Here is a 135,434-nt window from a genome sequence, read left to right as displayed (position 1 = left end):
CCCAGGGCGAGCGACCTGTCTCAGGACTGTTGTGTCTCCTGTGAGTGCTCCGTGCACAGATGAGGGAGCTGAGGCCTTGGTGCTCCCTGAGGGCGCGTACCTTAAGGTGGGACCTCAGGGCTGCCTTCAAGCAGCCGTCAGGTACCAGAGAAACCCACTTTGGGAGGGCGGGACATGGGCTCGGGCGGTCAGATGACACACAGGCCTGCCCTGCAGTCTCCGGGGCCGGCCCAGGTGAAACTCTCATCCTCCCTGGACAGATGGGAAAACTGGAGTCCAGAGAGGTCAGGGCCTTGTCCAAGACACACAGTGGGCTGGTGGCAGTGCTGGGCCTTCCTGACCCTGCAGGCCACAGCTGGGCTCCCTTTTAAGGAATTCACTTAAGCTCGGACAGGACCAGGAGGCCAAGGCCGGGAATAAGTGTCCTTCAGTCCGAGGGTGGCTTTGGGACCCCCTGGACCTGGGGTCCTGGCCCCATCTGCCAGTGACCTTGGCAAGGTCTGCCCTTCTGCACCCTCAGTTACCCCCCTGGTAGATAACAGGGCCTAGCAGGCAGGCTGGTGAGAACCTTAGGGTAGTGAGATCTGTCCATCAGCTCCTGCCCTGCGCTCTGAGCTGCCACCATCAGTGCCCTATGGGTGGCTGGGCTCTGTGGGGTGCACACGGGACAATGCCCACTCCAGCCTCCATCCCAGCTCAGGGCCTGCCTGCCCCCCAGTGTGGCCAATTAGAGCTGCTCGCTCAGGTTGGAGGGATGTGCTCTGGGCTTTGCTCTGCCCATCTGCAAGTTGGGGAGAGGACTTTCCCCTGGCCTTGATGTCCCCCAGACTCTGAGTGCCCTGAATAAAGAAAACTGGAGGCCGATGGAGCAGGCTTGCGGAGGGGCCGGAGGCTTGCAGACAGCCTGCACCAGTGATTCCGGGTGGAGCACGGGTTTGGGTAAGGGAAGCAGCGTGACCGGTGGGCAGCGAAGGTCTACCCCCGTGTGTGCATGTGTGTAATGGATGCGCAGGCACGTGGCTTACGTGTGCATGCAACCCGGTGCACCTCCAAATCTGTGCACAGGGGCACATCGCGTTCAGTACCTGCCCCGCGCCGCTTAGGAAACGCCGCAGCGCCACCTGCCGACCGCGCTCCGGGCCACAAGGAGGGCGTGAGGCTGGACGCGAGGCCCCGCCCCTCTGCCGGGCCCCGCCCCGAGGCTCCTCCAGGGCAGCCCATCTGCCCCAGGCCCCGCCCCTCCACCAGGTCTACCCGTTTGTCCCAGGCCCCGCCCCATAGACCCCAACCACGTCCTCGAGGCCCTGCCCCGCCCCTCCGCCAGGCCCGCCCCTCTGCCCCAGGCCCCGCCCCTCCCGCCCGAGGCCCGCCCACTGTCCGCGGCCCCGCCCCGTCCCCTTGGGGCGCACCCCGGGAGCCCTGACCCTATGGGTCGCCCGAGAGGCAGGCAGCCGACTCTCCGCTTTAGGGTCCAGCCCGAAGTGTGCACAGACGCACCCCAGGAGTACAATCGGCGTGCTCACCGCGCCCCATCATCTTACAGATGAGACAAGGAGGAATGGGCTTTGAGCCCCCAGGCCTGGGTGCGCAGCGTGCACTCCACAAGGACCCGTAAACCGAGATGCGTTTGTTACCCGGTAATTAAGTTGTTTACAGCTGTGAACCGGTGCGACCCTCACACCGCTTGGCAATAGGCGCGTTGACACCCGTTTCACAAGTGAGGTGCACGATTGCACCTATACCTAGAGGTGTCCGGGCAGGATGCACCTCGGCCGCGGGAGCTGTCGCCAGCACCCCACACGAGCAGGAATTGGGGGCAGAGGCCGGGGATGGTCAGGACGTCCGAGAGTGGGGAGTGAGGAGCAGGGCAGGCTCAGGGTCACGTCCTGGGCCGGACTGGGAGGCAGGGCCCCTGGTTGCAGCTGCCCTTCCCTGAGTGGCCTCAGTCTCCCCGTCCGTGCAGTGGGGCGGGGGGGGGCTGGTGTCCTTTTTCAGGGTCTGTCCCCGCCCCCTGCAAACAGTGCTATTCCAGGAATCCAGCAGGGACTGAGCTGGTGCAGAGATTCGGGGTTCACCTGCTTTCTCCCCCTCCAGCCCCCCACGGCCCCTCCCCACGCCTGTGGCCGTCCCTGATGGGGAATTTGAGGGCCTCTGTCCACCACAGCTCCAGCCCCCGCCCCCACCCCCCTCTCTAGTGTCCCACCCCGAGAGGAGGCATTTCCGGGGATGAGGGGCTGCCGGGGGGCAGACGGTCCCAGCCTGGGTGCCACAGAGCCTGCTGCCGGGGAGAGCCTCTGCCAAGCACATGGCAGGCCCTGCGCTCAGCGGCACCTGGGGGTGGGGGAGGCTGTGCAGAGGGAGACCCTGAGGTGGGCAGGGAAGGACAGTAGCCGGCCTGGGGGCTCAGCAGTGCCCCTGAGAAGCATGAGCTTGGGCAAGTCCCTCTGCCCGGCCTCCTCCCACAGCCCCCAATCCTCCGCTGTCCCAACTCTCCCATCCACCCCCCCATGTCACTAGGGGCCCAGTCACACACAGCTCCATGAACACCCCAGCTGGGACACTGACTGGCTGTGCGGCCTTAGGCAAGTCACTTCGCTTCTCTGAGCCTTAACATCCTCATGGGGAAAATGGGCTGACGGGAGCCTGGAGCAGAAGAGGGCAGGTCTGCAGCCCCCGGCCGGACCGCAGAAGATCTCAGGAAGCCGTCCTGTGTGCCGGTACGGCATCAGGCTCAATGTTGCCACTGGCCGCTGCGTCCAGCTAGCCTGCCAGCCAGGCTCGAGTGCCTTCATCAGCCCCATTTTACAGGTGGGAACATGGAGGCTCAGAGAGGCCATGTGATTTTCCCAAGGAGGTGAGGGGAACAGGTTTCCAACCCATGAGTCAGCTGTAAGCAGAGCCTACCATGGGCCACTGTACCCCAGCCTCAGGCCAGGGGTCCCCCAGCCTCCATCTGGCCTGGCCTGGATTCTGGGACCCTGGGAGGAAGGAAGTCCAGATACTTCACAAATGCTGGGAATTGGCTTCTCCTCCCAGAGACGCACAGCCGGGGCTTGAAGATCTGTTTTACAGACAGGCAGCCCAAGGCTGGGGCACAGGGGCCGGAAGCCAAGAGTGCGTTTGTCTCCAAAGACCAGCGGGCCGGTCACGCCGTGGCCCCTTTGCCCACAGCCACGCCCCCACAGGGATGCACACGCGTGCCCTCCGGGGTCCCGGCAAATAGCAAGAGCGGGGGTCAGGGACCTGCTTTCCGCCAGTTGGGTGGGGAGGAGAGTCAGAGCCCCCACAGTCCGATCCCGGCCCCGCTCAGGGCAAGAGGCCTGAGACCAAGATGGTTCAGACCCGACCATGTCTTTCCAGGCTGTAAGCACTTGTCGGTTCCCTCCCAACCCACGCGCACGCACACGCACACAGGTGTGCCTAGGCTCACACCCGCCCACCCACACACGACAGGTGTGTCTGCTACACTGCGCCAAATTGTGTGCCCGCTTTTGTACGTCCAGATGCTGGGCAGGCAGTACAACCTACCAATGTCCATTGCAGTTGTTGGATGCATGGGGGCTGGATGGAGAGGGAGGGACAGATGGATGGCGGGTCTTGGGGGGCTGGTTAGAGGAATGAAGAGAAGAAATGCATGGTTAACGCCCCCACGGCTGGGTAGTGGAGGTGGGCTCCTCTAAGTCCTGCCACGAGCCCCATTTCACGGGGAAGAAACCGAGCAGGAGGCGAGAGGCACAGGCGGCCCGCAGGGCTCTCAGCAGCGCTCGGGACCTGTCCTCACAGGAGCACCTGCCCGATGTAGGTGGTACAGGTGGTGTCAGCCCAGCCTCGCAGACCCTCCGAGACCCCCAGATGGGCACCTGCCCCTGCACGTCCTGCAGTCTGGTCCAGGGCCGCACACCTTCTCCCCCGGGCCTTCATGCAGGCCTCCGTGGCCTGGGGACACCCCCCACCCCGTTCCACCAGCTCTCCTGAGACCCCTCACCACCCGGGCCGGACACGAGGTGCTCAGAAGCAAGGCGTGCCGGGATGAGCCCAGCAATTCCCCCCACCAGGGCTCTTCAAGCGCACTGTTACACGGAAGTTCGTAATTAAACACTTGAGCACCATCGGACTTCCCAGCACGGTGCCTGATGAATTAATCAGGAGGACGCCAGACCCCCAGGTTTGCGTCCTCACTGCTGAGTGTGCAGTGGTGGCCCTGAGCCTCCCTGTGGGGGGAGATGTTGTGGGGGGCAGGGTGTGACAGGAGCAGACCCAGCTCTCACCCCGTGGCCCTCTGCAGGCCCCCCTCCAGCGCTGTCAACAGCCCCCCAGCCACCCAAACACGCGGAACAGAAATGGGGGTCCTCCTGGCCCATGCCTCACCACCCCCACCTCCACGCGTTCCACACGTGAACCCCCGACTGTGCACTCATTGTTCTTGGCACCCCAGCCCCTCTCCCACTGCCCTCCTGCCCCCGAGGCCTGCCCGTCCCACCCTAAAGTGCCCAGATTCGGCCACCCCCTCCCACCTCTGGTCTCCTGCTGCACCTCCCCAGGCAGCCAGGCTCACCCTCTCAAAACCCAGATCTGATGATGGGGCTCGTCCTCCCAAAACCCAGAGCCATGAGGAAAACCCCAGACAAACCCAGATCGAGGGGCATTCTGCAAAACACCCAACTGGTACGCCTCAAAACTGCCGACGTCATCAAAGCGAGGAAAGTCAGGAAACCAGAGCCCAAGGAGCCATGATGCCATGTCACGGGGGATCCTGCCTGGGGTCCTTGAGCAGAAAAGGGGGCGAGGAAAACAGGAAATCTGAGTAACGCACGGGCTGCTTCGGGCATGCACCTGCCTTGCTGTCCCAGTGGTGACCCGCAGACCAGAGGGAAGGGGGACGCCGCGGGTTGCGCGGGTAACCTCCACGCTGTCTCTGCAACTTTTCCGTAAACCTACACTATCCTAAAATAAAAAGTTTATTTTAAAAAGAGAGCACGTACAAGAGATCTGCTTGAAATACGGAGAGACGTTGACATCTGTTTCATCGTGGTGGTGGGTTAATGGGGATCTGCCATATTGTTTTCTGCACTCCTCTGTGCGTAGGTAACATTTCATAACTAAACACATAAGAAAAAACAAACCCAGATCTAGCGCATCACCCTGGCATCACCCTGACGCCTTCCAAGTTCTCCATGGAGCCCTTAGCGTCAAGTCCCAAATCCTTAACCCAGCCCACGAGGTGGACGGGGACCCTCCCGCCCGCACGCTCCCCCCGGCACCACTCAGGGCTGGCGCCTTCCGGTCACCCTGCTCTGGACCCTGGACCAGATCCCAGCCTGCAGCTCTAGCTGGTCCAGCGCTGGGAGGAAGGGTGCCGGGTCCTGCCCCCACGGGGTCACCTCACCAGAGGTCACTGCGCCATTTCCGCTCGGCTGACTGCTCCTGGGTGGGACCCACGGTCAGGGCTTGCTCCCACACCAGCAGGGAAACCAAGGCCGAGAATGGAAGGAGCCTCTCCCAGGGGTTCAGGGACAGCTCAACGGTCATTTGCTCTGTTTGTCTTGTAAAACTAACATTTCACAGAAACACCCACATGTGTGAACATGCGTGTGTTCACGTGCACATGGGTGTAATCACGAATGTGCACACACCAGGGCTGGAGGTCTGTGGTGGGCTGCTGGCCAGGTCTGCATTATTTACAGCACACACGTGTGGTGTGCGGGGAGCCATAGCCTAACGCACGGTGGCGCACGTATGGGACATACTCCCCGCCAGGCAGCATGAGGATGGGCAAAGTGTTTTATTCCCATGTGGACGCACACGTGTGTGCGAAGGCAGGCTGGCTGCAGTGGGCGTGCCGCACTCAGGGTGTCGGGTGCAGCCGGCACTGGAGACAGCACGCGGACTGCAGGCGTGGCTGGTGCGCACAGTGTGTGACATGCGCCAGGTCTATGTTTCCAATGCGATCAATACATAGCATTAAGGACACCATAGTAATCAATAGATTGAGGGATCAGTCGGTTGATTCATTCAGCAAAATTATGTTGAGCCCTGTTATGTGCCGGGCCCTGGGGATACAGCAGTGAAGGGATCCAGTCCCGCCATCATGAGACTTTTATTCTGTGTGTTTGGGTGGGGGGGCTCTCACAATAAACAAGCAAACATATGATGTCCTGACTGGAGGTGGCCCTGTACGCATAGGAATGCAGGAGGGAGAGGGGTTGGGAAGTCCCGTGGGGAGTACGGGAGTCCTCTAGGAGCTGAGGGAGCCGAGCAAGTCCTCCAGGAAAGCAACATTCCAGGCAAGGAATAGCAGGTGCAAAGGCCCTGAGGCACGGGCATGTCTGCCCTGTTTGAAAACAGCAGAGAGGCTGGCATTGCTGGAGCAGAGTGAGGGGCACCAGGAGACTGGTGAGGGGGGCTACTAACCCCATGGCCTCCTGGATGACAAGCCCTCCAACGAGACAGCCGCAGTCCTAGGCCACAAAAGGCCAGGCTGCTGGAGTCTGATGGCTGACTGGGTGGGCAGGTCCTAGGTATCCTGAGCACCAGCTTCAGAGGTCCTTCTGGCTTGGTGAATGTCCTCCGCCTCCCTGTCACCACAGGACCGGCAGGGAAATGGTGGGCGGGCAAGGGGTAGGGCAGGAGGGGCAGCCAGTTGTCTTCAGAGTCTATGCAGCTCAACTCCCATTGACCAAAGGGAAACTGAGGCCCAGAGAGCACAAGTATCCCCCAGATCTTTCAGAACCTCGGGACAAACTGTTGGGACTACCTGTTGGGTCCCCTGCCTCCCTGGCCAGGTGTGCACAGGCGGGTAGGCGGGTGCAGGGCTCACCTGGTGGGCAGGTGCCCCGGGGCACAGAAGTGTATTTTGATGGGAAAACTTGGCCAAAGAGCCAGTTGGAGCTGAAGGCCCTGTGAGGCCCGCTGGGCTTCCAGAAAGGGAAACTGAGGCCCAAAGAGGGCCTCCCCCCCAAGATGCTGTAGTGCACCTGGGCCAGACTGGGTCCCCCACCTTCCCACACTGTCCCCCCAGTCTCGTGACAAAAAGAAATCTGGGCCGGGGGCTGCATCCCACCCTGGACTCACCCCGCGCCAACCCCCGAGGAACAATTTACCTTTCAGAGCCGGTCCAAGATATTAATTAAGATAAATCTATCTCAATTTTGAGATTCTCTTATCATGTAATTTATCAAAATTATGTTAATTATTTCTGTAGGGCAGCAAAATTATTACCTCTTTTGTGTCTGATTTGTATTAATATTCATAATTTAATAATTCAGCATCCTGGCCATCTGGTCCGGGAGCAGGCTCCCTTCTCTCCCTCGGTCCCACAGCCAGAGCGTCCCCACCACGCCGTCCGGGGTCCCCAGGGCCCGCCCCCCCCCCACCTGCCCGCCGTCCAACCCGGCGGACGCGGCCCCTGCCCCGGGCCTGCCCGCCCTGGTGGCCCCACGCCGCCCGCGGCGCCCAGAGGTTCGAACACAGGTTCGCGCACACCATCACCACCCCCGCTTGGCAGGTGAGCCAAGCTGAATTGACATTTTCCACACTTTGTGAGTTTTACACTGTAATTTGACATAATTAATGCCTACATTACTGCTGATAATTTAGCTAGTTAATTAAACTCGGAGGAGATAATTAAGGAAAGGCTACTGCTTGGATTGCTAATTGTTTTTGTCATTATTTCAGGGGGCCGACAGCTGCCGGCTGAGTCATCCTGTTTTGTCAGCTGACGGGTCATGTGACACGGGGGTCCCCTGGGGTCCCCCACTTCCAGGGAGGGAGGTGTGCAGCCGGCTACCTGGCTGCCGTCTGGAGCCCCGCCAAGAGCCAGCCGCTACTGGCTGGCCCAGCCCCACAGGCTCTCCTCCCCCTCCCCTGCCCCCTCCTCCCCCTCCCCTCCCCCTCCCCTCCCCCTCCCCTCCCCCTCCTCCTCCCCTCCCCCTCCTCCCCTCCCCTCCTCCCTCTCTCCTCCTCCCCCTCCTCCCCTCCCCTCCCCCGCTCCTCCCTTCTCCTCCCCTCCCCCCTCCTCCCCCTCTCCTCCTCCCCCTCCCCTCCCCCTCCTCCCCCTCCTCCTCCTTCCTCCCTCCCCCTCCTCCCCTCCCCTCCCCCTCCTCCCCTCCCCCTCCTCCCCTCCCCTCCCCCTCCTCCCCTCCCCCTCCTCCCCTCCCCTCCTCCTCCTTCCTCTTCTCTCCTCCTCCTCCCCTCTCCCTCCCCCTCCTCCCCCTCCCTTCCCCCTTCTCCGTCCCTCCTCCTCCCCTCCCCTCTCCCCTCCTCCCCTCCCCCTCCTCCCCTCCCCCTCCTCCCCTCCCCTCCTCCTCCTTCCTCTTCTCTCCTCCCCCTCCCTCCTCCCCCCTCCTCCCTTCTCCCTCTCCCTCCCCTACCCCTCCCTCCCCTCCCCCTCCCCCCTCCCCTCCCCCTCCTCCCCTCCCCTCCTCCTCCTTCCTCTTCTCTCCTCCCCCTCCCTCCTCCCTCTCCCTCCCCTCCCCTCTCCCTCCCCCTCCTCCCCTCCGCTCCCCCTCCTCCCTCCCTCCTCCTCCCCTCCCCTCCCCCCTCCTCCCCTCTCCCTCCTCCCCTCCCCTCCTCCTCCTTCCTCTTCTCTCCTCCCCCTCCTCCTCCTCCTTCCTCCCTCCCCCTCCTCCCCCTCCCCTCCCCCTCCTCCCTCCCTCCTCCTCCCTCCCCTCCCCCCTCCTCCCCTCTCCCCCCTCTCCTCCCCTCCCCCTCCTCTCCCTCCTCCGTCTCCTGTCTCCCCCCCTTTCCTCCTCCCCCCTCCCCCTCCTTCATTCCCTCTTCCCCCTCCAGCCCCTCAGCAGAGCCCCTGCCGGACAGTTCTGGCCCAGGGTCACATGAAGGTCAGCCTCTGTGAGCCACAGCAGGAGAGATTTCCCCGGGCTCCACATCCAGGGGTGAAGCGTCTCTGGCAAACCGCAGCCCTCTGCGATGGTCAGATGGGAGGGGGGACTTCCTGGGCCGGCTAGATTATCCCCCCGTCACAGACAAGGCCCGGGAGGGCAGGGAGAGGGCGGGGTGGGGCGCAGACCCTGCTGCTGCAGACCTCTGGTCCGAGGAGCAGAAGCTGTGCTTGGACAGGCTCTCCGCGGTGTGCCCCCCGGCCAGCCCTCCCCAGGCCGCGTGCTGCAACCCCCCCCGCCGCCGCCTGGTGGCAGGCAGACCGGAGCCTGGAGGACGGGAAGCTGCTGAGCCCCCCACGCCAGCCCCTGTGACCAGCCATCTGCTGCCAACAGTGGCACCTCCCACATACCGCACAGCACCGTGTCCCCAGCTTCCTCCCAGGGCCCTGCTCACGGCCACATGACAGAGCCAATGGCTGGCCCCGTGGGAGGGAAGGGGAACGTCAGGACGGATGCCAAGCCCAGGGGCCACACCATCCTGGACAGGCCGGGAGGCGGGATGACATGGTCAGCGTCAGGTTCCTGCCTCCAAGGAGCTCCCTGTCGCAGGTGGGACTTGGGACTCACGGCGCCACAGCAGCCAGCTTGGGACCATGAGGGGAGATACGGCTGGCAGAGCAGAAGCAGGGAAGGTGCGTGGGTCTCTGCTGATGTTCTGTTGATGTCAGTGAGGCCTGATTCAGCCAATCTAGAATGTTCTTACATGTAGACCTCTTATTCTGGCAGCTAATAAGCCAGGTTGTTTGGGTTTCTTTGGCCTGAATGTTCTGAAAGCCAAGCTGAGCATCCTGACGGTTGTCCATCCAATGGTGCAGCCCTTTATCCTTACCCGTGGTGCCCCCAGCAAAACGGGGTGGTGTCTTGCACCCACCATCTTGTAATCATATTACTGTCTTCATGGGTGGTTTGTGGGGAGTCCTGGAAACTCAAGGTTTTCTCCTGCTAAGCCTTCTACCTCCTTTTCCACCCCTGGCAAGAGCTTCCGCTTCGATCACGAGATTGGCTTGCCCACCACGGCAAGGCTCAGCTCGTGGAATGCTCCATCAGTCTGGCTTTGGACCAAGGTGGCCTCTTAGCAGATTCCAGAGTCCCTTCCTTGCAGCTTACCCACTGGCCACCTTCAACAAGACCCTCCCCTCCTCTCCTGTACGACACTGAGAGGCACAAAAAGTAGTCCACTAAGCCTGGTATTCTGTTTTCCTACCATGTTCCCAACCTTGCTGAGTTGCGGTCTGGGACCCCGGGCCTCTCGGGGTCAGCTGGGTTTCCTTTGATATGGGTGCCTCCCAGTGATCTGCTTCCCAGCCCGAAGGGTGCGGTCCCACTGCCTGGTGCCCGGCCATGGTTCCATAAATTATCACACCCCCAGTCCTGGAACCAAATTCCATATCAGCTAGGACCCTTTCATCCACACATACCAGAAAACCTGAGAAAAAGTTTAAGCACAAAAGGGATTGTTACCCGCTATGTAGCAGATTGAATGCTGCCCCCCAAAACATCGAGTCCACTCAGAACCTCAGAGCGCCCAGAACCCTGTATTTGGAAATAGGGTCTTTGCAGATGATCAAGTTGAGATAAGGTCATTAGGGTGGGTCCTAACCCAGTGTGCCTGGTGTCCTTCTGAAAAGGGGTCATTTGGACACAGACATGCATGCAGGGGAAGGCCACATACGTGCCCACGGGGGCAGAGAGGGGAGTGATGTGGCCACAAGCCCACTATCACCCAGGATTGCCAGTGGCCACCAGAAGCCAGGAGAGAAGCTGAAACACTTGTCCTCACAGCCTCAGAAGCAACCAGGTTTGATGACACCTTGAATTCAGACTTCTAGCCTCTGGAACTGTGAGTAAATAAGTTTCTGTTGTGTTAAGCCCCCAAGTTTGTGGTACTTTGTTATGACAACCCTAGGAGACTCATATGCCTTGAGACAAGAAATCCAGAGATAAGGAGGTTTTAGGACTGGCTAATTCAGTGGGTCACTCACTGATGTCATCAAAGTCCCAGGTGTCTTCATGTTTCTGTCCTGCCTTCTTCAGCATGTCAGCCATATTCCCCCTCATGGTCACAAAGTGGCTGCTGCAGCACCATGCATCCCAGGCAGGCAGGATGGTCAGCAAAGAAGAGCGTATGCCTCCCTGGTGCCTCCTCTATTAGGGATGTGGTTGGCGGTGATTGGCTTGTACTAAGGATGATTCATTCTCTGGGCTCAGGGAGGGGGGCACCTCTGAACAAAATAGGGAAAAGCAGCAGTGTCTGTGGGGATGCACGCCCAGGGCCCTGTGAGTGAGTGAGTGAGTGAGTGAGTGGCAGATGTGAGTGCAACAAGAGGAGGGAGAAGGGAATATGGTGGGGGCCGGGAGTGGAGCATGGAGTAGAAACAGGTCTGTGGGGTGGCCAGACCGCTGATGCTCAGCCCTGCATGCTTCGGGTCCGGCCACCCTCATCCCGGGACAGCCCAGCCACTGGGCTCCCCACACCACCACCCACAGCTGCCCCGCATCACAAGGGTGTGCCTTCAACTCACCCCTCAAGGGCTCAGCCCAGGTGGGCCCCACACCTGACAGAGCGGGTGTTTGGCCTCAGCGAGTGTGCCGATTATGCCGTCCATTATGAGGTGCACTGTGCCCCCAGAGGCACATCCAAGTCCCAGCCCCGGTCCCCATGAACGTGAGCTTACTCGGAAGCAAGGACCCTGCGGGTGTGATGGGTAAGGGGAGGTCAGGCTGGAGCAGGGTGGCGTCCTCACAGAGGAGGGGAGCGTGGACATGCACGCAGGGAGGAGGCCACGCGGCCATGGAGGCAGAGGTTGGGGTGACGCAGTCACCAGCCCAGCATCGCCGCCAGGAGCTGGACGAGGCAGGAGGGAGCCTCCCCTGGAGCCCTCAGAGGGAGCGCGGCCCTGACCCCTGAACTCACGCTTCTGGCCCCGGGACAGGGAGACAATCAAGTGTGCTTGTTTGAAGCCCCCGGCCCGGCACTCTGTTCCGGCACCCCAGGACACTGGGAACCCCCAAACCCACTCTCCCTGCCTCCTGGATGCAGACACCAGGGCCGGCCCCCAGCGCCTGATGCCTCCATCCACAGATGCAATCACCCCTTCCAGAAAGTCCTCCCTCGTAAATAAATGAGGATAGAAATGGCCCATATGGAAATATAATGTTGTTAAAACCACTGATTAAGTTTTACACAACTGTGTGAAAGCAAACGAAAAGGTTTTAGCTTTTTAATTTAAGAAAAGAGGAATATGATATAATTTCAATTTGTGATAAGATAAGATGTTCTCGATATTGCGGCTTCAATTGGATTACATCCTAATGTACTTTGTAAAGTGTCAGGCCGGCTGCAGATTAAGGTGTGTGTGTGATATTCTTTATTAACAATGTAATGGGCCACGTTCGCTCTTATCCGTCTTCATCAGCATTTCTGGCCCACCTGGGAGACCTCGTTAGTGCAGAATCCGAACCCCGGGCCCAGCGGGGGAGGCTGGAAGGAGACCCCCAGGTGGACCAGCGCGCAGGCGGGGGTCCCGGGGGGCAGGGGAGGGAGGTCTCAGGCTGCACGAGGCAGCGCGCAGGGAGCAAGGTCTGTGGCAGGGTTGGGAGGAGGAGGGGCTGAGACCCCTGTCCTCTGGCCCCAGCCCTGCTGGTGGGTTAGGAGCCTACTGGGCCCCGGGGACATGACCTGAACTCGCATCCACGGCCCACAGAGTGTTCTGGGTACCTGGGGCTCCAGGATGCCCTGAAACCCCCTTTGGGGTCTTGATGAGCCCCCGACCCAGCGGCGTGCATAGTCCTAGGCGGGAAGCGAGGCGCCTGCCGGAGGGAGGGAGGCGCCGGCTCCAGCGAGGCGGGCTGCTGGGTGAGCAGACCCGGCCCCCAGCCCCAGGACCTTGTCCGCGGCCACGATGGAGGGGCAGCCGGCTCTGGGGTTGGGGGGAACAGGAGGGACGCAGGTGGGTGGGAAGAACCCAGCTCAGACCCAGGACGCGGCCCTTTCTTCCCGGGACCCCCGGAAACACGGGTGTGGAGGCAAGTCCACACAGAGATTTCATTTGCGGGGTGACCGTGGCTCCCGCCTGGGCCCAGCCACACAGGGTCCCTGCACCACCGGGGAGTCTGATCTGCTTCCTGCATCCTCCCAGGTCAAGGCCAAGGGCAGCCAAACCCAGGGCCCGCCACTCCTGACATGTGACCCTGGGCACTCCTCCGTGACTCGGTTTCCCCTCTTGTCAAAGGGACAGAGTGCCGCCTAACACTCCCGTTTCTGTGGAGAAACTAGGTGCCCCCCCATGGCCCCCTCTGCTGGCTCTGGCCCAGGCCTGCCCTCTCTTCCCCCTGCCTCTGTCCCTGCTGTGTGACCCTAGGGAAGACCCTTCCCCTCTCTGGGCCTTTAGCCCCTCCTCTAGAACGGGAGGAGGTCGCAGGAGCTGAGGTGCCATCCATGGGAAGAGCCAAGCCGGCCTCACCTGTCACAGCCTGACACCCCGCATCCAGGGGGGTCCACCCAGGGCAGGGCCTGAGGGAGGGGGGTTGGGCCACGTCAGTGGAGGTTGCAGGGGTGAGGTGTGGCGGGGGCTGTGGGGGACGGGGTGGCCAGACGTCCTGGGCCCCCAGAGCATGGTGCAGACCCTCACACGGGCAGGGGGCTGAGACGCCCCAGAGGCCTTGAACCCCTGCCTGCCTGGGTCCCTCCGTGTCCCAGGGGCCAGGCCCAGGCCCCACCTAACTTGCTGTGTAGCTTCAGGGGGTCCCGCGGCCCCTCTGAGCCCATTTCCTTGTCTGAACACCGCAGCTTCTCCAGGTCTCCGGCGCCCCGCCCCTGTTGGGTGGCCCTCTGCCTCCCCCTGGTGGTGAAGAGCCTACGCGGCTGCAGGCCCAGGACCGTGCCTGGGCAGACCTCGCGGGGCGCCCGGGTCTCCGCTGGACGGTGGGGCAGACCTGTCCAGGCCGCCCTCCACCACGCAGGTCTCACCCTGGGGCCTCTGCTGAGAAGCGCCCATGGCGCCCCGTGCCCAGGAACGACGCCAAGCCTGCGTGGCCCACTGTCCGCTGACCGCTCCAGGGCCCGACCCCTCCACCGCGGGGCAACCCAACCTCTCCAGTGGGGGTCCTGCCGCGATGGGCGGGGCCAGCAGGAGGCCTCGAGTTCCCCGCCCCCCCCCACCCCCGCCACCCCCGCTGCTCTAGACACACTCCCATGCCCACACGCAGCCCCTCTGTCCGGCACCAGAGGCTCAGAGAGGGCGGGGCCCCGGCCCAAGGCCACAGAGCAGGCAGCAGAGGGGGGACTACAAACCCATCTCTGCACCAGGCAGCCGCCCTCCCTGTCCTACATCACACCCTGACCCTGAGTCCCGAGTCCCTGGCTGAGACCCTCCAGCACCCCATAAATGCAGCAGGAGCTCCGTGGGGACCCCAACATTCTCAGCCAGGGACCCCACCTGCCACCAGGCCGGGGGGTGTTGGTGCTGTGCCGCTGGGGAGGGTCCACTAGGGCTGCCACAATGGGCCCCCACAGTGGCTGCAGACAGCACGGGGACAGAAACGGGGGGACCGAGGCCCACAGGAGAAGTTCCCCTCCCGGGGCACCCGAGTGAGGGCAGTGCGGGGCAGGGACTCAGGGTGAGCACGGGGAAACCGCCCCCCTTTGGCCTTGGCTGCCCCCACTGTGCCCTCTCTCCACCAGACGGGGGGAAGGGCGGTGAGCCGCACGCCCTGCCGGCACCAGGCCTGGGGCTTGGAGTCCTCCTCCGTCCCAGGGCACAGCTCACCTCCGCCCCAAGGCCAAGGTCACAGATCTCAAGTTTGGAGAGCCCCACTTGGGGCCAGCTCCCGAGGGCAGTTGGCACGGACCTGCCCTGTCCCCAGCTCCCGTTGTGCAGCCCGCCCAGGAAGCAGCTCCAATGCCCATCTCAGAGGGTCCGGGCCAGTCCAGAGAGGGTCAGCGCCTGCTCAAGGCCACGGGCACATCCGCACTGGTGCATAACTGGAAGCTGGCCAAGCCCTCCGGGCCAGGCGCCAGGCCGCCCAGCAGCGCGTGGTGAACAGGAGAGGGAGCCCGGGCCATCACGTGGTCACTTTCTTTATTGTGGTGGCTCAGACCCCACGGGGAGAGGGGTGCAGGTCCCCACCCCCATGTTCCCACTCCCACGGCGCCCGCCCTGCCCGAGCCGAGGGCACGGGTCCTGCAACCGGCCAGGCGGCTCACTCGGGGGTCTTGCTTTTGCTCCTCAGGGACCAGACCCTGGACAAGCTGAACTTGGACTTCTTCTTCTGGTCCCCGCTGCTCTTCTGGAGGTCTGGGGGTGGGGGGTGGACACTGAGGACACTCGCCACCTCTCAGCCGCTGCCCCTGCCACGTATACCCCTCCTGCCCTCCCGTCGAAGCCCTCCCTGGGCCCCCAGAGCCCGGAAGAAGCCGGGTCCCGACAGCAGCCCTGACCCTCTGCCCTCCCTCGGGGGAACCGCCTCGGTGCCTGCCGTTAGGGCACCCGCCGGCCCGGGCACCCCCCTCACCCTGACCACAGGGTCAGGGGCTGCCTCTTGGCCCCACCAAATGACGGGAAGCTTGCTCCCTTGGCGTGAGCCTTCCTGTCTGTCCTCAGGCTGCGTCTGCCCTACGGGTCCTGGCCCCCACCCCTCCCACCTCTGCCCCGGCCCCCCATTACCCAGACTCTGGATCATGTTCTGCAGCATCTCGTCCTCCTCTTGCTCTCTGGAACAGGAGCCGGGCGGCAGTGAGCGGCCTGCCTGCGGGGACTCATACCCGAGCCCCCAGCCCACCTGACACCAAGGCAGTGCCTGCCCTTACTGGGCCCGGACCCTCCTCGGTGGCACGGGGACACGAGGGCCCTGGGAGGGCCTGGACCAGGGCTCCCTCAGCTCACTTAACCCATTCAACAAACTTGGCCACAGACTCTGTGGCCTTGACGGGTCCCTCATTTACACATGGGGACAGGGACGCCCCCGGGGATGGTCACAAAGCCGGCAGCCCAGTGCAGCTCCAGGAGACACAGGTGGCTGGGGGTATTTAAGGAAAAATAAAATCTAAAGTTCCGTTCCCCTGTTGCACGGCTCACAGTGCGCCACTTGCATTACAGAATGTTCCAGCAGCAGGTGCTGACCGCTGATGGGTCAGGGAACACGGGGTCGAGGGGCTTTGTCCGGGACACCCTCTAAGACAGGCTGCCTGGCTGGGTCGGCCCTCGGCCTCAGGGCCCCCCGCCCCCGCAGAATGCACTCGCGGCGGGGGGGGGGGGGGGGGGGGTGGTTCTTGCTCCTCCGTGCTGATGGCAGGGAGAGGCTCTGCGCATCGGGTGGCCAGCCAAGGCCCGGCAGGGGGGAGCTGGGGTTCTGGCACGCCCCCACCTGGGCCCCAAGGCGCCGCCCTCACCTGAGCCGGTCCTCCTCCAGGACATCCACGATGTTGCTCCGGTCCTCCACCGTGCTGATGTACTGGCGCAGCAGATCCTCCTCGCGCTGCTGGTCCTGGAGGGACTTCAGACCCTCTGCGGGGACAGCCCGCCTTCAGCAGCAGCCCTGCTGCCCCACCCTGCTCAGGGACACGGTGTCCCCACCCCCTGGAGGTGGGGGAAGGGTCTGCCCATCTGCCAACGCTGGATGGACGGATGGACGGGTGGACGGGTGGACGGGTAGGTGAACGAACGAATGAATGAATGAATGAGTGGAAGAACGGCCAGATCAGACTCCGAGCGCCACTGCCCCATCGCACAGCAGGAAGGTAGAGCTGGGACTGCCAGGCCCTCAGCCCCACCATCCACAACACCCACAGGCTGTGCTGGTCAGGCCTGCACAGTCCCCACTCTGCAAGCACAGAGAGGCTGAGTGCCCTGGCCAAGGACACACAGCCTGGAGGGGAGACGCTGAGACTCGACCCTGGGCAACCGTCAGCCTCTCCTGAGGGTGGCCGCCCAGGCGGCTGCTGGGAGGAGAGCCCGCCCGCACCCACATCACCCCGGGGCTGAGCGCCCCCCTCCCCCAGCTACGGTTCCCCCGGGGTGGGCGGGACGCACTGGGCTTGGCCATCAGCTGACGCAGCTCCCCGTCCAGGTCCAACTGCTGCTCCACCAGGCGCTGGTCCCTGGCCCTGCCGAGGTGACGCAGGCGTGAGGCCCGGCTCGCCTGGCTGGCCGCCCCCATGCCTGAGCCCGGCGGGCGCCGAGAGGAGGCGGCCGTCCAGGAGAGGACCCTCCGGGCAGAGGTGGAGCAGCTGGACCCCTCACTTGTACATCAGCTCCAACTCCTGCCGCAGCAGTAGCTGCTTCTCGTGGATGAGCTGGAACCAATCCACCATGAGGGCGTCCTCGGAGGCATCTGCAGAGAGGGGGCGCCGGGATGGGTCAGGCCAGGGTGGCCCCAGGGGGAACCTGGCTGAGGCCGGGCCGGGGCACTGGGCAGGGCGTCGGCTCACCCCCCTCGGCGGCGCGAAGACGCTTCTCCAGCTCCACGCCCCTGAGCTCCAGGGCGTCCAGCTGGCTCTCGATGTTCTCCATGTGCCTCTGGATCTCTTCCGGGGGCATGTAGTCAGGGTGCAGCTGGGGACAAAGGGCCGGTGAGGGGCCGTGGGAGATGCCGGGCCATGCCCTGGAGGGCTGTGCTCCCGGCCCACCTGCGCCCTGGCCTACTCACCCTGGCACGGTTGGTCACTGCCTTGCCGGGTGGAGCGGGGATACCAGCCGAGGCCAAGGGCCTCCCTGCTGAGGGCAAGACAGGTCTCCTGGGCCTGGGGGCCCAAAGCTGCCAAAGCTGCGCCGACCCCACCCCGCCTCTCCGGCAGCCCTGTCCCCCCCAGCTGTGCCCCACTGGTGCCCAAAGCCAAAGCTCACAGACAGATCCAGGCACCATCCCCACTGGCCTCCATGCCCCCCAGGTCAGCAACCCAGGCACCCCAAGAGCAAACGCTCCCCCATCACCAGGTAGATAGGAGCAGGGAACCCTGTCTGGTCCTCCCTTCCCTACTGGTGGGCAAGGGTTCTGGGACGGGGTCCTCTAGGCCCCCCGCCCCACCCCAAGCCAAGCCTGGCCGCCCGTGGGTGCTCCCCTGCATGGCCTCCCTCCGCTCTGAGCCCCGTAAGCTCCTCATCCCCCTGCAAACCCCACCAGACGCCCCCTCCTCAGATGAGCCCCTTCATCTCCAGCCCAGCTAGAAATGGGGGCTGGGGTCTTGGGGCTGACCTGGTTTGTCCTGAGCAGACAGCTTCCCTTTCTCCTCTTCCTTCCAGCTCTGGGCTGGGACTTCCTGCCCCGAGGGCTCCGAACGAAGCCAGTTGGCAGAAACGTCCAGGCTGGCAGAGACGGCCAGCTTCCTGCGGTGGGATCGGGACGGGGAGGCGGCTGCCCGAGGGCAGGGGACAGGGCCACATGTCAAGCCGGCAGATCTGGTGTCCTCCCCTCAACTGCTTCCCTAAGCGGGGGCCACCGGCCCACGCAGGGTCAGTCCTCACAGCCCCGTGCCCACGTCCGCCCAGGAAGGCCAGCGTCTGCATCCTCGACAACACAGGGGCAAACGAGTCCGGTGGGCCGGAGACCGGCTCAAGGCCACGCAGGAGGTGACGTGAGGGCTGGACATGGGTCCGGGGGTGGCAGAGTGTGCTGGAAACAGCCACATGCACGTGCAAGCATAAAGGCACACACATGCACACACACACTCACGCCCAGGCTGCCACCCCGGACTCCAGCCCCTCCAGCACCACTGGGCCGCGTTCCCGGGGCCGGGCATCTGGAGCCCCCGGGTGCCCACCCGGCATTACCTGAGGGGCTGGGCCCGGGGCTCGCTGTGCCCGCTGCCCTGTCAGGCTGAAGAGGGGCCGGGGGGACGCGGGCGGGCCCCTCGGAGCTCCTACGGACCCTCCCAGGCGCCTCACCCATCCGAGGCCCTGACCTAGACAGAGGGCAGGAGGTCAGCCAAGGGAAGGGTAGGCTGCCCCCACCCCCAGGTGCAGACAACCTGCGGCAGGGAAGGGGCGCATGGTGCCTGACCGGTGGTGACCCTCCTAGAGCACAGGTGTGTGTTCCCGCGAGTGCTCACCTCTGTGGGTGTGAGCAGCAGCTCAGGTCCTCACAGCTGGTGCAGGACCCGCGTCTGCTGCCCGCCCCAGGCCACGCACTGCTACGGTGCACACAGGGGGCCGGTGTGACTGCCCCCCGTCACTCAGGCCGGTGTGACTGTCCCCCCCCAGTGACTCAGGTGGTGTGACTGTCTCCTGTCACTCAGGTGGTGTGACTGTCCCCCCCAGTGACTCAGGTGGTGTGACTGCCCCCCGTCACTCAGGTGGTGTGACTGCCCCCCATCACTCAGGCCGGTGTGACTGTCCCCCCCAGTGACTCAGGTGGTGTGACTGTCTCCTGTCACTCAGGTGGTGTGACTGCCCCCCGTCACTCAGGTGGTGTGACTGTCCCCCCCAGTGACTCAGGCCGGTGTGACTGCCCCCCATCACTCAGGCCGGTGTGACTGCCCCCCCAGTGACTCAGGTGGTGTGACTGTCTCCTGTCACTCAGGCCGGTGTGACTGTCCCCCCCCAGTGACTCAGGCCGGTGTGACTGCCCCCCGTCACTCAGGCCGGTGTGACTGTCCCCCCCAGTGACTCAGGTGGTGTGACTGCCCCCCGTCACTCAGGTGGTGTGACTGTCCCCCCCCCCAGTGACTCAGGTGGTGTGACTGCCCCCCGTCACTCAGGTGGTGTGACTGCCCCCCATCACTCAGGCCGGTGTGACTGTCCCCCCCAGTGACTCAGGTGGTGTGACTGTCTCCTGTCACTCAGGTGGTGTGACTGCCCCCCGTCACTCAGGTGGTGTGACTGTCCCCCCCAGTGACTCAGGCCGGTGTGACTGCCCCCCATCACTCAGGCCGGTGTGACTGCCCCCCCAGTGACTCAGGTGGTGTGACTGTCTCCTGTCACTCAGGCCGGTGTGACTGTCCCCCCCCAGTGACTCAGGCCGGTGTGACTGCCCCCCGTCACTCAGGCCGGTGTGACTGTCCCCCCCAGTGACTCAGGTGGTGTGACTGCCCCCCGTCACTCAGGCCGGTGTGACTGCCCCCCCAGTGACTCAGGTGGTGTGACTGCCCCCCGTCACTCAGGCCGGTGTGACTGCCCCCCCAGTGACTCAGGTGGTGTGACTGTCTCCTGTCACTCAGGTGGTGTGACTGCCCCCCGTCACTCAGGCCGGTGTGACTGCCCCCCCAGTGACTCAGGTGGTGTGACTGCCCCCCGTCACTCAGGCCGGTGTGACTGCCCCCCCAGTGACTCAGGTGGTGTGACTGTCTCCTGTCACTCAGGTGGTGTGACTGCCCCCCGTCACTCAGGTGGTGTGACTGTCCCCCCCAGTGACTCAGGCCGGTGTGACTGCCCCCCATCACTCAGGCCGGTGTGACTGCCCCCCCAGTGACTCAGGTGGTGTGACTGTCTCCTGTCACTCAGGCCGGTGTGACTGTCCCCCCCCAGTGACTCAGGTGGTGTGACTGCCCCCCGTCACTCAGGCCGGTGTGACTGTCCCCCCCAGTGACTCAGGTGGTGTGACTGCCCCCCGTCACTCAGGCCGGTGTGACTGCCCCCCCAGTGACTCAGGTGGTGTGACTGCCCCCCGTCACTCAGGCCGGTGTGACTGTCCCCCCCAGTGACGCAGGTGGTGTGACTGTCTCCTGTCACTCAGGTGGTGTGACTGCTCCCCGTCACTCAGGCCGGTGTGACTGTCCCCCCCAGTGACTCAGGTGGTGTGACTGCCCCCCGTCACTCAGGCCGGTGTGACTGCCCCCCCAGTGACTCAGGTGGTGTGACTGCCCCCCGTCACTCAGGCCGGTGTGACTGTCCCCCCCAGTGACGCAGGTGGTGTGACTGTCTCCTGTCACTCAGGTGGTGTGACTGCCCCCCGTCACTCAGGCCGGTGTGACTGTCCCCCCCCCAGTGACTCAGGTGGTGTGACTGTCTCCTGTCACTCAGGTGGTGTGACTGCCCCCCATCACTCAGGTTGGTGCGAACTGGTTTCTGCCACTATTGCTGAAAAGTCCGAGCAGATGTGCACACATCCCTCCCGTGGGTGTGTCAGTCAGTCCATGTGTGTGCCATTATTTACCTGCAAGCATCTGGTGAGCACCTACTGTATGCCTGACCCTATGCCAACCCTCAGACTCCATGAGCACAAAGCCACAGACCCAGGTGCAGGTTCAGGGGAGCCCCCCCCCCAGAGCCCCATCTCCCCTCCCCTCACCTCTCAGCAGGGCTTTTCTTCTCCACGGGCTTCAGGCGGACCCTCCATCCTGCTGGCCCGTCCTCCTGGCCTTCCTGGGGGCTGGCACTCGCACCTAGGTGGGGGCAGGGACACAGGTCATGGGGGGGTGTGTTCCGGGTGGAGGGGTCTGCTGGGAAAGACTGGATCTCACCCACCCCACCCCAACTTCCTGCAGCCAGCTCCTCTCAAATCCCCGCACGGCCAGCCCGGCCCGCAGGAAAGAGTCGGGCTGGGGGTCGGGCTGAGGACTTCAAGCCTGCGCTGTGTGTGCCCGGGGCAATTGCTCCCCTCTCTGGGCCTCAACTTCCCCTGCTGCCAAACGGGTGAGGGTGAGGCCAGGTGAGCCCCGTGGATGCTGAGTGCCTGTGCGTCTGTGGGGTGGGTGGCTAAGCCGGGACAGCCCGTCCGCAGGCCTCCTTGGCTCAGAACAGAGTGGCTTTCGTGTCAGGGGCTCAGCCAAGGGAAAGATCTTGGTAAAACACTCTGCATGGGGTATTCTCTGAGCCCAGCTCAGTAACGCCAGGGTACCCCTAAGAGACACCCGGGTGCCCAGAAAAAGCCTATTCCACAATTACCCCGAAAAGTGTACACAACAGTGCCTGGAACACGAGGCCACGAAACAGTAGCAAGCGGTCAGAGGGGACTCCGGGAGGGGCCCAGGCCCAGGGGGCTCCAGGACACAAGGGGCCCTGGGGTACCATCGTTAGGGCAGAGCAGGAAGGACAGACACACAGGAACCGTGGACGCAAAATGCCAGGGGAGAGGGGGTGAGGACGCGACCAGGGCAAAGCAGGAGAGGAGTAACGGATGCCCTGGCATCGTCTCCACAGTGACACTGACGGCCGGGGTCACGGGGCCTCAGCAAGAAGGGCTGGCAGGGCAGGCGGGCGGCAAACAGTGCCCAGAAAGCTGCGCCACCCCAAGAGACATCCGCCACCCCAAAACTGAAGTCAGGCAGACCGGGGAGAGCGAGGACCAGGGGTGGTGTGACGCAGGTGACACAGGACGGGCACCCAGCGCCGGCGAGCCCGGGAGCCGGGCAGGAACTGGCCAATCACTGCAGAACCACAGGCCAGGGAGCAGAGCGGCCACCCCCTGCACCCTGAGCCCCACTCCCCACCCCACCCCTGCTCCAGGGGAGCTCTCACCCTTTGCCAGGGGGGCCTCCGGCTTCAGCCTGGAGCTGGCACCTGAGGATACGGGCGGGCTCTTCCTGCCTGCCTGGGGTGATGTGGATGCCCGTGAGGTGGTGCCCACTCTCAGGGGGGCTGGCAGCTCAGTCCTCGCAGGGGGGCTAAGGGCCTGGGGGGATGCCACCCGTGACAGCTTGGCTGATGGACTTGCTTGTGGCCCTTCGGTTCTGGTATGGGATTTCAGAGCAGGGGAGGGCCTATGGGTGAGAGCATAGGCATCAGGTGCAGGTGGACCCAGGAGCCCTTCCCGCCATGACCCCCAGGCAGAAGCCCCTCAGCCTCCCCTGGCAGCTGATTCCTAACTTCCACCCTCCTGAGGGAGACAGACAGCCCCTCCGGGGGACAGGCCACGGGCACCCACTTCCGGCACAGGTGTATATGGCACCTGACTTTACCTTCCCGTGTAACTCGGGCGTGGGCTGAGATTAAAATGCCCCCAAAACACACCATGCATGGGGTGTGGGGAGGGGCTACACCCACAGCCCCTCCCTCTTCCATCCACCTGCCCAGAAGCACCTGGGATTTACTGTGGAAGCCCCGCCCAGAGCCGGGGGCCCGCCTAGCCCCATCAAAGCAACATGCGAGAGGCCTCCACACAGGCAGCCCAACACCAGCCATCTGGCATCCTCTTGGGCGCACATGTGTGCAGGAAGCAGGGCCGCCGGCTCCTAGTAGGGCCCAGGGCAGGGGGCTGGGACCTCTCCAAGCCAGAGTAGCTCCTCCATGTGCCCCATGCTCCCTAGGAAACCAATCTCTCCCTCCTGCTTTTCCCGGCTGTCTGGGTGCACGGTGACCAGGAGGAGCAGCTCCCGGCCCCAGGGCAGACGCCCCGCTGGGCCCCCCCAGAGAGCCCTCACAGCCATGCAGCCTCAGCCCCCGGTGCCCGGGACACCCCCAGGCCTGGAGTGGCAGGGCAGCCTCGCTCTCCCGGGGCACCATCAGCTGATCCAACCAGGCAGGGCAGCTCTAAGCCAGAATGCTCCCCCAAAATAAGGGGCTGCCTGAGGCAGTGGGCACAGCACTGTCAGCCAGCCTGGTGTGCTATCTCCTTACTCATGGGCCACTGTAGTATGGTGAATGGTGTCTCCCCCCCAAATTCACGTCCACTCGGAAGCCCAGAGCATGGCCTTATTTGGAAACAGGGTCTTTGCAGACGTAATCAAATACAGATGAAGTCATCCTGGATTAGGGTGGCCCTAAGTCCAGTGACGGGTGTCCTTATAAGAGACAGAAGAGTAGAGGACACAGACACAGAGAAATTCAGGTGACCCTGGAAGCTGAGATGGAGGGTGTGGCCCCAAGCAACAAACATGAGGCCACCAGGAGCTGGACGAGGCAGGAAGGACCCTCCACGAGCACCCTCCGAGGGAGTGCGGCCCTGCCCGCCTCGGGTTTGGCCTTCTGGCCTCCAGAACTGGGAGAGAACAATGTTCTGTCGGTGAAGCCCCCAGTGTGTGGTGCTCTGTCCCAGCAGCCTCAGCACACTGCTGCAGGGACCCTCCATCCCTCAGGGCCCGCTCCGAGTCCAGCGTGCCGAGGGCACCGCACTGGGTAGGCAGTGCCACATAGGACCGGGCGGGGGGCGGCGATGAGCTCCGCCTGGGTCAAACAGGAGGACACTGGCACCTCTCACAGCCTCTGGTTCCCCGTCTATAAAACGGGTATCCTCTGTGTGTGCCACATAGCGGCTCCAGGGAGCAGCATCTGTGCCCCCGAGAGTGTGTCCACCACAGCTTTATGTGACACCGGCGTCCCCTCCTGCTGACCACCGGGCACTCTGGGTCCCGTCTCATTCCCAATTCCCAGATGAGGAAGCTGAGGCTGGGGAGCCTCCTCAGCTGCCCCCGACCCCACCCACACCCCCACCCACCTGTCAGGCGCCTGGGCACCAGTGTCCCCGAGCCTGGGAAGGGCCTTCAGGAGGCAGCTCAGCGCCTGCTCCCTGCTGCTGTCCCCAGAAGGTGCATCCGCAGGAGCTGGGGCCCTGCCAGCTGGGCCAGGGCTGGGGGCAGCTCCAGGAGTCTGGAAGAACCTCTCCCGGGCCTGCTGTATCTTGGAGGCTGATGGGGTCCAGTCTGGGGTGTCTGCTGGGCCTGGAGACGCTGGGCCCACACTGACCTTGGTCTGGGGGGCTGCTGCTTGGGGGGTCACCCGGCCTTGCAGGGTGGCTGGGCGAGAGTCTGGGGCACTCGGTTTCAGGGCAGGACGGGGGCTGACTGCTGCCGTGTCCCGGGCCAGTGATGACCAGCCTGCTGGGGAGCTGTTGTCCACACGCATGCTGGCTTTGCCACCTTGGAGGCCTGCCAAGAACCTGGGCCCGGGTGGGGTCCCCGCGTGGACATGGGAGGAGGCAGGGGCCAGAGGATGAGCTGGAGTGGGGACACCTTTGGCAGCTGAGCTGCTCACCACCGGCTCCCGGGCCTCTGGCCTGGCTTTTGGCCCTGTGTCTCGGAGCCCATTTGCCTCCTGGGCCTTCCATGGGGCACTGGGCAGCTTGGAGTCTGAGGGCACGGCCCCTGGTTGTCGGGGGGCCGGGCCCCGCCACGTGGGGCTTGCAGAGGCGGCCTCGGGGTGGTGGCTGGAACATACGAAGACGCCGGGCTCGCCGGTGGGCCTATAGGCCCCAGAGTGCAGCGTGCTGGAGCATTGTTTACACCTGGCACAGAGCAGAGGCAGACCGGTGAGGGCGCTCCAGGCTGGTGTGCGCTCCCCATTCACTCACACTCCCAGGCACACACACCCGTGCAGCCCTGTGTCTGCACGTGTGGCGGTCGACTCACTCAACAAACACCTCTCCTCACGCTCATCAGTCATTTTGAGTAACAGACTCCACAAGGACCTTATTAGGGGCACAGACACCCAGTGTCTGTACCTGTCAGCACATGCACACAGGTGCACACTCACGCACGGGCATGTGCACATGCATGCACACACACAGGCACACGCACACATGGGCACACACACACACACGCCCCACCTGAAGCAGCTCCGGTGGTAGAGCTCCCCGTCAGCCAAGTGTCGCTGCACGAGGTGCACGTGCTTGCCACAGACCCCACAGGTGCTGCTGACGGAGCTGTTCACGGAGGCCTGGCCCTTGGGAAGGGTACCGGCTGACATTTCTGAGCCCCGCCCCCCCACAGGCCTCCCTCCTGACAGCTGCCCCATCAGCGGGCGAGAAGATCCCACTTTACATAAAGACCAGGAAACCGAGGTCCCGAGGGGAGCAGCCTGCCAGGCGCAGCCAGGAGGGCCCGTGCCCAGGCTGGCTGGACTCCAAGTTCAGGGTCTGCAGCCCAGCCCCAGGAGAGGGCCCAGGGGCCTGACCTCGGGGGCCTGGGGGCACCGGGGACAGATTCCCGCGCTCCTGGGGCCACCTGAGGGGCAGCAGTCCTAAGACCAGGCCAAGGTTAGCTCCCAACGCTCGAACAGCAGGGGGCGCCCGACCCCAGCATATCACCCGTCTCCACCCCCCTACCCCAACACCCCCGGCAGGCGGCAGGCGGGAAGGACACACTCAGAATTCTTTCCTGGCCCACCCAGAAGGGAGGGGCAGGAGGCCAGGAAGGTCTGGGTTCAGGGTCCCAGCTCTGCGCGGCCTGCACCACCTCCCTGGGCTTCCCTTATCTATCTGCACAATGGGGATCCTATCCGAACCGTGCAGAATTGAAGGAGCCTGTGGAGCCAATCCTCATGAACGGCGGCTGAGGCCGTGCCCAGGAGCCAAGGGAACCCCCATCCCAGGTGGTGCAGAGGTCACTGTCGGTCCCAAGGCTGGGGGGAAGGCGGGGCTAGGGTGCTTACGGTCTTCAGCAGGAGACCCCCTGAGCTCCTGTCCTTCCGCTGGACGGCGGGGTTTGTGCTGGTGGGAGACAGTGGCTGCCGCTTGGCTGGAGTGGGTGAGGGCCTGGCCGGCTGGGATGGGGCCTTCTTCCCGGACGGTTCCTCGTCGGAGTCTGACGGGGGTCTCTTGATACCAGCCATGCCCCCAACTGGCATGAGACAAAGTGGGGTCAGGCTCTGAAAGCATCTGGGGCCACCCCTGGCTGGGGTCCCCCGCAGGAGGGAGGGGCGGCTCCCGCTGTCTGGGGACACGGGAGGGGCCGCCGGGAGCGACCACAGGCGCACATTCCCAGCAGGGGCCTGACCTCACACAGACCCCTCCCCTCCGGCTCTGAGAGCCCCGATGTGGGGTCAGGGAAGTGGAACTTTTCTGTTTCTCCACAAAGTGGAAATATCAAGGCGGGGCTGGTCCTGTGCCCAGAGTGATTCCGGGGATTTCTAAGGCCTGGATGAGGAATGTGGCGGGGAGGGGAAGTGGCTGAGCTTCGGGGTGCACAAAGCAGCCAGAAAAAAGCCCGTTGGGCCTGTCCTCCACCCACCTGCCCTGCCTGGAGGCCCCACCCTGCTAGGGCCAGCCTGGTGTCTATAAGGCCAAAGGTCAGGACCAAACGGGGGCCCCCCCCCTCTGGAGCCAGGCCAGGGAGCCCACACGGGGTCTGCAAAACTGCCTGAGGCAAGAGTTGTGGGCACAGGCTCGAGGGGTGCAGATGGGCAAACTGAGGCCAAGAGTGCAAGGAGAGGCAAAATCTGGGGGCATCCGTTCAGTGGACAGGTGGCGTGGGGACCTACGGGGTCTGGACCCGTGCTCATCACGTGCAGCAGCATGGGGGGCGGGGTCTGCTACCCCGGGGAGGAGGCCACGGCTCAGGGAGCCCCGCACATGTGGCACCAGAAGGGCCTTCCTGCCTGCTTCCTGCCCTGCCGGGCAAGCGCTAAAAGCTGCTGTTGAGCTGGTGGGGGGCGTCGCGGAGGCCCGAGAGGGCAGGCCGTGCAAAGGCCAAGCAGAGACTCACTGGGGGAGCGTCCGTGGAAGTAGTTATAGTACTGAGACACATAGGTCAGAATGCTCAGCCGGTCTGGCACCTTCAGGGCCACCATGTCCTCGGCGTCCAGCAGGGCTGGGATGCCCAGCTTCTCCTCAGCCACATGGAAGGCCTGGGGGAACGCTCAGCATGGGTGGGCTGGGGGACACCCCCTCCTCCTCCTCTGCCGGGAAGGAGGCCAGACACCCGCTTGGGCCCACAAAGGTCTGGGTTCAAGGTTTGCGCTCGGCTCAGGCTGCATGACCTCCCTGAGCCTCAGTTTCCCAATCTAAAACAGGGACCGTATCCTTACCACGCAGGGTTGAAGGAGCTGGGGAGCCAGCCCCTGCCGTGGCCAGCCTGGCGTCGCCTGCCTGCCAGTGCCCGTCCGTCACCTGACGATCCTCAAGCCCCCATCTGCACCCTTCCCCTAAACTGCTGAGATGCCCACACCACGTCTGAGGTAGACACCTCAGTCTTCATGTATCCAGAACGGGGAGCCAGGAGTGACCTTCCCGTCATGCTCAGGCCAAAGGCCTCAAATCTCCTCGGACTCGCCTTCAAAACAAATCCAGAATCTGACTTCCTGCTGCCACCATCACCCCCTAGCCCCCCACTCCGCTGCCAACACAGAGCCTGTGGACCTGGAGCCCTCCCAGCACAGCAACGCTCCGAGAGGAGGCCAAGCGCTTCCCACGCCCGGCCTGCCCTCACTCTGCTCCGCCGCGCCCTCACTCTGCTCCCGCTGCACCCCCACTGTTCCCCCCGGGCCCCCCCTCTGCTGCGCCACCCCCACTCTGCTCCGGCCGCCCCCACTCTGCTCCGCCGCGCCCTCACTCTGCTCCCGCTGCACCCCCACTGTTCCCCCCGGGCCCCCCCTCTGCTCCGCCGCGCCCTCACTCTGCTCCCGCTGCGCCCCCACTGTACCCCCGGGCCCCCCCTCTGCTGCGCCACCCCCACTCTGCTCCGGCCGCCCCCACTCTGCTCCGCCGCGCCCTCACTCTGCTCCCGCTGCCCTCACTCTGCTCCAGCCATGCCCCTACTCCGTTCCCGGTTCCCGCCGCCCCCATTCTGTTCCACCGTGCCCCCACTCTGCTCCCGCCGCCGCCACTCTGCTCCACCGCACCCCCACTTTCCCGCTGGCGCCCCCACTCTGCTCCAGCCACGCCCCTACTCTGTTCCCTCCATGCCCCCACTCTGCTCTGGCCGCACCCCTACTTCGCTCCAGCTGCGACCTCCTCGCTGTTTCTCCTACCAGCCAGGTGCCCTCCAGCCCGGCGCCCTTGCCCTGGCAGCCCCCCCAACAGTCTCGCCCCTCCCAGAAGTGCCCAGGGGGCTCCATGGGCTCCATGAGACTTTCCTGGGCGAGGCCTGCCCTGTCCCCTCAGGATGACCGCACACAGCTCTGCTGCACTGTCCCCATGTGTTCACCCCGCCCGCAGGCTACAGGACTTCCTGTCACTTGGGACGGGGTCCCCTCAGGGTGGGAAAGGGCCACGGCCCCGCCAGGACCCACCCCAGGGCTGGTCCTCCCAGAGCCACCTCTGGTCCCCGCTCTGCCTTGGATGGGAACCGAGGCCCAGCCACTCCCGACCCCGTCCTTCCCCAACAGGAAGAAGGGGCCCAGGAGGGCGCCGGCGCCAGACCAGAGGCTATTTCTGGCCTTGGGTCACCGGGCTCAGGACAGGCTGCGGAGCTCAGCAGCGCGGGGCCGGCCGCCAGGGGCTCACCTGCAGGGCCGGCCCCTCCCGCAACTGCCCTGGTGGTGCCCGAGGGGACCTGGGACCTGGGTGATGGCTCGGGGCAGACTGGCCACGCCGGCGTGGAGGCAGGAGCAGGGGCACTCACCAGTTTGTTGTTCTCATAAATGTTTTCCTTCCTGAGAGCATCAAAGTCTCTGGAAGAGAAAAATGCAGGTGTCCAAAGCAGCAGAGGGAGGGAGACCGAGGCCGGGAGTGGCGGCTGTGAAGGCACTAGGTCACACGGCAACCACGGGTGGGTGGAGCCGGCCCTGTTCCGGGCTCAGCAGTGCCCGCCAGCACCCCGGAGACCATCAGCCCCCACAGCCACGGCCCTCACCTCTGATGCTCTGCAGAGGCTGAGCCCTTACCCCTGCTGCCAGGCTCACAGGCGGGCTCTGGGCGGTGGGTCCCCACAGGGTGGGGAAGGGCCACGGCCAAGCCAGGACCCACTGCAGGGCCCTGTCCTCCCAGAGCCACCTCTGGTCAAGACAAAGACACCAGCCTGGGCAGTGCAGCCGGGCACATGTCCAAGTGGGCTGCTTCCAAACTCCCAGAAGCTCATGGCCTCGTGGGTCACGGGAGGCCCACGTCCCAGGAGTGAGACCAGGGGGTGGACATAAAAGGCAGTGGGGGTCGTAGCCCCACGCTGCCCACTGGTCAGGGCCCCCCCCCACCTTTGACCCTGGGGGTGCCGGATGTCCAAGGTGCCAGGCCCAGCCTGGAAGGGACTCGGTTGCCCCCACCCAACACGGGCACACCTCAGGCCGTTGGGCTAGGAGCAGAAAACACAACCAAGGCCAGCAGGCGCCTGTCCCGACACAGGCCACTCAAATACCCATCGGTGGGGCCTCCACAGCAGCTCGGCCCCTTCAGTGTGCGCTGGATGGTTCTGGAAGCCCTGCAGCATGGGAAAGGGCTTAGGCTGGAGCCGTGTCCCGACCCAGCCGGGCTATGCTGTGGGACCCTGGGGGAAAACCCCGCCCCCCGCGGGCCTCAGCATCCCCATCTGGGAGGAGGACAGCAGCTTCCAGTGTGAACTGGGGGGCCTGGCTGCAGCGCGGCGTGGCGGCCTTGGCCTGAGGCCACACGGTGGGGAGGGGATGGGGCTGCCGTGTGCCCACCTCCCTCTGAGGAGGCCTCCGCCGGCCTCCAGCCCCGCGTCCGTCACCCTGCCCAGCTTCAGGGAGACCTCACCGTCTGCTCAGACCACCTCCCAGGTAACACGTTCCAGATGCTAAGACCACCCCATGAGCACAGACGGTGCTTTTGTGCACAGGACAAGATGGCGGCAGGTCTGTCTGCAGGTGGACAAACGGCCAGAGGGGCATCGGGGGGGGGGCGTGGCACCCTCCTGCTTCCTCAGCGTGGCCACACGCAGGTCACCCTGGGTCTGTCCCACCAGCGTCCAGGGCACGCAGAGTGGCCCAGCTCCATCCGTGGCCCAGGGGGCTCTCGGCAGGTGGGGCCTCCGTCTGCAGGGGTCCTCTCCCTCCCCCAGCCCATCCTTTTGAAAGTTCAATCTCTTTTCCAGACCTGCCCTAGGTCACTGACCCACACCGCCGCATCCTCAGCACGATGCCCCGGTGGAGGGAGGGCAGGGTAACAAGTTCTGTTTTGTCTGCAAACACGCGGGCGAAGGAGGCCCCTGGCCGCCTGCCTCTGCTGCGGGGACAGTGCACGGCGCGCCCGGTGGATTCGGTGGGGAGGGGGGGCGGGCGCTTGCTTTGCCCAGATCCTGAGGGAGCACCTCACCGCGGCGGTGCCAGCCCCCACTGAGCAGCGCCAGGGCGGGCAGGTCAGAGCTGCTGAGGTGCCCTTCCACCCAAGGTCAAGGACCACCACCGCCCCAGGACCCTGGGCCCTGAAGGCCTCCACAGCGGGGCCGGGCCCCCCCGGCCAGTCTCACGGCCGCCGCACCCCTCCTGAAGCAAGCTCCCCGCCCAGGGTCCTGCCCTCCCAGCCTCTCGAGCTCAGCCCACGCTGTTCCCTCCGTGCGGAACACACTTGCCCTGCCTGGCACACCCGCCCCGGCCGCTCCCCAGAGGCACCCTACAGGGCCCCGAGTGAACGCTTGTCTGCTTCTCTGCCTCTCAGCTTGGGGCTCGGCCGGCGTCGCCTCTGTCCCTAAGGGCTGCTTGGCCTGGCGCTCTGGGGCCGGTGCTGGCAGAAATCTCTGGACTGAGCTGCCCCGCAAACCCTTCAGAGTGCCAAGGAGACCGCGCCCGTCCCCATCAGGAAGTCCAACGCGACCGCCACTGGGGACTCTTGTGGGGGTAGGCTAACCTGGGACCCCCACAATGATCTGTTGGAGTCCTAGCCCCCAGGACCTCAAAACGTGACCTTTGGAAACAGGATCTTCTTTACAGACAGAATCCCATTCAGATGAGGTCATGACAGTGGGCCCTAATCCAAAACGACTGGCGTCCTTATAAAAGGGGAAATCAGGACCTGGAAGCACACAGAGGAACACCGGCCCTCCACCAACCAAGGGGAGAGGCCCAGAGCCTCTGGAGGGGCCCACCTGCTGGCACCTGACTCAGATGACGCACGTCTGTTGTTCCAGTCGCCCCAGACTGACAGCCTGGCTCTGGCCAACCCTCTGGGAGGCGGCCTGGTGGCACATAAGGCCTTGCTGGACCAAAATGCATGAGCTGCACCTCACGGGCCGTTTCGTGGCTGCCCCTCGGCGAGGAAGCTGCAGCCCAAGAGCCTGCACACCGGGTGGGCTGCAGCTCAGGGCACCCTCACCCCCTCCCACCCCAGTTAGATCATGCTTTAGTCGAATTCCTGTCATTCAAGTTCAGTTCCGTTCTGGTACGGCTCCAAGGTACCTGCACACAGCTGGTACTCTGCAAATGCTGGCTGATGGACTCGTTCCCAGGCTCGCCAAGCGAGGGGACTTCTGTGGCGTCCGTCTGTTCTTTCGACACCGGCCTGTGAACATGCTCATTGGGTCTACATGTGTGTCCTGTGGCCGCTGACTTGTCTGCCATCGGCCGGGCGCCAGTGTGTGCCTAGCCCCGGCCCGGCCTGGCCACGAGAGCCTGAGGCACGGCCCCTCCTGCTGGCCAGAGCTGACCAAGACTTGACCTCACGCTGTTGCGCCAGCCAGCCCCCCGCCCCCAGGCTTTCGGGGCTCTTGGGAATGTGTACCCCCTTCCAAATTCCTGGAAAGCTGACCTCACACTGTTTATTTCCCAGAAAAAAAATGCAGCCATGTGGGGGGTGGGCGCTGGGCTGGGAGGGGCTGACCAAAGGGAAGGCGTCTTTTCCAGGCACCCCCAGCACATCTGGAGTTAATCCCACCGGAAAGGGGAGCGGAGAGGAAGACACAGGCAGACACACAGAGATGGAGAGGGACAGAGACAAGACCGAAGCCCCACGGCAGAAGGGCAGGAAGAGGCTGGGCACATGCTAGCACAGATCTCGGGCCAGGTGGAGGGCACAGGAAGGAATGGGGCACCACCAGGTGCCCGAGGCCCGAGGCAGGGAGAAGGGTCCTGGTGGGTGCAGGGCCCAGGACTCAGGGCCCCACCTCCTTGCACCTGGTGGACAAGTGAGACCCCTCAGCCTTGGCTGCCCAGCTGCAGGCCTCCCCCAGGCCGGAGCAGACCCTGACCCCCAACCCTGGCCCGGGGTACGGTCCAGCCAGGAGTCAGCCCTGGGGCTCCTGTGGTGACCTGAGCGGGGGCATCACAGGGCACTGGCCCCGGGCGACCCTGAGGAGGTGGGCTGGCAGCGCTCCCCATGTCCATCCTGGAGAGTCTTACTGGAAGGCGGCCGCGGGGGCCTGGGCAGCAGGCCCTCAGGCTGGGGAACAGAAGGCCTCTGTCCCCAGGCAGCTTCCTGCTGGCCAAGATGCCGGTGTGGGAGGCAAGGCCAGCCCAGCCCACCCTCTGCTCTGGCCCAGGAAGGGAAGCAGTGCTGTCTCCAAGCATCTGGGTGGGGGCCTCTCCTGACTCCGGACTACGTGCGAGTCTCAGGGCACGTCTCAGGGAGACCCGCCGTGGCCAGGGAGACACCCAAAACCACTGGCTCTGCCCCAGCCCTGACATCGGCCTCCCGAGCTGGAGGGACCTGAGAAAGATCAGGTCCCCCCACCATGGGACTGAAGGGTTGGGAGGCCCAGTGAGTCTGCAGCAGAACCCCCACTTGGGGACACCGTCCACAACCCCTACAAACGGCCCAAGGAAGCTCGGGTGCTTCTGTCAGCTGCCGGGAAAGCCTCCTGCCCCCTCCTTCCTGGTGGCAGCCGCCACCCCTACCTCCTGCGTCTCCCCTGAAAACCTCAGCCACCCCTGGTCAGTCCAGAAGGGGAAGGAGCCCAGCCATGCGCTCCAGCCCTGACAGGTCTACTGCCCGAGGCAGGCAGGCACTGTTTGTTCTTGGAGGCTCCCGCGCTCACCTGGCTGCTTGGCAGAGGAGGCGTCACTGGGGAAACAGACCTGGGGCGGGCACCCTGGAGGCCCATCCGAGAAAGCCTACAACTTGGGGGCAGGCTGACCAGAGAGGGGCCCGTGCTGGTGCTGCCCGGCCAGCTCTAGTGGGGCGTCTCGGGTGCACCCGCCTCCCGACCCACGCATACCTCCCAGGGCCCCCGCGGGGCCACCAGCGCGTCACACGCGCCTCCGGGAGCAGGGCCGCACGACCTGGGGGGCAGGGGCAGGAGCAGAGCTATAGGATGGGAGCAGCCGACCGCCCCCCCCGCACCCCCCCCCCCCCCCCCCCCCCCGTCTGGCTCAGCGCCTGGCGCGTTGCAGCTGCTCCCAAGGAGGCCGTGGGGAGGAAGCAGCTCTGGTGCAGCAGGAAGGCTGGAGATGGGGCGCAGGGAAGGCCTTCCTGGTGGCAAAGTCAAAAGACACAGAGCCGGATGTCCACTCTCCTGCGGCCAGAGGGTTTCTGAAGGACGGGGAGCATGGGGGGGGGGCTTGCCCCAGTCTGGCCTCGGAAGCGTCCCCAGGACGGCGGCATCCTGCACTACGCCTTACTGCGTATTTCCTCCCCTCCCTGCACCCCTGGGGGTGGGTGTGCAGCACAGGGACTGGGGGCAGGGGAGGGTGTGTAAGGCACAACAAAGGACACGCATGTGCCCCACTCAGCATGTATACAGCACCGACTACATGCACGGTATTCCACCAGCCCCTTCAGCACCTGCCACGTATCAAAAGGTGTGTACTAATGTTCTGCTGACCACAAACAGAAACGCACTCTCTTCCAGTTCCAGAGTCCAGAAGTCCAAGATCAAGGCGTCGGCAGGGCCATGCTCCTTCTGGAGGCTCTCGGGGACATCGGTTCCTTGTATGTCCCCGCGGGCTCCAGGCGTTCCTTGGCTTGTGGCCCCATCACTCCAATCTCGGCCTCCATGGTCGTGTGGCCTCCTCTCCCTCCCCCCCCTGCAAACAGGTACCTGCAGAGCCCAAACTCGTACTATCCCTACAGAGCCCTAAGTGCATGCCCTTATCTGTAGCTCTCTGACTATGTGCTCCTATCTACCAAGCACCTGGCATGTGCCAGACACAGTTCCAGGCACTGAGGACAGGCAGTACCAACAAAGACATCTCTACCTTTTTTGGAGCTAAAGGCCAGTGGGGGCAGATGGACAAAAACCAAGTCAGCAGTAAATGAGATAACTGATGCCCTCAATGTCACTCCTGAGGCAGGGCCAAGTCCATGTTCTTCAGTTTGCAGTGCTGAGTACACAGCAGGCACTCATTGACGGTTAAAGGAACGGTTATATGACACCTGCTTGTGCCAGCATCCAGCATGGTACACACCCATATGTGCACACCTGTGCTCACGCTTGGGCAATGCATGCTGGGACAGGCTCATGTGCCACACACACACACACACACACACACACACACACACACACAGGCCTCTAATCCAGTGCAGCAAGGAGCAGATAGAAGCCCCCAGGGCTCGGAAAAGCCCCAAATCTCCAGTGACACCCATGGTGTCGTCCTCAGGCTGCTGACCAGCAGACGGCCGTACCCTATCTGCCTGTAACTGCAGGCTTCTCATGCTGCCCTGTGCAGGCCCAGCCAGCCTCACCTGGGACCCTGCGTGCTCCCAGCTGGGCTCAGCCTGTCCACCTCCACTCCAGGTCCCACCCTTAGACCACCTACCCATCAAAGCCCATTCTGCCCAACATTTCTGCCTCCAGGGGTAACTGACGTGCATCCCTGGGCAGGGGGCAGAAGCTGCTGCCCAGATGCCACATGGGGCCCCCCCAGGAGGCTCCATAAATGCATTTCACAACTTTGGGCAGGAGGAGGAAGTACGTGTAGGCCTTTGTCAAGACTAGCTTCCTCGGAGAGTGCCTGGGAGTACAGAGTACATCTGAGTGCAGGGGAGGAGCCCCGAGGGCCAGCCCTGGCTCTGCGGACATGCTCTGTGCTCTGAACAAGGGTGTCTGGTCTCTGGGCCTCAGTTTCCCCATCCATACAGAAAGGGCCTCAGTTCCCCCATCTCACTGAGGTGCTGTTTCTGGCCTCTCCCAGCCCCAAGACCTCCCCGGCAAACACACACCCCACCCTACCCTTGGATCCAGCCCCAGCTTCTCAGAATGCTTTTGAACATCATGCTTTTTCCAGAAGGCAGGTGGCCTTCTGAGGACAGCCTTCCTGAGCCCCAGTCCCCCCCACCCCCCGCCCCAGTCCTGGCACCCTCCCTTGGAGCTTTACCCATCTCCAGTTCACATGAGTCAGGGGCCAGGCCCTCATCACACAGACCTCTGCCCCAGCAAGCCCGGTCCCAGCCACTCAGCCAAAGAGCGTTTGCTGAGTGAATAACCGATGGAGTGGGTGGAGCGTGGGGACAAGATCCAGCGACCACTCCAAGACCCTCCTGGGGGAGTCGCCCTAGTCCACTCCCTTGCCCAGGTCTCTTGGCTCCCAGGGATAGGGGCTGAGCCTCCACCTCACACCTGTCGCTCTAGGGAGCCCAGGCAGGCCTGCGCCCGCCCCTCCCCCACAGTGTCCCTGGGCTGCATTCCTAAAGGTGCCGTGGCCGGCTGGGGCAGGGGCGCAGCACCCCCGATGTGGGTGGCGGTCCCTGGGCAGCAGGGCGCTCAGGGGGGCGCAGAAGGGCTGCCCTGCCGGCCCTCTCCCAGGGAGGCGGCGGGTGGGGAGGAGTGGCTGTGGCCGCAGCCCGGAGGCCGGCCTGACTCACGGACTGACTAAGCCAGCGGGGGCGGCCGGCCGGCCTGGCTCCGGCCCAGCTCCACTTAGTGGACGGGCAAACTGAGGCCACCGGGCGGGTGGTAGCTGCAGGGACCCCTCTCCGCGCCGCCCCACCGCGCGGCTCTCCACACAGCCCCCGCCGGGCGGCGCCAGCAGCCCCGGCCTCAGTTTCCCCGCCTGCGGCGCACTCACAGGAGGTCGGGCCGGTGGCGGTGCAGGATGGCGCAGAAGGCCAGGCCGTCGCGGAACGACGTGGTCATGTTGGTGATGCTCACGTCCCGGTAGCCCTCGCACTGCTGTCGGCACCACTGCTGCAGCGCCTTGATGGCCGCCATGCGGGCAGCGGCGCGCGCCCCGGCGGCCGCGGGGTTCCGACTGCGCCTCCCGGAGCCGCGGACCGATGCCCGCGCCGCGACCGGCGGACCCGCCGACCCCCGGCGCCGATCCCCGCCGCAGCCCCGCCGGAGCCCCGCCGGAGCCCGCGGACTACCGGGAGCCTCAGCCGCGCGGCCGGCGGGAGCGCGGCCCGAGCCCGCCCCCCCGAGAGGCCCCGCCCCCAGGGGAGGCCACGGCCCCGCCCCTAGGGCCAGCTCCCGCCAGGCTCCGCTTCAGGCCGGCCACGCCCCTTCCAGGACCCGCCCCTCGAGGGCCACCCCCCTCCCGGAGCCACGCCCACCCCACCTCCCCTCGGAGCCCCTCCGCCCTCCACTACTCCTGGGCAGCTTTGGGACTTTCTTTTCAACGCCCTCCCACCAACCATCGTGGAGAAGTGAGGGGCAAAGCCACTCTACAGACGGGGAAACTGAGGCTAGGAAGTGGTGGAGCGCCCCGGCCTGCCTTTGGCCCTGGGCACCCTTGACCCCGGGAGGCCGCCCCCGACACCCCGCCCCCCCCGCCCCCGTGCGGGAACGCCCCTCGCGTTTCCGGGCTTTCAGGGGACTTTTCCTCCTGGGTGCTCACGCTGGCGGGGGGCCGGGTGAGGCCGCGGTCCCGCTTCTCGGGTTACAGCCCAGGGCGCTGAGGCTGGGAAGGGGGCGCGGTCCCCGCGTGGCCCCGTTGGCGTTGGGGGGCGCGGGGGGAGGTGCTGCACGCCAGGAGTCTCCCTCCGCGGGGCCTGTCCACGGAGCTGCTCCTGGGGCTCCATGCCCCTCGGGGGTCGTGCTGGTCCGGTTTTCTACCGTGAGCATCTGTGACAAGTCATGGGGTTCTCCCTTCCGGGGACCCCCAGTTGCCCGGCCGGCTCCGCTCCACATTCTCGGGAGCCCTGGCTGAGGCCATGCCACCGGACGGCCGGAAACAGAAATGGGCGGTGACTTCACTTTCCCGGCCCCCCCAGCTCCAAGGCTTGTCCAGACAAGGCCCACAGGAAGGAGGGTGTTTCCCCATGATTGGTCCCTGGCAGGGCTACGGGGTGGCTTCTCCATGCCCACTCGAGGGAGCAAAAACCAAGGTCTTCCAGGCCAGACCCAGCACATGGCATTCTAGCTCTTTCCAGCAGCTGGGCCCTGAGGGGTGGACATCCAGCGGCCCGGCAATGTGAGTGAGGCCTGTGTGTAGATGGTGAGCTCCCCATCACAGGGGGCATGCGAGCAGGTGCTAGACAGGGAGCCCCCGGACCTGGGATCAAGGCTGGCCATGACTACTGCCCTGACCTGCGGGGGGGTTCCCAGCAGGGGACAAAGGACAGTGTCATGCCAGTTTAGCCAGGCTGGTGGCTGGTCCTGGAACGAGGAACCAACTGGGTTTTCCTGACCCCCAGGGCAGCAGTTAGGAGAACTGGAAAAGCCAGTGAGGAAGGAAGAGCCCCGGGGGGAGGGCAGGGAGGGGGTGGACACGGGGGCTCACAGGGCTGGAGGGCCACCTCCCTCAGAAGGAAGAGTGGGGCATGGCTGGAGCTCTGGTCCCCAGGAGTTTAAGCTACATTCTTGCCCCCGCCACCGCCCGTCACCACGCAGCTTCCTCTAGGGACAGTGACTTGGGGAGCAGCACTCGTGGTGGTGTCCCCATGAGCACGTCATGTCCTTCCACTGGCCCTGCTCCTCTCCAGGACCTCCAAGCCAGGGCAGCCCCAGTCCCCCCACTTCTCCCTACGGCCCCCCTCCAGCTACCATAGCCCACCCCTCCCCAGCAGCCAAGGGAGCTTTCTATAAAGCCAACTGGTCAAGCACTCTCCTGCTTGGCCTCTGCAGCACTCAGAATAAAGTCCAGGCCACATGTCATGCCTCCCGGTCCTTAACACCCCTGCCCTCCGTGGCCTCCCCCTCCCTGCACCCTACCCTTCCCCTTCTGGCCTCAGCCCCTGCTGGGGCCCTGAACTCAGCGCCTCCTCCAGGACCCCAAACAGGCCCTGCCCACGGCTGGCCCCACGGAGGTTGAGGGCTCCTTCCGATCCGCTCGATGCCCACATGCCGTCCAGCAGAAGACCAACCAGTGCCACCACCCAGTGTGAGCTTGGATTCCCCGACCTCTGACCCTGCATGTGCTTTGCCACCTACAATGTATTCTCAACACAAAATCTGTAACAACGGGGTGAGAGCACGCCGCCCCTGCTCACACCCTCCGCTGCTCCCCAGGAAGGTCCTGTCCTCACGGCACGCCATCAAGCCAGCCATCCTCCCCTCCTCCCAGCCGGGGCCTTTCCTGCCTCCCCTCCCAAAGCCACGCACCGCCCACCCCCCTCCACGTGCTCCCGGTCCTGCCTCCGGACCTCCGCATTCACGCTTTCCCCTGCTGGAGCCAATCTAACCTCTCCTGCAGGACAGTGGGGCCGTGGGGCTGATTCTGGCTAATGGAGGGGACGTGCACACCTCCAGACTCACCATCTTGCCTGGTCTGCCAGGCAGATGCACAGGACACGCAGGCGGAGGCCGAGGCCTCACTGACCAGGAACAGCTGTGTGGGCCTCTGAGCGAGTGAGACACGAATGCACACTGGGTTCAGTCGCTGGCACTTTGGGATGTTTGTTGCGGCAGATGGCTACAGGCAAAGGCAAAAGTGCCAGTCACTCTGGTAGAAGAAGAACCCCGTCTTGGTTCAGAAGATGGGAGGGGGCATCCCTGATTGGGGGGGGGGAGGGAACACGGGAACTGAGGAGGGAACACGGGAACTGAGCCCTGAAGGATACGCGGACAGAACTTACCCAAGAGGGCAGGAAAGAATTTCCCAGGCAGAAGGAATGGTGTGTGCAAAGGCCCTGAGGCAGGAATGGAGGTCCGAGGAATGCAAAAGGCTAATGTAGCTCCCATGGAGGGACTGGGGAGGAGGGAGCAGGGCCCGCCAGCCTATCAGTTTTCACACCCATCTCCCCTTTTAATATAGCCACCCTTTAAAAGAGGGTTGATCAGGGGTCCCTGGGTGGCTCAGGTGGTTAAGGGTCCGACTCTTGATTTCAGGGTTTTGAGTTCAAGCCCTGTGTTTATTTTTTTTTTCAAGATTTTATTTATTTATTTGACAGAGAGAGACACAGCGAGAGAGGGAACACAAGCAGGGGGAGTGCGAGAGGGAGAAGCAGGCTCTCCGTTGAGCAGGGAGCCCGATGCGGGGCTCGATCCCAGGACCCTGGGACCATGACCTGAGCCGAAGGCAGACGCTTAACGACGGAGCCACCCAGGCGCCCTAAGCCCTATGTTTAAAAAAAAAAAAAAAAAGTGGGTTGATCGTACCTTTCCTGCAGCCCAAGAAACTGAGGCCCCAAGGAGAGAAGGGACCACCTGACCAGCCAGGAAGACCTGACCTGGAGGGGCCCTGGCCCCAGTGTGGGGCGAGGACAGGAGGAGCCTGGGTCAGCACCGGCCGTCGTCCTGCCCAGGTGGTCACCCTGGTTGGGGGCAGGACTTCCAGGCCAGACAGTGTCAGTCCCCCCCACCTCCTGCTTCCAGAACGTTCTGCCCCTCTTGGTGATGATGGGGGCCCACCCTGGGAGGAAGGGGAGGGACAGAGCCAGAGGCATCACTGGTCTCCATCCAAAAGCCAAGTCCAGCTTGTGCGTCAGTTTAGCTTCTGGAGGAGGCGTTGGCTACCGGGCCCCAGGAAGAGTCCCAGTGGTGGGGCGAGGCCCGTAGACCTGTCAGCTGGATTCCACCCCAAGTAACTAATTTGACCCAAGGCTGATGGGCCAAGCGGGAACAGCAGCTCCTTAAGCCTCTGAGGCAGAGGAGGAACCAGGAGAGAGGGAATGGCTGGGTGGTGGCGGGGGGATGCTCGAGAACAAAGGGAGGGGGCCTGGCCCTGCAGCTTTCCCTGCAGGACTCCTCAGAGCCTTCGTGTACTGCGGTATACCCATGGGAGCAGCCACACTGCACAGGGGCGCCCACAGAACCCCTGCTGGGAGAATGGGTCCCAGAACAGGAGCAGCGGCCCTGGCTCCCTCAGGACACAGCCTGGCGTCAGACGGGCCGGCCGAGTTGGGGATCTCGGTCAGACACCAGTTTGCCCTGGGACCCCGTGGAAGGCTCCCCACTTCTGCGGCTTCCTCATCTTCACCGTAAGACAGGGCCTCTCATCCCTGGGTGTTTAGGGAGGATGGCACCAGGGGTGACCGGCGGAGATGTGGCTCCCTGCCCGGGCCACGGGCCACGGCAGTCGTGGTTGTAGGAGATGGACACTCATGGGGCGAGGTGGGCAGAGCCCCCCTGGAGTGGACCACAGCCCCCTTGCGCCCGGCCTGCACAGGAAGGACGGCTGGGGGCGTCACGCTGGCCTCACAGCAGATCATCAGGGATGTCCTTTCTCCCCCACTTCTCAAGGCTGGTCACCCCTGGTGCCATCCACGGCTGCACCCAGGCCGCCGTGGACGCCAATGCCGAGCCTGCGGCCCCAGGCAGGAGAGGGAGCTAGAAGCTGTGACACCCCACTTTTAGGGGCCACCCATTAATTAATTAGGCCCAGTGAATAATGCATGCCGCCTGGGGTATATTAATAGCATATTTATATGGAGTACTATGGATAGCATACATTCTCGTCGGAACACTTCACAAATAATTCATGACCCTGCTCCTTTCCTGGGCTGGGGGAGAGCCTGGCCAGTGCTTCGGCGAGGGCTCGTGGGTTGCTTCCAACAGCCAAATTTTACATTTCATTATAAATGGCTTTGCTGGGCATGTCGGTAACTTCTCCATTTCCATCCACTTTATTATTAATGGCTTTCCTGAACTGTAGCAGCCCAACGTCGCACACAATGCATTATAAATATTTGATCCAGCATCTATAGTCTGCCATTTATCATTTATAACGGGTTACAAAAACATTATAAAACATTTACCGCACATTTATAGATCATTTTCGGCTACCACAACGATGTGTTATAAATACATTATTAATCCTCCTCACGCCATTTATAGGAGCCCCTTGTAATGAGGCCTGGCCCGCCCAGCCCCTGGTAAACAGAGCGCGCAGGGGCTGGTGGGGGCGGCCGGGCGGCAGGCCCAGGGCCCACGGAAGCCCAGCCCTGCTCCTGATGGCTGTGTGTCCTTGGCCAGATCACAGCACGTCTCTGTTCACAGGGCTGGTCATTTACTGGGCACTTCCTGTGTCAGCCGCCGCTCACGGCCACCCTGAGCCTTGGGCTTTACCTTCAGGCCCATCTCACAGACGTGGACGCAGGCTCAAGGATTTGCCCGAGGCCACGGCTGAGCTGGTGTTAGAGCTGTGCGCGTGGTCTGTGCCTTTAGGGTCACCCATCCCGAGGCTCGGGGTGAGAGGTCAGGAGAGGCCGCCCCGGCCTTATGGAAGCAGGACTGGAGAGCTCAGAGAGTCAGGATGAGGAGGACCCGGGGCAGGGGACCTGGGGTGGGGGACCCCGCACACGGGCCTCTGACCTGGCAGCCCCTCAGCTCCTGCTGTCACATGCATCCCAAACGCTCTCGGGGCTGCAAGTCTGGCCTGTGGGCTTGTGAGATGCGGGCTGTGATGCTGACCAGGGGGGAGAGGGCCTGAGGGGTCTTTGGGACCCAGCCGCCCCTCCACGGTACCCCAGCTCCCCCTCCGCATCCTCAGGAGGCCCCCCCCGGGGAGGCTGAGGCCAGGGGCAGCAGTCCAGGTGTGCAGAGCAGGTGGCCATCAGCCCTGGGACAGTCACAGGGACCCTGGGCCCTGCCGCTGACGGCTTGTGCTCACCCAGATCCTCTCTCCGCCTGTGGCCCTGTGACCTCCGCCCACCGCCTCCTCCTAGGGCCTCCTCTTCCCATCTGGAACAGAGGTGGGACCAAACCACTTGCCAGACAAGTGACCACCCAGCCCCGCTCTGTGCGGGCCGGCCCCTTGTTCCCCACCGAGCCCCACCTCCCTCCCCCCCAGGCCAGGAGGGCCCAGGCAGAGAACCAGGGCCGTGCGCTCACCAGCACTCACACCGGAGACAGACGAGAGCCCTGGGGCTCCAACTGTAGGTTAATAAGCAGAGTCCTCACCTGAAAAACTCCTATTCATCCTTCCAGACCCACTTGGCAGTCTACCTTCTGTTCTTCTGTGAAGAACTCTTCCTGACTCCCGGGGCGTGGGCCTTGTGGGGTCCCTGGGGGCCAAACTGGCACTGGGGTCTGGACTGGTGAGTGGACTCTGGGGTGAGGGAACTGGACGGTCCTCCCAGAGCGTTCCCAGCAGGTCCTTCGTCCAGGGAGGGAGAGGAGAGCAGGCCGCGGGGAGGCCTTAAACCACGCCCCCCCCCCCCCCCCCCGCCCCGACACCTGAAGTAACCCTACCTCCGCCTGGCTGGACCTAACTGGGTCGGTCCTCAGTTGCTCTAAGGAGGGTCCTGACCCAGGACCTGAGCGGGTCTACCCTGAGAGCCCTTGCTGCCCTCAGCCATGAAATGGGGGCATCAGCCAGCCCTCCCAGGGTGAACGTGGGGGCACAGGCCCTGCGGAGCCTGGTGGGGAGAGATCCAGGCCGGTCAGGGCCCACCCCTTCCCAGGACTGAAAACAAAACCAGGTGTTTGTCCTGAAGCTGTTGGGGAAACTGGCGCCAGTCACCATGGCAATGCCCCACCCGGCCCCACCCCTTCCCCGCCCCCGAAAGAAGCCCTCTGGCTGCCCTTGCAGTGGGGCTGGCCTTGGCACAGCACCCTCCCGGGGGCCTGCCCCCTCTCCTACAGCGAAGGGGGCCGCGGGTCTGGCATGGGACTACTTCCGAGCCCCAGAGCGGTCCAGGCCACACTGGCCCCTGTAACGGGGAGCTCACTATCCGGCTCACCAGATCGAGAACAGACGCGCAGGGACCCATCCTCGGGGGTCCTGTTGAATGCCCCCCCCCACAGTTGGACCTGGGGACCCTGGGCTCGGAAGGGGGTGGCCACTGCTGAGGAGCTTTGGGGATCAGAGAGACGGAGGCCAAGGTCACAGGTGGGCTCTGTGGCCACCTGTCGGCCCATCCTGGGGCAGCACCACCCCCGTGACCTGCACACCCTCTGCTTTCACATTTCCCCACCCCCTGCACGGATTCCATGTCCGTCTGGGCCTGGCCCCGGTTCTGGTGTCCCAGGTCCGCAGCACGTCCGCCGGAGACGGTGCAGCATGCAGGTTCAAATCCCAGCTCGCCACCTACGGGGCGCCAGGCCCCCATGCCATCGCTGTCGCTCACACTGCCCCCAGAGGGCTTGGGAAGGGCTGGTGTGTGCAGGTGCCACGACCGGCTGCCCCATGGCACCCGGGCACCCCCTCCACGTGTTTCATGTGGCCACCTCAGCTCAAATACCTTCCACTTTCCTGGCAGGTAGGTGCGTGCAGCCCCTCTTAACGACAGGGCAACGGAGGCCCAGAGACAGGAGCTCAGCTGCTGAGGGTCACGTGCCCAGGACTGAAGCCCGAGCGGGCGCTGACAGCCCGTCCCACCAGTGGGAGCCCCCGGGGAGAGCCCGGGTGTGAGGGCCAGGCAGGAACATTCACACCACAGCTCCCCCACCCCCTGCTCCCAGCCCGGGGTCTGGAGCCAAGACTCCCAGACACCGGCCCTCCTTCCCTCCCTCAGCTGCTAGGCACACCCTACGAGCCCAGCTGGAACACCGAGCAGCCCCAAGCCAGGCCCCCACCTCCAGCCGTGGAGCGACGGGCAGCAAGAAGGCAGCGAGCCCAGGGTGCTGACCTGGCGGGAAGGTCAGGATCCAAGGTCCTAACTGGGCTGAGGTCCTGGGGGGTCTGTGGGGGCAAAGACCCCATGCTCAGGCCTGGCGCCGAGTGGGCAGGGGCAGGTCGTGTGCCGTCTGAGAGGTGATGTGACACCAAGTGGGGGGCTCCCCCGCCCCCACACATCCTCACTCCTGTGCGCTCCCTCGCCCACAAAGCTGGGACCCGGGGGGGCATGCACACCCCTATGGCACCCCTTCCCCCACACTTGACTCTGGCTGGGCGCCCAGGTGGCTGGGACCTCCATCCATCTCCCCACGCGAGGAGCGGCGCAGCCGGTGGTCAGGGGCAGACTCTGGCCCCACGGCCCCCAGCACGCGCGTCTCAACCATGCCAGTACCGGCCCGAGCCCCAGAGCCTGCTACCGTCTTGTGCCTGTTTCCTGGCCTGTAACACAGAGACTGCGTGACCAGGAGCAAGCGCTCAGCGGGGCCGCGGGCAAGGAGGTAACAGCCAGCGTCCCAGGAGCCCCTTGCATGTGATGGCCAGAGCCCGCACACCGGCATCGGACCCCACCAGCCCTCCGCGTGTCTCGCACGCGTGCCCAGGCTCGTGGAACCACTGGTCATCTCCCCTCCTGCCACCATGGCCGATGCCGCAGGGACCGGCCTGCCCACGCCCACACAGGACGCCTGGGTCTTCGCTGCGCTCAGGAGGGCGGGCGGCATCTCAGGGCTTTTGGAGCTCCCGCACCCCCCATGGCAGAGCTGAGCCCCTGCCTCTCGCTCTTTTCCGTCGGGTGGCTGAAGCGTGTGCAAACGCAGTGAGCGGGCCAGGAGGGGAGGCCAGGCCGAGGTGGGCAGGGGCACAGGCTGCATCGGGCCCTGAGCTCCCTTGGACCTGGACCTTAGGCCTAGAGATGGGCGAGCCTCCCTCTCTGCCTGCTGGGACCCCTCCCACACTCCGGTGCCAGGGGCTCTGTGTGCCGGCTGACGGGGAGCCCACCACCCACCTGCTGGGGATCCTGGGGCCCCGGGTGACATGATCCCAGCAGCCAGGCCGGCGCCCCCTCGGAGCCCGCCCTTCTCGGGCTGTCAGGGCCGCAGTGGGTGGGGGCTGAGACTGCCTGCGGGGAGTGGGCGGCAGGCCAGGGTCACGGGCCCTGGGCTAGGCACTGTGAGCCATGCGGGGCAGGGACGTGAGAAACGACAGGATCTGGAGCCCGGGGGCCATCGCGGGCGCAGGGCCGTTGGAGGCCGACCGCCGAGAGCTCAGGACCAGGGAGCAAGGGTGCCCGGGAAGGCGCTCGGGAGAAGGAACGAACACCAGCCTGCTCCACACAGGGAGGGGCACCGCGGCCGTCCCCATGCTGAGGCCAGGCCAGGCCGGGGCGCAGGGCCCTCTGGAGCGAGGGGAAGGAGCACGGGCCGGCCTGGCGTGCAGGCAACTCTCACCACGCCCAAGGGCCAGTCTCCCCCAGAGGCTGAGGCTGAGCCCCAGCCCACACCATCCCGCCTCCCCGCCGAGGCCCAGCGGCTTCGGGGCCAGTTTTTTTTTTTTTTAGCTACAGCGCCCCCTGGTGGCCCCGCTGAGCAGAAGCGGGCAGGGGAGCTTGCTGGGGGCGGAGCCGGAGCCTGAGCCGGTAGGAGGGTAAGGTGGGGTAACACCGGGGCTGCTGGGAGCGCGGCGGGGTGGGGGGTGAGGCGCTAACGCGGAGGGGGCCCTGGGGCTCCGTGGGAGGGGCCGACCTCATGGGGTACTGTCCCCCTCCCCCCCGCCCCATGCCCCCAGGTCAAATTCTCAGGCAGGGCCCCCACCCCAGCACTGCAGCTTCACTGGGGTGCCCCCCTCTTGTGGGTAGGACCCTCTAGGGTTAGGGCGCGGTTCAGCCGGCTTCTGCACGGCTGCCCACAGCCAAGGGTTCTGGGCCTGTGGCCCCTTCTGGGGTGGGGCGGGAGTTGGGTCTGCGGGAGCCCCCCAGCAAGCCCTGCCCAACCCAGGTGCCCAGGGGCTGTCACCTCCCTCTCCTGGCCGGCAGAGAGTGGGAGCAGAGAGGGGACCAGCGCGACAGCAGGGAGCAGGGGCTGAGGGCCGGGCCGGGCCAGCAGACGGGCTCCCCCTCCCGGGCCCTGCCCAATCCCCAGGCGACTCGAGGGAGGTGAACACCAGGCAGCCAGCACTCGGGGAATTCAGAACGTTTCATTTCAACCAGCCCCTTGCCGTGGCTCGCAGGGACGTCAGCGTCTGCTCCCGTCATTGTGCAGGCAGGGAGCCACGGGCCGTGGGCACTGCTGCGGCGGCTCAGAGCCCTCCTCGCCCCAGAGGAGACCAGCAGGAGGCCAGTGGAGGGAGGCTGCCAGGCTGGCTCACATCACCGCTTCCATGTGCAGGATCCTCAGGGCCTCGGAGATCTGGACGCTGGTGTCCATCTGCCCGTACACGCCCACCAGGAAGGCCCGGTGCAGCAACACCGCCGCGTGCTCTGTATGACACGGGATGGACACGTCCGGGCCCCGATGAGCAGGTGGCTCCCGGAGGAAGCAAGGCGTCTGGGCACCCCTGAGAGCCAGGCCTCGGGGAGCGAAGGCCTCAGGGGCACTGGGCACCCTGGGCGGGACAGGCTGGGGCTCACCTTGGCAGAGGAGGGTGTACTCGGGCAGGTTCCTGAGGGCCGTCTGTACCACCTCGAAGTCCCGGCTGCCCAGGCAGCACATGAACGTGGGCAAGAAGTCCGCTGCAAAGCTGAGAAGGCGCATACTCAGGTGGGCACCCTGGAGCGCCACGGCTGGGCTCTCAGCAGGCAGGGCCGGGACAGGGCCGGGGTCCACAGTGGGGACGCTGGGCTCACCTGGGGTTGTTCTGGATGGAGCGCAGGGCCAGGCCGAAGGCCAGGTTGCGGCAGGGTTCCTCAGCAGAGCTCATCAGCCGCTGCAGGCTGGTCTGCGGGGTGGGGGTGTTACCGGGGCTCCCCTCCTGTCGGGAGCTCAGCCCCTCAGCCCCCAGGCCTCCCGACAGCAACAGCAGAGAGTCGGCAGGGGACCCCGCTCCCCACGCCCCACCCCCACCGCCACGGCCTCAGGACCTGGGGCTGGAAGCACTGGTGGTCCGCAGGCTCCAGCCCAGAGCAGGGGTGGGCTCCCGGCTCAACTGTGAGCACCCGGGGCAAGGCCAGGTCCAGACGCGGGGTGCCCCGTCCCCCCAGCCCGGCACGCTTCCTACCAGAAGGCTGAGGGCTCCCCTGACCCCCAGCTCGCTCACCGAGAAAAAACCCAGGATCTCAGGTCTCCGCCGAGACATCTCGTCTATGTCGCTCAGAACTTCCAGCACGTCTAAGACAGGCAGAGGGGCAAGTGAGGGCCACGTCACAGCTGCTGGACTCACGGCCAGACCCCTCTGTCCCCAAGCAACCCAGAGGCAGGAGGGGGCAAGCTCCAGAGCCTGTGCTGTGGCAGGACCCCCAGGCCGCACCGGTCCTCACCCCGCCTGCCAGGCAGGGGCAGAGCGAGGCTCCCCAGGGACCCGGTCTCGCCTCTGCACAGGCTCCACAGCAGCGGGACCCCCGGTGCTCCGGCTGCAGTGTGGCCCATCAGAATGCTGGTGCCAGTGCCCTCCGGAAACTTCCACGCCACTTGAATGCTGGGTAAGCCCAGGAGTCCCCAGCACCTCAGGATGAAAAGCACCGGGATTTGGGCTGGCTTCCCAGTCCCACCAGGCCAGCAACCCCAAATAGTTGCTGGTTGACCGGGAGGCTTTCAGAGGTGCAGGCCCCCCAGACCCTTGTCTGGCAGGTCTGGGGAGGCCAGCGACCTGTGCTGGAACCACCTTGCCCAGCTGCCTGTCCCTGGCCTCCCGGAGCCACTCCTCCTGCCAGGCAGCACCCGGCTCCCGGTGCTCCTCTCTGCATAGAGACACTGACCCCTAAGCACACGCCCACTTCTGGGGGCCGCCAGCACTACGGTGCGCCCAACAGCCCCTATTCATGCAGCGGCCCTGCCCTCTGTTCTCCTGCACACTGCGGGCCCTCCCCCTACCAGCCGGTGGTCAGGCTTCCCTTCTGCAGGTGCCCCTCGGCCCCCGGGTTCCCCGATCTCCTGCTGTCTGCAGCCTGCTGCCCAGTGAGACCACCAGCAGAGTAGCCCGCCTTGAGCCCCTGCATCTTCCCCCTAAGGCCTTCTCTGCCCCCCGACCATGAAGAGACAGCCCTGCTCCTCCTGCAACCTGGCAGGGACCCTGCTGTCTTCTGGCCGGCAGGAGCCAGGCTCCCAAGCTCACCCTCAACAGTCTGGCCCCGGGAAAGCCTCTTCATGTAGGGAGCCATTTCTGCTGCCGTCAGGGGCGTGAACAGGGAGACACTGACCAGGGGCAGGGAACCAGCCGAGTTCTCATCTGGAAGCCAGAAGTCAGTGCTGTCAGACAGGAGACAGCACCACCCGCCCAGGGCCTGCAGGAGCTCCGCTGGGGAGGGGGCGGCGGGGGAGCGGCCGGCCAGCACCCAACACCCAGGGTCCAGAAACCGCCTGTAAGCAAGGGCCATCCCTGCCAAGCAGCCCCCAGAACCCCACGAGTCCAGAAGATGCGGCCACTGCCCCAGGCCTGAGCACGATGCCTGGGACACAGTGGGCACTCAACAAATGTGCAGGAACCATGAGCCCGCTGGGACCTGCCTGGGAGAGAGCACTCTTCCCCCTGAGCCTCTCCCCCGCCTCGCTGAGCGTGACCGCACGGCAGGAGCAGCGCCAGCCCTGCTGTGGCCCGGACACGCCACAGGGACACCGGGATGGCCCCGGGGGCTGCCAGGCCTGCAGCCCCTTCCCGGCGGAAGCCCCATGGGTCCCACTCACCGTCATCCTCCTCGTCCAGGCCCCGGGCAGCTCTACCATCCCTGCTGGGAGGGCTCAGCCCTGCAAGGAGGGACTTGAGCATCACCAGATCACTGCTGTCGAAGGACAGGTCGCTGGGGGAGCACAGGTTCTCCGTGAGGAAGACACCGCAGACGGCAGGCAGGGCGGGGAGGCAGGCGGGCGGGGGAGGAGGTCAGAGCTTTGGGAAGCGTGTTCAGAACAGCGTTGCACAGATGCAGCCCCGCGGCCCGAGCCCCCACCACCCTGGGCTCGGGCACTGCAGGCACCCCCACCTCGGGAGCCCCTGACCCGAGCATGGACGTGCCTCCCTGCAGCCCTGCGGCTGGACCCTCGCCAGATGGAGCCTGTGCGGGCCGGACGCGTGTGCACACATACACACACACACTCACTGCAGCGCATCCGCGTGTTTCTGCAGGAAGGACACGGCCGCCGGGGCGTTGCAGGTCACGTACTTGTGGGTGAAGTGCACAAACTTGTGGATGAAGGGCGCCAGGTGGCGGGAAGACTTCCTGTAGCTCTGCAAAGCGGAAGCCGTACGTTCACAGCCGGAGCGCCCCCGCCCTGCCCACCACACTTGCCCAGGTCTCAGGACGGACTGCGGAGGCCAGCAATGCCATCTGCTGGCCGCTGGGCCCTGTGTTCAAACGGGCCTTGCCGTTCGTGAGCCGCCAGTGCGGCCCGGCAGGTGTCTAACAAGCATGACAAAGTGCAACAGCAGTTGGCCGGGGGGAAGGCAGCACTGAGCCCAGCGGTGGCTCCCAGACGGCCCCCCGAAGAACACGGGCCTTCCCCGGGCACATGACAAGCGGGGAGCTGGTCCCCAGGGCGGGTGGCAGAAGCCACTGGATAGGCGGCCTGGCTGGCCCTTGATGCAGGCGCCCCCGGAGCCAGGTCAGGCCTGGGCCGGGGAGCTGAAGGGGGCAGGAGTGGCGGGGGCCTCAGGAGGTGACTGCGGGCAGAGGAGGGACAGGGGCACACAGGCCTGGGGACCGTCCCCACTGCCCCGGCAGACGGAGGCGGACGCACCAGCAGCAGGCGGACGAAGGAGCGCAGACAGTCCCACAGCGCCCCCTGGTGCTCGTTCTGGAACACCTGAGGCTGCAGCAGCTCCAGGACCCCCAGCACGTGCAGGAAGAAGGTCAGGTGGTTCTGCTGCCGGAACTCCTGGAAGTTGAGGTGGGTGCGGCCGTGAAGGAGTGCAGCGATCATGGGCAGGTGCCTGGGGACAACGGAGAGCGCTCATGGTCCGCTACCCCAGAGATCCAGCACCCCTGCCAGGCCCCACAGGAAACCCACGCTCGGGGACACGAGACACACAGGCACATCCCGGCCTCCCCACGCGGCCTAGGGCTCGCAGACATGTCCACCTGCGGCCCGGCCACCCTGTCCGTCCCACCCGGTGTTGGGTCTACGAGGTGGTGTTTCTCCTGACCCACCCTCCAGGGCTCTCCCTGGGCCCAGCTCTGGCTCCGTCAGGAAGAAGCCGACAGCCAGAACTGTGCCCTGCAGTCCACACCACAGCTTTTATTAGACGCAGACCCCGCTCTTGAACAAGCACCTGAGAGCCAGCAGGACGTGAGGAACCACCGGAGGGCCTGCTGGGCTTGGGGTGGGAAGGGCCGGCTGGGGCGCCCGTACCTGAGCAGCAGGATGGGGTGGGCCACAGCCAGCTTCCGGCAGGCCATGTTAGCGTCAGCCACTCTGTTCTCCGACGACCGGGAGTCGCTGGTGTCCGCGAGGAGGGTGATGAAGCGGTGGATGAGGCCGTCCAGCTGAGGGGATGGGGGCAGTGAGGGCCAGGGACCGCCCACAGCCCTGGCGTCTCACATGCCTGCCCCACACGGGGCCGAGCCCACTGTGGAAGGGCCCCCGACAGGGCTCAGTGGGGGCAGGGCGCCCCAGGTTCCCTGAAGACCTGGCATGGCCACGGGGTGACCAGAGAAAGCTGTCGCCCCCCCACCCCCACCCCGGGCCCGGTGCTTTCTGGGTGCATGTCAAACAGGCCAAAGCCAAAGCCCCCAGACAACCGCACAGACGGTACTGGAAGTCAGCCCCTACACCAAACGCTCTCACTGAACGCCAGATCACTACGTGGATTCACATGTGAAACCGACGTGGTGTACGAAGTGTGACCTCAACTGTGCAAAACGATATGCGTAAAAAAACACAAGGCAACGTGGTCATGAAAAAATACTACTTCCCGACATTGTACTGAAAAAGTAGCACATGCTACTCGAGGCTGGACCTCAGAAGTGGGTGCGCAAGGCCCATCAGGCGCGTGCACACCCTCCCTTGCGCACGCTCTCTGGATGCGCCCAAGGGCAGGGAGGGCAGATGCCATGCAGACCTGTGCACGAGCACGCGGCTGCACAGTCTGACGGCCGCGGGGCCCACCGCCAGGGGGCGGGAAGCAGGCTGGTGGGGCCGCACGGTGCGACACCCCACAGCCCAGCCGGGCCTCGGGACCACGCTGAGCAGAAGATGGCCGGCGAGGCCCACATGCCACTACTGCCCAGACAGAACGCTCCCGCAGCCCAAGCTCCGGGGTGCTCGCCTGGGAGGGGCGGGGGAGTGCGCGGGGGCGCCCCGGGCTGACGAACGCGTGAGGGACAAGCCCAGGGGGACACTGGGTCAGATGCCCGCCACCGGGCAACAGGCTGTGTGTCCACAGCGCCTTACGAAGGAGAACCGGGGGTGCAGGCGGCCGGCCCCTCTGCTCCGCTCCACAGCCGAGGGGCTGCTCGAAGGAGAAAAGACCGCTTCAGGGCCCTCCAGGAGGCGCGACAGACGGGGGCGAGGCGCGCTCTGTCCCCCGGCGCCGAGGAGGATGGCCGCCCAGACGCGCCAGCACCGCTCGTGTGTTCTTTTTGGTTCTCACAGCTGAGGAACTGCGTTTCTCCAGGACCTGGTTTGGGCTTGCACCCCAGGAGTAAAGGGCGGGGGTGGTGGCAAGCACCCTCTCGTCAGGGCCGCCCCCACCTGCTGCTCACCTTGCAGGTACTGCTGCCCGTGGCACCTCCACTGTGCAGCAGGGCCTCAGGCACGGGCACCCGCAGCTCCGGCCACTGCAGGTAGAGCTGCACCAGCAGGTCCCGGCAGCGCCTGCCCAGCACGCTGCAAGACACGGGGTCGGGGCTGCTGGATGGACGGGCTCCCGCGGGCGGCGGCCTGGGGCCCGCGGGTGAGGGGGGAGTCTCACCTGTCGCCCCACTGCTGCATGCAGCCTGTCAGGTGCGCCGTCACCTTCCTGACGCTCTCGTCGTGTCCACGGCAGCAGCTGAGCAGCAAGGGCAGCCGGGCCTGGAGGAGGCTGCAGGCGGCGGCGTCCCCGTCCTGGCTCCTGGCCTCCGCCTCCGCCAGGATCAGCTCTACCAGGCCGATGAGCTCTGCCGCCTGGACCCGCAGCACCAACTCCTCCCGCCGCTTCTGCAACCAGCACCGACAGTCAGCGCCAGGGCGGGCCGACCGGGCCCACGCACGCCGCACCCCACCCTGCAGGGCGCTGTGCCCCAACACCTGCCTGAGGGGTGCGCTGGTCCCTTCCCTGCCAGATCCGTGGAACGTGGATGCAGGCCCAGAGGAAGTCCAGAGAGGCTGAAGGGTCAAACCTGCAAGGACGGCGGAGCTTTGCCTCAGTTTCCGGGCAGGATGAGAAGAACAAAGCGTAGGACAAACCGCGGTGACGCCAGGTTCAGGCCACAGACGCCACTACCCCATCAGCTCTCTAGGAGTGGCCCAGGTCAGCTGTTTGAGAACGTGGGCTGCGCTGCCCCGCTCCGCCTGGCGTCCCCACCTCACACCAGCAAAACCAACACTGGCCCCGCTCACCCTCCGGGCCTGCTGGCCACACAGAGGGGGCATTCGACTCCCCTGCATTCAGCGTGGACAAGAGCCACAGACGCCATCGAGGAGTGGGCCGTCCGCCCTGGTGGTTGCCCAGAGCAGGCTCACTTGGACCAGGGGGGTCTGTATCCCCACGGTGGTGACAGCCACTGCAGGAATCCCTCCCAGGGCGCCAGGGAGAGGAACGCTGGGTCAGATGCCCAGAGGGCCCCTCGATGCTGCCGCCAACCGCCTGGCAGGGTGCGGGGAGGGGTGCTCACCTCTGCTCCCGGTTCTTGCCCAGCAGGATGCGGATACACTGGTGCAGCGTGGACCAGCTGGACTGGTGAGTGAGGAGGGCCAGCAGGTAGGGTCGGAAAGATGGCACCTGAGGGCCGGGATGACCTTTGCCCTGGGGAGGAAGAACACTGGGGATGGTCCCTGCTACGCTGATTGGCCACCTAGCCTCGAGCCATTGGAAAACAAAGGGAGAGGGATGTTTCCAGAAAGACCCAGAGCTCCTGCCTGGAAGGCAGCCCTGGCAGCCCCTGGACCACGTGGGGGCCCAGCTGGGGCGCGCTGTAGACGCGGCGTGTGCTAACCCGAACCAGCTCCTCGGAGACAGCAAGTGCACGCGAACAAAGATGACCGACAAACCCAAATCCCCAACTCCTGCTCCCAGAACCCCCCGAGTCTTGTCCAAAGGCCACCGGCCATGGGAAGCACCTTGGGAGACCTGGGGACACTGGAAGGTGATCGGGGGTCTCTGAGACGCCCAGTCCCTCCCCACAGGGCCCCACAGGCTCCTCGGGGGAACCCATCCCCAGAGGGGTGCCAGTCTCCACTCTCCACGGTGCCTCTCATCCCTGCAGGAGATCCTGGGTCGCAAAGTGCTGGTCCCCCTCCTCCCCGCCTGCCCGAGCAACCAGATCCGGCCGCTGCAGTCACTGGTCACTGGGGACAAGACACCCCTCCGGGCCAGTGAGAGTCGGGCCCGGGCTTCTGCCGAAACCAACACAAAGAGACTGTCCAGGCAAGGGCTGCTGCGGGACTGCGGCATCCACCACCCCAGGTTAGTGCTGGCCATCGGTCCTCGGAGGGGAGCACAGCCCACCTTGCTCCGGGAGAAGAGCAGCCTCTGCTGCAGGTCAGGGCAGCTGCTGACCACCTCGGGGTCTAGCATCTCCAGCCAGTCGACAAGCAGCCCCGAGCAGGGTCCCAGCTGTACGGCCTCCAGGCTGCAGGGAAAGCAGGGAGGGCTCAGGAACGGCCAGCCAGGGCCGCTCCCAGACTGGCCGCGGCCCCGCCAGCTTACCTGCAGCCGTCGGCTTCCGGCTCCCCTGGAGCCGGGGGCTCCTTCTCCTGCAGCAGCAGGGAGCTCACCACGCTGACGGGCCGCAAGGTCGGGGACGTGGGGGCAGGGGCCAAGAGCGCAGCCAGCAGCTCCTCCAGGTGAGGGGACCCCACCTCAATCAGACCCTGGAGGACTGCAGGGAAACAGCGTGCTCCACGTCACTGCAGCGCGGGGGACAGGCAGGCAGGCAGGCCCCAAACCACCAGACTCCAGGACAGACAGCCCCTGGGCCCCCCAAGGCCAGCAATGCCCCTGTGTGCCCAGGCCAGGGCGGCCAGTGGTGAGCTGTGGCTCGGCCTCAGTCTACCCCCGGGCTGGGCTCACCGCACACGCACAAAACCCCAACAGCAGAGCCCAGGCCAGGGCTACGTTGCTGGGGGTGGGGCCTTCCTGGCTGACTGCCACGCCTCTCCACAGGCCCCATTTTGGGGGCACCTGGGAGACAGACCTCTGCGCTCTGCAGCCAAGCTGGGGGGTCCTCACAGTGCCCGGCCCTGAGGTACCTTTGCCGACAAGCTCGGGCTCCACGCCACACTTCTCCCCTGACTTAAGGGTGGTGACCACAGCCCGGACGGTGGAGCTGACCACCTCTAAGTCCCCTCGGAATGCCAGGGCCTCGGCTAGGCGCAGGAGCCCGCTCCGCACTGCAGGGAAGCATGTGTGTAAGCCAGGGGACAGCCCTCTGTCCCCACTCCTGTGGCCTGCCCTGTGCCGGGAGCCCCCAGGCCTCACGCACTTCCCACCAGGGATCCTACTTTGCTCCCCAAAACCCTAGCTTTCCAACCCTCGGCCACGTCCACACTGATGCCCCTCCGGGGCCCACAGAGCCCAAGGGCTGACACCCCTGTAATAACGAGGCTATCGCCCCCTCCCCACTGCCGCTGGGGGAGTGGCAGCAAGCCAGCGGGCCTACTCCCCAGGAGTCGGCCGGCCCTCACCGTCGCTGATCCTGTGGCGTGCTGAGTACTGGGCGGCAAACAGCTTGAGCTGGGCCTGCAGGGGCCCTCCCTCCCCAGCGGGGCCGTCCAGCCACTGTAGCGTCTGCATGAGCACTTTGAGGAAGAGTGACGAGAAGCCAGTGTCCTGGGGCACACAGCGCTGTGGGGATGACCCGCAGCTCAGCACAGGCGTCGGGACCAGGGCGGGGCCAGCACAGAGTCTCTGGCCATCGCGCTGCCCGGGTGCGCCAGGGCCTCGGACGGATCCTTTCAAACCCCACGGCTATCAAGGACCTACCGTCGTGCAGCTCGGAAAGAAGACACCCCACGTACACACACAGACACAAACATTGACAGGTTCACACGTTCACAGAGAAGCAGATACGGCAAAACTACAAAGTCCGCGGCGCACGCGTGGGCTGGGAGCGATCCCCAGTGCCACCTCCTGTTCACTGGAAAGCTGCAGTAAACAAAGGTGGGGTCTCCGCACCCAGCTCCATAGGGGCCTGTTTCCTCCGTCCCTGAGACGCCACACACCAAGGCCCACAGACGGACAGAGCTAGGATGCTTGGCGGAGCCCGGGACGGCTGTGGGTGGACGCGAGGCCCTGGAAGACGCGCAGCGGCCCCCCCGCGTGGCCCCCCGCGGACCCCGGGCTCTGCCACGCACGCACCCACCTGGTACTGGCACAGCTGGCGCATCAGAGGGCAGGCGAGGAAGTGGCTCCGGTGCATGGACATCACTAGGGCCCCGCTGTGCGGGGAGTTGAGCAGGGTGGCGATGGCCTGCAGGAGGCGCACAGTGACGCCTGTCACCTCGGGGCTCCCCTGACGGACGCGGGCCAGCTCCTGGCCCAAGGCCTGCTGCAGCGCGAGGGCAGCAGGGCGGGCGCTGGAGCTCTGCCACCGCGGGCCTGGGCTCAGCGGGAAGATCTGCAGCAGAGTAAAGGGCAGCGTCAGGAGGGCGTGCTCGGCAGAGGTGGGCCCACTGCGCCCAGCGCTTGCACCACGACTGCTTACGCTTGGTCGGCCAGACTGTGCCAGGGTGCCGCCGGCAGCCCCCCATCCCTGCCGGATGCCCCAAGGAGGCACAGAGTGGGTGCCCAGGACTCCTGACGGGGGCCTGCACGGGAAGCCCCACTTGGGTGAGACTGCAGGCAAGCCCACCGCCCTGCAAATGTCGGCCCCTCCGGAGCAGGACCCCGACCCCAGAGGGTGCGCACAGACTGCAGCTGGAGGGTAAGGGCAGGGCCCCTCCCAAGCACGGCCCTGGGGCTCCAGAAAAAACCCACTCGAGAGAAAGCGAGCGTGCAGGTGCAAGAGCAGGGAGAGACATGCGCTCGGCAGCGAACGTCACCGGGTGAGGAGGTGAGCACCCACACGGAGGACCCCGGACTGCGGGCTGCACGTGAGCACGCGCGTCGACGAGAGGTGGAAGCACGGGAGCGAGCACTCATACGACTGTTCTAAACGCACAACTCCGGACAGGCTGAAGGTCGGGGACCGTCCGCTCTAGCGGGAGCAGCACCCTCGTCGGCAGAGCAAGTCAGGACTCTGCTTGCGGCCGACGGCTTGTGCCAACTGGGCCAGTCCCACAGAGGCCTGGCGCCTGCGGGCACTGCCCTCGGAGCGGAACACAGTGGACAGCCCAGCTGCAGGGGCTCTGTTACAGCCGCCGTTCCGGGTGAGCGCAGCGAGGCACGCGGCAGGTTAAGCAGCTCATCTGCGGTCGCCCTGCCCTGGCCGGGCCACTCGCTCCAGAGCAACCCCCTATGTGGATGTGGAGTTCCGGGGTGAAGCCCCTCCCCGTCTGGGCCCGGCACCCCACTTCTGGAGAGACTGTTCCAGGCAGCCACGTCAATACCTGCAGGAGCATGCTGGCCAGGTCGTCCTCGGGGGCAAGCTCCCGCACCTGGGTCACAGCCCGGGTCCGGCCCTGGCCCGAAGGCTGCTCCGGGCTGCTTTTGGGTTTGGGCACCTCTGCGCTGTCTGCAGAGAAAGGGGAAGAGGCTTCAGCTGATAACTCTTCCTGGCCAGCTTCCAGCGGGGGACGGCACCCCCCAAGCACCCCCACCCTCACTCGGGCCTGCTGGGGTCCACAAGGAGCAGGGCCTTTACACAGGAAGCCGGATGCTGGCCGGTGATGACTGTGTGCCCCGGGCCTGGGGAGGCCCCACGGTGCCGTGGGCTGAGCTGTGAGGCTGGGGGACGGGCCAGTACCTCGCCGTGGGGGCAGGGAGGCCGTGAGCAAGGAATGGAAGGTCTGGCCTCCAGACGCTCCTCTCTCATGCTGAACTTCAACCAGGTGAGCCATGTAATCTGCGAGCCAGCAGCCAGCGGTTAAACACCCGAGCCCCGAAGGAGCGAGAGCCTCCCCACCCCCACAGAAATCTGTGCTGGGAACACCGCCCCCGGAACACCCCAGCACAGAGTTTCACAAGCTGAACTACAGGATCTTTTAGCAAAGGACCAGGTCGTGCTGAGCACACCCCTGTGGCTCCTTCATCCTCAAACCCCAGGGCGCATACGGATGCTGGGGACGCGCTGGGACAAGGCAGCCTGGCCTCTCCTGAGCGTTCCAGGCTTGACATCCTGCCGGGGTGCCCGCCCTCAGTGCCCCCGCCCCCAGACCATCCCTGTTGCTCGTGCTGGGCCCGAGGCACTCGGTCGGGGTCTGCAGAGGACGTGAGGACCCCGCGTCTTACTCTTGTCCATAATGTTCTGCTCCAGGGTCTGGGGGTCATGGGCTACCGCCTGGTCCAGGTACTGGAGGAGTTTGCTCATGCTGGACACGGGGATGCCAAAGGACTGCACAAAGAGCAGCAGCTGCTGGGGCTCCAGGTCCTGCAGGGCTGAGAGTGACGCTCACTCGGTCACCCCTCGCTCAGGGCCCCGGGCCCCTCCCTGCCCCAGCAGGCTCACCGTCGCTGCTTGGCTCATAGCCAGCTCCCCCACCCCACTCCCTGAGGCTGCTCCTTCCCTCTCGCCCCGAGCTCCCCCAGAATCATCGCTAGCTCCCTATGGCTTACAAGGAGTCCAGTTCCTTAGAGTGTGCCCTCCCCCGAACCAACCCCACCGTGCACCAAACTGCCTCCCAGGCTGCCCTGCACCTGCCCAGGTGCTACCCGACCGGACACCACACTGGCCACCGTGGGAACAGTGCTCCTCCTCAGGCAGGCCACCCTGCTCCCACTCCATCCTTCCAGGACCAGCACAGAGGACCCGGCCCCTCCCTCTCCCCTCGAAACTCTGTCCTCTGGTACCGCTCGCTCCCGTAGGGCCCCTCGGCTCCCGCCTGACTGTGAGGGGTCGGTGGGCAGGGGCAGTGCAGCGTGGTGCTTGCCCCAAAGCCCAGCACAGCACTGGGCGCAGCGAGGGCCCCAAGAGCACCTGCTGGAGGACAGACGCCCTGGAGCCTACAAGGCTGCCGAGCCGTCCTCTCCCACGTGCCATGGTGGGAACGCCCAGCTCATCGGGAGGCGTGAGTCCGGCCCAGCCCCGTACCGGCGTCTACCAGACGAGGGACTTCCGAGCGGATCATGCGCAGCTTCAGCCAGTCGGGCAGCAGCAGCGCCTCCTCGGACGTGTCCACTAGGAAGGCCGTGGGCAGAGGCTGCTTCTCCGGGAACCAGATATCCAGCAGAGCCTGGAACTCGCCGTCACCAGCTTCGGGACAGACAGTGTGGTAAGCGGCAGGACAGCTCAACGAGGCGACCCCAACCCCTACAGTGAGAAGCTCCCGGCCCCGCGAGGGACCGAGAGCCAAGGCTGGAAGACCGCGTCTCCTTACTGTGTAAGGCCAACGGAAGCTTCGTGGGAACAGGAGAGGAAACCTGTGAGCTATCTGACCCCACGATTCCAGCGGAGGGCACACGGGTACTCAGAAGCTGGCCAGTCCGCCTCGGGGGACTGACACGGGCCAGCACTGTCCCCGGGCTCAGCTGAACTAGCTCCCGTCCTGTTCCCGAGCTCCGGAGACTGCCCAGGGCTGACGCGAGGCCAGCCTCCCCTCATCGCCCGGGGCTTGTGAACGCCCATCCTTCTGAGGGGGAACACCCTCTTCCTCCCCAGCGGCGCCCCCACGGCACCTATCCCAGCGAGGGGCCCCGCCTTCCCCTCGCAGACACGAGGACGCGGCAGACCACGGGGCGGCCAGCCAGGAAGGGCTGGAGGGAAGGCTGCCGGGCCGGAGAGGGCGCAGCCACCCAGAGGGACACAGCTCACGGCCAGCAAGTGGAGCGCCCGTGCAGAGGAGCTGGGGCTCACAGCTCTGGGGCTTGGGGGCTGCTCAGCAGGCAGCCCCACCTACACTTCTACCTCCAGAGACCAAGAGTTTCACCGGCTCGACTGGCAGCGCCAAGAGAAGCCGACGCAGCGAGGCATCGGCTCCTGACGCCATCCACTGCGGGCCAGGGCAGCGCGGAGGTGCTGGAAACCGCAGGCTTGTCAACCTGAGGAGCTCCACAGCTCCCGAGATCTCTCCCACCACGCCCTCTCGAGGACAGGCGGGGAAAGGATCCCGCCGCCACCCTGCGGGGACCTGCTCAAACTGCGGGTGGGCGCAGGCGTTCTTCCCGCTCTGTGGGCTCCCCCTCGGCCCCCCACCCCCGGGGAGCTGGAGCTCACGCAGTCTGAACACAGACTGTGGGCACGGACCCCGGGACTGCCCCTCGCGCACCCACAGGCCACTCACCACGGGGTGGCCCCAGTGTCAGGAGGATGACCATGGCGTGGACCACCAGAATGTGCATGGTGGCCGTCTCCCCGCTGGTCCAGCGAAGGAAGACCTGGTCCTGGGACTCCGACTGCACGGGAAGGAGGAGGGTGGCTGGGCTGTGCCAGGGTGCCGGGGGCCCGACCCGGGCAGCGGCCGCCAGACTCACCCAGCTGTACACCTCCTCCCCCTCCTTGCTCTTGCGCATGCGCCTCACGTAGCGAGAGAAAATAGAGAGCAGAGCGACGAGCACGGCGTCCGACTCCGCGCTGCAGGAGCGCTTCGAGAACAGGTGGGACATGATGGTGGAGCGCTCCACGACCAGCCGGGCCACGTCCTGGGGGCAGTGAGCACACCGTCAGAGGGCCTCCCCTGCCGGCCCGCGCCAGGCCGACAGCCAGCAGCAGCCCACCACGAGGCCGCATCATGTGAGCTCACGTGGCCACGGCCAGGGTCACCGAGACCCAGCGGCGCGTGGTGGGAGCGCCGACAACGGAGGGGGGGCCCTTGTGCACACACGGGGATGCAGACCACCAAGCAGGCTGGGCATGGCAGGGCGAGAAGTGACACAGACGCCCTGAAGGCGGGGGGACACCCACCTGGGCCCGTGAGCAACAGGAGCTCGCCCTCCTCAAGACCCAAAGAGAAAAGCCCACAGCCACACGTGTACTGACCCGAAACCCGCAGCTATAGTGCTGGGCACACGGGCCACGGGCCGTCCCCAAGCTGGCCGCCAGAGCAGACTCAGGCGAGGCGTCAAGGCCTGGGCTGTCGTTCCCACCAAGCCCCCCCAGCAAGGAACCCACACGCAGAAAGAACACCACCTCCAGGGGCCTCTAGCTGCCTGCATCCCACAAAGCCCAGGGCCCACAGGAGCCGCGTGAGGTCAGGGCCAGAACGCGCAGACAGGACAGCAGGGCCACAAGAAAGCCGACCAGGAGGGCCGGTGAGGAGGAAGCGGCCGCGCCCGGGGCCCCACCGCCCACCTTGAGTAACGGCCACCTGGAGACCTGCCAGCACACACCGGGGTTGGCCCGGCTCCCCACCCTCCCCACCCTGAGACAGCGGGCCCAGGGGTGGCCACACTCCACCTCACAGCCCAGGCACCATCACCCAAAGATGGCGACAAAGCCGGCCAGGCCTCGGTGACCCCAACGGCTACGCCCACACCAAGCACGGCTAGACCCTGGCGCCCTTGACACTGATTGTGGGCAGAAGGTCCCAGGGGAGTGAGCGGGGGCACATGCAGCCCCAGCCCCCAGCCCCCAGCCCAAGGGGCTGCCCTGCCGGCCCTGCCCAGCCCCGCCCCCTCACCAGTGCCAGGTCACTGTGCTGGCCCTGCTCCTCCACAGGTGTGTGCTGGGACAGGTACACCAGGTAGGCGCTGACGGTCTGCGGGTCGGTCTCCATGTGGATAGCCTGGGCACAGAGGGCCATGTGAGCTCTACCTGCAGGCCAGTGCCCCCCGCCCCGCACCACCCGAGCCGTCTACAGTGCCCCACCTGCTGCAGCGCCAGGGCGGTGGTGGGCCGGACGCTGTCGAACAGAGGCAGCCGGGGCAGGTCCCGCAGCAGCCACTGGTAGCCGCGCAGCGCCTCTGGGTCCCCCGGGTCCTCCTCCATCGGGGGCTCCTTCTCCTCCCCATCCCGCACGCTGCCCTCCGACAGCACCAGGGACAGGCCCTGCAGGCAGACATTCCCGTGCCGCGTCTCGGCCCGAGCCCCCACGGGGGTCTCAGGGGACAGGCACGTGGGCTCACAGCCCCGGGAAGATGGGCGCTGCCCAGCCAACGAGGACACCGCGACCTGTCACAGATACTTGAGCCGACGCGACACAGAGGGAGCGTGAGCCGGTTTCAAGTCGCCCAGCACCACAGAGGACCGGGCAAGACCGGTTACGAGGCCGCCGAGTCCCTCTCGGGGTCTGGCTCTCCCAGACAGCACCCCCGCCACCCCTTCAGCCCCCGGAACCAGCTGGAAAGAGCGCAGGGGATTACGTGCCTGCGTGAGGTACGAGAGAGGCCCGTGCCGGGGGGCAAGGGCGCGGGGGGACAAACGGGCCTCACCTTCATGGCCAGCACCCTGGAGGCCACCTGGGAGGAGCCGAGGCGCCGCAGGAAGTAGTCCAGCACCTCGCACGTGGTCTGCTCGTCGGCCTTGGGGCCCAGCAACAGGTCCTGCAGGCGGCCCAGCAGCTGCCGCTGCTTCTGCTGCCTCTGCAGGGGCGAGGGAGACCCCCGGTGGGCCGGGGGCGGGGGGGCGAGGACACGGCACCCCGGTGGGCCTGGGGCGGGCGGCGAGGACACCAACCTGCCGCTTCTTGGCCTTCTGCTCTTTGCTCTCGCCCTCCTCCTCCTCCTCCCCAGAGGTGGCGTCGTCGGCCGCGTCGTGCAGCAGGAACTCGCACAGGCACTGCACGGGCAGCACGTCCAGGGAGCCCTCGCTCGACTGCACCAGGTCGGCCAGCCAGGGCATGGACTGCGAGGAGGCCTGGGCCGGCGACACGCACATTCAGCCCCTCCCAGCGGGAACCTGCCACATCCCCTGCCGCGACCCGTCCGCCCGCCACCCCATGCTCCCGCGGCAACAGATCAGGGCCACCACTCGCCTGCTGACAGTTGGCTACAGCCAAGGAGCCTGTCCTCAGTGGCCCTGTGTCGCGGGGTACCCTCTCCTGGCCACGGTCTCACTTAAGGCCAGAGCCTGTGGACGCCTCGGCCAGGCCCCTGCCCCCTCACCCCCCGCAGACGCCTCTGCCAGGCCCCCGACCCCCCAGCCCCTGGAGCCGCCAGGAACTGGCCTGCCTCTGGATAATGTTGAGGAGAAAATCGGGGCTTCGGCTCCGGCACAGCAGATGCCCGAGACGCAGGGACTGGTTGAGGCCTTTCACTTGGTCCAGGATGTGAGGGGGAGGCCTCCGAGGGGGTCCTCTGAAGGTCCCAAAGGACACAAGCGTGTTAGGAAGCCACATGTGCACAGAGTCCCCGGGTAACAGCAGCAGGTGACGGCAGGGGGACTGCCTGTGTCCCACCTGAGGCAGCCCCCCACAAAGGCCCGGCAGTCCCTCTGCCTCCCCGGTTGCTGAGTGCACCCAGCTCCGCGGAGAGTCCCAGGGGCCTCGCCCCCCACCCTGCCACTGCCCACTCAGGCTTGGCCCCGGGACGTGGGCAGAACATACTGAGGGTCCAGGCTGGTGAGCTGGGACAGGAGAAGGCTGCTACTCTCGGTGATGGTCTGCTTGGTGGAAGCCGCCGCCAGATGCCCCTCGAACGCCAGGATCTCCTGCTTTTCCCGCTGGGAGGTCTGCAGCTCCCGATTAATCATCTCTGTCCGGGTCTCCTCGTCTGTCAGGGTGCACGGCGGGTACGAGTAGTTGCTGGGGACCGAACAGGAGGAACGTGCTTTCGTGCCCATCTGAGGCGTGCGGCCACCAGACAGCAGTGCACGGGGTCCAGGAGGGTCACAACTAAAGCCCCGTACACAGCCTCAGCCGCCAAGCGCTCCAGGGGACCTGGCTGGGCCATCAGCAGTGCTGCCAGGTCGGGGCCCTGGGAGGAAGCCCCCGTGCCCGGCAAGCCGCTCTCCCTCCACAAGACAGCGCACTAGCCACCTCCAGAGTCAGGCCCAGTGGGCACGAGAATCCTGGACGCCTGCTCACCCAGCGCTCCCTGGGCCAGAAGCCCCTTGCAACAGGCAGGTGTCCCGGCCCATAGGGCATCCGCAAGCAGACCAGCTGCTCCGCCAAGCCACCCAGCTGTCACGGGCTCGGAGAGTGAACCCACCACCGCTCATGGCCACTTGGGTCAGACCCATCCTCCGGGCCCCAACGCCAGCCCACTGCATCAGCCACGGGTCCGATGGGAGCAGCTGTGGCTCCAGCTTCGCCTCACACACGCCCGTGCAGACACACGGCCAGTTCCCGCCCAGCACCGCCTCACAGGCACACACACGCGTATGCGCGTGCCACGGCCTCGGGCCCTGCTCCATCTCAACCATGGCTTTCTGTGTGGTCACCCTCGCTGTCCCTCGGGAACGTGCTGGCAGATGGACCCAGCTCCCACTCCGACGACTGGCAGGGAGCGCGTCACACGCACACTGGCCACTGGCTCGGCTCCTCAGGAACATGCGTGGTGGACATCAGGGTGCAGTCACCCAGCCCAGGTGTCGGGCACCCATGCCCACCGCGTAGCACGGCGCCCCCCGCATGGACCCCAGGCCGCGTCCACGTTTGCACTCAGTCCGCCCAGTGCCTCGTCTCTGCAGCTCCACCCGGCCACACCCCCTCACTCAAGTGCCACCCGCCGCGTCCGCTGACCTGCCCCCACGACCCCACCTCAATCCCACTCCATCCTCACCCGCAGGAGAGGGCATTAACATGCGGCAGACCAGCCGCACTGGGCTGGGTCTTCTCTCTCACTACGAGAAAGCGAACCCCGGGTGGCTACGCGGCAGGAGATGCTTCGGAGCGAGTTGGGGGCTCTGGGTCTACTCTGATCCCCAGCGTCCACGGACGGCGCCTGCCCTCGGGGGCCCTGCTCCCAGCAGTACGTGTGCTCACTTACTTGGTCATCACCATTTCCATGAGCATCTTCAGCGTGGGGTACTCCTCCCAGGCAGCCAGGCCTAGGGAGCAAGGAGACAGTAGGTGGCGGCCAGAACACAGAACTCCCGCCCCGCCCAGTCCCTGGCCAGGCTCCACTCTGGGTCCCAATAAGCAAGATGCCCCGACCGGATGTAAGAGCAGCACGCGGCACAGATGACCGCGAGCCGTCCGGGGGAGGCGCACCGATATTCTCGGGGTTGAACGCTGCGACCACCAGCAGGAGGGGCCACGCCTTCCAGTAGAGGGTGGAGATGGCCAGGTTCGGAGGCTGGTACCTGAAATGCAAGGACACTAGGGCATGGCTCGGCCTCGGGGGTGCGAGGCAGTGACGGGAATGAGTCCTGATCAGGTGGAATGGCCCAGAGACGATTTGGTGATGGACCAGCGAGGGGACTACTTCAAAGATCGAAATGTGGACACCTGGGCCTCCACAACCCCCGGATCTGGTCGTCCAGCAACATCGGCGTCCCCAGGAAGGGCACTGTGGGCACCGCTACGCTGCCCAGAGCCCAGCACTGGGACTCGCCACCCAGGTCCCTGAGCCGGCTGACCCGGGCCTGCCGTCTACAAAGTGGGAACGAGGGCGGTCACGACGTGAAACCTCAGTGTTCCTTTTATTCTCTCCCTCAGAAAGCCAGAAACAGCCCTCTATCCACCCGCCCAAAATGTACCACTGCCACCATGATTTTAAAAATCACGTTTATGACGCACTTATGGTTAAAGCGCATTTCTTTCAGGTGATGGGACATTCCAGAGGATGAAACAGAACACCGCTGTTGCAAAGAACAAAGGAGATCTGAGAAGCCAACTTGGAGAGATGAGCAAACGGGCTGCCACGTGAGAGAGAGCAGGTCGGGAAGCAGAGCACGCACTAACAACCCAAAAGGGCAACGAAGGCAACGGGCAACGAAGCGGATCCTGGACACGAAAAATAGCAGCAGAAAGAAAAAGATACTTGGGTACAAACGTAACACAGAACGCGTGAGGCTAACCCACGAGAAGCTACGGGACGATGTTGAAAGAAACAAAAGACCTAAACGAATGGAAACCAGAACCTTAATATTGTGACCATGGCCACACTCCCCAAACTCATCTGCGGAGCGATACCCATCAAAAGTCCACGGGGCTTTTCTCTAAAAATTCTCCAGAAGCTGACCCAAAAATTCATGTGGAAACGCAAAACAGTCTTGAAGAACAAAGCTGGAAGACTGCTACTTCCCAATTACGGAACTCAGCACCACCCACAGGCGTGAAGACAGTGGTACGGACGTGGGGCAGACACACAGACCAACAGACAGAACTGAGAGCCCAGAAGAAAACCCACACATCATCGTCACCTGATCACCGACCAGGGTGACAAAACCTTCAACGGGAGAGGGAACAGGGAACAGCCTTCAACGCCCAGTGCTGGGCCCACGGCCACGTGAAGGAGAATGAAGTCGGACCTCACGAGCTAAAACTCTCAAGTGCTTAGGAGAATACATGAGAGAGCTCCATGGCCCCGGGTCGGCCACCAGAGCCACGCAGCAGCAGAGTGGCCCACGGGGCCACGTCGTCAGTGCATCCCCGCATGGAACAGAGCCGAGGGCCCCAGACAACCACGCGTGCGCGGTCAGCAAACAGCGCTGGGGCGACGGCTCATCCACCTGCAGCAGAGTGAACCTGGACCCAGCTTCTCCCTCTGCCCACAAAACTAGCTCGGGGGATCAAAGGCCTAAGTTCCAGAGCTGAAACTGTAAAACGCAGAAGTACCTCTTCACGATCTCGGATGAGGCAGTAGTTCTTTAGAAATGACACAGGAGGACAAGAAACGGAAGGAAGCCAGAGGAGGCGGACTTTCCAGGAACTAAAGCATTTGTCTCTCAAAGGCTCAGAGGGCGTGATCAAGAGCCAGGGATGACAAGCCGCAGGACATGAAAAACACGTGCAAATCACAACCTGTTCGGGGTCTAGACCCAGAATATGTAAAGAACTCCCAAAACCCAGCAACAAAAATCCACACCACCCAATTTAAGAAGGCTCAAAGAACCGGGACAGACATCTCTCCTGACAAGACAGACACGTGGCTGAACAGCGCCGTCGGTGCTCAAAGAGGTGCCCGTGGGGGCCACAGCGCGACATCTCCACACACCCGCCAGGACGGTGAGCGCAGGAGACACGGGCGTGGTGAGGGCGCGGCGGGCACTGCTATGAGGAAGTCGGCAGTGCCTCAGTTAACCCTGTAACCCCCCCCGCCACGTCCAGCCTCACAGGCATCTGCGCCCAGCACAGGGCACCGCGGCCGGCAAGCCACGTGGAGGGAATGGGTGTAAGAAGGCAAGGAGCGCCTTACCCAGGGGGGAGCTGGATGTTCTCCGGGTGGTGGTAGGTGCACAGGTTCAGGACCGCGTCGATCAGCTGGATCCTCTCCACCTTCAGCACTTCCACATCTGAAACCCGAGAGCCACACGGAGCTTCCAGAAGCCCGTTCACATGCGCCAGGGGGCCCCGAGGCACAGGGTTCGGGATGTGGAAGGACGGCAGGCAGATGGGGCCTCGCTCTCCAGCAGCTGAGGGGCACGGGGGGACGGACACGGGAGGCCCGAGCAGGGCGGGGGCGCAGACGCTGGCCCAGCAGCGGCCAGAGATGAGTCGCTACCTTGGCGTGAGTGCCGTCCTCAGGACTGCCAGAGCGGCCCTTTAGAGGGGGCAGACATAGCACCTGCCACGGTGCATCACACGGAGAACGTGCGCAAACCCCAAGGCGAGCTCCAGAATCACCGCCAAAGATGCGCACCTCCTGCCCCATCCCCAATTCCAGAGACCAGTTCGGTCCAGCGAGCAGGGGCTGCAGGACGGAGCAGACCCACCAGAGCAGCCCGAGGGCACGCACGCAGGCGCCCGGAGGGCATCTGCAGGGGTAAGTGCAGCGGAGCCCAGCTGGGGGAGGCCATTACGGGGGGTTGCCCGGACAAAGTCTGGAGGGACCCTCACCATCTGCCTGTACGGCCGCAGCTCGTTTCACCAGGTGGTCGGCGAGCTCCATGGCATCTGCGGGGCCCAGAGGGAGCTCCCGGGACAGCCCAATGACCAGGATGCGCATCAGTGTGTCCTCCAGGATGGGCACCTCCGAGCACAGGCGGAGGAAGAAACTGCGGGCAGAGCAGTTAGAGGCTGGGCTCGATGGGGGGCTGCATGTGCCCTCCCCACCCCCGGTGCGGAAGAAGCCCCAGCTCCGAGTCTCGACGGGACAGGGAGGAGGGCAGCCATCCCGCTCCCATGCTCTCTTGCTCCTGAGGCCTCCGTGGATGAGGCCTGGCCATGCCAGGGAAGAATGCGAGAAGGTGCGTGACCCCCAGGGGCAGACACACCGGCCACCGGCCACAACCTCTGAAACCGCAACACAAGGAGGGGCAGAGAGCACGGGAGGGTAGGAGCCCCGCAAGCCGGACTGGGCACCAGGGACCCAAAGGTGAAGACAGCTGGGAGCCACTCGAGAACGCTCGGGAGGCAGGGCCACAAGACTGACCCGGGGAGGAAGGTCGCGTGCGTGTGGCTGCCTGCAGGCACAGAGGGAACAGTGAGTTTGAGGGTCCCGTGGGCACGGGCCGGCTGAAGCCCCGGGAGTGGACAGCAGTGCAGGGACACAGCAGGTACCGCACACGAAGACGGGGGGGAGGGGCGAGGGAGGGCACAGGGATGGCGATCAGGAAGGACAGACAGAGGTGGGGGCGTGCCTGGGGGAGCCCTGGTGTCCGTGGAGCTCACGGGAGCAGACCCTACACCGCCCCCGCGCACGCGGCAGGCGTGCCTGGGGGAGCCGTGGTGCCCGTGGAGCTCACGGGAGCAGACCCTACACCGCCCCCGCGCACGCGGCAGGCACGCTTACTTGCGGTCACTCTCGGGGGGCCAGTTGTCCCACTTGTAGTAGGTCTCCGGCTGCTCGGTGAAGAGCACCTTGTGCAGGCTGTGGGGGGGCAGAGGGGCTGTCGGTGCGGGTGCCCGGGGGGCTCTCCCCATCCCACTAGGTCCCACAGGTGCAGAAGCTGCACACTCCGGCAGGGGCTCCCGGGGAGTCTCCTGGAGCCTCCTGCAACCCCCACAAGGCTGGCACACCGGACCCCAGAGATGATCCCGTGTCCCCTGGCTCGGGGCACATCTCTGGCTGAGAGGCCGGGGCCCAGCGGGTTCCCACACCTGGCAGGGCAGGCTCCCGTGGGCGGAGCACAGGGAAGCGCTGCTGTAGAAGCAGAGCAAACCGGGCTCGTACCAGTGCACGTAGTCCTTGGGGGCGAGCTTGCTGATGGAGGGAACAACAGTGTGCAGCCACCACACGGCATCCCGCTGGATTGCGGCAATCTGGTTCTGGAAGGACCGCAGCACCTCGAGGTCTGAAAAGGACACGCAGGGTTATGGTGGGCCTGCACGGCAGCCTCCCAGGGTCAGGTGCCAAGGTGGGTGCAGGGACAGGGACCTGGGCATCACAGGGCGCTCTAAGCATCCATCTCTGCGCCTCCTATGGGCTACGGGAGGGACACACAGACGGACACCGACGCAACTGGAGGAAGGCTCAGGGAACTGCATAAGCCTCCTGTGGGTTGGGGAGATCCTAAACGAAATCCCCAAATTCCAAATGATTTCATTTCTTAAGTTTTTCGTGACTTCGTTAAGGCACTTGAGAGGCCTCTGTAGCCAGACTCCCGGCAGGCTTCGTGATGAGGCGAAGCAGCGGAAAGACCCACCCACCCTGCCCTCCTGCCCTCGGAGGCGGGACTATGAGCCCGAAACGGCCCCCAGTGGGCAGATGACCGAAGCAGCCAGCAGGCCCTGGGCCCAGAGAACAGGCAACGGCAACTTCCAGAAGCTCCCTGAATGTCCCGGGCAGGTCCCCCAGGGGATGGCCAGCAGCCTTGGGAATGCCCCCCACCCCTGCCCTGGAGCTGGGTGGTTGTTGGGTTTGTCCCGGGTCTTTACTCTTCTTTTCTCCTTTGTCCCAGGCGGTGCCAGCCTCCTTCACCTGGGCGGTGATGCCCAGCATCATGGCCACGGCCAGCACGTCCGTGATGTGCACCACAAACCGCTCCTGCAACCACAGCCCCGCACAGCCAGGTTTGTGTGGGGCAGGGGCCTGCACCCCCGAGGCCCAGCTCAGGCCCCCAGCCCACAAGCAGCCGGCCCTGGAGGACGCCCAGGGAGCACCGTGGCTGGAGGTGGCCCACGGGAGGAGGTCTGGGGACCGGGAGCAGGTCGGCAGCAAGGGGCAGACCGCAGAAGGTTCAGCCGACAAAGCTGGGCAAGACCACCCTCCAGAGCGTGGGGCCATCCGCCGACTCAGCCGCGTGGCCCTCAAGACCCTCCACAGCGTGCCCCCATCCCCCTCCTCGTCTCCTCTGCACCTCAAACCCTAACCCTCCCTGGGGCAGACCTGTGGTCCCGCCGGCTCCAACTCCATCCCACCTCCAGGCCGGCCGGAAGGTCGCCCGCCCGCATGCAGCGATCCCTCCTCAGGCCCCACACAGGATGGACCCCAGGCTGCCCTCTGGGACTGGCCGCCGGCCGCATGGGGTGCCACCCACAGATGGCAGGAGAGGCCGCGGAGCGCGGGAGGTGAGGGGCAGGCCGGCTGTGGCACCTTGAACTCCATGTCCAGGTACTGGGGCTCCTTGCGCTCCTGCATGAGCCCGAGGCAGAAGGCCTGGAAGTTGACCTCGTGCTTGGTCTGCTTGATGATCTCCCGCAGTAGCGCCCGCGAGGCCCGCAGGTAGTCGTCCTTATTGGTCAGCAGGTCCTGGAACACCATAGCCAGGAACTGGGAGGAGAGAGGACACGCAGGGAGGTCACTCCCCACCGCCGCCAGCTCCCCTCCTGTCGCAGGCCTGCCGTCAGGGCCTCCCTCGGCCCTTCCGGGAAGACGCCCCTGCCTGTGCCGGTGGCAGGGATGGGCGACAAGGTGACGGCGGAGTGGCGGCGAGAAGCAGCACGACGTGCACGCGCTGCCGTGTGTGCGTCCGAGCCGTTTAAAGGCCTAGCTTGCTTCCGTAACAACACTGGTGCCGTCCTTGGCTCTCCCTTCAAGAGCACCTGGAATCCGGGACCCAAAGGCCGCACCAGAGACGCCGCCCTGGGTTGGGAAAGACCAGCCCTCAGGACGGCAGGACAGGCCTTGGCTTGGAAACAGGTGCCTTTTTGGGGGCTCAGTGCTGCCTGCTCCTGAACGAGCCTAACTGTAGCCTCTGGGGAAGGCGCCCCTGGCAGGGCTGCACCCACTCTGGACCCGACCTGAAGTCAGAAGCCACCGTGTGCTGCTCGCCGGGCCCTCTGCCCCCTCCCGGGCTTTCTCCACGCAGCTCGGCACCACGCCACCTGCTGCATCCAGATGCCTGGCAGTGCAGGTGACACCACGCCCTCCTCTCCAGCTGGAGCCCCCGCCGTCCGGAGTGGCGCTGCTCTCCTGCGCACACACACACGGCCACCAGGCGCCAGAGCGCCCTACCTTCGGCGCCAGCTCCGAGCTGTGCTGCAGCACCGTGTAGAGGATCTGCATGTTGTTGGGGTTCCGGGCGTTGGAGAGCTCGTTGAAGACCACGAACTTGATGGTGGTGCCCAGGTTGTCCTTGTGTGCGCTCAGCAGCTCCCTGGACACAAGGCGAGCCAAGGGGCACTGGTGCGGACTGCAGCCACCCACCACGCCACCCTCCCGCCCCGCTCGCTCCTGCCCGGGCCGCACCTCACACACAGCATGTAGTGATTGAGGAGAACCTTGGGCTTGAGGCGGATCTTGATCAGGTGGGAGATGACGTCCATGTCCTCAACGCCGTGTGTGTTGCAGTTCATGCACACGGACATCAGCAGGTCCTGGGCTGGCCTGGTCAGCTACAGGGGTCCGGGCAGCACCCCATCAGCCTCGCACGTGGCCCGGCACCCGCAGAGCCCAGGAGGAGGCCCCCGTGGGCACAGTCCCGCCTCCCGGCCCTCACCTTGGGGTTCTGCAGCCACATCTCCAGCCTCTGCACCGCCATCAGCCGCACCTCCTTGTAGCCACAGGTGGAGGTGAGGAGCCGCAAGAGGTTCCGTGAGACGTTGTCGATGGGCTGGCGCCGGTTAAGCTGGTCACGGAGCATGTCGAGGACGTACTCCTCCACGCTCTCCGTGAGGTCGTCGTACCTAGGCCAGAGATGGGGAGGAAGGAAGGAGGGCTGGCTCTTCTCACGGGCCGACCCCGCCGGCCTTCCAGCCACACGCTGGGCCCCGCGGGCAGGGGGCTGCACGGCGTGCCTACCTGGGCATGAGCTGGCCCTCCTGCTCGGGGCTGAGCTTCTCCTCGGCAATCAAGAGCTCTGTCTGGCTGTCCTCCTCCTCCGTGAGGGAAGGGTGAGGGCTGCTCCCTGCAGACCGAGCCACTAGTGGACACACCCCCTAAACTGCCCTGCGAGCACCCACCCCCACCCACAGTGGGCTCCGTGGAGGAAGCCGACCCCAGCCCCTCCCTCACGGACTCTGTCCTCTCCCGAGCCCGGCCACCCAGCGTCTCTTACCAGCACTGAGATCCCCGCCGCTGCGCCCCACCTCCCCCTGCAGAAGCATGGTCTTGGGGGGCATCTTGGTGTTAAACGCCGTCTGGATGTTGTCCACGAAGGTCTTGCAGTGTGGGCTGTCCACCCAGATCCGCTCGCCCAGGGAGTCTTCGATGTACACCTGCACGTGACAGAGGTCCACACTCCTGGCCCCTGCCGGGCAGCTCGCTTCTGTCCACCCTCTGCTGCTCCCAAGACAGGCGCTTCCCGAAACGACCTCCCCAGCGACCAGTGCAGGAGACAGACAGCCCGGGCCATCAGATACGCAGCCTCCGGAGAGAGCACACTCAGGTCGGTCTCCTTTTCCTCCCGGGGTCCAGCGCTCTGCCCCCATCACCCCAAGCAGCGCGGAGGTGCCAGGGAGCCTCCCAGGAGAGGCGGACCCACCTTGACGAAGATTTCCGGCCAGTTCTCATCCTCCTCGTACGCAGCCATGAGTAGGTTACAGGCCAGTACGGACACCAGGCTGTTCCCCTTGGCCTTGAAGTTGATGGAGGCATCCCGCCGCAGCAGGCTACACAGAGCCTGCGAGAGACGGTGCGTCATCAGGGGAAGCGGTGCCCTGCACACGGGGCAGAGCCAGCGAGCTGCCAGGGGAGGTGGCCTGAGGTCGCGGGGGGGGGGCGGGGAACGCAAGGCCAGAGCGAGGGCCTCACCAGACCCGCCAGTCCTCACCTCGATGACACCCTCTGTGGCGAAGATGTTGGGCTTGATCTTGGCCAGATACATGAGGCTCAGGTAGAGCGCGCCATCCGGTTTGGCCCGGGTGGCCTTTAGCTGCTTCACGGCCCCACACAGCACGCCCTCGATCCGGCCGTCATTGCCCTCCAGCTCGGCGGCCTCGATCTCGTCCAGCAGCGCGGAGGGGGGCACTGGCAGGTGCGGGAAGGGCGTGGTCAGAACCCGCCTTCAGGATCCCCCCAAAGCCAGTGGACAACAGGGCAAACCTGCACAAGCCCAGTGAGTGAGGGTCTCAGGGCAGACAGCAGCAACATCTGGGGACGGAGCAGGCAGGGGCCGCCCGCCTCACGGGCTGACCCAGCCAACAACGAGCCACAGCGGGAACAGTGCCCTCCAGCCTCTAGCGCTGGCCCAGCCACCTCCAGACCCCTCCCCGCCTCCCGCACGGCTACCCTGGGGTTAGCTGCTCCTACACTATATTTTTCTACAAATCGGCCAACTTTTTCTAAGTTTCCAAATTAACCGGCCCAATGCCATTCATCGCCTTTTCTCCTCTAACGGCAGCGGCTTCTCTGCGGGTCTCCCCTCCCGGCGCTGCCTGCCTCTGTCCTCCCCTCAGACCCGCCCCGCACGGGGGCTTCTGCTTCAACGGTCTCTGCAAACAACCCTCTTTGGGTTTTGATCTTCTCTCCCGTGTTCACTTCTGCCATCTCTTTAGCTTTTCCTTCTTTCCGCCATCTTGCTTCAGCGGCACACGGAGCTCACCGACCTCCCTGCACCACCAGCTTCCCGGGAGCCTGCCAGGTCCACCACACCTCTTCCTGGCGCGACACTCGGTATCGCTCACACACAGTTTGTAATCCCCACTGTAGCGTCTTCTTGGGGCCAAGAGATTCTCCCGGGGGTTTTTAAAGATGCAAACACACAGAGAGAGAGGTGCTGCCGTTGGTGTGAGTTAACTGTGCAAGGGCAGAGGATTCAGCGATACCAGCTGAACGCTTCCCAGGGGTCCGGGACACAAGGCAAGCAGGTCGCGCAGATGCACTGGACTCAGGGAAGACCTCGATGTTCCATGTGCCAGGGGCTGCGCTCGGCTGTGTTCCGCCTTCTGTTCACCGATGACGCTTGTGAAGTGCTTCATCGCTCAGAACACGCTTTCCATAACCGCGTTTCATCTGATCTCCAGAAGCACCTTGTATGGGAGATGCCAGCCAGTAACCGGGAGAACCGTGGTGCAAGCCGGGGCCTCAGCCCTCGCTGCCAGGGTGGGTGCCGCCTGGGAGGGTTGGGCATGGACAAGAGGTCTGATTCATCTTCCAAAGCCCAGCTAGCGCCAGCCGTGTCTTCTGCTCCTCATGCCCCAAGGCTCACCGCAGCCAACTGCATCTTCCCCGCCTGCCAGCTTGGGTTCTCGCCCCTGGGAGCTGCCCAGACCTTGCCCGTTCCCTGGGCACAGTCCCACTCTCCAGGTTGGATGCCTCACTCAGCAGCTTATTCTCCAACATCCTCAACCACCCGTCAAAACCCTGTCCAGTCTTTAGGGCTGAACTTCACAAATCCCTCATGAGCCTTCTCCGTGCCAAAGCTGTTATGTGACTATCTCTATGCTAAAAACCTGGGGCTGGCTTGATAGTTAACGGATCTGATCTACGGGGTATCGTGGAGCAGCTAGAAATAACCAATGGGAAGGTGACACAGAAAAGCAGGGGCAACCTGAGGTGCATAGAGATTAAAAGCCCTTCTGTAAAGAACACAATCACAAGTAATTTCTAAAAAAATTTTCCTGGACGTCCCTAACGTTGTAGTATTACTTTCCCAACTAAAGAGAAAGAGACCGACGAGCTCTTGGCCATTAGTAGAGATTACTGAAGGGCAAACGTCCCCACCCCAGGCAGAGAGACAGACACACGAGAACACAGAGCCCGCAAGAACAAGGCTCTGGTCTCAGTTTCTGCTGATCCCCAGTGCGTGGAGCAGAGCCTGTCACAAAGGAGGTGCTCAGCAAGGACATCAGATGAGCCACGGGGCAAAGGAAGGACACTGCTCCCAAAGAAGAGCCGCCGTCAGTGCAGCAGGGGCTCCTCCACGACACGGGAACAGCTGAAGAGCCACCATCCGTCCACCTCCCTGCTGACGGGGCGCCAGCACAGCCTGTGCCCGCTTTGCTAAGAGCAGGACGCTGAGCTCACTGCGGGGACGGGCCCTGGCCAGCACTCGTGCCCGCAGCATTCGGGCCTGAGACCTGCCTGTGCCACGTCGCCCTGGGTCCCCTTAATATTTCCCCACCTCCGTCACAGAATTTGGAAGCACACGTGGGGTAAAGGCACCTGCGTGAGAAGTGCTCTGCAGAACAAACTCCCAGATGACTCCTCTGCACCTTCTCCACAGAAGCTGTGCTCAGCTCTGGCGCTAAGCCTGGAAGCAGCCTTCAGCGGCCCCCCAGGAGACGGACAAGGTGTGGGATGTGCTCTCCGGGAAGCTCAGAAACAGACTTTACCTTCAATTGGGACCACAGATGGCTCTTTAATGGATGGAGAAATAGCACGCTTTTCTGCCACTGCAGCCTCAGCCAGGCGCCCCAGGGCACTCAGGGGGGGTGTGGACGAGAGTTTGGGGCGCTTGGTGAGGCCGGTCAGGGCTGAGGCGCCCGCCAAAGCAGCTGCAGCGTCCCGCTTGCGCTCGGAAGGCAGGCCAGAAGGGGCAGGCTTCAACAGGGTGGACGCCGTTTTGGATTCATTGGCCTGACCTTTTGAGCCCAGAGCAATGAAGTCTCCTGGTGGAGGGTGCCCTGCAGAGAAGGGAGGTGGAGAAACGTGCACTTCACACGGTGGCAGCGGTGGGAAGGGTGCTGGAGACAGACGGCAACCTCCTGCGGTCTCACAGGGGACTAAACAAGGGTCAGGGCAGGCAAGGGACAGGTGGCCAGCAAGCCCAGGGCGCAGCCGGGTCCGGTGCGGTGGGTGAGGACAGCCGCCCACAGTCACGCCGCGCTCACTACAGACCAGGCCTCCACGAGACTCCCAGCCAGGCACCGCCCGCCGGCTTCGCACAGGAGGGAAACAAGGCACAGACCCAGCTCGCGGGCGACAAAGCCGGATCTGAAGCCGCGCAGCGCCCCCGCCCTGGGCTTCCAGCAGCCGCCCCTGGCCCCGCGGCTCCCTCAGCGGCTGTCTGCTGCCTCGGATGTGCCGAACGGCAGGGAGCCCGCCTCCTGGAGGCCCCGATGCCCGGGAGCCCCCGCCGCCGCACCAGCCCGCACCTGACGGCTTGGCCGCCGCGCTGGGCCTGCGGACCGTCGCGGGCTTGGCCCGGTTCATCCTGTCCCCCGCCCCGCGCTGCGGCTCGCCGCCGAGGGGTCACCCGAGGAGAAGGCCGGCGCCCGGTCCGCCGTCCCCTCGCCCGCTCATTCATTCATTCGTCCCTGGGCCGTCCGGGTCCGCGGCGTGCGGGCGAACGGGCCGCGGCCCCGCCGGGCGGAGCGACTCAGGGAGGCCGCGCGAGGCCCGCCTCCGATCGGCCGGGGACGGATCGCTGTCGCCGGCAGCCGCGGCCCACGCACCACGGTCCCAGAGCCCCGGCGCCGCGCAGCCGCCACGGCCGTCCCGGAACCGGAAGTCGCCTCCACCGCCCTCGGCACCCAACTTCCGGAATAACCGGAAGCAAAACACCGCAGCCGCGGGGAGGGCGCGCGGGCGGCGGCAGGGGCCCCGCGACGCCTGCGTGCTGCCTGCCGCGCTCTCTGGCGGCGGGAGGCCGGCCGAGCGTCGCTGCGGCCGATCGGCCTCGCACCTGCTGTCTGCGGGTGAGGGTGACGTCATTTAGTGACGCTCCCGAGGACACGCTACCGGGGAGGGGGGCGTGGGGATTCTGATCCAGACGTGCTGCACCTTCGGGGTCCTGCTGTTCCATTCAGTTGTCAAAGGGCAGGTTCTGGGGTCCCCACGGTGGGACGTGAGGAGGGAACTAGGTAGGGCTGGGAGTGGGCACGGCCCTCATCAACACCGGGGGTGGGCGGAGGTGGGGAGGGAGAGGCATCAGTCCCACCCTCAGTTTCCCCACCTGCACCGTGGGGCCCTGTAACCTCTCCCAGTCCCTTTGACGGCAGAGGATGTGTCCCCCCTCCCAGAGTGAGGGCTCCATGGCGACAGAGAACCCCACGCCCTCCTCCTCTAGGGGGTCTCTGGCTGCAGCCCCACCCCACACCAGGAAGGAGGCCCCGAGCAACTGTCGAGCACGTGTCCCGTCCACAGCCCCGCAATCGCAAGCCGGGTGCCTTCCTGTATGGAGCGGATGGCCTGGCGTGAAGGGACAGGCCACGGGCACAAACACTGAGCTCGAGGCTCCTACCAGACCGGGTGCTTCAGCAAGGCAGCGGTCAGCGGTTAAGGGACCTTAGTCCATCGTGGCTGCCGGCCGGAAGGGCTGAGCTTCAGGGGAGAAGGAGGGTGTGGGGCCCAGGTGAAGACTGGCAAAGGGTGCACAGTGTGGATGCATGGCCAGCTGTGTCCACGGGCGGGCAGGGACCAGAGAGGGGAGACGGGGCCCAGCCTCTTGATGGTCTTGTTCACAGGAATGGCTGTGGGTCCCGGTGTATTTCCAGAGGGACTCAGGACGGCTCTGCATTGCAGGCCCTTGTTGGCCCTGCCTGAAGTCCCTCTGTCAGCGGCCACTGGTAGCGGCCTTTGTCACAGGGAGAGGGTGTCCCTCAGAGCCCAGAACTGTGCTCCCTGGTGTGGCCGGTGCAGCCCTTCTGCCCACCTTGGGGAGGAGGGAGGCGGCAGTGGGGCCACCTTGCTGGGGGCAGTGCAGGGTGTAAATCAGAAAGCCTGTGGGAGATGCCCAGCGCCCGGTAGCGCTCCTCTCCCCGCTGTGGTGGTTGTCATTACCCAGACCCTTGGGCTCCAGGAAGCAGGCCAGGAGGTCAGCGGGGGGAAGGAACTGAGGTCTAGGATCTATGCAGCCCCAGGGCTGGAGGCTGGGGCCCTGTGATGGGATTAGTGCCCTTATGAGAAGAAACGGGCGAGTCTTTTCCCACTGCTTGCCCCCACCCCCACCCCACACATGAGGACCTGCTGCAAGGGGCGGTCTGCAGGCCAGCAAGCCGGCTTTCACCAGACACCAAGGCTGCAGGCAGCTGAGTCTCCGACTCCCAGCCTCCAGAACCCAGAGAAAGAAATGGCTGCGCTTTGGGCCCCACCTGGTACTGTGCTGTAGCAGCCGGAGCCAAGACCCCGTCCAAAGCCCTCCTTCTTCTGCTTTTGTGGGCTGGGAGAGGGGGACAAGGGCCCTCGTTCCAGCAGACGGGAGTGGGGCTCCCAGCGCAGAGGCCGCCAGAGGCCTTATGGTGTTCCAGCCACGCCTGCCTGCAGCCCCCCAACTGCCTTCCTTGTCTCCCCCACCCACAGCCCCATCCCTGCAGGAGTGCCAGGACCCACGTGCGTGAGCTCGGAGGACAGGGTGGGCACTGAGTAGGAGCTCAGAGTGGAAGGATGACTGCAGCACCCCATCACCCCCACGAGGACAGATGCTAACAAGTGCTGGTAAGGACATGGTGCTGGTGGGAAGTGGGCTGTTGGTCACGTGTGAACAGAGGTGCCACAGGACCCCGCAGGTACACTCCTGAGCGCAGGCCCCAGAGAACCGAGAGACAGTGCTCAGATACACAACTGCTCAACCGTGTTCGCGGCAGCACTGTTCACGAACACCAAGAGGCGGAGACCAATGTCCATCAACAGATGAATGGAGCCAAAATGTGCTCTGTCCACACCGTGGAGTATTATTCAACCGTGAAAAGGAGGGAAGCACAGATCCACGCCAGGACACGGGTGAACCTCGCAAACATGCTGGGAGAAGCCAGAGACAAAAGAGTGGTTGTCCAGTTCTGTGGATATGAGATGTTTAGAACAAATCCACAGAGGCGGAAAGCAGATGGGTGGTGCTGGGGTGGGGGAGGGGCGGTGGGGGAGGGGCACCGCTCAGCGGGCTCCGGGTTTCTCCTGCAGTGATAAACAGGTCTGGAATTTGGTGGTGGTGCTGGAGGCACGACACGTGAATACACTGCTGAATGGTATACTTTGAAATGGCAAACGTTAGGGTCTGTATCTCAATGAAGTTACTGAGAAAAGAACAGGTGGATGATGCGTAGTGGGGGTTTTTTCCCCGTAGCCAGAAAAAAATGATCTTTTTCCAGCTTCACAGTTATGTAATTGACAACAATCGTAAGCATTTAAGGTACAGAACAGGGCGTTTGACATACATACTCTTTGTAACAGACGATTATTGCAATCCAGTGGATTCACGTTTCCCCGGCCTCACCTGGTTACCGCTTGGATGGTGCCTAGTAGTTTTGACACAAAGCTGTGTGAGACCCCTGACGGCAAGAGGTGGGGTCTCCACTGCGTCCCTCTGGAGCTGGCGCCCGTGAGTGCTCGGCCCCCAGAACACAGCAGCCCGGACACTGTGCCCACTGCCTCCACTCCCCGTCCCTGGGATGGCGGCTCCGGGAACCCGCCGAGTCTGGGACGCTGTGACCCCTGACGCCGTGGGGGGGCAGAGACGCACGGCGGCCCAGGGCGCAGACCCATGAGCAAGGTGGTGACCGTCGTTACTTTAACTCACTAAGGTGGTTTGTTTATTTTTTTTTTAATTTGTTTATATGGGAGGAGGGGCAGAGAGAGAGAGAATCTTAAGCAGGCTCCATGCCCGGCACAGAGGGGCTTGATCCCATGACCTGAGATCTCAACCTGAGTCGAAACCAAGAGTCAGACGCTTAACTGACTGAGCCATCCAGACGCCCCTTAAGTCACTAAGGTTTTAGAATCAGGGAACATGATTTCCAAACACAAACTGTTGGCAAGAGCGGTGCAGAGTGTTACTGGATAGCCTTCATCCTGAAGTCCTCAACGTTAACCGTGTACTGTCTTTGTTTTATCCTGTTTCTCCTTAGTTTTTCCTGAACCATTTAAGAATAAGTAGAAGTTGATTCCCTTAACCCCCAAACACTGAGCGTGTGTTTCCTAAAAATAAGAATTCTCTTACGTGACGACAGCACCGTTATCCGCGTCAAGAAAACAACATCAGAGCAATGCTGTTTGTCAACCTAAGGCCTTAGGGGACCATCGATTGTCTCAGCAATGTCTTTATGGCGGAGACCATCCGAGATCTGCATTGCATTCTGCGGCTCCATCCCCCCCATCGCCCCCCCCCCGGCCTTTCTTCTAGAACACTCTCCGAGCCCTCCTTGGTAATTCAGGACTTTGACGTTTCTGAAGTGTCCAGGCTTCATTATTTTGTGGAATTCCCGGCTGGACTCGCGCACCTGCTCACGATCAGGCTCACATTACGCGCTTCTGGCAGGAATAGCGCACAGACGCTGACTTCTCGCCGCATCTTAGCAGTGACTTTAACTTAACTGTAGTTTATCTACAGTTATCTAAGTTACTGGCAAAGTTAATTTGATTACTTGGTTCGGGGGTGTCTATTGGATTTCTCCTTTCTTTCACCACCCCCCACCCCCCAAAGTTTCAGCCACTCAGTTTCAACTTCCCCCTGGACCCGTGCCTGACTCTGTCCTGAGGATCATTGATTACCACTGGGGAGTGGCGCTTTTCATCCCTCATCCATCCTGGGTTTGTGGGCCGGCATTCCCACGTCATGAGGAGCTGCCCTCCTCCCACCAGCCCACCTTCCCATCAGGATGGACTTGGGGGTTCCTTATTCAGCTGATTATTGTAACCCTTCACTATTGTTATTTATTTGAGGCACAAATGCCGCAGATTTTGGACAGTGGGGACCTGCCTAGCTCACTTGTGGCTGTGGTCTTTCGACATGACGCCATCGTTTGTGAAACTTGTCCTTCCTATTTTCCCCTCTCCTTATTTTTTGAAGCCACTAAGTGTGGAGGTTGTTTGGTAGGGACGGCTGGGCTGGGCAGACGGATTGGAGGAGGGAGGGAGTTGGGGCACCCTCGGTCACCTGAGGGGGAGGTGCGGGAGCACGTGCTGGGTGGCAGCTGGCGGCGAGTGTGCTGGACACAGGAGGGACGGCTGTCAGCTTCCCCACCTGCCACTTCCAGGTTTCCCCTGTCCTCAAGCCTCCCTGTGGCGGGCGGAGCTGGGCTGCTGGCTACAGGCAGCAGGGCTGGGGGGCGGCGGGAAGGGCCAAACCAGGGCCGGACTCCAGCCGAGGTTCCGCCCACTGCCAACCACGTGTGGGGGAAGATGGGACGTCTAGCGAGAGCCATCAGAGGGTGAGCTGTGCCCAACCTCTGACCCAGGATTTGAGCCCAAATGTGCAGAAATGCAGGCACCGGCTTGACTACCACGGAGGCCCCGTGTCCCGCCACACCAACTGTTCAGTGCCGCTGTGGGGCGTCCGCACAACCCGCTTCTCTGAAGCAGCTGTGAAAGGCCCACGCAGACCCTCCCGTGCAGAGAGGACCAGACGGTGCTGAAAGGGAGCTGCTTGTCAGCGACCACCTCTGTCCCAAGGGGGAAGGAGCTCATCCCGGCGCTCATGGGGGCATGTGGCTTCGTTTGTGCAATCGGGTGGATTTCCCAGGGAAAAGAAAGTTTCCGTCAGAAAGCAAAGAGGAGTGCACGGCCGGTGGGCTGTGTCAGACCCCGCCCCGCGGAGACCACGGGGCCACCTCCGCCTGCCCGGGTCCCACAGGCCGCCCTGCCCAGGACAGGACACCAAGACCACCCCACCCCAGAACTGAGTGCAGGGACCTCCACGGGCTCCCCACGGACGCCAACGCAGGTGCCCCCAGGCTCCCTGAGACGAGCTGTGTCCCATTCAGTTGCTGCTGTGGAGACCTGAACAATGGAAGTTCGTTCTCCCCCGACCTGGAGGCCCAAGCCTGAGATCAAGGTGGCAGCAGGCTGCGCTCCCTCCAGGGCTCCAGGGGAGGGTCCTTCCTGGTCCCTCCCAGCTCCCGGTTGCGGGGGTGGGGGGGGTGGGGGGGGTGGGGTGGCTGGCACTGCTCAGCCCGCCGGGGGCCTGCTTTCCCCGCCAGCCCCTGCTGTCTCTTCCGGCCTCTTCCGTGGCTTCCGCCCCTCTGTGTCCCTGTGGCCTCTTCTCCTCCTAGTGGATGGAGGGCCCACCCCTGCCCAGGGGGATCTCAGACCCTTACCTGACTTATATGTGCAAGGACTCTGTTTCCCAGTGAGGCCCGTTCTGTGTTTGGGGCCACTTTTCACCCGACTGCAGCTCCATGCCGTGGACCCTGGGGGTGCCAGGGGCTCTGCTGTCTGACCCCCTACTTGCGCAGTTTCTGTGTCAGGAGCCCCTGGCACACCCACGGCCGCCTTCCCCTTCGCGGCTCTTTGCTCGGTGTGGTCTTCTTCCCTTGCCCCCACACCCATGTCCTCAGCCCCACTGGACCTGGCTGGCACCTTGACTCCCTCTGGTCACTTCCAAACTGCTGCTTGGCTCACTCGCTGGGGGCCTGACTCGAGCCCCCAGCAGCCCTGGCTCTGCGGCCTCCTGTCGCGTCCCGGGGCCGCATGCCATGCACAATAAATATGGGCAGGATTGAGGAACAGCTCCGCACAGAGCAAGGTCCAGTGCAGGGAAGCCATAACCGTTAGGAGCTGGGCCCAGCCCGGAGGGGTGCGTCCATGGGCAAACACAGGCCTCAGAGGCCCACACGCCCAGTCACCATTGCCGGGACCCTGGGTCACCACGAGAACCTCGTCCCCCACTGGCCCTGACCTAGCGGCTTTGTGGCGTGCTCACGCGGCTCCAAGAGGGAAGGAGGGAGGTCCCTGCAGTGGGAACCAGACGGGGCGGCCCCTCCCGGAACCTGAAAGGCCAGGGGCTAGTGGCCAGCAGGGTGGGGGACTGAGGTGAACGGGGACTGGCCTAGGCACACTTCTGGGCGGTGGGGGCAGTTGGGGGAGGCGCAGGTCTGCAGCTGCCTGTGGTCTAACTGCCTCTAGGCCAGGAGGCAGCTGCTCCCGCTGCCTGGCCCAGGCCCCAGAGCTGGGCTCGGACCTGAGTGGTGCCTCCCTGGGGTCCAGGTCTCCCCGCCTGGGTCAGGGAGCCCCCAGCCCCGGACCGGGCTTGGCCTTTCCCAGCACTCACGGTGCGGGGGACGGTGAGATGAGGCACAGGGTGCCCTGGGAGGCTGGTCGGTTCCCAACTACCTCGTCCACTAAATTTAGAAAGCGCTTCACCCGTGTTGGAAACCGCACCAGCCTGGCGACTGGGTTTCAAAGCCATGAGTCAGGGGTTATTAGGACTCAGATGCCTGTGTCCTGGGGGGCCGGGGCAACTCGGAGACCCATCTACACTCAGGCAGACATTTGGGCAATTTCCTCTGCGAGCAAACATTCTGGCGCGGAGCGTTGGATGCTGGAATCCGCCAATGAGACGCCACCTTGGTGGGGGGGGATCGGCTGGCGGTGCACAAGGAGGCCGTAAGGACGGCTCTTCGCCCGGTGCCCAGGAAGGCTGGGCGGCCTGATATCTGAGACTCTGCTGGGCAGACGCTGACCAGCGAGCGGAAACTCCGGGAAGGCAGCCTCTGGCTGGAGGCGGGGAAGTGCTTTCCAACAATTGTCTGAAAATAGAACGGGCTGGCTCATGAGGAAATGAGTCTCCCGTCACGGGAAGGGAGCAAGCAGCAGCAGGAAGACTGCTTAGCAGGGGCAGGGGATCCAAGGTGTCTGAACCCGCCAGGGCCTGAGTCCTGTTTCTCACCTGCTGCCCCTCCCCCAAATGCTTGGGGCCTGGAGATGAGAAAGCAGGACCAGGGTGCGGGCACCTTTCCCTCAGTCATGCTGCGGGGTGGTGGGGGAGCTGGGGCTGGCAGCACTTTCTTGGGGACCTTGGGTGTGTAAAGCAGAGAACCAATGGGGGGGGACCCGCTGGTCACGTGGTCCCATCTGCTGACCCCCCTCCTGGGTCTCAGCTTCCCGTTCCCTTCAGTTAGCGTCAAGCTCACAGCTCTCCAGCCCACACTCACAGGGTCCCATGCTGGGGCTGCAGGCAGGTGCCGAGGCTGAGCACCTGGCGGCCCAGCTCTGGGCTTGCAGGTGACAACGCGGGGAGGTACGCGCTTTTGTTCCGAACCCACTGTGATCTCCCCACCGTTGAAAGACCACCGGAGGAGGGCAGGGCAGATAAAAGCCGGTGCCCCCAGGGCTCCTCTGCATGGCTTGCCCCCCCGTGGGACCCTGGGGTTCCGGGGAACACAGTTTAAGGACCAGTGTCAGCACGCCCGCAGACTAAGGCGTAGGGTGTCCCAGAGCCCAGCTACACACTCCCAGCCAGCACCTCATCCACATTCCAAAATTTTCCCTGGAATGGCTGAGGCTGAGGGCGGGCCATAGGCTTGTTTTGTTTGGTGGCTGGTGGGAACTCTGGGGGACAGTCTGGGACTAGTCAGCTGCGGAGGAGGGCAGAGGGCAGAGGTCATGGGCATGGGGCTGGGTAGGCTGGAGGTTGCAGCCCACATCAGGCAGGACCAAACGGTGGCCTGGGTGGGGAGAGTCTCGTCCCCCAGACACGGCATTTCCTCTGGGGACGGCAGACGGAGCAGCTGGGTCCCGGGCCCTGGGCCTGTGTCCTCCCGTTCTCTCTCCGTCCTCTGGCTGGGGGGGGGGGGCACCAGAGCGATGACCGCCTCCCTCCTGCCCTGTGCAGCGCAGACCTGATTCCACGCCTTTGTCCCCCTGCCCCTGTGTGCCATCCAAGTGTCCCCAGCACTGTCGGGGCCAGGGGGCCACACACGATTTGGTTTCCTTGTTTGGCCTTGTTCAGATCCTTCTGCAAAGAGCGTGTAGTATATTCGAAATGAGAAAAAGACCCTCCTTGACTTTTCTTAAAAATAAGTAAATACATGAAATGCATGTCCCAGAAATTCCATGTCCCAGTCGCAGGTCCCAGGGGCTGTCTTGTTTACAGAGAAGCACCACCACCCACTCAACACTGCATTGCGTGTCCTGGCTCGGTAAGGCAGAGATTACGGTCAGTCCAAAGTGACATTCTCGGGCTCGGTGGAGGATGAGGCATGTCCAGTTTCCAGGTGCTTGACATCACGTGCAGGTCAGCATTTCTCGTGGTATCGATTATTTACAACCCATGTTTGCACAGGGAACCTGTGCTGTGACAGATCACGGCCGGGGTCCACTGGGCGCCACTGGGCTTGTTCCTGAGGCTGGCCATGTTCCTCACGACGTGGCGCGGGATTCCCCGAGTGGGAGGCCCCAGAGACCGAGAGCCAAGCAGAAGCTGCGTGGCCATGGAACACGTTAAGATAGGGAAGATATGGGCACCTGGGTGGCTCAGTCGGTTAAGCAACTGCCTTCGGCTCAGGTCATGATCCTGGAGTCCTGGGATCGAGTCCCGCATCAGGCTCCCTGCTCGGCGGGGAGTCTGCCTCTCCCTCTGACCCTGTTCCCTCTCGTTCTCTCTCTCTCTCTCTCACTTCCTCTCTCTCAAATAAATAAATAAAATCTTAAAAAAAAATGAGGTGAAAGGAAGCTTTAAAAAAAAAAAGATAAGGAAGATATGTTTGGTCTTCCTCTGGGTTCCTGGCACCGAGCTCCTACAACCCTTGAAATTTCCTGAGTAATGGGAGCCTCTTTTGTTATTCCCAACGAGCCCCCTTGACCTGACCTGCAGGTGGGGCCCCTGGACGGCCTCAGGATGGGACCCGGGCCTCCAGGGAGGGGAGGGGTGGAGGCGGCCCGCAAGCTAGTCCATCCTGCTCCCATAACCGAACTTTGATGCAAACTCATGAACAAGAGATTGGAAAAGCTCCGCTCGCCCAGGGTGGCCCAGGGTGGCCGCGTGGGGAGGGCGGGAGGCGCAGCGTCCTCTGCCCCTTTTCTTGCCCCTGCATCTCCTCTTCTGGCTCTCCTTTATGGTAACACCGTACCCCGAGGTATGACGCCCTCCTGAGTTTTGCAATTTGAGCCTGAGCCTGATTTTGTTGTCTGCAGGCAGAAGTGGGGGCCGCCTGGGGGCCCGGGACTTGCGACTGGCGCCTGAGGTTGCGGGCGCAGCTGGTGGGACTAAGCCCTTCACCCCCTGCTCTGTGCGACCCCGGGAGGTCGTGGAGGACTGTAGTGAATTGTGGGACACCCCAGCCGGTGCCAGAGAGCCGGAGAACTGGTTGGTGTCTGGGAAAAGAGAGCACTGGACACCACGCCTGCTGTCCGCCATCCGCCAAGGCTACCAGGAAGGCGTGGCCAGCTTCCGGGGGAAGACACCACAGCATCCCTGGAAGATGGGGTGCGCTACAGTCACGGAACTTGGCCCCTGGCCTGACAAGACCACAGACATCCGGCCGGGGCCACGCCCACCGGTTGGGAGACAAGTGGATGATTTCCGCTTGGGAAGATGATGAGTCAGGCCAGGATAAATGCTTGCGCACGGACCTCCCACTCGAACCAGATTCCACGTGCATGTGAGCACCCCGGCCCTGGGCCTGGCTCTCTGCTGCTCCCTAAGCTGGAGTTGACCAAGCCATCTCGCCATCAGAGGAGTCTAATGAATGCACGCTAAGTATCTAACCCCGGTCTGGCACGGAAAAGCGACTAAGATTGGCAGCTATCGATTGATAGCCTGGTGCTGGTTTGGGGGTGAGGGGAAGATGGCTGTCGGACTGTGACTCCCAGGTCCCGCTATTCACATTTGGTGCTGGACCAGTCTCTGTGTGAGGGGGCCGTCGTGTGTGCGGCGGGCTGTTGAGCGGCATTCCCGGCCTCTTACCCGCTAGAGGCCAACAGTAACCCCCTCCCTTGAGCTGCCATGACCAAGAATGGAAGAATGCCTCCAGACTTGGCCAAACGTCCCCTGGGGGCCGAGTCCCCCCCTGGGGGCCGAGTCCCCCCCTGGGTGAGAACTGCTGCCCTAGGGCGTCTCCCCGTCCCACCGGCCGGACTGGGGTGTTTGTTTGCGGGGTAAACGGCCTGGGTCCTGGGGCAGAGGGAGCGAATGTAGCACACACCACCTGGTGAGGTGCCCCGATGCAGGGGGATCGCCTCGGCCGTGGCCACAGCTGCTCGCCTCCCTTGTAACTCACCATAGCAAATTAGTATCATCACAGCAATGGGAGTCTTTTCATTTGAGAGCTCTACATTTGACAAAAGACCTTCCCACGTCAGGTCCTCAGTCAGTCTTGCTCCCCGCGTTGGGATGTGCAGACGGGCTCAGGGACCGGGCCACCGGCCCAAGGCCACACAGATGGCCAATGCCAGAGTAGCATCTGGAAGCCAAATTCTGCTCCCCCTGGATCTGAAGTGTCGAGTGACCCCTTCCCCTCTGCTGGTGGAAGAAAGTGGTTTCAAGACTGGCCCCAAGCCGAGCCGACCACCTCCTTTGCTCCAGAAGCAAGCTGGGGACAAGCAGACAGAGGCTCTCAGCCACCCCACAAGCTCCCACCGTAGCCATCGGCAGCTTCCTGGCAGAGGACCCAGCCTGCCAGGGCCTGACCACAGGAAACCGAGCTGGGCACGCACCTGGGGAGAGGATACTGAGGCCCGAGGAAGCCCCCCAGCTGAGGAACAGCCCTGAGAGCAGGTGCACGGCGGCATCCAAGGCAGAGGGGCAGGCAAGCACGTGCCACCTGGGGCGTGGGGAGGGGGTTCCTCCCTCATCCTCAAGGGCAGTCCTGGACAGCAAGGGATGAGGGAAGGGCATCGCTGAGTGCTGCTGGCCCCGTGCAGAAGTGTGAGTCATCTGTTCTAGGTCAGCAAACATCCGCCTACAAAGGCTTCCCCCTTACAGGGTGGGGTGCAAACACCCCGCCCCACTGACTTCCTAGAGGGCTGTACTGGCCTGCCATAGGTGGGGGGGGTCATGCAGCAGGTTGTCCCCGAGGCCAGCCTATCCAAGGTTCAACCCCCCACCTCTGGGGCCAGGGGCCCTGGGGGCTGTGACCACTGGGGGCCCCTTCAGTGAGAGCAGTTGCCCCCACCGGCTAGAGCTAGCGCGGCCCCTGCCTCTCGTTTCCCCCCAACGTAATTGGCCTCCCTCCCTTGCCCTGGACCTTGCCCAGGGCGCCCTGAGTCCGCCCCGTGGCACTCTCTACATCAGCTCTCTAGAAGGAGGGCGGGGCAGCGTGCACAACTTGCCAAGGGGCAGTCCTGCTACTCCCTGGAGCTGACAGTCTCGGAACTCCCCCAGGGCGAAGAGGAGCACTGTATCTGGTGTAAGCAGACCCTTGTTATGAGCTCATCCGTGTGCAGTCTCCCCTTGGCAGGGACAGACACACGGACACCCGTTTTCTCTCCCTCCTTCCTCATGCTGAAGGCGGTCCAGTGTACACGCCGTGGGGCACCCGCAGGGTACAGGTGTGCCCCACGTCCTACGCACCTGTGCCCTACCCACCTGCACACGGATCTCCGTGGAACTTTCACTGCTACGTGGCGTCCCAGGAGCCCTTGTCCCGCCGCTCACTTAGCTGGCCCCTCAGCAGTGACAACTCGGTGGTCCAGCCTTTAGCTATGACACCCGGTGCCCCCTCGATGAGCCGCCACACCCCAAGTTCACTCGCGAACAGGTGCATCTGTGGCACGGGGCTCTCGAAGGGGGCAGGCCGGGTCTGAGGTCAAGTAAGGCCCACACAAGGACTAAAGGAGCCGCCAGATTGCCTTCCTGCACCCCCACCGGCAGCCGCACCTTCCATTCCCCCTGCCTTGCCATCCGAGGACACCCCCTGACTCTTGGGCTCTGATGGACACAAAATGGAATTTTGATACTGCTTTAACACGCATCCTCTGATTATGCGTGTCTTTCTCTATGTTTGTCATTTAGGGTTTTTTTTATGTGAGTGATCTATGCCTACCCTGAGCTCCTTTTTATTTGTGTCTTCCTTTTGTATTCCCAGGAGCCTTTTGTAGATTGGGGAGATAGACCTTCACGACGTGGGTTGCAAATATTTTTTCCTAGTGTATACTTTGTGTTGTGACTTTGCTTAGAGTGATTTTTGCCTAAAATCTTTTTTATGTGTCTGGGTTTTGAATCGGGATTTAAAAACATTTTTCCTGCTTTGAAGTTTTAAAGGGAGATATTCATGTTCTCCGCAAATATTTTTAATGGCTTTCTAGAATTCATTTTTTTTATTGTGGTAAGATATACATAACCTAAAATTTGCCGTTTTAACCACTTCTAAGCGCTCGGGTGAGTGGCACTCTCGTACACCCCCATGGCTGTGCAAGCATCCACCACCCATTTCCAGAATGTTCTCATCGTGTATAGTTTCTTGTTAAAAGGGTTAAGTCTTTAATCCATCTGATGTGTATAGTGCTGGTGTGCGGTATGGACAGACTGGACGCAGCTTCACCTTTTGTAAAGGGTCATCACATTGTTTCCACATCACTTATTGACAAGTCCATCTTCTATTTTTCTGAGTCTGTTTTAGAGTTGGGGAACATCAGATCAGGAGCGCATGCCCTCCCCTGGGTCCCAACACCCAAGGTCCTGCTCTTCCTGCCTTCAGGAGCTGCTCTTAGAAAGCGAACGTTAATATAACAGTCCGCAGTCCAGCTGGGGAAAGAGGACACTCATGAGAAACCAAATCACATGCAACGTCAGGGAGTCCCGCAGACCGGCCACGGAGCGGTGGCTCCAGCTTTGCCTCCGAGGACAGAGGGTTTGGGGAGGAGAAACGGCTTTTCCATTCCAGGGGAGGCTGATCAAGCCTGGAGAGATGGGCGGGCGTTGCTCTGGCGCTCCTGTTGAGGCCGTCAGCCAACACCAAGCACCTGGTTGTCCCCCAAGGCCAAGTGTGCCCCGTGAGAACAGGTCGCTCAGAAAGAGGCCAGTTTCTCTGGAGCGAGAAGCCACGGGCTGGTTCCTGGCACTTTCTCCTGCTTGGTTCCCAGGATGCCCCCCCACAAGGCACCTGAGGCCCGTGAGCACCCCTCAGCAGGTGCAGCTGTGCCCATGGGAGGCCTGCTGTCACCCCCAAAGCTCTGGTGCGTTTCCTCCACACTCGGCCTCCCATCCAGGCGCTGGGGACGGGAGTGTGGCTCTGGTGGGCTGGCAGGCCATGTGACTTGGGATGTGTCAAAAGTTCCCACCTAACAGAAGGAAAACCAACAAATCACCCAAGTAGGACTTACTATTGTTTATTGTGCACACACCAAAAAGACACTCGGCAAAGCCAGGAGCACTCCGACCAGAACTTGGGGTGCGGCCCGGGGAGGCCAGGAGCACTCCAACCCGAACACGGGGTGCGGCTCTGGGGTCACACGGCACCTTCCATGGTGAGGGCACGGTGAGTGTTCATTGTTCACGGTGATTGGTTATCATATCAGAAGTTTCTGAAATGACAGGGACCTGGTTAGTGGTTCTCTCCCAACAACCTCGGGAAGCAGTTTAGGCTTTGCTTATGATTTTCAGAAGCACAAGAAAGGGATGACCTGGGTCAACCTAGCCTTGCAAAATAAGCTCAATGAAGCTTTCTACGACTAAACTGGGACTTTTCAAGTTTGGTCTCCATTTGTTTTGGGTTTTAGCAATTCTCCCCTTTTGGTGGTGGTGTCAGTGGGTTCCCTTGCCTTCGCTAGTTGGGACTTCAGGCTGGAAGGTCATATCATCACATCATCACCATCTTCATCGTTTCTGTGGTTTTTGTTGACTTCATCCAGGTGTCTGGTCCTCATGAACACTGTTCAGCACATGGGTGGCTGCCTACCGGCCTTTAAGCCCCGGAGAGCGCGTGACATACTGGAGAGGCCTGTATGACGACAGTAAGGAAGACATTAACCAAGATCGAAAAGTTCCCAGGAGCAGAGGTTCCCAGGAGCCAACATGTCACCAGTCAAATACACTAAATGGGTTACAATTGTTTGAAGTTATTTACAAAGGCGCGCATGATGTGTTAGCAATCACATAGCCTCACAATTACTTAGGACGTTGTACTTCGGCAGCCAGCGGGCTTCCACCTAAATCAGGTCTCGATATGGTTTGAGCAGTCAGGTAATTTAATGACAGACGCTTCTATGGAAACACAAGAAAAACAAAGGTTAGTACTTCAGGGAAATTATAAATTCTGTTTCTGAGTTTGGAGAGCGGCCAGTTGAGTTCCTAGATGTTGGGTTTGGAGCATCTTCAGATGGGGTGAGAGCAGGCCGTGATCCAACCCTTTTTCCTGGTTTGCAGCGTGACTGTCCCTGGTGATCTTTCTGAGCAGGCACGGAGGCTGTCCACATGAGCTGTTGTGGGGATTTCTCTGAAGTTGACATCAAGTTGTCAAGCTTTTGCTTGCACAGCTCTGGGGAAAGGACGGTTTTAGTTTCATAGTGACTCGAAGTCAAGAGAGTGGGAGAATTGAAGATGATAGTTTGGAGCATTCTAGCCAAATTTTGGAGGAAACTAGATTTCAGGATCTAGTCCAGTCTACAGGTATAAAACAAATCCTCCAAGACAAGAAGCAGCAGTAGAATCTGATGATAATTATTGAAACATAGTTTTTCTCTCTATAATCATCCCCCATTTCTATTGAAGATAACCATAGTAAGACTAATTAGTTTGCAAATTAAGACTGGTTTCAATACACTCAGTCTGATTATTTATGCAAGTGCACAAGAATAGTGATTGATCATATAGGTGCTTTTAATTCTGCTTTGCTGGAACTTTTCACAAGGAAACTCAGATTGGACTTTCAAGAGCCTCTCCAGGCCAGGAAGCCAAGCCTGTTGTGTCCTGTTATAGGGAGGACAGATTTCTTATCGAACTTATGCCAACATGCATATTGTCATGAAAAATAAGAATATTTCCTAAGAGCTTCTGGATTCTGGAGGGATCAGATAGGGGAAAAAAAGAAACACGTTTCAATCTCTGTTGCAAAGATACACTTTACCAAATTGTTGTACATCATAGATAGCTTAAGACAGAGGAGAAAAGGGGTCCTTTACACCCAGAAAACAAGACATGAAAGAACCAGCAATGCTGTAATCGAGGTCATCCGAATTACAGTCATCTCCATCAGGTCGCTTAGTGTTTTGTGATTAATTCTTGCATCGCTTCATCTCGGGTTAGTGGCTTTATGAATCAATCAGCTTTCCATTAAAGTTTTAGACATTCTCGCTCAGGGTGCCTGGGTGGCTCAGTTGGTTAAGCGACTGCCTTCGGCTCAGGTCATGATCCTGGAGTCCCGGGATCGAGTCCCGCATCGGGCTTCCTGCTCAGCGGGGAGTCTGCTTCTCCCTCTGACCCTCTTCCCTCTCGTGCTCTCTGTCTCTCATTCTCTCTCTCGAATAAATAAATAAATAAATCTAAAGAAAAAAAAGAACTTAGAAATTCTCGCTCAGTTCAGTGCTACGGTCTTGAGGTTATTGGAAGAGCTGCATTCTAGAGTGCTTGTCAGGATTGTTCCTGGGAATGTCTTTGAAAAGGAAGCACTTTTGCAGGAACATTTTTGCAAAAGCATCAGGGTAAAACATTAAGTGTCTGTAAATGGCAGAAAGACTTAAAATGGCTGTGGTTAAAGATCTGTGAGAGTTCATTATAATGCCATTGACAAGGAAATTTGGTTATTTCTATGACATATATTTTAAAAGAGTAACTAGAATTATGACTGATAACATTATGGCAGGACATGTCAGGTTTTTAAGAATCTCATAGAATTTCTGGAATGCATGTATTATTAACATATATTTATACAAACTTAAGCTAACGAAAGTTTATCTTCACTTCTTATTTGACAATGCTTCCCATGTAATGCAACATATCAAATAAGCCTAACTAGCTCAGCATTTCTCTGTTATAACAAGAGAGAACAAATCTTTTGAGATAGTCCAGGGACCATTTTAAAATCCCAAAGTTAGTTTGAGGTCAAAAAGACATCATTAGAATTTGGTTTTTGAGAAGTTTGTCAAAAATAGCCCAAGGTTTAAAACACTTGATCAGATAGGATCACAGTTCACCATGAAAACAGTACATAGTCATCCGTTGGCACCAGAATGACAATTAAAAATTTCAAAGCCAAATACAGAAAGTTATAGAGTTGCAAAAAGGACCTTAGCTCTTTCATAGAGAAGACTCAGTTATTTTTCTGGGTAATCAAAGACTTGGTAAAGACAGTGTGGAAGCACAGGAAAATTACATTCCTAAAATATAGAATCTGGGGTGCCTGGCTCAGTCATTAAGTGTCTGCCTTCAGCTCAGGTCGTGGTCCAAGGGTCCTGGGATCGAGCCCTGTGTCTGGCTCTCTGCTCTGCAGGAAGCCTGCTTCTCCCTCTCCCACGCCCCTGCTTGTGTTCCCTCTCTCGCTGTGTCTCTCTCTCTCTCTGTCAAATGAATAAATAAAATCTTTAAAAAAAAATAAAATAAAATACAGAATTTTTGTTTCATAGGCAGATTACACCAAAAGTAAAGAAAACCTTTGTTTACAATTTCTGATTAGGGGTGGACTGATAATCTAAGAAAAAATTTGTGATTTTAACAGAGCAAAACCCAAATTCTAATTTTGTACCAGTGTACTTTTTTTTTTAAAGATTTGTTTATTCATCTGAGACACACAGATACAGAGAGAGAGAGAGAGAGAGAGAGAGAGCGAGCATGAGCAGGGAGAGAGGCAGAGGGAGAGGGAGAAGCAGGCTCCTCGCTTAGCCAGGAGCCCGATGTGGGGCTCGATCCCAGGACCCTGGGATCATGACCTGAGCTGAAGGCAGACGCTTAACGATCTGAGCCACCCAGGCGCCCCAAGTACCAGTGTACTTTTGATATTAAAAATCTGTTTTTTTTTTTTTTTATTTTAAGTGGCTCCATGTCCAACATGGGGCTTGAACTCATGACCCTGAGGTTAAGAGTTGCTCGCTCTGCCGACTGAGTCAGCCAGCCACCCCCTAAAATTCTTTTTTTGTTTGAAGTTAAATAAATCCATTCTGATCTTAGTCCGCTTGACCACACATTTAATTGCTTTTTTGAGATTTTTTTCCCACAAACTTCTTGCAATTTTCTATATCCCATTTAGGCTTTTCCTATCTTTTCCCTTTCTTATTCCAGAACAATCATTTTTCTCTAAGACAAAATTACTTTCTTTTTCCCTTACCGCCCCCCCACCCCCAAAACCAAAACCCAAAACAAAACAAGAACAACAAAAATCCATGTCTTTTTTACCTTTTCCTGTTAAAAAACACATTCAGAGACAATGGAATGCATTCTTGGATTGGCATGCCGAAGCTGCAAGATGAAAGGACTCCAAAACACAGCTCCAAAAGGGCCCTTACAGGATGCAAAATAAAGAATGTTTCACAAAACCCCTTTGGCCATCTGGGCAGGTATGCACATTAAGTTGGAGAGCTTAGAACACAGAGAGCAGAGCTCAGATCCGAGAGACTCACCCACAAACTTCAGGGTTGGTGAGAAAGCGCTGAGCGTGGTGGGAGGCAGGACCTGTCTGCACAGCAGCCTCAGAGTCATTGTGTGGGGTGGGGGAGGGTGGGGGGGTGTCCTTTTTTTGGGATCCCACTTCTGACACCATGAAATGTCAAAAGTTCCCACCTAACAGAAGGAAAACCAACAAATCACCCAAGTAGGACTTACTATTGTTTATTGTGCACACACCAAAAAGACACTCGGCAAAGCCAAGAGCACTCCGACCAGAACTTGGGGCGCGGCCCGGGGAGGCCAGGAGCACTTCAACCCGAACACGGGGTGCGGCTCTGGGGTCACACGGCACCTTCCATGGTGAGGGCACGGTGAGTGTTCATTGTTCACGGTGATTGGTTATCATATCAGAAGTTTCTGAAATGACAGGGACCTGGTTAGTGGTTCCCTCCCAACAACCTTGGGAAGCAGTTTAGGTTTTGCTTATGATTTTCAGAGGCACAAGCAAGAGATGACCTGGGTCATCTTAGCCTTGCAAAATAAGCTCAATGAAGTTTTCTACGACTAAACTGATTTTGTCTGTTCAGGGACTTTTCAAGGTTGGTCTCTGTTTGTTTTGGATTTTAACAGAGGGGTCCCCTCCCCAGCTTTGTCCTCCACCTGGGACAGAACCAGGCTGCTCCTTTCCGGAGTCAGGGGCACTGTTCTGGGCCTGCCTTTGCTACCATGAGCTGGGGCTTTAGCTGGGCACTGTTCCCCAGGCCCCCGGCACTTTGGAGCCCTTCACGTTGAGGCCCTAGGCCAAAGATGTTTGTCACCATTCCTACAGAAGAGAAATAATTGTCTTTATCCACTTCTTTTTTTTTTAAGATTTCATTTATTTATTTGAGAGAGAGAGAACATGAGCAGAGGGGAGGGGTAGAAGGAGAGGGAGAAGCAGACTCCCCACTGAGGAGGGAGCCCGATGCGGGGCTCAATCCTAGGACCCTGAGATCGTGACCTGAGTGGAAGGCAGATGCTTAACTGACAGAGCCACCCAGGCGCCCCTCCTTACTCACTTCTTGATCAAAAAAGAGAAATCAAAGGACAGATGGGGATGTCCCTGGCAGGGGCAATACCAGCTGCCCTTTCCTCACTCGTGGGGCCTACGTGCCCTGGACCAGGGAGGTGTGCCCCGCAATGTGTCCACTCCTCTCTGGTTAGTGCACTGTCCCCTGGGAGGCAAACTCCAGCTGGACTCCCCTGGCGGAGCCCCCTGCCCCCAAGGCGGGCTCCCGCTGGGACCACCCCTAGGGACAGCGGGGTCTCCTGAGGGCTCCAAAGGGGCTGAGGGGGTGCGCACGAGGCCGCGGGGAAGTGGGGACTCCAGAGGAGAGCAACGCGGCCAGAGCTTGCTGTTGTGGGAAATGGGGGTGCTCCCGGGTGGGCTCACTCAGCGGGGACTACTGTCATCACGGGGGCGCACGACACTTGCGGGCACAGGTGCAGCCGCCGGCCCAGCACGGGCGGCGCGGCGGGGCCTCGGCTCGCAGCGGGGCCCGGGCCTCGGCGGCCGAGGGGCGGGGCCCAGCGGCGGGCGGGGCCTAGAGCCGGGAGGGGCGGCAGCGGGCAGTGGCGCGCGGTGGGCGGGGCGGCGGGCGGGCCCGGCGGCGGCGCGCGGTGGGCGGGGCGGCGTGACGCGCGCCGACGCCGATCCCGGAAGCGGTGTCAGATGCTGGGGAGCCGGGCGGGCGGGCTGGCGGCGGGCGGCGGGGGGGTACTTGTTGTTCTTCGCGAAGTCGGAGCCCCAGAGCGCGGCGGAGGCGGCGGCCGAGGGGGAGCGCGAGAGTGAGCGCGAGCGCGAGGAGAGCGCGTGCCCGCGAGGAGCCGCCGCGCGCCCGCGCCCCCCGCGCGACGCCAGGTGAGGAGCGGCCGCGCGGGGCCGGGCCGGGCTGGGCCGGGTTGGGGACCGGGGCCGGGGGGGGGGTGTCGGGGACGGGTCCGGGCCCGCGCGCCGCTGAGTCACGGCCGCCTCGGACCCGCGGCGAAGTTGGGCGGAACCTTGAGACCCCGGCCCGCGCACCTGCCGTCAGGTGCCCTGCCGCGAGCGCGCCGCGCGGGTCGGGGTCTCTTCTTTCTCAGGCGCGGGAGCGCGCCCGCGAGCCCCGGGCCGCCCCGAGCCCCAGCGGGATGCGGTGGTTCCCCCGGGGGTACGCGCTGGGGGAGTCCGGGGCGTGCCAGCGGGCCCCGCGCCCCGTGTCGACCCCCCCACCCCACCTGCTTTGCCTTTAACCTCCGGAGATCCGCTGCGAGGCGGGAAGGCGGGGGCGAAAATAAACGGCCACGTGCAGGGGAGCGCGTGGTCGCGCAGGGCCGACCGGCTGGTGCTACCTTGCCCGGCAGTGGCTTCCCACCCGCGCTCGGGGGGAGGGGGCGGGAGGGCCTGGAGCAGGGGACTCATGACCGATGTCACGTTCGGAGCAGCTGACCTGCCAGGGGTTTCCCGGAGGGAGGCCTTGGTGTGGAAGCTTTGGGTGGGGAGGGGGACAAGGCGAACGTGTCACTTCCCCTAAACCCCGCGGCCTGCGGTCTCATCTTTCCCATCTGCGAGTAGGGGGTCTCCATCTCTTCCAAGTCCAACTGCGGGTTCTTCTGTGATCCTGCTGAGTTGGGGAGACAGTGTGTCAGTCCGCCGGCTTCCGCACGAGTCCCCGGGAGCCTCGGAGGGGTACCGGGCATGCTCCGCTCTCCACCTAGCTCTAAGGTGCAGCAGATCGCTGTGCCTTCTGTCTCACGGTGTTCTGGCTCGCCACGTGCTGTGAGAACACAGTCGTGGAGCAGTTGCTGTTCGGGCTTGTTGGAAGTTCCCTGCTCTCTCCTGCGTTAACGATTATGCTCTTGTTTGCTTTTCACACTGCTCTCGTGGGCCGGGTAGAAATGCTCACCCTCTGAATAAATTGTTAGTGGGGAAGATCCCCACACTCAGCTACCTTCCCTTGCCAGGCGCCTGGCCGCAAGAAGCTCCCGGGGCTGGTGCACCCACGCCCCGCACGGCCAATAGAATCAGTGGGTTCTTGAGCCAGTATGGCTTGGCCGCCCGGCCGCCCTCCCCTTTCCCCGTTATTGGCATTGGCGCGGTTTTGCTGTTCCAGCCCTTACGGCACAGGTATCTTGATAGAGTGCAGCTCTGTGCTAGGTGAGCTGGGCCATCTCCTAGCACTCTGCCTTCTGGGGTGGGGCTTTGGAAAGAGTGTCAGTCTGAGCGGGTGGGAGGGGTCAGGGAAGTTGAAGGTGGGCTGTGCAGGTGGGTGAGGCACACCTGCAGCCTCTGTTGTCTTGTGGGTAGCTGACAGCTTTTGGAGAACTTCCCTCCCTGGGCAGCCCAGTAGGCATGTTTGAGTTTGAGCTCCTTCAAGGGGGGTCTGCTTTTAGGACTTAACACTGGTCCTCTCCTGATTCCAAAATAGTTTCCTAACTCAAAAACACAAAGCAAGTCTTCTCTCTGGAGCACATTTGCCTTCTGTGCTTGAACGTAGCTGGACTTTGAGGGATGCGTTCCAAGTTCAGCCCCACTCACTCAAGGTGGTTGCTAAAAATGGGAGTTGAATTGGGGCTACTCGGGGAAATCGTTTCTGGGGCTTGCTGCGTTCCAGCCTTGTCTCCAGGGCCCAGCTGCCACCGAGTGAGGTCGCTTTCTGACCCAGACCCACCATTCTCCGTCCGCATGTCTGCAGCCCCACATGCTTTCACTTTTGGGGCTCCGGTAGCTGAAGAGTCTGTTTACCGTCTCAGGCAGCGGAGAAGAAATCCTGCCTGCGTCCTGGCTCTTCCTGAGTCTAAAGGTTTCTGGAGTGGACTTTCTGGCTTTAGGGTGCAGTCCACACGGGAAATGGAACCCGGGCAGCTGTGAGCGTTCTCTGTGTGGCTACTCCTCAGAGCAGTAAACAGTGACTCACCCTCCCCTCTGCTCCCCGCCTCCCTGCTCCCTGCTGATGGAAGATGCACTGCTCCCGTGTTTACTTTTGCTTTTTGTAAGTCACAGACTCGTCATGTTTCCTCTTTCTTACAGTTTCAGGAAATTGAAAGTGTTCTCTTAAAATCATAGAACTTTAGAACAGGTAGAAATAAATGTAGGGATCATGGAGTACACATACCCCCCTGCGCGCCCCCCCCCCACTTTACATGAGGACACCCAGCCCAAAGCCCCCTTACCTGGCCTGTGGCGTCAGAGTCTGATATCCGGGGTGTGGGGGACACCCTGCCTGCTTTTCTGCGCTGCATGTGGGCTGCACGGGACGGGGAGGACCAGAGAGGTCCTGAGCTGAGGCGCCCCTGACCCCCTCCCTTTGGGGGCACTGCTGACACGTGCGCTTAGGCGGCTTGCCTCTCACTTGCTGGGAGTTGAGGGGAGCAGGTGTGGTTAAGAACATCCCCGCCCTCCATCCAGCAAGGGAAGCAAACCTCAGAAAGAAAGACCAGGACCAAGTCTTGGGCTCAGCCCTTGATGTGTACTCGTGAGAGGGTGCCCACCCACCCCAGGGAAGGCAGGAGGGGCTTTCTGGTGAAGCAAGGGTTGGGGGGAGAGGGTGGGAGTCCAGCACTGATTGCGGAGGCCCTAGAAGCCAGAGGTGAAGGCCTGAATGTGACAGGTGGCCAGGGGAGTAAGGGGCTCAGGAGGGCCTTCGGGCAGGGAGTTCTTCTACCCACCTTGGGGCCTACATTTGAGGGGCCAAGGCCCAGACAAAAGCAGCCCAGGCCTGAGCCAGGTAGTGCTGGAGGGCTGGAGCATCAGCAGAGAGACAGGCTGAGGCTGACAGGCCAGGCTCAGCAGGTGGATGTGGAAGGAGAGGTGAGGTGTTGGGGGCGATTTCCGCATGAGTGGCATGATGGGTCATCACCTGAGCTGGAGATGCAGAAGGAGGGCAGGTGTGGGGACAGGGCACATCTCTGGGGCCTGTCAGACACGTGGGCTGTGTAACCTTGTTGGGATGTGGGGCTTGGGGCTAGTCAAACCCCTGAGCAGCTGTGGCGCGAACAGAGCCCCAGAGGGGAGCCTGGAGACAGGAGGACCACCCAGAGGGGTACCGGGGGAGTGAGGGGCCAGGGCGTGGCCAGGGAGGTGAGGCGTTCAGCTTGCTGTCAGCCTAGCAGCCGCCTGAGTCACCTCTGGACAGAGCCAGGATGACACAGCTTCCTCAAACTGCAAACGCAAGGTGACCAGACGTCCTCCAAGCCAGGCAGACAGTCATGTCTTGCCGGAGGGCGGCCAGCCAGGGCCAGCCTGCAGGCTGGGTGTGGGCTGGGCTGGTGGGGTGCACCCCCACGTGGTGGGGAGTTGGGCGGGAGGTACGAGCCCTCCCGGTGCTGGGACCTGTCTTCATTTGGGTGAGGCGTCAGCTTGGGGGGCAAGCTGGCCATGTCACCCTGTGCTCGTGGGACAGTTGCCTTCTGTGTGGGCCCCACTGTGCTGCCAGCTGGCAGGGGCGCTCAGCTTTGGGTCCTCTGTGAGAAGGCCCCCAGCCCCCCAGGACAGAGGCAGTCACATCACGGTGGCTTCTGGCTTTGGGGTTTGCACCCATCAGGGTGAGTCAGACACTGCTCTGCTGCGTGAAGTGGAGATCTGCTCCAGGACGGAACCCTTTTCCTCCCTTCCTGTTTTCCTCCTGCCCTCCTTCCTCTCCCTGGATCCGACCCCCTCGGAGACCTGGGAGGGCTGGAGGGGCAGGCATGGGGAGTGGCAGCCGCCGTCACTCCACACTGAACGGGAACAAGAGTTTTTTTGAACGCCCACCCTGCTGGGCACCAGATTCGGCTTCCTGTGCACATGAAGCTCATGGTATAGGCTAGTCTAACCGAGGTAAGGGTTAGAGCCCCGTCAGACTCCAAAAGCCCCTTTTCTGTAACATCATCTAGACCTAGGGCTGTTTGGGTGCGGCCATTGTGCCCATCAGCCACCTGGCTTTACTGGTGGAACAAATGTTCCCCCCACCCCCCAAGGCCCTGAACCTGGGTCTAGCCCAGCGAGGGCCTGAGTGCACTGGGGATGGCCTGGGTCGTGAGTTGCCCCAGATGAGCTGAGTCAGTGGGTGGGCAAGCAGCAGGTGTTTGCTGGGGGATGGAGGGGCTGAGACCCTGGCCTCCAGCTCACCTGCCCCTGGAAGGGCCATCCTGCACTGTTGAACCTGGACGACCTGCCCGTTCTTTGTGGGGCCCGGAAGGGAGGGCCACCCCCGGCTCCCTAACTTGTTCCCAACTATGCCGTCCCCAGAGGTGACTCCCATCTAGGCTGTTGGTCCATTGTTTTTTTCTTTTAGGGCAGTCTTTCCCTTGACTTTGTTTAGATGCACACCAGGATGAGGTTTCTGGCTTTGGGTTGAAAACCACCCTCTTCAGGTAGGAAAGCAGTCACCTGGAAAGTGTTCGAGGCTCTAAGTGGTAACCGAGCAGCCTTTCTTGACCAGTGGTGTCTCGAGGGCTGCGCGAGCTGAGCATCTGTTTCTTGCTCACTCGGTGGGCGGGCATGTGCGCCTCAGAGGTTCACACCTGTCTTTGGGGGTCCCTGCCTGGCTCTGGCCGCGGAGCTGCACAGGTGACTTTACTGGAATTCCGAACAGCCAGTGCAGAGAGCGTGCACTTGTGGCTGAGGTTCTTTTAGTTGGTGGTGAGGGGACTTGATGCCCTGAGCGTCCTCCTGTGCAGCTGCTGGAGAGGTGTGTGCGGGTGCTGAGCGGGGGCGGGTATGGTGGAAGGTGAGGCTGCCTCGTGTGCGCGCGCGCGCTCCTGTCTGGCCTGTTGGGGCCTCGGTCTCTAACCCTGGCTGCGGTCCGGCCTGGGACCAGAAAGCAGTTCCTCCTGCATGCGCTCTGGTGGCCGTGAGGTTGCCTGAGGTTCAGGGGTTTATAAATACACGTTTTAGGGCAGTTGTTTTAAAATCAGTTGTCGTTCAAACTCGCACACATACGAAACTTTTCTCTGAACCTGTTTTCCAAAAACAAACTATCGGGTTTTTTGCCTTTCATGTTTGAAGTGACCTCAGGTCACTGCTGCATGTATTTTGCGTAGCTTGGCATAGGGGAGTAATGGTGCAGTTTCTATCCATAAACTGAGTTCAGGAAAGACGGGCAGTGCCCAGCGAGCTCCGTGCTCCTGGAGCTGGCTCCCTGGACCGGCGGCAGAGTCTGTGTAGTGCCCCTCGGGGCAGCCCGCTCTCCAGCAGCTGATGGAGACTTCCAGGGGTGCCTCGGTGGCGGGGGCTGGGGTGGTGGGGGCAGGAGCCAAGACCTGGTCCGCCCAAGGCAGTGGGGTTTGTGTCTGTGAGCAGGGGTCCGTGGGATGGTGTCTGCCCTTGCCTGGGACTTGCCCACCCGTGTCTGGGTCTCTGGTTTCTCAGGGGGGCCCTGGTGTAGGCCCCAGCCCCCTGGGGGTTGAGTGGAGCCCCCAGTCAGGGTCTCTCCTGGATCGGCCCAACCGAGGCTTTTGCGAGCTGGACAGAACCCTGGGACCCCTGGTTCCGATCCCCTCATTTTCAGAGGAGGAGAGTAAGACCCACAGAAAGAAGAGCCTTACTGGCTTGTTCCCCAACTTTGTCTCAAGCCGATGATCACCTCCACATGTACTCCCGTTCGCTCTTAGGCCTCATGTCACTCTTGTTGAACAGGAGGTCCGAGAAGGGCAGGGAGTCCCCAGAGGTCAGACCCCAGCGTGGCACCCTCCCTCAAAGAGAGGCGTCCCTCCTCTCTTGGACCCCAGGTGGGCCCCAGGGCTGCTCTTCTCCTATCTCTGCCGAGGCTCTCCTCTGCGTCCTGTGCCCAGAAGGCAAATGGGGTGCAGAGCTGGTGGATATGGGGCTTTGCCCAGGCGACCTTGACCTTTCAGATGCAGCCAACGGACCCTCATGGGGCCTGTGTGGAGGGGAGGGGGCCGAGCCCTTGGAGTGCTGTGGCCCAGTCCTGTGCCCATCCTGGTTACCTGGACATCCCACCACACACTGTCACGGAGGGCAGGTCCCCAGAGGAGGTGTACCTGCCTGTCCTGAGCAAAGCCCTGTGGCCCTGGGTGCTGGCTGAGCTGGCCCGCCACTGTGGGGAAGGCACCGAAAGCCCTGCTGGTCGGGGTCTGAGCGGAGCTCCCTCCTTTGCTGGGGCCTCACTTTTCTCATCAGGCGGGCTGGGCGGTCCGCGCAGGGTGGGAGGGCCTTAGGTCTGTGGGAATGTGAGCTCCTTGCTCTGTAAACAGCTGTGACTCACCGCACAACTATGCCCTGGCGGCTCCAGGCCCTTGTGCGCTGACGTGTGCTGGAATGACACCCGGCCGTGGAAAAGTTTCTCAGGGCTCTCCCAGCTGCCTGGCTCCTGCTGGCCCTCCAGGTGGTTTCTCTAGCACGGTGTGACCCCCGCCCCCGGAGGGAGGGGCACTGATTGTGCGCCCCCCTGCCCCCAACAGATGCTGGGGGTCAGGCTGCCGTCAGGAAGCAGCTCCTGGTCCCTGCCGTGACCACCCCCTGCTGCTGCGTTGTCTGCGTGTCTATCCCGGGCACACGCGTGGGGGTGCAGAGGAGCCCGGAGCCCCCTGAGGATTTGCCTGGCCCCGGCCTTGCTGCTGTCCTGCTTGCCGTCGTCCAGCATCAGCGCCCGGGAGTGTTGCCAGGGGTGACTGGGGGTCCAGCGGCCTGGGTGCTGAGACCCTCTGGTAGCGGAAGACAGGCGAGCTGCTGGAGGCAGGAGCAGTGGGGACGGGTTAGGGTCCCGGGGCTGTGGGTGAAGGAAGGCAGGGTGGAGACACCCACCCGAGTCCCGCTCACCCTCGAGATGGAGGCTCGGGTGAGGCTCCCTCTCTGGGACCCGCACCCCCGCCGCCCCCCGCCGTGCATTTCTCCGATGTTCTCTCTGCTCAGTTCACCATGCCTGGCGTTTGGAACGTGGACCCTGGTCCCTAACCCAGTGACAGAGCGTGGCGGCAAGTCTAGAGCCGCGGGGTCACACGGGTTTGTTTACTGTCCCGCAACCTGTGCGTCTGCACCAGCCTGCCTGAAGCCATTGTTGCTGTGGGCTTCTCCGTTGCCATGGCGACCACCAGGGGCTGGCTACTTCCCAAGGTCGCCATGGCAACTATCAGAGGGGAATCATGCTTGGGATGCTTTGGCTGGCTTTTTCATGAATGATTAGAATGTGTGACACAATGCAGACGCGAAAACTCGAAGGGCGGGCAGTGCAGGGGCTGGCGGGCGCCGGGGACAACTCCCGCCAGACGGCCGCCCGATGAGCTCGTGCAGCCGCGGCTCCCCACCTCCTGGATCCTGCCCTGGCTGCGCAGGGAGACCCCGCCCACCCCGAGGGCCTCAGGTCATGGCTGTGGGGCAGCCCAGGTGGGGGTGGTGATGTCACAGCCGCAGTGCCCTTTGCAGAGGTAGGTCTGGTAGGGAGGGCGGGGCTGGGCCAGGGCGGGTGCTGGCTCCACCCATCCCCCCGGGGGCATGCTCCCCCAGGGGCCCTTCCTCTCTGGAGCCAGGCTAGGTCATGGGTACCAGGGGCTCTTGCCTGGGCAGGGTGCCGTCCTGGGGGCCAGCGGTGCCCTTCAGGTGCTGGGTGTGGCCGATCTCGGGAGGGGGCTTTGCTGCTGCGGGCTTTGGCCCTTGAACGTGGCAGCCTGGGCCTCGCGGGTGCAAGCTTCTCAGATCGGAGGGAGAGTGAGAACAGGAAGCAACAGCTGCTCACGCCCGGGGGCCCCCCAGGCACTGGCGGCACAGGCCTGGTGGGTGGGGCGGCAGGGGACCGCTGTGTGGCTGCCAGGCACTGGGCCAAGGTGGGTCCGGGTTGCTCTGTGGTCTGATGCTGGAGTGGGGGTGTGTGGCCAGCATGCCCACCCTGCGGGAAGCCCCTCAGGACTGGCTGGCTCCCATCTTGCTTTCGGGGTGACAGGGAACAAGGAGCTGAACCTCCTTGGAGCCTCTCTGCAGTGGGCATGTCCCCGCTTTAGGTCACTTGTGACGGCAGCAGGCCGCGTCTCCAGCCTGGCCAGAACCTAACCTCGCTCGTTTCTGTGTTCTTGTGTGATTTTCTAGTTCCAATTTCCAAGCGCTTCTGCTCGGGTGACTGTGCCCAGGTTATGACGACTAATCCCAAACCAAACAAGGCGTTAAAGGTAAGCGGGGGTGGGGGTGAGCAGATCCTGTTTCTGTCCCAGGCTCAGGCCTGGGAAAGGTCCCTTCTGGCCCCAGCAGCGCCTCTTTCCCAGGACTGCCCTGAGTGTGAGGAAAGAAGCCCTGTCCTCTGGAAGAGAGCGGGGGGCTGTTGGCTAGAGGACGTGTCACAGAGAGGTGGTGACAGAATTGGGGGTCGTGGCTTTGGGAGACACCAGCTCTGACATCTGGGGGGATCCCTCCTTGGGAGAGAGTGGTAGGGGTGGATCCCCGTCGGCTAGGATGTGCTCATCACCCCAGCCCCCAGGGGTGAGCAGTGTATCCTCTGTCCCGTGGAACCTGGCTCCCAGGGCCTGGCCGTCCGCAGTGTGTGCTGCCTCCGCGGGCCTTCGCAGCTTCTGAGGCCGGCAGCGTGTGCTTGGGCTGGCTGTGTCTTCCTGGGAGCGGAGCTGGGTGTGCAGGAGAGGGAACTCTCCATGCATTTCTGGGTCGAGCACGCCCAAGCCACATCTGAGGTCCCACTAGGTCCGAGGGATGCAGAAGGATGGGCTGCCGTGCCGTCCCGTCCCCCACCTGCGTGTGTCCGTCCTGCCCCGGGCCCTGGAGATGCACAGAGGGTAGCACACATGTGGACCCTGGCCTTGCAGAATGTGGGCGGCCAGTGGGATCCTGGTGATGGCCGGGTGTAGCCAGTGGCCCCCATCCGAGAGCCATCTGCATGATGCTGTGTGCACAGCGTCAGGTGACCCTGCAGGGACCGTCCCTGTTCCGTGATGGAGGAGCGAAGGCCCGCTTGCGCAGCAGAGGGGGGTGCTGCCTGGAACAGGCTCTTGTGCACGCAGGGCTTGAGCCGTCCTCTGGGGTCCCGCTGTGGCCAATCCTTCCCGCTGCACCCTGCGTCTCTGTGCTGACCGCTGTGCCGTGGCCCCCGCAGGTCAAGAAGGAGGCGGGCGAGAACGCCCCGGTGCTCAGCGATGACGAGCTGGTGTCCATGTCGGTGCGGGAGCTGAACCAGCACCTGCGGGGCCTCACCAAGGAGGAGGTGGTCCGCCTGAAGCAGCGGCGGCGCACGCTCAAGAACCGCGGCTACGCCGCCAGCTGCCGCATCAAGCGGGTGACGCAGAAGGAGGAGCTGGAGCGGCAGCGCGTGGAGCTGCAGCAGGAGGTGGAGAAGCTCGCCTCCGAGAACGCGAGCATGAGGCTGGAGCTCGACGCGCTGCGCTCCAAGTACGAGGCCCTGCAGACCTTCGCCCGCACTGTGGCCCGCGGGCCCGTCACCCCCACCAAGGTGGCCACGACCAGTGTCATCACCATCGTCAAGTCCGCCGACATCTCCTCCACCTCCGTGCCCTTTTCGGCTGCGTCCTAGTGCCCGGCCGAGGGTGGGGCCTGGGGGGCCGCGGCCGGGCGGGCAGTGGGCTCCCCCCTCGTGCCCATCAGACGAGCCCACGGGGAGCAGACCCCTTAACACCTGAGTCAAGCACAGACTCGCGGCGGGGACGGGGGTGCTGGCTGAAGATGGGGTCTTGTGAGACCGTGTGCTGCACGCCTTCCCACACGCACGCACACGCAAACACGCACACGTATGCACCTGGCCTTCCTCTGGGCCCCACTGGCTCTCTCCGGACCGTCCTTTTCTAGGGGTGTGTGTCTTGCGCCAGGGGGTGTCGGGATGTACAGAGGGAAGGTCCTCGGGAGGTTCCTGGCCCTGTGGCCCAGACGGCGGGGGCTCTGTCTTCCACCCCTCCCGGGAGTGGCCCGCCGTGGTCCACCAGCCGGTGCAGGAACCCCCTCGCTGCCCTGAGCTCTGGAGCCGCAGGGCGAACCATGTGCCCCTGGTGATGAAAAGCACCGTGACCCTGCTTTTAGCCTTCCCAGAGACCTGCACCCCGCGAGGCGGAGGGACGGAGGGGGGGCCACCCAAGGGGCTATGTGTCCGTGCACGCGTGCCCCGGGACGTGCCTGCCAACGCTCCGGGGCCTTGGGTGAATGGCTCGGAGTGGCCAGTCACTGGGGGGGCCTCCGGGGTCCATGCGGCAGACAGTTGCATGGGGGTTGGGAGCTTGGCCTCCTTCGGACCTGCCGAGGAGCGGTAGCTGCTGGGCAGGGAGGGGGGCAGCCAGCCGGGGAAGGTGGAGCCCTGCTCAGGGAGGGTGGCAGGGCCTGGGGTTGGGCGTGCAGAGGTTCTGTGTGGAATGGGGGTGAGGTTGGCAGGGGCCTCAGGAGTGGGCTCTGGTTCTGCTGGAGGGGACGGGTGGGGTCTGAGAGCGAGGAGGGCGTGGTGACAAGGGAGGCGACATGGCAGGGGCCTGGGACCCGCCTCCTGGGGGCACCTGGGTGGTCTCTTGGTGCAGAGGACAAGGGGACGCAGCTACCTTGGTGCTTATTCCTCGCCTGGAAACTTTACTAGCTCTTTCTGGCACCTGGAGCCCCTGATGACCTTGGTGACCCTTGCTGGGGCTTCCCTCCCTTGTGAGCCTCGACCGATCGGGGCTCCCGGCTCCCGTGTGCCGAGCTTGGACTGCCCCTTCCTGGCCCTGCTGGAGAGAGGCTGGGGCCGCAGGGTCTGGGGGTGGCCGTTGAGCTCAGGCTCCCGGCCTCCTCATGGCCCTGCCACCCACCACCTAGGGAGACCCCCACCCCCAGCAAGCCACAGGCCGCCCACACGGAAGAGGAGGATTGGGCAGGGCAGATGGCCCCAAGGGCTGCGTCTTCCTCCTGCGTCTGCTGTCAGGAGCAGCCGGGAAAGGTGTGGGGCCCTCGCAGCATTGCCGTGCGGCCTTCGCCTTGGCCTTGTCCTGGGGTAAGGTGAAGGGTCTGGGGTGTGCTGGATCCTTACGGAGAAGAAGGCCCAGTGTGTTTAAAAAAAAAAACAAAAAAAACTGTTGATACCATAGCCATGGTAGGTAATCCACATTGGATATCAATAAGGACCATGGGGAAATATTTAAAAGAGAGAAAGTATATATATATATAAAATTATATACACATTTTATCGTACAGATTTTTCGTAACTTTTCCTGTTTTTACTGTAAATTCCTAATAGAGCAGAGCTGCAGTTGGAGTAGGGTGGGGGTGGGAGCAAGTGGCCCCCGCCCCCGGCTCTGGGGAGGGAGGCCTGGGCTGCCCACCCGCCGCTTCCCTCTGAGTTCCCGCCAGCCCTCGGGAGCACCGAGGCCCCGCTTGGGGGGCCCTGGGGCCAGGGAAGGAAGGCCAGAGCCTTCCCCGAGTGCTTTTCCTTTCAGCTCACTGAGATTCCATTGTCACAGGTTTAATATATGGATTTTTTTTTTTTTTATTTAAGAGAAAAGGCAAGGACTTCTGTCCCTGGGGTTTGCTCCCCTGCCTCCGGGGCTTCAGACGCGGGTCCTTCCTGGGGACGGGGCCTCCTGCTTCCTCGCCTCCGTCGCTCGGCTGCTCCAGTTCCATATTTATTTTTGTGCTGCTTTTATCATGGTATAAATTATTGAGGAGATCCCATGTCGTCCCTGCGCCCGCGCCCCCCCGTCCCGTCGCGGTCCCCGCGCCCGCGCCCCCTCACGGCCACCACCTAATTTATTGCTGTACATCTCCGCTGTGTGCTTTTGTACCTTCGCAATAAAGAGTTTTCTGGTTTCAGATCCGCCTGGTTTTGTGATTGGGCTGGGGGTCAAGTCCCCGAGTGCAGGGCACCGTTGGACGGCCGCCGCCCCCACGTCCCAGCCCTCCAGCACGGCCGTCCTCGCCTGCAGTGGGTCTCCTAGGTTGGGAGGCCCGTCGGGACAGCCACGGGCTGGGGAGGGGGCCGGCGGGTGGAGGCGACCGGGTTGGCTTTCTGAGTGGTGGGGGCCCAACGCCCCGTGTCCCGTCCGCGCTGACCGGGAGCCTCCAGCCTTCAGACACAGGCTGTTCCTCTCCAGCTCAGACGGCTCCCCCCGACCCCCTGGGTGGTGTGTGCCCTGGTCTCGGGCCAGGCCCTGCAGCAGGTGGGGAGAGGGCCGCTCGGCCGGGGGTGGAGAGCAAGGTGTCTAAAGGAAGCGGGCTCTCCCGGAAGCCAGGGCTGAGGGCCTGTGCGCTCCTCACGGGCCTTCCCCACCCCCATCCCTCCGAGGGGCAGACGTGTCAGCACTTGGCCTCAGCCTCTGAAGGACGGCCGGCTTGCAGGCGAGATCTCGGGGTTTCCAAGACCTGCCTCACCTCTGCCTGAGCTGACGGGACGGCTCCTGCCCTCGCTGTCACTGAGGGGGGGTGTCCCCACCAGCCACTCGGGGCTCGCCTCTGGGGGGCCTGTTCCCTCCCCTTCCAATCCACCAGCTCCCTTCTGTGAAATCGGCAGAGAGCGGAGTGTGCCAGCACCGTGGGGTCGCTGGGGCCCCCAGCTAAGCCAGACCTCCCCGAAGCCAGGCCCACTCCCCCTGCGAGAGCCCCGCGTGGCGGCCCGGCAGCGACCTGGCAGCAAGCCTGCGGGTGTGAGCCGGGAAGTCATTGAGGGTTACCCCTGTGCCCCGGCCTGGCCCTCCGGCTCTCTTGGCGCTGCCTGCTTTGGATTGCTGGGGCCATTTCCCAGATGAGAGCGCCGAGGCCAGGACAGGTTAGAGAAGCTGGCCGCTCCTGGCCCCATGCGGTGGGGCCCGGAACTGGGAGCCCACGATGTCATCACAGATGGCAATATGTGCCTCCCTCCCCCCCTCGAGAGCACCCACGCTCCCCCCAGGAGGGCGAGGCCGGCAAGGCAGGGCGGGCAGCTGTGACCTCCCTGTGGGTGGCAGGGGTGCGGTGTTACTCTGTGGTGTCAGAAGCAGAAGCCGGGCCTTGTCCACGGCAGAGATGTCTGTGGGGGCCGGACGAGTGCGAGAATTGGCTTTTGTGGGCCGGTCCATGTCTTGCCGGCTCTGTGACCTCGGGCAAGTGGCTCACCCTCTCTGGGCCTTGGGCCCCATTCCCGAGGCTGTCGTGAGGATTCCGTGTGCACCAGGGTCCTGGCCCCAGCCTCATACACACTGGACACAGCACACCAGCTGACAAGGCCCTCCCTGGGCAGGGGCCTGCGGGCTAGCACCGCCTTGTCGCTCACATGGGGGCTGGCACTTGGCCCTCCCGCATCCTCCAGACAACTTCCCACCATGGTCGCTCCCAAACCTGCTGACTGAGACCTGCGGGGCCAGAGCTGGGCCCACCGTGGTCCACCGGCTGCAGAGGGTGTGATAAGGCAGGCGGGGGACTCTCCATGTGGGCCGCAGGGAGGTGGCATGCCTTATCTCACTGGGCAGCCAGCCAGCCCTCCAAGAAGCTGCGGCCTTGAGTCCTGGGTCTCCATGGGGTGACCCCGCTCTGGCCAGGACACTGCTGGTCAGTTCCTGTCCTGCCGACTCTCTCCGGACCCTCGGCATGGGGGCATGGGTGGCCAGGAGGGAGGGAGGTCATCACTGGGTGGTGCCCACCAGGCTTTCCTGCCCGCTGTTCTTGCCTGGCCACCCGGCCCAGGCTCCCCACACCCTTGGGCTCTTGGGCACACAGGCCCTGCCCTCAGGCCCTCCAGGAGGCCTCCCCACTCTGCTGGGCTGCTTCCGGCCTCTCTGGCGGGCTCCTTGCAGCTTCTGGAGGGCAGGGCATGTGTCTCCCTGGGCACCGGCCTGGCACTTTCTCTAGGAGAGAGAAAGACGGGGGAGGGCAGGCTCCAGCTGCGAGCCCCATGTGCGCCCCGCACTCTCTCGTGGCCTTCATGGACCCCCTGCAGGTGGGGCTGGCCAGAGGCCCATCAATGGAGGAAACTGAGCTCCTAAGGGAAGGGGAGTGCCCTGGGTCTCCTGGGGGCACGGGGAGCGCCCTGGGTCTCATGTGGACACCGGGAGTGCTCTGGGTCTCCCGGGGGCACGGGGAGCACCCTGGGTCTCATGCAGACACGGGGAGCACTCGGAGTCTCCCGGGGGCATGGGGAGCACTCTGGGTCTCATGCGGACACAGACCAGGGCACCCGGTCTACCTGTGAGCTCTGTGCCCTGCTCTGCTCTGAGCAATGATCTGGACCCTTCCCTCAACAGCAGACTTAGCACAGTGGGGCTTGTCTGACCACCCCACTACAGTCTGCTCATCCGGGGACTGACCTGCGGGAACAGAGGCCACTGGAGTCACTAGAAAACCCAGGTGTTTATGTATAAATAAGTGTGATTCGTCCGTAAGCCCCACGTGCTCTGTGGGCTGCTCAAGGCGAAGGTTCTGTGCAGGTGGCCCCGGGCACCTCCTGGACCCTCGTCAGGCACATTGGGGTGGGGGCTTTTCAGAAATCTCCATGGCTGGGGGGTGCGCAGGGGCTTGGCAAGGCCCAACTGAGTCCCCCACCACAGCCACCTGTCCGTGCCTGCGCAACTCCCGTGTTCTCAGGGCGGGCTGTCTCGCTCTCCCCAGGCCGTCCTTCCCTACAGGGGCCCAGCCTGGAAACTGTCCATCCAGGAGGGCCCTGCTGGTGCCCGCCTCACAGCAGCCCCCTGAGTGGACGGCCAGCGGAGCCCAGCGGGTCCCAGGCTCCTCAGATAAGCTCAGACGTCCCCTTCCAGGGTCACGAGCCTGCCGGCGGGAGGCAGGCTGGGAGGTGGCCCCACAGGCCTGGCAGGAGGGCTCCCAGAAGGGGCTTCACTGTGGGTGAGGGGCTCTGTGCTTGCCCAGAGGCCCGAGCAGCCTGGTCTCAGCCAGGTGGCTGGTGACCCGTGGCCCTCCTACAGCTCCTCCAAGGGGATCAGCATCCGCTTTTCCACGTTCCGACTCTTCCTGACCCCACTGGAGCCTCCTGCCACACTGGGGTGGGGGCTGGGGCTCAGGGCCTCGTGTGTGGCCTGCTGGGTGTAGTGCTGGTAGGCCGGTGAGAAGTTGTGGACCGCGTCCTGCACAATGTCTTGTGGGCTCATGGTCTCCTTCAGGCCACTGGAGATACTGTGCATGGGGGCTTCGGGGGCTGGGGGCAAGTGGCATGTATGGGGCGTCGGGGTGCCCCGGACCCGTCATTTCCCCCTCAGACCCCAGCCCCGGAGACATGGCCCTGCTCCCCGCCGGTCTCCAGGCTGCCCAGGCCCTGGGCTCGGCCGGCAGGGGGTGACTTCAGGACCTTTGAATCCCAGCCCAGCTCCTCCACCCTGGGCCTGTCCCAGCCCAGACTCCCCAGGGGCCACAGAGACCACCTTGGCCGGCTCCTGCCTTCTCTCCGGCCTGGAGTGAGCCCTTTACACTCGTGGTTATGCCAGGCTGCTGGAGGAGGTGCAGGCCATCCCTGCCTGAATGAATCATTCCCTAGGGATGCCCGGGCCCCTGGGTGTGGTGGGCAGGGCACCCCAGGCTTGGGAGGCACCAAGCCCCCCATCCCAGCGGGGGACGTGGGGGCCCAGACATCCAGTCCAGCCCATCTCACTCAGAACTCAGGGCCTGGGCCAGATGCAGATGTGGCACGTGTCTGGGGCGGGGGTCCTCCCAAGGGGCTGTCTCTCTGTGGGGTTGAGATCCCCTGGGCCCATGTATGGGATGGGGGCCAGAGATGTGCTGAGGGTGCCCAGAGGATGCAGGGCTGGCTGCGCCCCTCCCCAGGTCCACCCTCCACATGCCCCTCCCCCATCCCCGCAGGGCCCGGCGGGCATACCTGGTGAGTTCTCCTTCTTCTCTGCATACACCTGGCAGGTGAAAGCATAGCGCAGGGCAATGGAGGCAAACAGCATCTCGATGCAGATGATGAAGTTCTGGTAGCCAGCGGCCACCGTGCCGGCCCCCACCTTGCTCCCATCGATGACCTGGACCTCAGGGATGACCCCACACTTCTCCAGGATGGCCAGCAGCATCCCTGGGGGATGGTGACAGCCGCTCAGGCACCCGCCCTACACAGGCCTCGGGAGCTGGGTGGGATCTGTAGGGGGTGACAAGGCTCCGGCCCTGCACAGGCTCCTCTGGCCAGCCCTGGGATGTCCCATCTGTGTGGGCCATTCCATGGAGGGGGAGGCTGATGTTCAGGGGTGTGGGTGCCTCCAAAGCCAGGGTCGTGGCACAGTGGGCATCTGGGAGCTCCCCACGTGTCTGCCCTGACCTTCCCGATCCCAGAGCTGGGGCCTGCCCCTAGCCCCACCCCTCACTGTCTGGTGGCCACCCTCCCCTGCATGGTGGGTTCTGGGGGTGCCCCCAGCCTGGCCCTGGGCCTCTGCCTCACCTCTCGACCCACAACGGGCCAGACCCGCTGGATGGGCCTCGCCATTTCCCCCCACGCCAGGGGCTGTATTGCTTCCGGCTGAGGGGGGCGGTGGCTCTGACCTGTGCTCTGGCCAGGGAAGCTGAGGCCAGGCCTGAGGGCGTGTGGGGAACTGGGGGCGGAGGTGGGATGGGGACAGCCTCTAGGCTCTAGACGCTGCCCCCACAGCCCACCCACCCTGCCAGAAAGAGAGGAAGATGACGGCCTTGATGGTGAAGAACTTGAGGACAGGCTCGAAGGGCTGCAGGAGCTCCCTGGTGGCGAAGTAGAAAAGGAACAGGGCGTAGAGGGCCAGGCTGACGGAGACGTTGTAGATGAGGGTGATGTAGAGATAGCTGCTGTGGATGCTGGGGCCAGAGCAGGTGCCAGGGGTCAGGGTGGGCCCCGCGCCCCATGTCCTCCCTGCTATCCCAGCCTGGGCACCAGCAGTGACCCAGACCTGGACCCTCCCTGCAGGGTGGGTGGGTGGTACCTGAGCGCAACAACCAGGGAGCTGGGGGTGCCGGCGTGGGGCCCCTTGCGGGGGGTCCCGACACAGCAGTAAGGATGTAGCCCTTCTCCCTACGAAGCCCCCCCCACCATCCCTCTTCCCCCATCCACCTGGGCGCGGCCCGTTCCTTCGGACCGGGCCTCTACGTTGTGGACACCTGGGCGGGTGTGTGCCAGTGTGTGAGCGCGTACGTGACGTACGTGCATCCTGTGGATGTGTTCACACACACGTGTCAGCACATGAGCATGTGAGCGGGTGTCTGTGTGTGCACATGTGAAAACATTCATGTCTGCTTGTGTGCACGGGCTCGTGTGAGTGCGTGCATTGAGCGTGTGTGTGTCTGTGTGCATGGGCTCGTGTGAGTACATTCATGTGAGCGTGTGTGTGCTTATGTGCACGGGCTCATGTGTGTGCATGTGAGCATGTGTGTCTGCTTGTGTGCACGAGCTCGTGTGAGTGCGTGTGAGTGTGTGTCTGCTTGTGTGCACGGGCTCGTGTGAGTGCATGTATGTGAGCGTGTGTGTGTGTGTCTGCTTGTGTGCACGGGCTCGCGTGTGTGTGCATGTGAGCATGTGTGTGCTTGTGTGCACGGGCTCGTGTGCGTGCATGTGAGCGTGTGTGTGTCTGCTTGTGGGCACGGGCTCGTGTGTGTGTGCATGTGAGCGTGCGTGTGTGTGTCTGCTTGTGGGCACGGGCTCGTGTGTGTGCATGTGAGCGTGTGTCTGTGTGGACTGCTTGTGGGCACGGGCTCGTGTGAGTGCATGCGAGAGTGTGTGTGTGTGTGTGTGTGTGTGTGTGTGGACTGCTTGTATGCATGGGCTCATGTGAGTTCATGTATGTGAGGTGTGGGTGTGTGGGTGTGTTCATGTGGACTGCTTGTGTAAGCGCGCGCGCGTGTGTGTGTGTGCATGTGGACCTGGCGCAGGGCTCCTTCCGGGGTGTGGGGGAGGCACTGCCCGACGCCTCCCTGGGCCTGAGTGCCTGAAATCCCCCGTGGCTCTCCTTGGGGTGGGCGGGCTGCAAGGTGGGGGCTGGGGGAGGAAGCCCATGGCCGCCGAGGCTGCGCAGCCCTGGCACCCCGCAGACAGGGACCTGCTCCTCTGGGTCTGTTTGCCGCGGCCTCGCCCTGGCAGTCTCCTGAGAGCGGGGGAGGCTTGTTGGGCACACGTGAGGACTCGGCCCTGTGCTGAGCCCCCTCCCTGGCCTGGGGCCCGCACCCCTCCCCTGGCAGGCCGGCCCACCCCCTCCCAGCCCGCACGGCAGCCAGGCCTTACTTGAAGTCCCCGTCGTGGTATTTGCCGAACGCCTGCAGGACGATGGTGACCAAGGCCATGATGGGCTTCACGATGCAGAACTGCAGTGTGGCCTGGTGGGGGAGGGAAGCATGGGGTCGTCTGGGGGGTTGGCTGGGAGGGGCAGGGCAGGGCAGGCAAGCCCTCCACTCACCTGCTTGCAGAAGCGCAGGAAGCCGATGGAATAGGTCATGCCCTGCAGGCAGCAGGTGCCGTAGAGGCAGCTAGACCTGGGGTGTGCAAGTCCATGAGGCAGGGCCCCCGGGAGGACCCATCCCCAGCCTGGCCCTGCTGCCCGGGGCGCGGAGGGGCCCCCGTGGGCTCTGGGGTGAGACGCTTACCGGATGGGCTTTCCCCGAATCTCAGCCATGATGGCACTCTCGCCCCCCAGGTACTGGAAACACAGGCTCAGGAAGCTGTAGATGACAAAGGCTGCAGAGCAGAGGGCCGGGGCGGGTGGCAGTGAGCCTGGGCTCCCCGGGACCCCCCACTCCCCTGCCCTTAGCTCTGGGACCACCCGCTGTCCCTGCTGACCCCTGGCCGTCAGCAGTCCCTGTGGCAGCGAGGCCCCACCCCATCAGGGCCTGGGCAGGCCCAGCTGCAGGGGCCCCCGCCTCGGCATCCCCGATCCCAACCATCAAGTGGCCCCTTCCCACAGGGCCTTGCCGAGCTGGACTTGGCCCGGGAGGGTGGGGTTGCTGAGCTGGCCATGGCCTCTCCGGGGCCCTCCCCGGATCTCGCCCGAGCCTGGAGCCAGGCAGTGCTCACCTTCATAGCAGTCACGCACCGAGTCAAAGTAGACGTAGTGCTGGTGGCCCCCCAGGAGGAGGAGGCTGAGCCAGGAGTCGAAGGCGTAGATGGGCACAATGAAGAGCAGACGGATGATGTAGCGCTGCTCGTTGGGGACCGTGTAGGAGCGCAGGTGCAGGTAGATCTGGGTGGGCGGAGCAAGGGCAGGCTTGGGGGGGATGATGGGCACACGCCACCGCTGTGCGGAGCAGGGGGCAGCGTCGGAAGCAGCGCGAGCTTCCCGGGCGCGGCTGGCCCCTTCTTCCCGCATACTCTGCTGCTGCAATGCTCGCTCGCTTGCGCACTCACGCACTCATTCATTCGGGGAGAATTTCCACGGTGGCGGGGGGCGGGGCGGTCTGTGGCCCCGGAGTTTCGCCTCTCAACGTGGGTGGGCATCCAAAGGGCTGATCCCCTGGAGCCCTTTCCGGGATGTGCCACATGGAGCAGGTACATCCGGAAAGAAAGGGTCTGTGTACGAGGATGCGACACGGGACCATGCGGTGGGGCGGGCGGGTCTCGGCAGAGCAGCCCCACCAAGGGGTCTCAGCCGGCCAGTAAAAGTGGTGTCCCAAGATGCCCACGTGGGGGCCTGCTCTGAGATAACGGGGCGCGTAGGCATCAGATGACAAAGCAGGTGCGACCCCATGTGTGTTGGAAACACGTGGTGACCATGGAAGGAAAGACGGCTCTGTCCTATCCCTGGACGGCTGATTATAGTTTGTCTGTAGACCTTTCTTGATTTTTCCATGACTTCTGCGGGGAGGGGGGAAAAGCGGTGAGAGGGTCTTGAAGAGGTAGAGGCACAGGGAGCGGGGCACACAGCACCTCTGGAAGGCTTCCTGGAGGAGGTGCCGCCGAGCGCAGGTGGAAGGGCAGGCTGTGTGTGGAACCCCGCAGGCGCCCAGCTTCGGAGGGCACAATGCAGGGAGCGGCGGGGGTGGGTTGGCGTCCGGAACAGTCCTTATCAGTCCCTCACTCCCCGGCTGGTGCAGTGGGCGGGGCCTGGCATGCCCAGCCATTAGGACACCTGGATTCTGTCCCGGGGCTCGCACTGCCTGGCTGGGTGGCCTTGGCTGCCTCCGTCCTCGCCTACCTCGCCTTCCTGTCCTGAAAGCCAGAGGCTGTCCCTCTCTGTCCTTGCAGGCTGCCCTCCTGTCACGGCGGGCCTGGCCGTGGGGGTGGGGGCGGGAGCTGCAGCCCTGGGGCCCCTGTCTGCCCCATGCAGGGGTGGGGCCCCAGGAGTCACAGACATACAGGCACATGTGCGGTCCCCACAGTGTGGGGGTTAGGCTCACACAGAGCGGGAGTCCGGGACCCCCACCCAGGACTCTGGGGCCCGGCCTCGTAAATCACAGGCTACCCCAGACCTAACCCGGTCCCCCGCCAGGGAGTAGGCGCGTCCGCCACACAAGTGCGCACGCACCACCCACCAGTTCAGTCTTCCTGTCCAGGGGCCCAGGAGCAGCTTGGTAAGACTCAGTGCCAATCCTGCCTCCTCTGGGCAGCCCTCCCGGATGGACCCTGCTGCTCTCGGCTGTACCGTGCCCCGCCCCCCCCCGGCCCCTCTCACACACCTGTGTCTACTTCTGTTGTGGTTGTTTGAGGCCGAACAGCAGGTGGTTCTCACTGAGATGAGAGTGTGCTCACCCTCCCCGCCCACCAGTCTGCTGACGGCCCCTGCCCCGGGCCCACGTCCCCACTCATTCCCTCCCCATCCCGCAGGCCGGCTCTGCTCTCGGCCCCCCCGACAGCCTGCCCTGGCTCCCCATGCCCCCCAGGCTGAAGGCCAAGCTGCCGCACTGACGTTCAAAGTCCCCCTCTTGTGTCCCGAGTGCGCTTTGTCCAGACAGCCCTGTCCCTGGCCTGCACCTCGTGCTTGCCCCACGCGGCCAGCGCGTCCTCCTGGGCCCCTCGGCCCAGACCCTGGCTTCTCCCTCGCTGCTGGGCCTGGCCATCCCCCCTCGGAGGGGCTGTCCCGTCTGCCCAGTGGTCACCGCGTGGGGCTGGGGGCTTGTGGGGCTCTCCTCTACCCCCCTGAATCTGGTGTGCTCCCAGCCAAGCTCCATCCCTGGCAGAGACCTCCCACCTTCAGGCCTGGCTCCCACACGCCGCGTTCTGGAGAAAGCCCCCTCCCCTGCCCCTGTGCCCTGGCCTGATGCAGCCTCCGAGAGCCCTCCATGCAGCTGGGCCTCCGGTGGCTGCCCCCAGCCCACAGCTTGAGGTCCCAGATCGCAGCAGGGCCAGCCAGGGCCATGTCCCGTGGAGAGCGGGGTCCCAACAGAGGTGCAGAAGGGAGGGCCTACCTGGTGGCAGGTGAGCACCAGGGCAGCCCACACGAAGACCCCCGAGACGCCGCGGGCCAACGCGGTGGTGAGGAAGAGCCGGGAGGTGCCCTGGGAGCTGTTCCCCACGGGGTCCGTCGGTGGCCCGGCGGGCACGGAGGGCACGGTGGGCATGGCGGGCGGGGGGCCGGGCTGTGGCCAGGTTGCTGACACCAGGGGGCCGCAGGCTGTTCCCAGGAGCCCTGAGGCACTAGTCATCTGCAGAGGTGAGGGAGGACACAGGGAGGAAGTGAGGGCAAAGGTGCGCCAGGCAGCGCAGGCAGCCCCAGGGCCAGCCAGGGGAGGAGGGGGTGGGGGCGGGGAGGGAGGGGCTCCTCCAGGCCACCGGAAGGCCGGGGCTGCTTTGGGCTTCTGTCCCCGTCCCCTCTGTGTGGTTCCAGTCTGCCCGTCTTGCCCACTCCCCTGACTCGGGGTCAGCCCTGCTCCGAGCAGGAGCTCAGCTCCAAGGCCGGGGCTGGGGCGCCCTCCTTCCCCAGGGCTCAGCCACCTGGGCGCAGCCTCGGCGAGCAGTCGATGACGTAGGGTGGTCCCCGCCTCTGCTGCTTGGGCTCGTGGGAGCCCACGTTTGAGGGGCCAGAGATGTGTTGGAAAATGAGGGAGCCCCCGCTGCCCTGCCTGCCTGGGGTGGAGTCAGAGAGAAGGCGAGCCTGGCGCTGCCCGCAGCAGCTGATGGGGGTGCAGCCCAGCACCCACTGGCTCCCTGGGACCTGCCCAACTGTCCGCGTGCCCGACTGTGCGGCAGGGCCCTTCAACCCCCCAGGCCCGCTCAGTAAGCCCTGGAGGCTGGTTCTTCAGCTGCTGGCCAGCCAGCAGGGGCACCCGGGCCTCTCCCCCGGCCTCTAACCCACGGTAGGTAGGGACCCAGCGCCTACCTCTCAGGCAGGAAGCTCCGGCCCAGTCCTGAGAGGCCCGGCCCCCAGGGAAGCCTGGCTGGTCATTTGCGTGGCCACGTGGCCCCAGGGGCAGGCCCACTGGGGGTGGGGCAGGGCCGCTATCTGGTGGCTGCACCAGGCCTGGGGTGGGGGGGGGCCCTGCCTCAGCTCCCAGGTGGCCCACCTGAGCTGCCGCCTGCAGGGAGGGGCTGGGCGGAGGGGGAGGAGCGGACGCTCGTCCCCTCCTCTCCCACTCCGGCTGACATTCTATCTTTGCTCAGCGGCAGCAGGCTCCCAGGAACCTGTGGGCCGCCAGGCGCCTCACCTGCCTGCGCCGGCCGGCCGGCCAGGTGGCTTCTCCTGGGCCCCGGGGAGGCAGGAGGGGTCTCGGGCGACTGGGCTGGTGTTTACCGAAAACAGGTGAATTTATGTTGTGTGAGTGTCGCTGAGCCTGCAAGAGGTGCAGTGGAAACATTGCTGGGGTTGTGGGGTCGGGGGAGGAGGGCAGGCAGGTCACTAGGCTCAGCCCGATGCCAGAGACCCCTTTGGGAAGAGGCTCATCCGGCTCGGTCTCTGGGGCCGCTGGGGAGGGGGCACAAACGTGTGCATGCCGCCGCCGTCGCGGGCAGCACAAAGGGTCTGCTCCGTGCCCCTGATGGGATCACACGTTCACGTCGTCTGTGCCCACCTAACGCTCCCTGCGGGCCTGGGCCATTCGAGGGCTGCACTGTGGGAATGAGGGATCCCTTTATGTTCGGAGAGGTGCATCCACACGTCCCCGGTGCCCAGGAGTGTGGGAGGCTGCAGGCCCAACTTCTGGACACACGACCCCTCTCCCCACCCCTCCACACCCCCCCGCCCCCCGGGAGCCCCCAGCGCTGCTCGGAACCTTCCACACTGACTTCTCTCCCAGGCGTCTCCTTGTCCTGCCGGCTCAGATGTCACCGTTCCTGTCCCCCCTTTAAATCCCACCTGGGATTCCTGTCCACCTGTTGGCTTTGTGCTTGCTGCCTGCCCTCCCTCCGCGGGAGCTTCCCGTGCTAGGCCCAGCCCATCTCCAGTGCCCGGGGAGTGGGCAGCCTCTGTGTGGCCGGCCCTCTGTGGTGGCTCCCACCTGCTCTGGCTGGGGTGGCAGGTGAGGTCTATACCTCATCCAGCCAGAGTAAGTCTCCCCTCTGTGCCCACATCCCGCCGCCTGCCCTGGGTGCCGGGAGCGTGGGTCAGCATGTGTGGACCCCTGGTGACAATGGCTTGGGGAACCTGAAGGGCAAAGACTCAGCTTTGGGGACGTGGACGGGGCTGGCACGGGCCCAGGGGACCCACCCATGCCACAGGTGGGGGAAACGAGGCGTAGGTCCTTCCCAGGCTGATGCTGGGGGACCGAGCCTGCAGCAGGATGCACTCTGGTTAGATGTCAGAAGGACTTCCTAGCTGGAGTCAGCGGGGCCCTGGCTTTGGGGAGGCTTGAGGCCTGGACCCTGGGTCCAGATAGAGGAACTTCCGAAGCTCGGCCGTTTCCTCGGAGGTGGGAACGCTGTGGGGGAGGGCAGTGCTTTCTGACAAGGCCGGATGAACACAGGGGGCAGGCCCGGGGGCCTCCTCCCCCTGCAGCTCTGCCTGCAGCAAGAGGGGGCCAGGGGTCCATAATCCTGGGAAGCCCCTTCCGCCCAGGGCCGCTCCTGCTCTGATGGTGGCGGCCAGGCCCAGTGTCACTTCTGGGTTGCTCCTACAGCTCCCTTACCCTGAGGTTTTCTTGTTCAGCTGTTGCCTCCAGGAAGGCCTCCAGGCATCCCTGGCTCTGAAGCCTCCTCACTCCAGAACCTCTTGCACACTGCGGGACATGGCTTTGCTCAGGGCCTTCTCATCCGCACCAGGCCATGTGTGCACTTTAGAATCCCGGGCCTCCGCAGAGTGGGGGCCTTCTGCCCTCCCCCACCTTCCTCTGGGTCCTGACCTGTCTCTCTGGAGGCAGCCTCAGCCCTCAGTGCCTTGCTCCGCCCATGGCCTCGGGGGCCACCTCGGCAGACCCCTTCACCTCTCGGGGCCTCTGCTTTCTCATCTGTACAGATGAGGCTGGGTTCTCCCGCCACGCCGTGGGTACGGCAGGCAGGTCCCTGCCATCACTGGGGGGCTGGGACACCCCCCTTGCCTTGCTCCGAGCTCAGGGAAAGGCCTGAACCACGTGGCCCTCCCGCGGGGCCGGGCGGGAGGTGGGAGCGGAGAGCCGCAGGAGTCCGGGTGGGGGAGGCACGGGAGACAGGGAGGGGAAGGAGAGGGGCCTGCACCACAGAGGGCTGGGGTCCAGCACCAGGGGCACCAAGCCCAGGAGAGCAGCCCCGCCCCCGGCAGCGGCTGTCATGGCCCACGCGCTCTCAGCAGAGGTGGCCGGGCCGGCCCGGCCTGATTTCCCTGCCCGGGGCTGGACGCTGACCAAGCCCAGCACAGGACAGACCTGCCTGCCCAGGTCCGGGCAGCTGGGGCCTCTGACCCCTGTGTACGGTGACCGGGTGACTAGGCTCCGGGCAGGTCCTGGCTGGGCTGTGAGTGGCTGAGACGCTGTGGCCGGTGTCAGGCCTGTGCCCTCATCCCCACGCCTGCCCTTTACTACTAATGACCCAACGCCCATGGCTCCTTGGCCTTACTGCTGGCCCTGGACCTCCTTCCAGACCCGCCCTGCCAATGGGGGACATCTCTAGAGCCCTGTGGCTCCTTCCCTGCTGCCAGCCCTGTGCAGTGCCCCCCTGGGCAGGCAGAGACAGGTTGGGGGAGGACGCCACGCTCCCCCGGGCCCTCCCCACTGGGGTCCTTTGGCTCTCCTGGGGGTGCCCGCTCCTGGCGTCCAGGGAGTGGCAGGCAGGGTTTGCCCCTGGAGCTTCTGTTCCGGCCGGAACAATAGCCACTGTGGCCGAGGGCCTGGGGGTGACTGGACCAGAGCCACTGTCAGCCGAGGGTCCTGGGCGCTCGGGCCTTTAAGCCACTCAGGTGGGAGCTGGGAGAAGTGGGGAGCGGCGGTGGGGCCACAGGCCTCTGCAGGCCGTGGAAGGAACCTACCATCCTGGGGGCCCCCAGCCACTGCTCCCTTCCTCCGGGCCCCCGGGGGGCCGCGGGTCCCTCTAGCTCTAGTTCTGGGATTCCCTGGGTGGTGGGTGAGCAGGGAGGCAGTGCCTCCTGGAGGCCAAGACGCCGGCTCGTCACCTGGGTCAGGGCACCGGGCCCCAGAGCCGCGGGAGCAGGGCCCCAGGTCGGACACACGGGGCTGGGACCCTGACGCGGCCCTCCCTGTGTCTGTGACCCTCCTCAGTTTCCCCCGCGACTGGAGCCCCTGCGCGCAACAGGTCAGCAGCCGTCCCCCTCCCTTAAAGGTGGGCCCTGGTCCCTGTGGCCCAAGGACAGCTCTGGCGGGCCAGCCGTCTCAGTGGGCCCACTGTCCTGCCAGCCAGGCCACCGTCCGGGGGCTTCTAGCCCGGTCAGCCCCGGGGGACCCCAGCATGGGATCTCGGGGACTTCCCTTCCTCCTGGGGCTGTCCTTTCTGTGCTGCCCATTCCCGGCCCGCGTCCCTCCCCTGTGCCACCTCCCTCCAGGCCTGCTGCCTCAGTCCCCAGAGGGGCTGGGTGTCCCCGGGGCCTGCCTGTAGCTGCCAGTCCTGGGTGTGTCCCCAGGGGCAGCCCTCCAGGCGGAGCTGGGGCAGGGGTGCTGGCCTAAGACCCTTTTTGGTTATCAGGTGGCATCCCGGGGCCTGGCAGAGCCCTGTCCTCTTGAGTGCAGAGGAGGTGGGTGCAGAGGGTCCAGGACTTTTGGAATTTCAGGGTGTGAGGGTTTTTCTCCTGGAGCCCCTGCCCCACTAGAGTGAACGAGACCCTGGCCTGGAGCCCACAGCCCTCCCGTGGGTGTGCACACATGCACACACATGCCTGCCCACGCTCACCTCCCTGGTGGCTCCCTCAGCTGTCTGGTCGGGCCCTTCCGGCAACTCTGTTGCAGGGCTGCAGGACTGGGGGGTGGTAGCTGGGGGTCCAGCCCCGCCGTGGGGCCTCCAGAGCTCTGTTGCTCCTCACAGCAGCCTGGGTCGGTCCAAGATACTGTTGTTCCTGGGAAGCGCTGGCCCTTTCCTGGACCCAGAACACTCCTCCTTGCCACCGCCCACCCTGCCAGGCCGGCCCTGCCAGCCGGGGTGCAGCCCAGACCACACCCTCTGCCGTGCCCTGCCGTCCCTCCCATTGTCCACTGTCCGGCAGGGGGTACAAGCCGGCCGCAGAGGCTGACATCTGGGTGTGGCCTTGGGTGGCCGCATCTCTCCAGTCCGTGTGGTCGGGGGTCCAATGCCCCCCTCCTAGGGTGCAGTGAGGAGTAGATGGGGGGACGCCTGCCGTCACCGAGGGATGGGCTCCTGGCTCCAAGTAGCCCACGCGGGTGCTCCGAGGGGCCTCCTCCAGACATGCGGAGCCGCTGAGAAGTCGGCCAGCCACCTGCTCCTGCAGGAGAGATGGTCCCCACCATCTCCTCACAATATCGGAATCAGAGGGTCCTCACTTCCCACTGAGCCCGCCTTCACCCCCACCCCCCTGCGACGCCGTCTGTCTGCTTCAGGCAGGGGTGCAGACTATGAAGCTGCGGGGGCAGAGCGCCTCCCTGCAGTCGGTCACAGCTCACTCAGGGCCCTCTGATTTCACGCATCCGTCGGGTGTCCTTCCAGTCACTCACCCGCGTGCCCCTCTCCTGACCGCCAGTGTCACGCCAAGGCGCTAAGACGCCGGTGCTCAGCGCTCCTGCGTGCAGGTGTCTTAGTCCACCGGTTCGTTGTCGTAGCGGGTTTGGGAGGATCGGGGGCTGCCAGGAGAAGCTGCTGGGAGTGATCGCTGAGAGCAGCCGCCCTTCCTGGCTTCTCTCGCTCGCTCTCGGCTCTGAGCCACATCCCCACGTGCACCGAGGAAAAGAGAGGGCGTGCAAGGGAGCGGGTCTGGGGGGGCCTCCGCGCTGGGCAGATCGCACGGTGGTGGGAGGGTGTGACCTTGACGGAGGAGCCCCTCTAGCAGGCTGGGCTGCACGGGCTGCTGACGAGCGCCGTGTCCATTACTTCCATCGGCCTGCAGATCGCTGGAAGGCGTGACGACAGTTTGCTGGGCACACACCATATGCAGCCTGTCCGTGCACAGCAATGAGCATCCCCATGGCGCGGAGCGCCGCCTGCAGGGAATGCGGCCTCCCGGATCGCTCCTCCTGAACTGTAGCGGCAGCGCCGAAGCACAAGCCTGGGCGCCTCCCCACCCCGTCCGTGCCTGGGTTTATAGGGCAGGGCAGCGCCGAGGCACGGGCGTGTGACAGGAGCACATAGCGTCCAACCGATTTCCACGAGCCAGCAGATGGCTCCCGGCAGCCGTAAGGGTGCCACGCGGAGAAGGTGCTGGGGGCCCCGCTCCCTGTTCCACGCCAGGCCCGCCACCCCCCCCCCCAGGCTGCCGAGGGCCCCGGGCAGGCACCACCCTGGGTCTTCGAGCCCTGTGTCTCCGGGGCCTCTTCTTCAGGGCGGCCTCGAGGGGTGGGTGTGCGGCTTCGTCGCGCAGTCAGGCCACCAGCGAGCGGCAGTGAGGGGCCTGCACCCGGGTTCAAGTCCCAGCTCTGCCGAGCCGGGGCGGCTGGGTGATGCTGCGTCCATCCCCCTCTGGAACATGCAGATGACGAGAGGAGTGACCTCCCGGGGTCTGAGTGAGAACACGGGCTGTCCCCTGAGCCTGGTCACGGTGATAGGCAGGTGTGCTGGTCCCAGGGAGACGCATTTGGAGACCACACTGGAACACCGAAAGCTGCGAATCTGATCCTAGCCTCAGACTGGGGCCCCGTCCACGCCTCTGCTTCTGGGGGCGGGTGCTTCTCCAGCAGCTGGTTCCTCCCCATCTGTCAGGACACCCCAGTCCTTGGGGATCCTCGTGTGTGCACACCCCTTCCCTTCTCTGGTCAGCTGCTGTGTCCTCAGAACTTGTGCTGGTCCCAGTCCTCCGAGAGGCCCACTAAGTGGGGCTCGGGGGGGCTGGGATGTAACCGGGCGAGTGCGGTGCGAAGGCAGGTGGGATAGGAGTGGCCAGGCTGGCTACAGGTCTGCCCGAGAGGCCAGGAGGTGCGGCGGAGCTGGCCACAAAGGAGTTCTGTGTCTCTCAGGGATAGGGCCTGCCTCAGTTTCCCCAGTCACCCAGGCTCCCTGCAGCAGCGTCAGCACCTCCTCTGGGAAGTCTGGCAGGATTCCCACATGTGAGCCCCACGGTCGCCGTCGGCCAGTCTGTGCCCCGGGCGGGGCAGGGCTGATGGTGACCCCGCACGTTCTGCTGACGGAATGAGCCCTTGAAGTTTCCCTCTGTCTCATCTTCAGCAAACTCATGCTCACCTCTAAACCGGACCGGTGGCTTGAACCAGTCCTTCCCATTGCCTGTTGGAGAGAAGTTTCCAAAGTCAAGAACTTCAGGGTCTTAGAATCCGTTGGTTCCGAGGGAAACGGAATAAAAACATCCCCTTCTGCTCTCACGAGGACATGGACGCCACCCAAGGTGGTTCTTTACGGAGATCTTGTTTAAGATTTTATTTTTAAGTCATCTCGACGCCCACCCTGGGGCCGGAACACACAGCCCCGAGATCAAGAGTTGCACGCTCCACTGACTGAGCCAGCCGGGCCTCCCCTCTTTACACAGGACCCCAGCTTCCAGACCCCAGGCCCTCATCCCCTCTAGTCTCGGATCCCGTGGGGAGGACTCAAAACGGCACATTGGACCCCCGCTTCTGGTGCGGACAGTGACGCGCCACCACGGCTAGTGGGGGACGAGGACCAGCCCAGAGGGTCCGAGCTGCTGTCCACCAGAGGCCCGGGCGGTCACAGGCCACACCATCCTGAAGCCAACGCCTCACCGTAACTGCCGCGCAGCAGGACAGTTAAGAGAGGTTCGCAGAATGGAAGGCAACGGCTGTCCGGCAAGCCAAACCCGCTCAGAGAAGTCAGAGGAAGGAGCGAGGGCAGTGTGCGCAGCGTGTGTGAACCTTGCCAAACGTTTCCTCCCACTTACGGTGCGCTGAACCGAACCTACACCGCGTGATGTTAGTTTCTCAGTACTGCCAGGAAGGACGGTGAGGTATTTGGGGACAGGCATTTATTGTGAATAAAAAAAAATTTCCTTCAACAACAGATACTGCACGTGGGGGGCCAGGACTCATGCCTGATGACTCATCTTTCAAGTCTCAAATATATGCAGCTATTTGGGCCCTGGTAAGAACGGTTCATAGCCCCCCAGACACACTCTGCAGCTTTCCTCCACCTGCGGATAAGAGCGCCCAAAGTACAGTCCGCCTGGGATGCGCATATTTCTTCTGGCTTCTAGAGCTAAAGGCAGAGTTCCTCCTTCTGCCTGACCGAGGGTGTCGCACGTCCCCTCAGCCCGCTGAGTAGCAGGCGTGTCTGCTGCTCCAGGGTCACCACACCTGGCAGGACTGGATCACCTCCTTCAAGGCCTTCAGCCCCTCCACGCTCCTGTCCTTCACAGCCATGGCCAGGAGGACCGCTCTGTTTCCAGCTTCCTGAGACACAAACGTCACCAGGTTCTTTGCTAAGACATGGATGAGAGGCTGGTAAAGGGAAGGAGAGAAACGATTTTAATTGGGACAAATCTGATTTCCCTTAGCGCCTTCGCGGTGTCCCCTAGGTACCCGACTGGCTTCCTACACCAATAAATCACACCCCACCCCGTAAGTTCAACGTAACAGTTGTTCAGCATTCAACCAGACTCCAGAACACTCCAGTCCTAAACAAAACGCTGAAGAGGCACCATTATACTCATTTTCTTGGTGCTTTCCGATTCCTTGGTCTCTTCTGGCTGGCCGTCATCTAGAAGGAATCGTGAAAGGTATTCTGCACGGCTGGGGTGGGGTCTGTCAAATCTCACAGGCGATCTTGTCAGAGCTCGTTACCCCAAGGTAGCATGAGAGGGTCAAACCTTACAAGATCAATACCCCGCCTGTCTGCCAGATACAACACTGATGGGCTGGGAAAAGCATGCACCAAGGGCAGGCAGGTGCTCTCACAGCTGCGAAGGCTTCAGGAAATGCTGTGGCTGTCCGTGGGCTCCATGGCCCTCCCACCAGACCCTCCGGCCACTACTCACAAACTGCAGTCACACGAGCGGGTTTTCCTCCACCACGGGGACCCCTTCCCAGCCACTTTACCTCGTCCTGCCCAAGAAGGACTTTCGTGGTGAGCACGGGCTTGCTGATGTCACTGGCCACGGGGCTGGGCTCCAGGGAGACCAGGGTACCCATCTTCCCGAACTGGGTCACCACCACCAGGATGTGACTGCTGAAGGCTGTGCAGACCACCTGCGTGGGGACCCCACATACCACTTCCGTCTTCTGTCTGGACACCAGCAAGGGTTTGCCTTCCATGGATGGGTCTCTTCAGGGGCACTTTAGTGTTTAACAAGGAAAGAGAAAACACGAGAGTAATTCAATCAGACCGTGTCGGATGTGCCTCGTGGCTCCAGCGTTAGTACCACCTGGTGTTAAAACAAACACAAGCAAGCCCATCCGAGCGAGCGCCCGTGCACGCACACGGGCTTCCCCTGGAACCCGCTGGAGCCGCTCCCAGGCGCGCGTGTGCAGACGTGCGGGCTGCGCCTACCGGGCGGGCCGTCAGGGCACACGCTGCTCTCTATCCCCGGAGGCTCCCGCCCTTCCGCGGCCCGAGGCCGGCGGGAGCGAGCGCCGCAGGTGCACAAGCCCGGGCTCCAGCCCGTGGCCGCGCTCCCGCCTCCCGCTGAGCTTCCCCTTCCGTTTGGGGAAACGACCGCCCCCACAGGACGGGGCAGCACCGCCCCCCCGCGCGGGGGAAGGGCAGAGAGTGACGAGAGGCCGGGAGGCCGGGGCCCCGCGGGGACGCGCGCCCGTCTACCCACCCCGCCAGCCGCGCCGCCCGCGCTTACCGCGCCGCGCCCGGAAGTGACGCCCTTGGGCGACGCGGGCTCGCCCCCGCACGGGGGGCCCCGCCCACCCGCGCTGCGGCCCCGCCTACGGAAGTGCGCCTGCGGGCTTCCGGTCCCGGCGGGGCCTCCGGCGCCCTGAGGAGTGGGGTTCCGCGCTCGGGAGAGGGGCTGCGTGTTCGGGACGAGGGGCGGCAGCCCACGACCCGCGGGCCTCGGCCTCCCGGCCTCTGGCCGCTCCCCCGGGGTGGCCTCGGTAGTCGGGGGAACGCCTGGCTGTGGGTTCCCTTCCCGCATGGCGGCCCGGGGGCTGTCGGAGCGGAGCCGGCGCCGTGCAGCGGTCGCCCCACGCAGAGCGGGCCGTGAGGGCCGCCGCCGCGGACACAGGGCCCTGGGTGTGGCCGGCAGGAGTCCCAGCCCGGAGCCCGGGCGCGGGGCGTCCTGCTGACCCAGGCGGGCGGGACGGCGCGGAGGCCCCACGGCGAGGCCAGGGCTGAGGGCCCCGGGGCGGGGGCGGTCCGTGGGGGGGCGAGCCCTCCGCCCCACTCTCCCGGGGCCCCCGGCCCTCCTGGGGCGGTCTGCAGGGGTGGGGGCGGCCCGCGGGGACGAGCCCTCCATCCCACGCCGCCGGGTCCCTCCCTGGGATGGATCTGCAGGGGTGGGGGCGGCCCGCGGGGACGAGCCCTCCATCCCACGCCGCCGGGTCTCTCCCTGGGATGGATCTGCAGGGGTGGGGGCGGCCCGCGGGGACGAGCCCTCCGTCCCACTCTCCGGGGCGGGGGCATTCTGCAGGGGGCGAGCCCTCCGCCCCATTTTCACGCGGGCCCCAGCCCTCGGGGGTCCATCTGGGCCACCCTTCCAGCGCACATCCGTCAGATTCCTCAGGCCGGGGTGGGTGCCAGCCATTGGGCGAAGTGCTCCGTGAGCAGTGGTTCCTGCAGTCTTGACCCCGTCCTGTAGACGGGCTGTTCAGGTTCAGGGAGCTTGCCCCGGGTCGTAGAGCTGGCAAGGCCTGGATCCGGGCTTTAGACGCTCGCCCTGCTTGCCCTTGATGACTGGTCTGAGGGCTCCGGTACGGGGGAGGAGGAGGGACCAGCGTGGCCCCTGTGGCAGGACGATTTCTGGTCCCCTCCCGCCGTCTCTGACAGCCCCCCAGGGCTCATCCTCTCTTTCTCCAAGCTGGAAGTGTTATTGGCGGGGTGGGGGAGCCTTGCTGCCCTAGCTTGAGCCTGCAGATTCCTCCTTAGGGGAGTAACAGCCCTGCAGAACCCCGTACTCAGAGGCCTTGCTGTTCAGATTCCTGACAATCCCTGCGGGGGCGCATTTCCCCTCCACCTGGTCTGCCCACTGCACTGAGCCCCTTAGGAAGCCTTGGCATCCCTAATCTTTGCTCCCTTTTCTCGTGATTTAATGACTCCTTAGACAATCCGTGTCAAGTCCAATGAAGCACGCGCCTTCCAAAACGATTTCTGGTGGCTTAAAATAAAAGGCATGTATACAAAACATCAAAATAGAAATCGAAATCAAAAGGAAACCTGTTTTTGAGCTTTCTTGCAGCCGGTTCACAGAGGGAAAGATTATGACTTTCAAGCTTCCAATACTCAAAAAGGATGAAGGGTATCAATTTCTCCTGAGAGTGTTTTTGTTGGGGCTAAATTTAAACCCACATCCACCCACCCACACACCAAAAGCAAATTGCCAATTCTCTTGCTTTGCCGTGGGAAACCTTACAAAGGTGCATTCAGTGCTGTTCACCTATTCATGCGTTCTCTCTGTATACAAATAGACACAAGTTTGACACCCTCCCCTCCAAAAAATACCCAACTCTGGAATAAAGTTCTCACCTTTATGAAAGACGTGCGAGAGCAGAGTGGCTGATAAGTTTCAATGACACTCAAGCAAATATGTCCGTGCTTGTCCGTTGGCTGTTTTTTGGTGGAGATCTTGGGTAGAGGCTGCATATGAAGGAAAGGAGGTGGGAAGTCTAGGAGGGGCTTTCCTGGAGGCCCAAGCGGGCGTGTGGGCGGAACTTGGGCACTTAGAATAATGCGGGTCCAGCTCATTGCCTGCCCTGGGCTGTTCTCCAGTGGGAGGCGAATTCCCTTGAGTAAATCCACTTAAAATGGGAACCGAGTAGTGGAAGTGTCACTGGTGGGGCAGAAGAGTGAGAATTTATCTTAAAAAAATGGGGACAAAACAAAATGTCTTGAATTTGTTTTTCAAGGAATTCTAAGTTATGAATGCCATTATACGTTAATTTGTAGAACCAACGAATCCAGTGTTGATTTGGCAGGGTCATAATTTTTCCAACAAGTCGTCTGACAGCGATTTTCCCAGCTGCATAAGGAGGAGGGCGGTCGGAGGGCACCATCCGCTTCCCCAAGCGCCTCTCGTGATCCTTTGATATGCACGTTTGACCTTGGAGTCTGTCCTCAGCAGCCGGCCCCCGTCTGGCACCGCCAGGCCCTCCACGCTCGCCGCCACATCCCCCAGTATTAACCTTCACGGGCTTTCCGAAATCTTGCATCTCTCATGATGCACGGCAGCCCCCCGGCCTCACGGCGTGCCTACCAGGACTTGCAACGTCGTGCCTGTGCGTGAGAGAGAGTGGGGGACACGGAGGGGCATTTAAGGGGAGCCCAGTTTTGTAAACGGTCGATTCAGTAGGGAAACTTTCTGTGTTAGGATACCCCTACTTCCCTCTGCGAGCTCATGCCTTGCCAGCTCTGGCGGGCACACGGGGGCCTAAGATGTCAACCCTGGAAGGCTCTAGAATGTGCCTCCTCGGCCCTTACTAACTGTGCTTTGGGGCAACCTTCCCTGTTGGCCTCAGCTTCTCAGCTCAGAAATGGAGAGAACACAGGTGCCGGCCTCACAGGAGGGAGTGAGGTGGGCCACAGACCGTGATTTCCCGGAGCTTTATGAAGTTAGCTGTTACTTCCTGTGTTTTCATACTTACTTATATATTTATACATTGTTTATTACCTTTATTATTAAACACCTGTCCTCTCATCCGCAGGTGAGTAACATCCTGCTGCCGTATGCCGGGTGAGGAATGACTTGAAAGCACATCAGTCTTTGGGCCTAGAGGCCCTCGACCTGCAGGAGGCTCTCCCAGCTGCCACCCTCCAGGGTCTGCCCGAGGGAGGGGCTCATAGACACAGTGTCCCCTCCAGATTTCGGTGAGATGGTGTAATAGGTGGAGCTGTGTTACTTGTAGAAACGATAGCCCCTCTCACATGTCGCAGCCGGTCTCCTAAGAGGACCGGGGGATGCAGAGCTGGAGATCACGTTTGTGATGCAGGCCTGAGACGCGGCATCAGATAAGCAGATTTTACCCCGTTTAGGCGCTAGATACTTAGGACCAAGCGACGGGAGGTGTGTCCATTAGGGTTCTTCCAGGCAGAGGTGACAGACACCGTGTGAAACTGTCCTTTTGCTGCAAAGGAGAACAGATGGGCTCACTGGACAGCTGAGAAGTCCTGGACACTCTGACGATTCACCCCTCCGTTTCTCAACTCCGAGATTGCCGTCCTGCGTTCTGGCAGCATCACCAGCCGCTGCCTCCAGTCACTCTCCTTCCCAGGATTCCCCGGGAACGTCCAGGCCAGTCTCCCTAGACCAGCCTGGGTCACGTGCCTGTCCTTGAACCAATCACTCCGTGAAAAACGAGTTCATGTACAAGCAGCTCCCCCTGCATTTGAGAGTTAGCAAGTCCTTGTCAGTGATTACGTCAACGAAGAAATCATAACGGACGTGACGAAATATCTAGAGCACCCCACCCTCCCCGCCCCCGGCCCCTGGAAACCACGCACGCACTTTGTGTTTCTGCAGATTTGCCCATGTGGACAACGCCCACAAGGGGACTCGTGCACCATGTGGCCTTCCGTGGCCGGCCCCTTCCGCTCAGCACCGTGTGGACAAGGTTCCTGTGCACACCTCAGGGGTGCTTTCCTTCCGACAGACCAGCTCTTGGGAGGATTAAATGAGGTCACATGGCGAAAGGGCCCGGTGGAGGGCCGGACACACCCGGTGTGCAACAGGGCTGCCTGCCTTTCACGGGTCAGCGGGATCCACTCATGGAACCGCACACAAGGGACCTCGTGGGACCAGCGGCCCTGAGCTCTCTTCACTGCTGGCCTTTGGGGGCAGCTGATGCCGAGGAGTGGCCATGTTAGCCCATCTGCCCGGTCCCCTAATGCCCCCGAGACGGGTCTGAGGTTATCTGAGCACAGGCCTTGTTGCGGCCAAGGCCAAGGGGTCCTCCTGCCCCAGGCCCGTCCCTGGGGAAATGCTGTGGTGGTTCGGAAGCTGCTGGTGCCCTGTTAGGACAGAAGCAGGTGTGAGAAGCCTCGTGGGCACGGCCAGCTCCGCGGCGGTCTGCGGATCTTTCTCTGAGCGGTACCCCCGCCGCCGCTGCCGCCACCGCCACCGAGGCTGGGGACGCTCTGCCCTGGGGGCCCCCGCGTTTACCGCCAGCCCACACCTGCCCTTTCTGTGCCCCAGCTGGGAGTGACCCTGCACACAGCGGTCACAGACACCCTTGAACAAATAGTGGCGCGGAATTAGAAGCGGTTCTAATTAGAGTTCTCCACAAGACAGAGATTACCTTCAGCAGCACCCGGTTATCTGGAAAAACAATGAATTAATTTTTTTCCAAACCAGGATTATCCAAGTGGAGGGAGGGGGGCAGGATATAAGAAACATAAGCCGCTGAGGTTTTTGCAGGAAAAAAAAAAAGATTAAAGGCAACCAATCGAAAATCGCGTATATTTTATTACAAAAACAAAACCCCGGGTCTATGTGAAACTCAATTTTTTCCCAAGGGAAATTAATGCATACCATTAAAACTGAGTCCAGTTTATAAGGATCCAGGGAGCGGTTCAGAAGAGGAATAAATCCTCTTCCCAGGGAGCATGTAAAGATCATTTCTGGAATGCCTACAGCACAGGGGAAGAAGTAAAATCATCATTTTCCTGCAGAGGCCGGTGGTGTTTCCTGTTGGGTGTAGCCTCTGTTCAGAGGCGGCGGGCAGGGGCTGTGTGGTCTACACGGGTCCCGGGCTTTGGAGTTCTGTGTCAGTGGGAGTGTTTTCACTTAACACCACACAGTAAGCACAAAGAAAACCCCTTGTTTTTGGACCCAGTTCCCTGCCCGCCCAGAACAGGGAGCTGAGGACGCGTGTTGATTTCGGTCAAACTCGGTTACGCTCGGCTGTTAAGCGTTTCGCTCCCAGAGCGAGGCTTTCTGCCCTCGTTAGAAATACTGACAACTGCCTTGCACCCACATGTTTGTTTAGTTCCTTAATAAAGAAACCTTAATCCATGTACAATTTCGGGAAGCCTTTCTTTCAATACTTTAAGGAGTTATTTCCCCTGGCGAGGAAGTGGTCCTGTTGCCCGGTGTGGAGCCTGCCGCAAAGCTTGCCCATCCGCATGGAGGCTCATCCCGGCTCCCGCGCTCTTACCAGGAGAGGAAGAGCCAGTGCTGAAGGCCACGGGGCCTCAAAACGTGCTTGTTGAGTTGGACTGCATTCGAGGTTGCATGCCATGCCGCGGATCGAGGGGCTGGGGCGGGTGCAGGAGCCAGGAGCGTGAGGCCGAGGGAACCTGAGCCTCCACGGCCAGGGCAGGCTCACCTGTGGCCTTGGACCATTCCCTTCCCCTCCCTGGGCCTCCAACTGTAAACCCTCATCTGTAAAATGGGCACATTGGCCAGGTGGCCACCAGGTGCCTCCCACCCACTCCTTAGTGGCATGGCACGGGGAGGGGGTGGGGCCCCTTGAAGAGGCAGCCCAGAGACCTGGCAGGAGGGATCCAGTAGGGACCCAGTGGATGGGCCGGAGAAGGCGGGAGGCGGCCTCATGATTCCGAAGCCTGTTCCGCGTGTGGGGGCTGTCCCAGGTGGAGGCTCCCAGAGGGCAGACTGGTCACGGCTCGAGGACGTGCTGAACCAGTAACGCCAGGGCTGCGCACGGGAGGTGGTGAGTCTGCTCCCTTTGGGGGAATTGAGAGCAGGTGGTCAGCTGGGGTAGGGACGCGTGTGGGGGGAGGGGGGATCTGCATTTGGGGGGCTGGACTTGAAGAGTTTGGGAGGATTTTGAATCCAATGCTTATAGTTCTGTGCATCCAGAAGTGATAACACGGGGAGATACTAGCCCTGCTGGACGGTCCGAGACAGAACAGGACACAGAGCTGAATGGAGTAAGAACCAGCCACGCCCAGGGCCGGCAGGAATGGGTTTGCGGCTGGAGCGGCCCGCGTGGCCGGTGGGAATGTGGAATGGCATGGGCACTCTGGGGAGCGGGTTAGCAGTTCCTTGGAAAGGTGACCACCGCCTCCCACATGCTGCAGCAGGGCCATTCCTCGGTCTACAGCCACCAGAAGACACCCCCTCACTTGATGCACCCCACACGCTCTCAGTGGGTGGGGGGGGTGCAGACACAAAGTGGCACGTGCACATGATGGGACACTGCTCTGTATTTGAAAGGGGTGAAGTGCTTAGCGGCACATGCAACAGTATGGCGGGGGGGATCCTCACAAACTGCTTAGAGAAAGGAGCCGAGCACAGAGTCTGCATGAGGCCTGACTGCATGCCTCTGGAGTTCCGAGAAAGGCCAGCTTATCGGAACAGAAAGCGGGTCTGCGGTACAGAGTTGGGGCTCAGGGACGGCTTTGTGCATCTTGATGGTGGGGGTGCTGCCGTGACTGCGCATTTGTCTGCACTCGGGAAACCGTACGTTGAGAGCAGACCTCAGGGTCTGTGCAGAAAGAAACTGTGAACCCATAATGGGGGCAAACAAGCCCCACCGACAGGTAGACCCGATTTAAAGTCCCACCTCCGACCGGGAGCGGATCTGCTTGGAGAGCGTGGCCCGCCGCGGCCGCTGGAGGACTCCTGCCGTGTCCTATAGCACCTCGGGGCACACAGGTCTGATTTTCCGCCACCAGGGCCCGGCATGCCCGGTGCCCCGAAGGTGCTGCTGTTGCTCGTCCGTCCGGGAGAGAAAGGTTTCTTGGGCACCCGCTGGATGAGCATTTCCGGCCGGTAGCGGGCCCAGGGCTCTGGGCTGCAGAGATAAGGCAGATGATGAGCCGGAGGCCACAGGTCCAGGTGGACTGAGGTCGGTACCGCAACGCCCTCTCACCACCGGCCCGAGCGTGGCTGAAGGGGGTAGGAAGGCTCCCGGGGAGCGCGGCAGTGAGGGAGGCCGCGGTGGGGTGGCCCCGGCACACAGGGCCTGCGGCCTGGTGGGAAAGACCGGTGGCAGGGGGCTGGTCCTGCGGTGGCAGCAGGTCCAGATTCGTGGGCACTTCCAGTGTCCACGGGCGCACGTAGGCAAGGTTGTATTCTGTTCTCGCAACCAGGAGAGAACACGGGGAAGGCAACGCGCTTGTGACCTTTGTGGCCCGGGGGTCCTTGCGCCCCGAGGACGCGCCCACAGCCCCCCGAGGTGAATCTAGGTGGTTTGGGTTGGGTGTTGGCTGGGAAAGGGCAGGAAGGAGGGTCTACAGCCCCCAACCCCGGCGGAGGCAGGGTGGGGAGAGTCTGCGTTACCAGCGAACGCCTCCAGGGGGCAGCAGAGGCCTGCGGAACCCGGTGTGGGTGGCGGCACCGAGGCGTCTGTCCTGTGGTCCTCACTCCGCACGGGGAAGAGGGGCTTCCCCCTGGCACTTCCCGCCCACCTGGCCGGGTAGCCCGCCCCTTCCAGGAGGGCCCGGAGCCCGTCCGCTCTCTCCCTCTGTCTGTCCGTTCGGGTCTCAAGCCCTCGCTCCCCCTTCTCTGTCGGTCTCCGTCCGCCTCTGCCTCAGTCTTACCTGGGTGTCTCCCTCCCCCCAGAAGTACGCCCACCTGACCACAAAGATGTTGAAGGTGTCATGTCGCGGGCACCTGCTGAGCCCGGCCTGAGGGCCAGACCCGGTGCCGCCGCGCTGTAAGGGGGGGCGAGAAGTCCTCTGGGGGCACTGTCAGGCGCGCGGCAGGAGGGGGGTAAGGCGGCCCCGAGCAGGGGCATTTGAGGTCGGGAGTAGGGCTCGTGAGCTGGACTAGACAGTCGAGGCCACAGTGAGAACACCGAGTGGGTGCACGCTGGCCTCTGCGCCCCCCACAGTTACTGTTACGGGACCTCGGCTTTAGCTCTGACTTTGCTGAGAGCCCCAGAGAAAAGGGAATCAGGATCAGGTCCCCAGGCCTGTGCGTGGTGGTGCGGGGGACCCAGGGCTGTGCGGGTCCGGGGCTCAGTCCAGCCTCCCGTTCCCTACTCCGCGCACCCTTGGTCGCTGCCGCCCCCCTCCCCGGAGCCCCTGCCTCAGCTTCTCCCCCATGAGGCCCCCTCCCCACGGCCCCCTCACTGCCCTCCTTCCCCTGCGGATAAGCCCCCAGAGACTCTCG

The 135,434-nt window shown here is 63.3% G+C and overlaps 5 protein-coding genes across 14 annotated transcripts; 1 reads left to right on the top strand and 4 right to left on the bottom strand.

Moving 5' to 3' along the window:
* Positions 1-14,960: 14,960 nt before the first annotated feature.
* Positions 14,961-36,609, bottom strand: MICALL2 (MICAL like 2). Of its 3 annotated transcripts, none has more exons than XM_028091907.2 (17): positions 36,311-36,609; positions 29,044-29,092; positions 27,187-27,328; positions 26,135-26,322; positions 25,311-25,426; positions 24,204-24,989; positions 22,289-22,530; positions 21,120-21,213; positions 18,665-18,795; positions 18,090-18,248; positions 17,544-17,611; positions 17,326-17,449; positions 17,138-17,228; positions 16,928-17,001; positions 16,288-16,402; positions 15,563-15,609; positions 14,961-15,193 (listed from the first exon to the last, which is right to left on the bottom strand). In XM_028091907.2, the coding sequence occupies exons 1-17, from the start codon at positions 36,451-36,453 to the stop codon at positions 15,099-15,101; spliced, it is 2,664 nt and encodes an 887-aa protein (XP_027947708.2). In that variant the 5' UTR covers positions 36,454-36,609; the 3' UTR covers positions 14,961-15,098. The 3 variants fall into 3 exon arrangements, with proteins under 3 accessions (XP_027947708.2, XP_027947709.2, XP_087872894.1); XM_028091908.2 differs by having other exon boundaries at positions 17,544-17,608; XM_088016768.1 differs by lacking the exon at positions 27,187-27,328 and having other exon boundaries at positions 36,311-36,329.
* Positions 36,610-46,353: 9,744 nt separating this feature from the next.
* INTS1 (integrator complex subunit 1) lies at positions 46,354-76,295 on the bottom strand. Of its 2 annotated transcripts, none has more exons than XM_028091869.2 (47): positions 75,958-76,295; positions 75,196-75,486; positions 72,693-72,889; positions 72,405-72,542; positions 71,979-72,138; positions 71,723-71,828; positions 71,421-71,607; positions 71,171-71,316; positions 70,937-71,078; positions 70,076-70,252; positions 69,418-69,526; positions 68,714-68,834; positions 68,333-68,410; positions 67,438-67,595; positions 66,797-66,893; positions 64,648-64,739; positions 64,424-64,484; positions 63,040-63,237; positions 62,662-62,791; positions 62,172-62,351; positions 61,928-62,077; positions 61,365-61,544; positions 61,177-61,281; positions 60,032-60,199; positions 59,842-59,953; positions 58,653-58,814; positions 57,854-58,000; positions 57,369-57,467; positions 57,013-57,137; positions 55,827-56,081; positions 55,150-55,309; positions 54,715-54,855; positions 54,173-54,344; positions 53,972-54,095; positions 53,139-53,269; positions 52,556-52,643; positions 52,235-52,461; positions 52,026-52,149; positions 50,674-50,807; positions 50,062-50,254; positions 49,425-49,552; positions 49,015-49,127; positions 48,446-48,559; positions 47,432-47,502; positions 47,022-47,146; positions 46,806-46,915; positions 46,354-46,655 (listed from the first exon to the last, which is right to left on the bottom strand). In XM_028091869.2, exons 1-47 carry the CDS (start codon positions 76,013-76,015, stop codon positions 46,540-46,542), a joined length of 6,600 nt encoding a protein of 2,199 aa, XP_027947670.1. In that variant the 5' UTR covers positions 76,016-76,295; the 3' UTR covers positions 46,354-46,539. The 2 variants fall into 2 exon arrangements, with proteins under 2 accessions (XP_027947670.1, XP_027947671.1); XM_028091870.2 differs by having other exon boundaries at positions 47,022-47,113.
* A 19,438-nt stretch (positions 76,296-95,733) lies between these two features.
* Positions 95,734-107,724, top strand: MAFK (MAF bZIP transcription factor K). Of its 2 annotated transcripts, none has more exons than XM_028091925.2 (3): positions 95,734-95,889; positions 104,029-104,108; positions 105,041-107,724. In XM_028091925.2, exons 2-3 carry the CDS (start codon positions 104,073-104,075, stop codon positions 105,473-105,475), a joined length of 471 nt encoding a protein of 156 aa, XP_027947726.1. In that variant the 5' UTR covers positions 95,734-95,889; positions 104,029-104,072; the 3' UTR covers positions 105,476-107,724. The 2 variants fall into 2 exon arrangements, with proteins under 2 accessions (XP_027947726.1, XP_027947725.1); XM_028091924.2 differs by lacking the exon at positions 95,734-95,889 and adding an exon at positions 101,232-103,769.
* A 2,489-nt stretch (positions 107,725-110,213) lies between these two features.
* Positions 110,214-125,123, bottom strand: TMEM184A (transmembrane protein 184A). Of its 4 annotated transcripts, XM_028091919.2 has the most exons (10): positions 122,021-125,123; positions 118,420-118,545; positions 117,184-117,420; positions 114,857-115,022; positions 114,430-114,520; positions 114,243-114,318; positions 114,071-114,162; positions 112,484-112,653; positions 111,710-111,907; positions 110,214-111,034 (listed from the first exon to the last, which is right to left on the bottom strand). In XM_028091919.2, exons 3-10 carry the CDS (start codon positions 117,418-117,420, stop codon positions 110,799-110,801), a joined length of 1,266 nt encoding a protein of 421 aa, XP_027947720.1. In that variant the 5' UTR covers positions 118,420-118,545; positions 122,021-125,123; the 3' UTR covers positions 110,214-110,798. The 4 variants fall into 4 exon arrangements, with proteins under 4 accessions (XP_027947720.1, XP_027947719.1, XP_027947721.1 ...); XM_028091918.2 differs by lacking the exon at positions 118,420-118,545; XM_028091920.2 differs by lacking the exon at positions 118,420-118,545 and having other exon boundaries at positions 112,484-112,560.
* Positions 125,124-125,210: 87 nt separating this feature from the next.
* Positions 125,211-127,051, bottom strand: PSMG3 (proteasome assembly chaperone 3). Of its 3 annotated transcripts, none has more exons than XM_028091928.1 (3): positions 127,020-127,051; positions 126,295-126,531; positions 125,211-125,697 (listed from the first exon to the last, which is right to left on the bottom strand). In XM_028091928.1, exons 2-3 carry the CDS (start codon positions 126,508-126,510, stop codon positions 125,545-125,547), a joined length of 369 nt encoding a protein of 122 aa, XP_027947729.1. In that variant the 5' UTR covers positions 126,511-126,531; positions 127,020-127,051; the 3' UTR covers positions 125,211-125,544. The 3 variants fall into 3 exon arrangements, with proteins under 3 accessions (XP_027947729.1, XP_027947727.1, XP_027947728.1); XM_028091926.2 differs by lacking the exon at positions 127,020-127,051 and adding an exon at positions 126,746-126,990; XM_028091927.1 differs by lacking the exon at positions 127,020-127,051 and adding an exon at positions 126,676-126,761.
* Between the last annotated feature and the right edge of the window lie 8,383 nt (positions 127,052-135,434).

This window comes from Eumetopias jubatus, unplaced genomic scaffold (assembly GCF_037043125.1).
Source record: "Eumetopias jubatus isolate StellerSeaLion01/CBP00866 unplaced genomic scaffold, mEumJub1_p1.0 scaffold_12, whole genome shotgun sequence".
NCBI lineage: Eukaryota > Metazoa > Chordata > Mammalia > Carnivora > Otariidae > Eumetopias > Eumetopias jubatus.
Note: the sequence above shows the minus strand (reverse complement) of the source record. Positions and strands in the feature narration are given on the sequence as shown.

Excerpts from the sequence above, each read along its gene's own strand:
- MICALL2 (XM_028091907.2), bottom strand. The coding sequence starts at position 36,453 with ATGGCGGCCATCAAGGCGCTGCAGCAGTGGTGCCGACAGCAGTGCGAG. Across the intron at positions 22,531-24,203 it reads GGTGCCCAGGCGCCTGACAG|GCCCTCCCCTGCTCTGAAAT; the intron begins GTGGGTGGGGGT and ends TCTCACCCATAG. Across the intron at positions 17,002-17,137 it reads GAGTTGGAGCTGATGTACAA|GGCCAGGGACCAGCGCCTGG; the intron begins GTGAGGGGTCCA and ends TCACCTCGGCAG.
- INTS1 (XM_028091869.2), bottom strand. The coding sequence starts at position 76,015 with ATGAACCGGGCCAAGCCCGCGACGGTCCGCAGGCCCAGCGCGGCGGCC. Across the intron at positions 72,543-72,692 it reads CCACAGAGGGTGTCATCGAG|GCTCTGTGTAGCCTGCTGCG; the intron begins GTGAGGACTGGC and ends CGTCTCTCGCAG. Across the intron at positions 60,200-61,176 it reads AGCACAGTGACCTGGCACTG|GACGTGGCCCGGCTGGTCGT; the intron begins GTGAGGGGGCGG and ends CACTGCCCCCAG.
- MAFK (XM_028091925.2), top strand. The coding sequence starts at position 104,073 with ATGACGACTAATCCCAAACCAAACAAGGCGTTAAAG. Across the intron at positions 104,109-105,040 it reads AACCAAACAAGGCGTTAAAG|GTCAAGAAGGAGGCGGGCGA; the intron begins GTAAGCGGGGGT and ends TGGCCCCCGCAG.
- TMEM184A (XM_028091919.2), bottom strand. The coding sequence starts at position 117,420 with ATGACTAGTGCCTCAGGGCTCCTGGGAACAGCCTGCGGCCCCCTGGTG. Across the intron at positions 115,023-117,183 it reads TGGTGCTCACCTGCCACCAG|ATCTACCTGCACCTGCGCTC; the intron begins GTAGGCCCTCCC and ends CCGCCCACCCAG. Across the intron at positions 114,319-114,429 it reads ATTCGGGGAAAGCCCATCCG|GTCTAGCTGCCTCTACGGCA; the intron begins GTAAGCGTCTCA and ends TGCACACCCCAG.
- PSMG3 (XM_028091928.1), bottom strand. The coding sequence starts at position 126,510 with ATGGAAGGCAAACCCTTGCTGGTGTCCAGACAGAAGACGGAAGTGGTA. Across the intron at positions 125,698-126,294 it reads TCCTTCTTGGGCAGGACGAG|CCTCTCATCCATGTCTTAGC; the intron begins GTAAAGTGGCTG and ends TCCCTTTACCAG.